This window comes from Glycine soja, chromosome 6 (genome assembly GCF_004193775.1).
Source record: "Glycine soja cultivar W05 chromosome 6, ASM419377v2, whole genome shotgun sequence".
Classification (NCBI taxonomy): domain Eukaryota; kingdom Viridiplantae; phylum Streptophyta; class Magnoliopsida; order Fabales; family Fabaceae; genus Glycine; species Glycine soja.
Window position 1 is genome coordinate 22,853,058 of NC_041007.1, and position 144,179 is coordinate 22,997,236.

At 37.3% G+C, this 144,179-nt stretch overlaps 2 protein-coding genes across 2 annotated transcripts; one reads left to right on the top strand and one right to left on the bottom strand.

Annotated features, from left to right (window-relative positions):
- The first annotated feature begins 546 nt into the window (after nucleotides 1-546).
- On the top strand, nucleotides 547-13,353 carry LOC114416714 (putative GPI-anchor transamidase). The gene is made up of 10 exons (XM_028381691.1): nucleotides 547-956; nucleotides 1,409-1,450; nucleotides 1,537-1,681; nucleotides 3,311-3,540; nucleotides 3,873-3,930; nucleotides 11,128-11,205; nucleotides 11,340-11,428; nucleotides 11,810-11,891; nucleotides 12,526-12,699; nucleotides 12,793-13,353. Exons 1-10 carry the CDS (start codon nucleotides 811-813, stop codon nucleotides 12,955-12,957), a joined length of 1,209 nt encoding a protein of 402 aa, XP_028237492.1. The 5' UTR covers nucleotides 547-810; the 3' UTR covers nucleotides 12,958-13,353.
- Nucleotides 13,354-35,697: 22,344 nt separating this feature from the next.
- LOC114416715 (DNA-directed RNA polymerase 3B, chloroplastic-like) lies at nucleotides 35,698-65,365 on the bottom strand. The gene is made up of 19 exons (XM_028381692.1): nucleotides 64,433-65,365; nucleotides 63,337-63,540; nucleotides 63,110-63,243; nucleotides 59,744-59,813; nucleotides 59,159-59,217; nucleotides 58,735-58,852; nucleotides 57,950-58,063; nucleotides 45,675-45,806; nucleotides 44,852-45,268; nucleotides 44,453-44,503; nucleotides 42,263-42,333; nucleotides 41,896-41,980; nucleotides 41,621-41,773; nucleotides 41,244-41,318; nucleotides 40,991-41,080; nucleotides 38,446-38,493; nucleotides 38,252-38,366; nucleotides 37,389-37,492; nucleotides 35,698-36,501 (listed from the first exon to the last, which is right to left on the bottom strand). Exons 1-19 carry the CDS (start codon nucleotides 65,201-65,203, stop codon nucleotides 36,391-36,393), a joined length of 2,922 nt encoding a protein of 973 aa, XP_028237493.1. The 5' UTR covers nucleotides 65,204-65,365; the 3' UTR covers nucleotides 35,698-36,390.
- Nucleotides 65,366-144,179: the final 78,814 nt, after the last annotated feature.

A 144,179-nucleotide genomic window follows, 5' to 3' on the forward strand; every position in this document is an offset into this window, starting at 1 on the left:
TTTTAAAATAACATGAATCGATCACAGATTCAGTCGTTAAATGAATATATGTTGTGCTTTTTAATTTTTTTTCATTTATTACAATTTGTCCTGCTTAATAATTATAAATAAAAGTGGACATTCATAAATGTAAATATATCTAATAAAAAAAATTCTAATTGAAAGATTTATAAAGTGCAAATTCAAAGTTTTATATAAAATACAATGTCAAATACCCAAATTAAAATAAATAATAACCTCAATGGTCCTTTGCATTGTTTTTGCTGTCCTTTTTTTTTCTTTTATATTACAGGTTTAAAAAAATCTCTCCCTTCCCCATTCCCTTCAACCAAACACCAGGTAAAAGTAAAAAAATAAAAAAGAAAGTATTTCAACGGGGTTTAAAAAAATAAGAGGAGTGCAACAGTGTCTTTTTGCCTATCTGAGAAAAAGTAAGGGTGGAAAGAGAATTAATAATGGTGGGGATAGTAGTCCCTTTGGATCTGGATCTGTGGGCCACCCAAGGAAACTAGCCCGGAGAAAAATATACTTGAAGAAGAGTTTTTGGTTGTGTTGGAAAAATTACAATTACTGCCACCAGAAAACCGATCTCGTTCGCCTGAAGAACTACCTAATTTATTTACACTCCCGCCGACACCGGCACCGGCACCGGCACCAAATTCATTTAGGCCCGTGCTTGGTTTGACCTACATGATCGCCGAATCAGTTGTCTTGAGATTGCGGGATTGATTTGTGTGGTTGCAGTGATGGAACTCTTGTTTGGTACCGGAAGAAAAGAAGGACAACTTTGATCATAGAGAGAATAAAAGCATGGGATTAGGTGTGATTAAGAAAGTAGCGGTAATGATACTACTGATAATGTTTCTCAGCTACCCTGTAGCATACTCCTCATCTTCGTCTGAGACTACGATGCACACTAATAATTGGGCTGTTTTGGTCTGCACATCTCGCTTCTGGTACATCAACTTTTCTTATTCTTACTCGATTAGTATTTTTTTTTAATCCGTAGGAATTGAACCCCATATGAAGGTGGTTTACAACACTCAGCATCGTGGACAAATGCAGTAAATGCGGTCAAAATTGCAGTTACGGATAGTTAAAGAACCTTGATATTGCTGCCCAAATCATGGTTGCCACCCATTTTTAAAAACCTTGATATGGCTTATGACAATGACCATAAGGGACTGGGTTCTTTACTTTTTGTTTATGGTTTTGTTGTAGAAGTAGAACTGAGACTCCTTTGGAAATGTATTGCATCCTAGTGATCCTACAATAGAAAAATTGTAAGTCTGGTACACACAAAAACATTCAACTCGGCTTACAGAGGAAATATGAAATATAGTTTACCTTGAGGTTTCTTGTCTTATGACATTGATTGTATACTAAGTATTCTGTTTCTCTTATTCAGGTTTAATTACCGGCATATGGCCAATACCCTGTCATTGTATAGGTACGTATACAACTTTGGACTTATTTTTAACTGTTTGAATGATGCTTGACAATGATCTATTGGCCTTTAACTTCGTTCTCATTCAGGACAGTTAAGCGGCTAGGAATACCGGATGAGAGGATTATACTCATGCTTGCAGATGACATGGCATGTAATGCTAGAAACAAGTACCCTGCCCAAGTTTTTAATAATGAAAACCATAGACTTAATCTGTATGGGGATAATGTGGAGGTGAGTTTTTGGTATGGATTTTTATGTCTGAAATCTGAATCTTTTATAGACTATTATGGAGAAGATCTTTATTGTTAAGCTATCTCTGCCTTGTGGTTCTGTGTGCAAACCTAGGACTGTTTGTTTTACAATCACAAACACTAAGCTAACTCCTTTGTATATTTGGTACTTTTTCATTGAATCATTACATTTCCAAAATGTGGTTTATCATTGTAAGAACTTTGGGTTCCAAAGCTAGATTAGCTGGATGAAACTTATCCTGAACTCATCTCTTGCATGTGTTCTTTACTTTTTTGTTTATAGCTTTGTTGTAGAACTAAGATTCCTTTGGAAATGTATTGCATCCTAGTGATCCTACAATAGACAAATTTGTAAGCATGTGTGTAGTTATGAGGTCCAAGGCAGGTTGAGGCCGCAACCCAAAAATTTGCCTCACTTTGAGGGAATGTTGTGGCCAAATTAAAAACAAAATAAAAACTACATCTTGGCAATAAGATTTAATTACAAAATCAATCATTTGTGTGCTTGATGGATGTCTCTTTCATATTAGAAGTTCCTCAGGTCGTCTAAAATGACGCAATCAAATTCTGCCATCCTAAGAGAAGGGTTTGTGTGTCACTAGAGGATATAATCATAGATTAATATTAGAGTTTAACATCAGGGTATGGCCTGGCTGTGGTTCCTAACCAGACTCCATTTAGTCTGTACTGGAACCAAAGTAAGGGCAATTATATAGCTGTACTTTAGTACCTCTGGTACTCAATTTATTTATTAATATATATATTATGTTTGCTGATCAAAAAAAAAAATCTGCCATCCTTGCTGAGGGAAACTGGCTTGGCTGTCTTTGATAGAACTCTGTTGTCAATATATTGGACTCTATCTTTAGGTTTTTATTGTATATGGAAATCCTATTATGTCTCTGAATCTATCTCAAGAACTTTATCTGGGATATGGGGAGTTCTCTATTAGTTTGGCAGAGGCTTCTCTAGGTTTGCTTCATTGACTGTATCCATATGCTTGTGGTATAAATATCTAAAATAAGCTTTGAGATTCCTTTACAAACATATACATTATATTTAATTATTCATACATTTTGCTATGAAGGTGCATGTAGTACTATGATTTAATTAATGAAATTGTTACGAAATGCAAGTATTTTTATGAAAACTTTGCTTCATAATGAGCCTAACAGAGCTAAGCTGCACCTGGTAGAGAACTTTCTGTGTAAGGTTGAATCTAACTTCAAGTAGTTTAGTTCATCTATTGGGCAGTTGTGCATTATTAATTAATAGATTGTATAAAGCCCATAACTTCTTTGACAGTTACCTGAGTTTGTCTCTCTTGTTAAAAGTCTGCTTACATCCAGAAAATATCTTTTACTTTCATGTAATGTTTTTATGTTCATTTTCATTCCAAATGTTATGTTCTCTAGTGGAGAAGAAGGTACTACTGATATATTGCTCAATGGCTAAACTTGAAAAAGTCCCATGTTCATTTTCTTCTCTCATTTAATTGTTTCTTGATCTCTTGTAGTATTAAGAGAGAACATTTGTCTCTTTCTACTTTTTTAGGGCTCTTGATATGCTGTATCTTTTAGAGGATGATCATTTGCCCGTAATTGTTCAGGTAGACTATCGTGGCTATGAAGTGACAGTGGAAAATTTTTTACGGGTACTTACCGGACGTCATGAGACATCTGTTCCAAGGTCCAAGCGACTTCTTAGTGATGAAGGAAGTCATATTCTTCTGTATATGACAGGGCATGGAGGTGATGAGTTTTTGAAGTTTCAGGATTCGGAAGAGCTTCAAAGTCATGATTTAGCTGATGCTGTGAAGCAAATGAAAGAAAAGCGCAGGTAGTATTTCTTATTCAACTCTTTACTTGTGACCTATGAATTGTAAATTGATTACATGAAATGAAAAAGAATTTTTTATTAATGAAGTATTATTTGTTGGGGTGGTGATTTTTGCTTACAAAGAGGAGGATAGTGAGCTGATAAAAAAAAAAGAGGAGGATAGTGAGTCCTCCTTACAAAACAGAAAACAATAAAGATGAAGAGGAAATCACTGGAACAATGCTAACCGTGTCCTTGACAAATAAACTCACGAATAAGGACTCTGATTTATTATTCTTATGTATTGGACTAAGAACTCATTTTTGGCTCATACTCATAATGGGATTTGTTAGGTTTAAGGAGCTTCTGATAATGGTGGACACCTGCCAAGCCTCTACTCTGTTCTCCCAGGTCTCATTGATTTTGTATTTTACTATTCTTGAAAACTCCCATGCTTTATGAAATAACAGTATGTGATCTTGATTCTTGAGTGTTCCTTGTCCAGAATTAATTAACACTTATTGTTGAAGTGCATATTGGAGTACGGTTCTACTCTATACATTTTTTTTACCTGTACAGCAGTAGTTCAGTACACTCTCTGAAATTCAATTGTGCAAAATGTTAGTTTTAGAGTTGATATCTGTCCAAGTTTAATGCATACCTTAGGTATTCACCTCATTAGATTTATTTTCTTAAATGGTGTTTTTTCCCTTGATGGAATGGTCATATTTTCTATCATTGGTAAAAACAGTGCCTGGGTAATCAAGGGCTGAGCTACTTTTCTTAGGTGGCCAAAATTTTTAGATTTCATTATTTTATATGTATATTTTTCATACAAAAAATAAAATTATGAAAGAGTTTTGTTAAAATTCAGTCAATTTTCCTTCTGTATAAATGATGGTTACTTTTTTTTTTTGGAAGGCAGAAAATATATAATATTATTAATACGAAAAACAGTACCAGGGGTACTGATGATAGAACATACAAAGCAGCTATGCTGCCAGCCTCCCAAAAACAAAACAGAAACCCATCACAAAACCCAACCAAAACAGAAACAACCCAGATTAAGCAAAGGCCTCCATAAGGTTGGAAGACCAATGGTTAAAAGGGATATTAAAGTCTTTATCTCTAGCTTTAGACCAGGACCAAGCTAGGAATAAGGCATCATCCATCACTTTGGAAGATACAAAAGAAATGCCCTGAAAAATCAGTAAGTTCCTATGCTTCCAAATAGCAAAAGTTAAGGCAATCCACCACCCACACCATCTAGAATGGTTTCTCCCTACAACAAAATCATCACAAAATAGACTGAAATGACTTGCTGGAGAAGAAGGGAGGGCTCCAATAGCCTGGATCCACCTCAAGGATTCCCACCACAAGCCAATAGTCTGATTGCAGTGGAAGAAAAGATGGCCTGCCTCCTCCTGCTCAATATGACAAAGAGGGCAGACATACTCCTGCAGGTCCACATTTCTTCTATGGAGGTTAGCTCTAGTGGGGAGCCTATCCTTAATAAGCCTCTAGGTGAAAATGGCAGCCTTTGGGGGGATTTTTAATTTCCAAATTAGCTGAAAGTTCCTCCCATCTGAAGCAGGTCTATTCTGATTTGACAGAAGCCCATAAGCTGACCTGGTAGAATACAGCCCACTAGGATCAGCTTTCCACAGCAAGTTGTCTTTCAGATGTCTCTGAATAGGATAGGCACTAATCTCTTCCATGAAAGTCACAGCTACTCCCTCCTCATACTCGAATAGGTGTCTCCTCCATTTCAAATCCCAGCTCCAATTATTTTGGGAGAAGTTTCCCATGGTGGAAATAAGATCATTCTACTGCTTACTAATCATAAAAAGCTGAGAATATTTCTGTTGCAAGTTGCCATCCTCCCCCAGCCAATTATCTTTCCAAAATCTAATTTTATCCCCACAGCCAGCCTTCCATGCCATATTTTGATGGATAATCTTGAAGTCATTGTGCTGATATAGCTTCCTAAGATCCCTCCACCATTGAGAATCCCAGCAATGAACTCTGCCATTCTGCAAGGCTGACCACCCTCCATATTTGGAATTTAAAACCCTGATCCAGAATTGATTCTGATTAGAATATAAATCCCGAATCCATCTACCCATCAGGGCTGCATTAAACTTGAGCAGATTCTTGATTCCCAGTCCCCCTTCTTTCTTGTGGAGGCAGATGTCATCCCATTTGACCCAAGGAATCTTCTTTTGATCATGCTCCCCCTCCCCCCCACATGAAGTTCCTTTGCAGAGACACCAATCTATCAGCTATTCTTTGAGGTAGTTTAAAGAAAGATAGGAGATAAATTGGTAAAGCATTCAAGACAGAATTTATCAAGGTGACCCTGCCAGCCATAGATAAGCTTTTCTGATTCCATTTAGAGAGTTTAGCTTCAAATTTACTGATCAACGGCTCCCATACCACCTGACTTGAAGATTTGACACCAATAGGAATACCCAAGTAATGAAAGGGAATGCCTACAATTCAAAAACTGAGCAGCTTCATGAGCCCAAATAACAGAATTTCCAAAGATCCCAAACTGGCTTTTAGCATAATTAATCTTCAGACCGGAGGCCATCTCAAAACCTCTAAGCATTGCCTTCAAGACAAGAACATTCTCCCAAGAAGCCTCACCAATAAAGACAGTATCATCAGCATATTGGAGGATATTAATAGGCTCCTTTTGCTTCCCAACCAAGTAACTTCGATAAAGATTTTTCAGAATGGCCTCTCTCATCAAACCAGTGAGACCGTCACCCACTATGTTAAAAAGCAAAGGGGCTAGAGGGTCCCCTTGTCTCAGACCTCTAGTGGGGGCAAATTCTTTAGTAGGGCTTCCATTGACTAAGATAGAAATGGTTGCTGATTGGAGACAGGCAGCAATCCATTGTCTCCATTTAGTGCAGAAGCCTACTCTTGACAGCATATAATCCAAGAAAGACCAAGATACAGAATCATAGGCCTTTTTAAAATCCACTTTGAAAACCATGACTGGCTGCTTTCTCTTCAAAGCTTCCTCAACCACCTCATTAAGGATCAGAATTCCATGAAGGATATGTCTATCCTTTATGAAAGCTGATTGTCTTTCATCAACAATACCAGAAATGACACTCCTCAGCCTGTTTGCCAAAAGCTTGGCTATGACTTTATACATACACCCAATGAGAGAAATAGGCCTGTAATCATTTAAAGATTGAGGATGACTTGTTTTAGGAATAAGGGCCATGAAGGAAGCATTGCTGCCTCTAGGGAACCTTCCATGATAGTGGAATTCATCCACAAATATCTTGAATTCAGGTTTCAACACCCTCCAAAAAGCTTTAATAAAATTGAAATTAAATCCATCGGGCCCCGGGCATTTGTCTCCACCACAACTCCAAACAACATCTTTAATTTCTTGGTCTGAAAAAGGGGCAGTAGTCCCCTCTCTTTGATTCTGATCAATGGAATGGAAGAAGACCCCATCTAGAGTAGGTCTGAACAGATTATCTTCAGTAAATCTATGGAGAAAGAAGTTGAGAACTTCATCCTTGACTAGGTTAGGCTATTGAACCCAAACACCATCAATGAAGAGACCCTGAAAAGCATTGTAGTTTCTTCTGAAGTTTAAAACTTTGTGGAAGTAAGCTGAATTACTATCACCTTCCTTAATCCACTTCTCTCTAGATTTCTGTCTCAACAGGGATTCATAAGCATTTGAAGCCTCCCACAACTCTTGTTGAATGGTCTTCTTGGCTTTGACTACATCTTCAGATAAGGGTCTATCACCAGCTATAATTTCCAAGTCATGGATTTTACTAGCATTAATATCAGCATTGACTATACTCCACTGTTTGATGGTGTTTTTGAGGTTTCTCAGCTTGTTTTTAAGAACAATACCCCCCCCCCCCCATCCACCCTACTGATCCTTAGACCAAGCCTCCCTCACCATCCTTTGGTACCCTTTTTGATTGAGCCACCAATCCACCACCCTAAAGGGCTTGGGACCCCAAGCTACCATCTTAGTTTTCAGAAGAACAGGGCAGTGGTCTGAATAATCTCTATGGAGAACATGCTGAGAGGTATCAGGCCATAGGGCTAACCATTGATCTGAGACCAGGAATCTGTCAAGTCTGCTCTTGACAGATCCATTGGACCTAAACCAAGTGAAATTACCACCAAAGCCTCTAATTTCCTGAAGATCCATATCTGAAATCCAAGCATTAAATTCTGAAATGTCAGAATTGTCTGTCACCCTTTGGGATGATCCAATACGTTCCTCCTGGCTCCTTATGCTATTAAAATCCCCAAGGAAGCACCAAACACCATTAGGATTAGACAACTTCAGCTGTCTTAACTCCTCCCACAATATTCTTTTCCCAGCTAGATCACAAGGGGCATAAACATTGACTATGAAAAGCCTCTGATCTTCACTAACCCATCTCCCATCTAACAATAGAAAGCTATGACCTTTAATTCTTCTATCCACATGAAAAACTGAATTGTTCCATAAACAGAGTAAGCCACCAGCTGCCTAAACAGAGGGGACACACTCCCAAGAGACAGTGGAATCCCCCCACATTGACTGGCAAATGATTTTATCAAATTTCTCCCTTTTTGTTTCTTGAATGCACACAAGATCAATCTTATGAATTAAATTGAGCCTCCTTATAGCAGCCCATTTAATCCCCCTTCCCAGCCCTCTAGAGTTATAAGATAGGATAATCATGATTGATGATTCTTGATACCCCTCTCAACTGCCATGGAGTTGTCTCTCTGCTCCATCTGAATCATCATGTCCCTGACCTTCTGAGTTTCCTCTCCATAGGTGAGGCCCATATCATTGACTAAAGCCAATTGATTTTCCAAGGTAGCCTGGTTACAAATGTTGGCTCTCGGGTCCTTCTTACAAGCTTTCTGACAGGCCTCATAAGGCTGAGGGTTTATTTCCTTGGGAGGTTCCAGAGCAGATTGGGCCTCTTCACTATATTCCTTAAATTCCTTTCTTTTAACATAAAATTTCATAACAGAGTTAAATGGGCCTAGTGTTTGCTGGCCCAACTCCCCCCCTTCCTTTTGAATATTAGAAGGACATGCAGATAAAGGAGTTTGACTCTCCAAAAAATTAGACTGACCCCTTCTACAGGCTAAGCTTTCCTTAAAAGCTCCTTTTTTTGCTTTTCACCCTCCAGATTACCAGCTTTAGCACCAGACAAAGCCACCAAGCCTTTTTGCTTCTGATCCACTTCTGCCACCTCGATAACTTCTTCTTTCTGCTCCTCCACTACAACCTTTGGGTTGTGGTTTACTTTTTCCATTTGCATGTCTACACAACTCCCACTATGAGGCAAAGCATTTAATGGTTTCCCCTCCTGGAACAGATGACCGTTGCTGGGTACCTGAGGACTTTTGTCCTCCACGAATTTGTTGTCGCGGTTCGATTGGGCCACGTCGTCCTTGTCAGCGACAGCCCAGTCCAGATGATAGCTGTCGATAGGTTGGGTCCGATGGTCACGTCCCACGTGGACCGGTTGGATATGTCTCCAGTGCCTGGAGTACCCACCGTCGGAGCCGTCTGACCCGCCGTCCATGGAGGCTCCATCGATGTCGGCCCCTGGGGTTTGGCCTGCGTGTGTTACCGGGGTGTTTGGCTCCGTTGAAAGGGGGGATGGAGGAAAACACGTGATGGGTTGTTTGAAATTCGTCTTCATTCCAAACCCATGCATGTCTTCAACGACATGAAGAACGACGTCCACTCCGTCGATGACAGCTGGCACCGCCGTCTCGATTCCCGGCCTCCGCTTCGTTCTAATCAAAATTCTCGCCGCATCCATCCTCCATCGCTCCTCCACCATTTCATCTACTTCCACCAACTCACCAAGCTCCGCCAACACCCTCTCCATATGAACTACCTCCCATGCGAATGGCGGTAAGCCCCATAGCAGGACCTAGGCCAACCTGTGTGTTGGAAAAATATTTTGGGACCACTTCTGAAGGTCTAGGATAGGTGTGGAGCCGTTCATCCTTTCCTCGTTCACTAAACGGAGCGCCTTATCATCTTCAAGGTTAGGTAAGATAACCCAGTCATCAACCCAGTAGCGAGGGTTGATATCGGGGTCTAAAACCCATCTCAGTTCCTCCTCCACTCTTTCAAACATGCCCCTATTCTTCAATCTACCCACCCAGGCCTTCTGTAACCACTCCTTGTGTTCCGTGGTTGGGTTCAAAATCACAGGGCTCTGGACAAGTCTGTTATCACCCTGAAAGGCCACCTTCTGGTTAGACCAGGTATCCTCTCCTGGTGTCACCCCCCCTAGCCACCTCGACATAAGACCGAAGTCTTCCACCTATGTCATATACTTTCTGATCACCTTTGTCATGTTGCAGCACCTCCTGTATTCTCTCCTTTCCGTGTATAAAAGTACCATACTGATATCTTCTATTCACCTTGTCCCTTTCAAACTTTGGTCAATTAACAAACATTTTGATCCCACCAAGGAAAATACTATTATCCAACTGCCTTTCCAACCTCTGTACGTCATGAACCTCCTTGAACCTGACAAAACCAAATCTATGGCCTGCCTTGTTTTTAGCTTTATGGATGAAAACCTCCCACACCTTACCCCACCTTTGGAAAGTCTGTCATAAATCCTTCTCATTTAGCCCATCAGGGAATCTTGAGAAGTAGAAGGATGTGACATCATCCTTATCTCTCCATGTACCACTCCTATCTTGCTGTTTACAATTATTGAGCACAGAACGACCTCTCTTTATTACTGTTTTCTTCTTCCTCCTATGAGATACTTCCACCCACCCTTCATCAGTTCTAGTAGGGCTGTTATCCTCCTCGTAATTTGCCCTCCTACTCTCTGCAAGACCCCTGTGTTCACCATATCTGGTGTTTCTTCTCCTTTCTCTAACAGCATACTTCGCCCCATGTTGGCTAGTTGGGGATGGATGATGGCCTTGGCCCCCCTTTTCCCATTCTCTCACTCGAACGCGCCCTCTTACACTGTCACGAACTCTCCTTCGTATTCCCCCTCTCTGACTCGCTCGTTCTCTCGTTCTACCCTCTCTCATGTGTGTGTGTGTGTTTCTTTGTAGATAATCAGCAGCATGTTATGATGGAATAATACACTGCTTATCTAAATGATGATGGTTACTTTGCTTTCTGTCATGAGCATTTTTGTGGCAATTACATAATTTTGATGAACGGAGATTTACAACTTTCCTATATTGAGGGTTGTGGTTTTAGCTTCATCCTCATGCTAACGTATACCTGCATAACTAATTGTACAACATATTTTCCTTCCCTTCCAATTAAACATCATATCTTGAACTACAAAGAATATGAATTTGAATAGTCTGCTTTTTGTTTTTTTGTTACTTTTCTCCTCCTTCCATAGGTTTTATCTTCCTGGATTAAATCAATACTCTTAGCACTTAGTGTCGATTAATTATTAAAATGTATAGCTCATGCCAAGCCAGTCTGTTTCAATTTCCACCTGGAATTTATAATTGCTTATATGTGATAATAAGAAATTATGTTTTCTGTCTAGCTGATTATTCTTCCTTAAGGTTTGTTGCTGACTGTTCTTTTTCTAACCATGGCAGCTTCATTCACCAGGTGTTTTGGCAATTGGAAGTAGTAAGAAAGGAGAAAATTCATATTCACATCATTTGGACTCAGATGTATGTATAAATTTAACAGTCCTTCATACAATTATTTGACATAATCGCTACAGTTTATCCATTGGGTTTCTTGTTTGAGTCCATGTTCTGGACGACTAAATTTCTTTTGTAATTGTTCTTTATAAAATATTCAGGTTGGCGTTTCAGTTGTTGATCGTTTTACATTTTACACTCTTGCTTTCTTTGAGAGGCTGAATATGTATGACAATGCTTCATTGAGCAGGTACATTAAAATTTTTATAAGCCTTTTCACGTTAAGGATTTTATCCTTGCTATCAAGTGTCTATACAGTAGGCTTGTTCTTTTCTTTTATGGTTTTTTAATTGAATTTTACTTTCCAAACATTTGATGCAGTTCTATTTCTTAATCTTTGTTTAAAACAGTCCTCTTTAAAACCCAATTGGTGATTAAAACTTAATTGACCCATTTTTGGTAAAAACAACTTTCATGTTTCTATCATTTTTAAATGCTCAAAATCATTGTCCTCTGTTATTTGGTTAGCAAGTTCATAAATCCAGGCTTAAGAGCAGCTGGAATGAGTTCTGCAGCATGTCAATGAAGGCTAAATTTGTTTACTCAGTTTTTTTGGGTGTTTGTTTTGCAGCCTTTTCAATTCATATAATCCAAATTTGTTGATGTCAACCGCATATTACAGAATGGATCTATACCAACGCCATTTAGAGGAGGTAATAAAATTATGGACTTATTTTTAATCTTTTGCTCTTTTTTTGTAAATTTATTGTTTGTGTTAATGAATCTAGTTTCCTAAGGTTAAAATTAGTCTGTTAGTTCTTGAACTATTTGAAAATTTTTAAATTGGTCTCTATACCTTCAGAAGTTTGTAATAGGGTCCCTGAACTTTTAAATTATTTTTAATTGGATCCCTAGGTTAGGGTTCCATTAATTAAATTGAACAGAGTATGTTTGATCCCGGCCAGACACTACCTTATAATAACATATAATTGGTTTTGTTTCAAAATAGAAATTCAATCCAATCCAATCCAAATTTTGACTATCCAAATTCATGAAATAAGTCATAACTAATTATCAATTTTACAGCATATATACAAATTCAATCAAGGAAATTAAATTTGGCGTACAGCAATAGGAAAATTCTTAAATATGTACAAAATATAGAACTTCGCACACTTTTAGTTTAGTTTGGATAGAATTGATTTTTAAATTTGGTTTTGATTTTTATCTCTTAGCTCAATTTTTAGTTTTTAATTGGATAGGGTTAATGATTTAGTTTGATATCTGCTACTGTTGATGATTTGTTTGATTCAAGTGATGAGTTCTTGTTTTGTCCCTTCTTTCTAGGTACCTGTGACAAACTTCTTTGGTTCTGTAATGAAGACGATACATACTGATTCAGCCTACAGATCCCGGTCAAATAAAAAAATCGGGGCAGCAAAAACCAAAATGTCTCTGGATGAATCAATATCTGACAGTGACTCAGATGAGGAGGATCAGTTTAATAATTTAACTGCTGAGGTGAATTTAATTTATGCCTCATTCAGATTGCTTTTACAATTTAAACTGTTTCACGTAAAGCTGAAAATCATGGACACTGGATTCGCTTTGCAGAAATATCTCCAGTATAGTGTTGGACAACTATGGAGTGTTATTCTCAGCAATGCGAATACTTTTGAAAGCATCGATAGTTTGGTGTGCTATGGACTGCTTTTAATGCTTCCTTTGTTGATATTTTCCACATGGCTATCAAAGTATGATTGGGGAAACATTCCATAATTTTTTAGCAGTGCCGAGACATTTCTTGATTTCTTTGATGCTGCTATGTGCCACTTTTGCTTGAAATGCAATTTCACCCAAAAAAGAAGATTATTGGCTGCATAATATGGGGGGCAAACTACTGAGAGAGCAGCTTCATAGTTGTTGCCTATCAGCTGTATTATTCTGTTAGCCATTGTTTTTTGCCATGGTGCAGTTCATTCTGGTAGCCATTGGTATTTGCCTGCTGCTGCTGTCATGTTTCGCTTTGTATTTTGATGATTATGATTATGGTTGTAAACTGTATGATTTTTGTAAAACCGTTCTCTCTTTTGTTTAGATATTACGTTGATGTCCAACATTGGAACATTGCTCTTTTAAGAACTCGGAAATGAATATGTTTGATCATTTTATCTATTTGTACAATAAATGCTATATTTTTCACCCTTGTAAAACATATTTATTTAAGATGAATTAAAAATGGAGTGTAGCAATTTTTTATGGTTAAAAATTGTCACAAATAATTTAATACTTGATAAATAGTTACACAAGCAATTTCTACCATCAGAAAATGAACACTAAATAAAATAATAATAAAATTTACATCATATCATCATATTTAATGGCATAAATAGAAGCTAAAGACTAAAATCTTAATGAAAAAATTGTTTAGAGACTTTAGTCAGTTAAATTTTAAGGATTAAAACTTAAAATTTGATTTTTAAGATTAAAAAAGTTAGTTAACTCTTTAAAGTAATTGTTTTATTTTAAATATAAGAAAAATTATTTATATTAATATCAGTTCTTTGCACAAGATGTACCTAACTGATTTAAAAAGCAAATTACAAGAAACAAAAGAACTCAATACCATATACGGCATCTACAAGACAGAACACGTGCTTCCTTGTGCCCTCCACTTAAAAGTAGTAGCTTTTAAGTTAAGAAATATGTGTGAGAGGATGTATTTTATTTTAATTAAATACAAATTTCCTCCGCACTCAAATATTAGAAAAACAAAATATTTTTATTTCAAATATAAGAAAATTTTATCCTACTTAATACTATTCTCTTTAAATACTTTTTAATTGAAGTTTTAGTTCTAAGATTTTTTTTATTTCTAATATTCAGTTTCAGTAAAGAATAAATTGAAAAAATAATATTTCATTAAGATTGATATAATTAAACATGTGATTAAGTAACTTTCTTAATTAACATAAATTTAATTAGCAACTAGGTGTACGTAAATTAATTACAAATCCGATGTTTAAATTTCATACGACAACCCAACGATTTAAATTGCAAATCCCAACGGAAGAGGTGTACGTAAATTAATTGGAAATTCTGGTGTGTTAAATTTTATGATAATTCAACAGTTAACGAGTCATAGTTTTATTGGAATAAATTTGAGTGTATGTTGAAAAAAGAAGTTATATGAGAAGAATATTTCTCTTACCACAAACATTAATTTGGAAATCCGAACGGTGGGGATGTGCAAAAATGAGTTTTTAATCTGGTGTTCAAATTTCACAATGATCCAACAGTTAACAAGTATGAAATTATATTTTTATTAGGACAAATTTAGATTTGAATGTATGCGGTGAAAAGAGTGTTTTGGGAGAGGTATCATAAAAGTAAAAACTGACATAAAATGACATAATATGTCTATTTATAGATAGGATACTCTATTTACTTTATTTTTTTCTTTTTTTTATTATTTTATAAACAAAAATTCTATTTTACTCTATATATATCAAATGAATAAATAAAACATCCTTTTATTTTCTTTCAGATCATTAGTTTAATTAATAAAATTATTTCTCTTTATTTATTTAATTATAAAAAAATTCATTAATTTTTTAAAATTCTATTTATTTTTAAATAAAATATTTTTTAATTTATTTTATAAAAAAATAGGGTGTTACATATGTCCCGTTTACTCATTTTGTTTCGGAAATTGTGAAAGACTCTTAGTGTAAAAAATAAAAAGGCAGTGGATCACCCTATTAAGGCCATAGGGTTTATAGGTTCCACAACATCTCCTTTCATAGAAACTGAGAATTGAACTATATATGTAGGCCTAGTTTCATCCAATAAACCTATTTATAATGAAATCCCATTTTCCTTAACAAAAGAATGAGGAAATTCCAATTCACTCTGTCAAAAACTTTGCTTATGTCAATCTTGAAAGCCATTTCACTCACTTTTCCTTTCTTTTGGCATTTCATGTGATGAATAATTTCTAATGCAGCATAACATTTTCAATGATGGAACGATTTTCCAAAAAAGCTGCGTGTTCTTGGGATACACAATTTGGTAGAAGAGGTTTAAGGCGGTTGGCAAGAACTTTTAATGATATTGTAAAGGACATTGCAGAGATAAATAGGCCTAAAATCCTTTATGGAGACAGGATTAACAGGAGTTGAGTGTTTGGAATTCACAAGAGTCTCGCAAAGGAAAATAACGTTGATACGGTATGCACAGACCAAGTCGTGAACAGCAGGAAATGCTCTCAGATTACTCAGATCCCGACAGTTCCAACTTAAAAGACTCATTGACCTTGACGGGTCCGATTGCCAGGGCCCACCATTAAAAAAGGAATGTATGGGAAAGAGGAATTTGAAACTGGGGCAATAGTGTTCTTTGAAGGTTGCACTAAATTAGTTTCGTTCACGTCCATGTTGCTGCTGCCATCAGTCAAGTGTCGCTTCTTATCTCCAATAATTAATTCATTCGTATGATTGCCTTCAACGTTCATAGCATCAATCGTTGGTTGAGTCATTGTGCTTTGATTTAGCGTTGATGGCTGATCGGTCCGTTGAGCATTTATGTTTGTGGTATTGATTGGCATTGAGAGTGGGTTGGCACGTTTAGGACATGAGTCAGTAGCAATGATTGCCTCATGATCATTTTTGCTAACCGAATCTACAATAATGTTAGCACTTGAATGCTCCATGAATTTCGATGCAATCAGGTTGGGATTTCGATGATATTATTGTTAGCATTTATTGTTTTTGGATCCCGCGCATTAACTTGTTAGAAAAATAAAATAAATAAATGGAAAAAAAATGCAAAGTTTTATCATAAATAACAAAACAACAATAGCAACACAGTTTGAGAACATGAATCAACGATGTACTATATCATACAATAAGCATAAAGGAAAATAATTTAAGGGAAAATTTTTGTTAACCTGAGTTGAAGCGCACAAATACTATCCTTAGAGAGAAAACGCCCCCACTACATTAGTAGGAAAATCTGATTGCGCTCTTCTCTTAAGATACGACAACAACAGGTTGGTTTCGATCGTGTGCAACGAAAGGATATCGAACCTTCTGACGCCAATGCTCTTGCTTTCAAAAATAAGTTTTTTTATAAGAAAAGGAAGAGAAAAATTTAGAGAGAAAGAACTCAAGTAATTTTTCTCCCTGTGTGTTTTCTAAAGAGGAGGAAAAAGATATATATATATATATATATATATATATATATATATATATATATATATATATATATATATATATACACGCACACACACACATAGACCCCTTATGCAACAACAACAATCTGACAGTTGGAAATCAACTTACAGATATCAAAACAAATACGTAATAAATTGCATTGACCCATTAAAGTAAAATCTTAGAAAAGATAAGAAATCTAATTTTACGATTCTAAAACAAATAATTTATTTTATAAAAACAGAATTAATATGAGTAACATATTTTTATAAATTTTAAATTATATAACAAATATTTACTAACATTAACTCCTTGGACCTTGATGGCTTCCTGAAACTGTCGAAAAGACCCAAGGGTTAGATCTGCCACCTTGCTTAAGCTACCTTGCACTGCCTATTCTAGTTGATCCAATCTCTGCTCGAATTTCATGGCCCCATCCTCGAACTCCATATATAGTCAATGCTCATAATTAGGATTTTTCGGCATGAATCATCTACATGGCCAAGTAAGCCACATAGATAGCAGGATGAACCAAGCTTTTCATACTTGATCAATACGTCCTTTGCTTCACCTCCTAGCTTCTTTAATTTTAATGATTTTACTAGTGACTTTCGAACGTCAAGAAGAACTCGTAACCTCATGTATGAACAAAGATAATTTGATTCTTTTCATAATAGTCTAGGTACTTGCTTATTTGATTCCCCACGACTTAGTTGACTGACTTTGACATGAAACCAATTGGTAATCCATGGATTTGGATCTAGAAAGACACTGAATAAAGGAACCATTGCTGGATTTTTCCTTGCTTTGATAACTCCAAGGATTAAGAGATGCTTATCAAAACTAAGATTAGTTAAGTACATGATTTTATTACTTAATGATTATGAACCACTCCTAGAAAGTGATTACACGGGCTTTCTATTCCCATAACTATTTTTCTATGTTGAAGATAACTCCCTATGAAACACAAACTTAGATCTTACTTTAGAAGAAAAAACTCTCTAAAACTTGTAATGTGTTTTAGGGTTAAATACGATTTTGGTCCGTAAAAGATTTATTAAATCTAGTTTTTAGTCTTTAAATTTTTTTCGTTGGTTTTGATCTTTGAATTTTTTAAAATAGGTAAAACTAGTTGCTCACAAGTTAGTCACCTGGATATCACATGACATCCACATCTATGATTTGTTAAGTACTTGATTGTATTACTTATGATTATGAACTACTCCTAGAAAGTGATTACACTTCTTTAATCAGGCTTTTTGTTTCTCATTACTATTGTTCTATTAGCTTAGTATAACCCATATGAAACAAAGACTATGTTCGGCAAAATTAGCTTAAAAGTTAGTTGGTAATTGAAACGGAAAAGCTAGTTTATTAAATTAGAAGTATTCGATGAAACTAACTATTAAAGTAGCTAAAAAGTATAAAATAACAAAAATAAACATATTTATATTCTACTATTTTATGTTTTATTTTTTTCATGTTAAGTATTCTACTATTAATCTTATACTATTTCTTAAAATATTTTTAATCAAGTTTAAAATAATTTTAAAAAATACAATTAAGTAGACATTATACTTTAGTAAGTTAATTAGTGTAGTAGTTAAAATAAATCATACAATATAAAATTATTCGAAAAATAATAGACAAAATATAGTGTTGAAATAATAAATTAAATAATATAAGTGATACAATGGTTAAAATAAATATTGCAACATAAAAAATGTAAAATATAATTAAAAAAACCCTATCATCTATCATTATCAATGTCTTAATTTATAATACTAAATTAATAAAATAAATAATATAATCATTAAATTAAGAATACAATATAAAAATATCCAAAGCATAATATAAAAAATAAAATAATCTATGTTTCTTTTTTATTGTTTTTTTTAATCATTCATACAGAGGAATTCAAAATATTGTAAAGAGAACATATCAAAGCATTATATGTGGACTGAAAAAACATTAAAAATACATTACATGGAGAAAAAAGGTTACTATGCACATTGTGAAATAAAATGAGCAGATATGCATGTTGGAGGAAAAAAAGGAGACAACAAACATATAAATGAGTAAAAAAAGAAAAACAATAAAATCCTAATTTATTTAAAAAGGGTAAGTAGGAAATTTGATAAATACATTAAAGATAAAAAGGAAGAAAATATAAAAATTTAGAAGCTAGCATGTTTAAAAAAATGCTAGAAACTATTGAGAAACTACTAAAAAATTATTTACTGAACAATCAAATGAGCTTTTCAGTTAGTAAAAGAATCTAGAAGTTAGCCGAAATGCCTTGTCGAGCATAACCAAACTCTCTAAAACTTGTCATTTTTTAAGGTTAAATATCATTATGGTCCGTAGAAAATTCATCAAATTTAGTAGTTTTTAAACTTTTCCTGATGTGGCTAACGATTGACATGGATGTCAAATGTTAGCCATGAGAATGCCACATAAAATCACGATTTTGAAAATGTAGAAAATAAGGTCCATTTTGACCAAATTTTCTGGAATCAAAAATTGATTTTACTATGAAAATGTAGGGAATAAGGTCATTTTTTTTTTAATATTGAGCAAATGTTCGAGAACCAAAAATAATTTTTAAATATGATTTTCATTAGGAATTTTTTTAATTCTTATAGCAAAAGCAAAAATACTTGCAAATGAATGCAGCATCTAAAGTGTTTGAATGGTGTCCCACATGTTTTGGAAGGAAACAAAATGTTTTTTTTATTGGAAACCCAATGACGTAGCTCCATGTGGAGCTTGTAGGCCTTGGATTTTCTTCATCAATAGAGTCATTTGCTTCTTAAAGATCATGGCAGTGGAATGGAGAAGGAAGAAAGATGATTGGAGACGCCACTTCAAGGATAAGATGAGTAAAAAAGGAGCTCACCACCATAGGAAGCCATGGATAAGAGCTTGAAGGTAGGGGAAGATGAGTGGAGGGAGAGGGAGAGAAGGAGCACGAAATTTTGTGCCTCAAATGAGGTCTGAACTTTGAAGTGTAATTCTCAAATGATCAACGTTGAAAAAATACACACACATGACCTCTATTTATAGCCTAAGTGTCACACAAAATTAGAGGGAAATTTGAATTTCTATTCAAATTTCACTTGAATTTGAAATTGAATTTGTGGAGCCAAATTGTAAAACCAAAATTTTAATAATTATGATTAGTGAATTTTAGCTATGGTTCATCCCACTAGTCCAAGATTCTCCACTAAGTGTGCTTAGGTGTCATGAGGCATGTAAAGCATGAAGGACATGCACAAAGTGTGACTATATGATGTGGCAATGGGGTGTAGCAAGCAAATGCTCACCTCCCCCTCTAAAATTTAATTGGATTGGGCTTCTCCCAATTCAATTAAATTTATTTCTCAACACACACATCAAATATTCACTTAATGCATGTGAAATTACAAAACTACCCCTAATACAAAAACTAGTCTAGGTGCCCTAAAATACAAGGGGTGAAAAATCCTACATTTCTAGGGTACCCTACCTATATTATGGAGTCCTAAATACAAGACCCAAATATAATGAAATCCTAATCTAATTTGTACAAAGATAAGTGGGCTCATACTTAGCCCATGAGCCCTAAATATACCCTAAGGCTCATGAGAACCCTAGGGCCTTTTCTTACGTCTTTGGGCCAATCTTCTTGGAGTCTTCTATCCAATTCCCTTGGGGGGTAGGATTGCACCATTCCCTCCCCCTTGAAAAGGATTTGACCTCAAATATAGAGGTTCTTGAAACTCAAGGATTCTTTCATCAACACCTGTAAAAAGAATAAATACATATGTATTAGTGGTGTTGGGTATGTTAGAGTAGGATAAGGACTGAAAACTCCTTTCTTGGCCATCTTTCCATGAGAGAACACGGTTCCTTACCAACTCAATGAGTGGTGATACAAGTATAAAAAAATATGGGACAAACATTTTACAAAAGTTTGGTAAGTCATTGAAGTCCCAAATTTCCTTTATACTTGGTGGAGTGGGTCACTCAGGAATGACCTTTATTCTCTTAGGGTCCGTGGGAACCCCTTGATCACTATTTAAAAATTTAAGTAAAGTAATGGAATAAAAGATACTTTTTTCTTTATTTTCATGTTGATTATTCCTACAAAAAATTACGACAAACCTAAGGTGTTCCATATGAGCACCTAGGTTTGTATTGAAACCAAAAATAAGAACAAACCTACCTAATAAGTCCTTATCTACACGAATCTTGAATATGTTGGGCGCATGAGTGATTTTACAAAAGAGGGTTGCACCACTCAACACATTCATCATATCACCTATTTTATGGATTTGATGTCTAATAATACCTATTTTGGGCACCAACAAAGCACAAGGATTTAAGCTCTTACGAACCAAACCCCCATCCAACAACTCCTTTACTTGAGGAATAATATCAAGCCCAAGAGGTGTGGCAGTGCTAACAAGTTACAAAGGAGAAGATGTGGAGGTTGTCTAAGAGAGAAAATTTCTTCAATATTTGTCTTTATTGCTAAATGAATTTCCTTCTTAGCTAACCTCTTGGAGGAGACACTTACCTCCTTATACTCCTTAACCATTAAAGGTTGTTCTTCTTCTTGGGGGTAGATTTCTTTGCTGGATCCTTCTCCTTTTGCTTCTTCACTTTCACTAGAGGAAGGCGAAGTAATAGCCTCATCTTGGCTACTATAAATGTCTTGGCCCCTCATAATCATAGTTTTCTTGGTGGGGCATTGAGAAGTAATGTGTCCTCTTCCAAGACATTTAAAGCACTTTATGAAGCTAGTCTTTTCTTGCATACTAGCCTTAGGGGGTTGCTTTTCTATTGTCTTCCGCTTATCATCTTTGGGCTTACAAGGTGCCGCCCCTAAGATGCCTAGACTTTGGTCTTTCTTTGGATAAGAGTGAGAGCCATAAGATTTTGAAGTAGACTTTCTTTTAAGTTGTTGCTCTATCCTTATTTCTCAATCTAAGTAAGCCTCTACATTGTCCTTCCCATGGAAGTATGGGAGGTTAATGTTAGCCTCTTGAGGATTTCTTTCCTTTTCTCTCCTATGGGAGTGAGGTATAAGATGTGACCTATGCCTTCCTTCATAATAGTCACGAAGTTCTTCACTTAGGCTCTTACAAGAGTCATGACTACTATAGGTGGCATGTTTTTCTTTTCTTAACTCTTTTAGTATTTTCCTTCTTTCGTCTTCCCCTATTATCTCTCTTTTATCTTGACTTATTTCTTCCACTCATTTTTTCATTTTTCTTTTCTCTCTTGTTTTTCTTTCCACAACTTAAGGGATCTCAGCTCATCTAATATCTTATACAAGGGGTCCTTAGGAGTAGAACCCTCACCATTAACACTATATGAAGAATGAAGACTCATGTTGGTTCCTAAGTTGTGGTTCTTTCTTGTTGGGGGTTTGAAAACAAAAGGTAAAAGAAAATATGGTTGAAACTAGCCAAAATAAACACTAAAAGAGGTGTGAAAGATAAGATAAAAACTAATTGGTAAAAGGAAAGCTATCTAGGCGGTTTGACAATGGAAGGTAAAGGAAATAAGCTATGAAATTAAGCAAGAAATTAAAGTGCAAGAAATGTAAACTAGGCGAATCCTAAGAGTGTTTGGATGACCACATTTAAGGTTCCCAACAAAACACTCGCTATCCTATGAAAAAATTGCCTAAAATTATTACACACAAATGGAAGTTTGGTAACCTATTGGAGGCTCCCAACACACTTCCAATGAAAAGCTTTTTTGTTACAAAAACTTGAAAGCAATGAAGGTAAGTAAATAGCCAATTATAAAATTACAAAACGGTCCTCAATTTTGGTGGTTGTTCTCCCTTTGGTGATTCACTCAATTTGGAGTACTTCTTAGTCCAATTGCTCTTAAGGTGATTGGCCCCTTGCTTCTTGACTCAAATTCTTCAAGGGATGACACTAATCCTCCTTTCCAATTCCCTATATGGCAACTCACAAACAAGAAAACAAAGAGACAAACAATAACCAAAGAACAAAAAATGAAATGAAAGCTAAACCAATAGAGTTTTAACAAGACAAAATTTCAAGGATTATTCAACAATTAAAGCAATGAAAATCACATAAAAGAAAGCTAGGACTCAAAGAGAAACTTAGAATGACTCTATAGTAGAGTAAAAAAAACTATAAAAAAAACTCAAGAAACCTCTAGTTTTGGCACTTTTTTTCACACTAATTTTCAATTGAAGTTTCAGAACTAAGATTGGTATAAAATAGGCACTAATTATAGATAAAATTTTGAGCCAAAACAACAAGCACACTTCCATTTTACTTTTTTTCCTGGACACTGATTTTGCTGCCAACTTGTCTGATTTTCCATATTTTTTCCTTTTATCCAAATCACTTGGTTCTTTTTTTATAATTTTTTTCCGTATGTCTGGAAAATTCAGTAAACATTTCAACTCAAAATTCGCATTGACCAATTCCCAATAATTTTTACAAGTACGTATGTTTAAGCTGCCAGCACCAACGATTTCAACCTAGAAACCAAGAGTAGTGTTTATGTTGCTTAAGGCTTGGATAATTACAATTTGTGTTTGCTTATGCTCAAATGTCTTGAATAACACAATTCAAGATAGCTTAAGACTTATTTTGATTCACAAATCCAGCCACAACTCAACACCACAACTCAAGTTCTTGGTAGGCATCATATAGGAAACTTAGAAAACAAAACAAAATTTACAACAAGACTACTTCTAGGAATTGATTTAGAACATGTTATGAACTAAATAACATGCATGAATTAGACTCAAAATTCAAAAGATAGGCTAAAAATGACAAGAATACAAGAACAAATGTATCTAGAATTCAATTAACAAAATCAAAATTCAACACAAACTTAAAACATAATGTGACAATTATTATGACTAAACATGACTCTAAGACAACATGGAATAAGTGATTTACACTTAGATCTTTGTGTTTTTTTTCTAATCAATATTTTGGAAGAAAATTTAGATCTAAAGGTTCAGCACAAGAAGATTATGACTAAAAAAATGATAGAACCTAAAATCAACACAAAAACATGATTCAAGAGTGGATCTATAAAATTTGAACCATAGAAATACAAGATCAAGTGTAGATCTAAGATTTAATCAGTTTATTTTTTTGAATCTACTCTAAACATAACCAAATCACAGGACAATGGAGGATATACATGGAGAATAAGATGAAGAACAAGGAATTAAATTGAACTGACCGAACAAAAAGATAGAGGAAGCAAAAGAACATCACTTAGATGGAGATGCTCTGATACCACATGACGTAGCTCCATGTGGAGCTTGTAGGCCTTGGGTCTTCTTCATCAATGGAGTCCTTTTCTTCTTGAAGATCATGGCAGTGGAATAGAGAAGGAAAAAAGATGCTTGGAGATGCCACTTCAAGGAGAAGATGAGTCAAAAAGAAGCTCACCACCGTAGGAAGCCATGGATAAGAGCTTGAAGGTAGGGGAAGATGAGTGGAGGGAGAGGGAGAGAAGGAGCACGAAATTTTGTGCCTCAAATGAGGTCTGAACTTTGAAGTGTAATTCTCAAATGATCAACGTTGAAAAAATACACACACATGGCCTCTATTTATAGCCTAAGTGTCACACAAAATTGGAAGGAAATTTGAATTTTTATTCAAATTTCACTTGAATTTGAAATTGAATTTGTAGAGCCAAAGTTTATAGCAAAAATTTCAATAATTATGATTAGTAAATTTTAGCTATGGTTCAGCCCACTAGTCCAAGATTCTCCACTAAGTGTGCTTAGGTGTCATGAGGCATCTAAAGCATGAAGGACATGCACAAAGTGCGACTATATGATGTGGCAATGAGGTGTAGCAAGCAAATGCTCACCTCCCCCTCTAAAATTTAATTGGATTGGGCTTCTCCTAATTCAATTAAATTTATTTCGCAATACACACATCAAATATTCACTTAATGCATATAAAATTACAACACTACCCTTAATACACAAACTAGTCTAGGTGTCCTAAAATACAAGGGCTGAAAAATCCTGCATTTCTAGGGTACCCTATGATGCAATCCTATCCCGCAAGGACATTGGATAGAAAACTTCAAGTAGATTGGGCAAGAGATCCAAGGGAAGGCCCTAGGGTTCTCATGAATGTCTTTTCTTGGGCCATTCTACCTCACATAAGGGTTACAAGTGTTTTTCTCCAAGTGGAAGATTATTTGTGTCTAAATATGTTCTAATTAATGAGTCTAAATATCAATATTCAGCTTTGTTTGAGTCTGTTTCTTCTACACCTGAACCTTCTTCATACTCCACTCCCTTTAATTTCCCTTCTATACCTATCATACATAATCCTTTGTCTAACTCCGTAGGTTCATGAGATGTGCATACGCGTTGAATGTTACTATAACATGAACTTATTGAAACTCTAGCATTTCTATTCATATTGAGTCAATGTAAGTAGTTATGTAGTCTGAAACATGCTATTTTTGTTGTGGTGCTTATAGGAAACTTGTAAACAAATAATTTTGACACTGGTTTCGTCGTCCCTTTTGCACATTAGGTGCTGCAACTAATTAGAAGTGCCCTCCTCCACGTCAAGTACTATATCAACCATTGTAAGCCTCTGCTCAGTTTGAACATATTGTTCTTCCATTTCATTGATCATTAGCTGGGAGTGAATTTCAGAGTTGTTGGTACCACTGATCATGTTTCGGTGCTGGGGTTAGACGAAAGATCGTTTCATACTAATGCAACATTTTTCATCCATGTAAAATTAATATATGTCTTTTGTCTATTGTTGTTAATGTCAATGGGTTCCCTTTATTTTTCTTCCACTTCATTATTTCTGTTAATATTTTCTGCTTAACATGCAACAAGATATAAAATAGTCAGTATGAATCGGTCTGTATTTGGAAGGAAAACAAATCCCAGTGAGCCAATTTCCATGGTATTTCTTATTTTAAGAAATTTGAATATTGGATATAATTCTAGCATTCAATGCTTCAAAAGAATTTAAAAGCAATCTATGACAACTTGCTTATCATGATTCGGTCTGGGATCTCCCAATTTAGTTTAAAAATTGAAGTTAACCTTAGAGTTATATACTATTCAGATCTTCCAAAATGTTATATAACAAGATAGTAATAGTAATATGATATGGGTATGAGCCATTGAGTAAAGGCCAAAAGGGAATAAAATGAGACTGTGAAGAGCTTACAGTATGCAGTGGCTTATCTCTTTGATTAACATCATTGTCTGACCACTTCTTTGATAAATTTGATGATATGTGATTGTGGCAATCTTGAAATAAGAAATTAAAAGCTAAATGTTTGAAAATCATATTATAAAGTAACAAATATTGAAAGATTAGATTACGGATACCTTTCAAGTTGGAGCTGAATTTCAATGCATCTTCACAATATTGATTTTTGTTCTTCAGTTCCACTTTTAATGCAAAAACTTTGTGATTAGCCTCTTTTAAATTAGTTTTTGTTAGCCGAGTGTCAAGATCTACATTTATGAATGCATGATTTTGTACTTGCTCCTCAAGTATTCGATTCAATTCTTTCAAGGTTTGTAACTCCAATTTGAAGTTGTTAATAGTTTTCTCTGATTCCTGAAGTTGATTTATAGCTGATTGGAGCCTCCCTTCCAAGGCTTTTTTCTCAGATTTAGAACTGATTACTTTATCTTCAAAATTTTTAATTTCTTCCTTATCAACATATTGCATGTCTTCAGTTGGAAAATCATCATAATCTAAATTAGTTAGCACAGGCAAACATGATAACTATTCTTTGGGAAGATGCAACTTATCTGTGTCTGCAAACATCCCTGTTTCAGCTTCATTTTCACTTAGTGTCTCATCCCAATCAAATTGTTTTTTAATGGCATCCCTCATACTAGAAACATCTTGAAGTGAAAAGCAGTGATTCATAATCCAATCCAAAGTTATCGTTAGTTTTGTGGCAAATTTTTCATATCAACCTTGTCATTGAGTAAATCGTAACACACATGGAGAAATTGCTGCAAGGCATTCCCGAGTTAAGATATTTTCCACTGGAAAACATGGACCATGTAGCCTATTAGCATTCCTTGATTCTTATGTGTACGGATATTTCCATCTTTTTTGTACAAGGAATATGAATTATCATAATCCTCAGCAGGCATGCTAATCCCTTCAATAAAATCAATTATCTTACCTATTGATTGGCTCAGATCTCTTTGAGGTTGCTGTTTAGTTCCCTTTATTGATAAAATATCGGCAACATTTACTTCACCACATGGATCTACCATAGAATTATTCAACGGTTTCCATAAGGTGTGCTAACTAAAATGGAGAGTCTTAGATCCATCAAATGGATGGCCTTTTCTTCAATCAAACCCACATTGATCTGCATTATTTAGATAGCTCAAAGCCAATCTAATACCCTCACATATGTCATCAAGGTTCTTATGAGTGAAACACTTTTGTTCCAAGATCACTTTTACTACATCCCGAAGCCAACCAGGAATATCACCATTTAATATGTCAATGGAACATGATTCCTAATTTGACGTAGAGAACTTTGAAAATGATCTGAAACTTCAATAATCGCCTTACTTATTACTTTAGAGCTAATCCTATTCGGTCTAGCCTCTGGCAGGCCATTTATTTCATTATTTTCTTCTAAAGAAGGACAAGAAATTTCAGGGGCTTTTTCAACAGAGACCACTGCTAATTTTTCCATTCCAAGGAAGTCATCCATTAGGCTTATATCTGAAGGTCCAACACTTTTGCATGACATTGATTCCTTCTATTTTACACTTCTAAATTGCCCCAATTCGGAAATCAATGTAGAAGCCCAGGAGTTAGCACAACTAACCTTGTCCTCACTGCCAATGTCAGTCGTTGATGGAAAAGATATGTTTTGTAATGCAGGATTACTTTTAGGCTGCTCCAAGGTTACATGACCTCTAGATTCAATGTATGACTCAAGTCGCATCAGTTTAGAAGTTGTGTGAGCAAGAATTAATCTTAAGAATTGGATTTCATTTGTTTTCCTATTTAGCGATTATCTCAAAGTTTTGTTTTCTTCTTCCACACCACATAGTTGATCTGTCAAACTAGTGATTCTTCTAATGGTAGTCTTAGGAGAACTGTCAAGTGAAGATTTAACCACTACACTGGTTGAGTTGAAGTTTTTCCTTCTCATTTCAAGTGAATCGTGTGCCAACATTTTGACTTCATTTTCATTTATGCCAAGCAAGTTTCACCTGGTAATAGTTTTTGAACCATAATACGCAGCCTCTGACATTCTGATTCTAAGTTGGCAATTTTTTTACACTCTGTAAGTGCAGCTTATGAGAAGCATCAGTGCATTATGATCAACCTCTCCATGAACCAATTGTCTTTTCAAATCTTCAATCAAATTTTCTTTATCAATATTAGACTTATTAAGACAAGAATTTTCAACCCAGATTTAGCAAGCGATTTACTGGTCTTTGATAGTTGCTCCTCGAAAACTATGTGTGCTTCTTCAAATTCTTTAGAAGCCTTCATCACAACATCATGAATCCTTTGTTTTTGTTCTTCTCTAACAAAATGTAACTGTTGCATACATTCCTTGACAACACCATCAAATTGGGCGGGCCACTCTTTCTTTATAAACTAAATGTTGTTGTATAGATTCATTCAGATGTTGCTTCATATATAGTATTTCAGCTTTTTCTTTCTCCCATTCTTCAAAGGAAACTTTAATAAAAAAAAACTGGTTAAATTACTCTAAGAATAATAAATAATTGATGACTATTATTGTCCAAATTCATGAACTGAAGGGAAATGAGAAACATCTTTAGCATTGCATGAATAATTGAATATTACCTGCTACTGCTTCTTGTACAATTTTTGTTTGTTTCTTGATTTGCTCATCTTTAGCATTGCATTCAAAAAGTGTGAAAGCAAGCTTATCATTTAATCTTTTTAAGTCTTTCTCCAATTTTTCTTTATCAATTACATGAGTCTGTACCTAAATAAAACAAGACAAAAAACTAATTATTTTTATCAAGTAATAAAAAAGCATTATATTCCACAAAGTTATGGGCCAGAATTCTGGGTTTCTAACAAATAGGTACATACAAAATTAATATGTCCATTTTATAATTATAAAATATTTCAAGATAACAGGCCCAGGAAAAAAGCCCTTTTGGATTAACATTTTTACTAATTAGTTCTCTTAAAGATTCTAGACATTAAAGATGTAGGGAGACTATAATAGTCATCTTAATCAATATATGAACCTAAAAGTTCCATGGCATTTATGAATAGAGCAAAATATATATGAGAATAAAAATAGTTGATGCAAGACATAATTACATGACCTCTCCATTTTCTTTTGAAGTCGGATTTGTTTTGTTAGTTGCTAAATTTGTCTTATGTGTGGCTTTTTCCCCCAAAGCCAAGACCTGTGATCCATAATGATAAGAAGGCTTCAAATGTGAGAAGCTTGCATGGAGATTTTGGTTAAGCAAGTATGTTAGTATAATTTAACTGAAAGGATAAGCTGACTGAAACAAAATAACATCATAACTGCATCAATAATACCACAAGTTCATTGAGCTAAGTTGATCTAAGCCTAGATAAATGCATCAACAATTAACTGAGCTCTATAGCTCAATCAATTGGGTTCAAAAGTGTATCACAATAAAAACAACTTTTTACATAAAAAATATTATACTGAATCTTTGGAATGGCATCCAAGATACACATAAATTAGGAAAAGTCCAAATGAGCAAACGACATAGAAGCAACATGGGGCTACTTCAATTGGTGAACATTAATTGTCGAGGGACATCAAACATCCCATTAGTGGGAACAAAAATAAAATTGCAAACAAATATATAGGTGTCAAAACATTGTTATCATCATTATTCTTATAAGGTATTATATTAGTATATAAAGAATTATCCCATGGACAAATAACAAGTCAATTGTAAAAGCTTAATCTTCGTTGGTTTCACAGATGAGTGAGAATTCTTAGCTAATTGAAGTGTTAATAAACTAGGTCACGAATTGGATGATGGGCTTTTCAACTCATTTGTGTAATCTAAGTAAGCATAATATATCCCTCAAATAAATAAACAAAAAATTTTAACCTTGTAAGTGTATTGTCATAACATGGCTGTAAAGGATGTAACAAAAAATACAAGGAAAAAATTTGTCCCAAAAACATAGAAATTAATTAAATACCTATATGGTATTATACCATAAACTTACCATCATACAAAAGAGGTAGATTACATCGCTAAATAAATAGACATTCCCACACATCCATATTCATAAAAAAAACAAAAAAAACTACTAACATTTTTCCAATGCAGAAAGCCTGAAAGTTGAAATTCATATTTTTTATTGTCAAACAACTAATTTTTTGTGCATTATTCATTGTTTACAATATATCCTTAATTCCAATAGTTAATTAAAATGTAATGTATATTTTAGAAAATAAATTAAATGAGTAATTAATATTATTCTGTTTTATATTTATTTTATTCAAAAACACAATTGAATACATGATGACTTTCAAAAGCATGTTTTAGAAAATAAACAATTCTAAGATGGTTCTTGGTATCATTCTAAGACGGTTCTTTGTTAAGAACCGTCTTAGAAGAATGTGTTCTTTAAGATGGTTTTTTAAAACCGTCGTCAAAAGTCAACACTTTCAATAACGTTGGCTTCAAAGACGGTTATAAACCGTCGTCGTATGTCATATTTCCAGTAATGGATGGTAGATCTGGAATTTAATCTGATATGTTTGGAATTGATTTTGGGCTTAGGGATTTAAATTATTGAGTTATTTTTTATATATTTTTTTTAAGTTTTAAGTGTGACAAATGATTTAATCTTTTTTAAAATACATTGTTTTGGCAGTTTTTAGTGGTAAAAAAATGTGATCAAGTTTAATAATCATAAAAGCAATGATACGTTGGCACTTAATGGCAAAAATGAATGAAAAAAGTTCAAAGACAATGACATGTTGCTGCAAAATTTAAGGACCAAAACCATAAACAAGAGTACTAAAAACTTAATTTACTTCTAAAATTTAAATGTAATACATTGAGTAATTCGATTCCTCAAAAGTCATAATGTGAAGCCATACCACCATTATTATAGTTTTATTACAAAATATATAAATTGGCTACCCTTGTTTTCGCCCGGGGAACATTATTAGTAGGGGTATACATAGTTTCTAACAACGACAATTTAGCATATGGAGACCCAAATTCATATTTTGTTGATTCCATAACTCACAGACATGTTGGTTGAACTAAAGCATTGTCAATTGTCACTAGAACGTAAGACAGTTATCAAAGGATTGAATAAAACTTGTGCTAGCTTAAAGTCGTCTTACAGGAAATTAAAATCAAATTGTTGGCACTGCAATGAGGAATCCAAACTCAGACAAAGCTTCGAAAACCAATTGCATAGCTTTTTCATGTCACTTCCTTGGAATGCACATGCTTGTTAAATTGAATTAACCCTTTTAAACCCATGATGAAGTTCTCACAGCAATGATACAAAAATAAGTTTTTGATTGTTTCAATATTTTTCGCATATTATAATAACTTAATGGTTTTGCTTTAACATTATGTAACACACTAGATCTTATATCAAAACATTAGTCAGACAATTCTCGTTAATTCTTTTTATTCTTGAAATACATGTCAATAAATTAATAGTTTTTTTCAAAACTCGATTAATATTTTATTTTAAAACATATATTGATAAATTTTATTGTAAAACTTGGATAAATAAATTTCATTAAAACTTATAAAAACATATTAATATCATTCATTGAAAGTCAACACAATTAAAAGTCTTCACACATTGTGGCATCCAACACAAGTCTGCTCACTATCTCTTAATACTTAAGATACCTCACAAAATTCTAAACTACAACACACGATCTCAACTTCTGAAAAACATACAGAGTAACACTTACTAACACTATAAGGTAATGTTTGTGCTCTCAATACTCTACTACACCTCATGGATTAGGATACTCCAAATCTTTTGTTCCCTTTTTTTCCTACCCAATCCCTGTTTTTTGTTCTTCAATTCTATATCTTACCCAACATTAGGCAGTTTCAATTCTTCTTATCTCTCACCTCTTTACTCAACCCGAGACTACCACTCAACTTTTTGAACCGTATTCTTTGAAACTTCCTTAAGGATACAAACACATACCCTAGATTTGAAAACAAGAAGGGTCAACACATTTTAGACATTGCTTCACAAAATTTAACATTAGGAGGGAAAATCATCTAGATGGAGTCCTGAGTGTGCATCTCACAACTCTATCCAAATTTTCTTTCTTCGTTCACAACTTTTTCCTTGCGCGAATGCAAGTAAAATAAATGAAACAACCCTTCTTCCCCTTGGATCAATGATTCACATAAGAATTGGAAATAACATATCCACAGGGATCAAACAACTCACAATAATTGAAGACAACTTACTCATCATCACATCAACTACTTAACCAGGTTCAAAAAATTTACTTTCCTTAGGTTTATCCGGATAAGAAGAAGTCTATATCAAACGAATCACATTAGAATTTAACATGAAGCGATAAGAGACATCATATGTAAGTTACTCATTTATGCCAATTTAATGATGCTCATGAGGACTAAGACACTTCATTCACAAGAATAGTATGCTATTCAAAAGTAGGTTATCGAAATGTGTTTGAATGACTCATGTTCGCAAGGAAAATATCAGTACAAAAGACCTCAATTTACCATACAATTTGATAAGGGGAACAACTTACAGAAAACATTATCGGACAAGAAAATTTGGATTAGTAAAGAATAACCCTATCACCTGTCATATACCCCTTTATAGATAGCAAGATCATGAGAAATACTCAGGATAAAGTATAGTCTAAGGAAACAACTTTATCTCTTAGCTTGGCAATATCTAACTATTTAACTATGCTATTTGTAACTAAATTGTGCCCTAACGGATCTCAAGGTCTTGACATTTCTCTCAACAATGTTGTCTCGAACTAATCCATACATAGCCTTAAACTACTCACCATTTGAGGTGTCTAAACAATCATTACACACAACATAAACAATCAATTCGGGAAAATCCTTACTTGGAATACTAAGTAAGTTACACAAACAATCATTCATCTTGTATACTTGTTTTCACAAGAATAAGAGCACACAACACAAACAACAAACAAGTCCATACCCCAGTCTTGATAAGGTCCATACCCCAATAAGAGCACATAACTATCACACTTGACATAAATGACTATAGTACTTAACACCACTGACTGTCATTCTTGACATAGTTAAATACTACACTTGACATCATTGATAATCACACTGGACACAACTGACTATCACACTCAACACATAATAGGAGCCAACAATGCCACCAAGCCTCCAAGGTATTTGTGGTCTTACACAACCACATTGATGACAATTAGGAGTGATCGCCACATAGGGTACAACATATACTAATCTCCAAGCTCATAACTCCAAAAAGTATAGTCTCGAAGCCGATCAGGAGTAGCAAAGTGAGGCTTGTGAGTTTCCCACGCCAAATGAGTGCACCAAATGTCAGGTATTCACCACTCGCTAATTCTCCAAGGTACTTTGAACCTCTTCACCCAATATATCTTAGTGTACCCTATAAATCATCTATTTCTCAACATAAACTTCATTTCTCACATATGGAACATAATCATACACCTTACTATCTTATAGATAGAACATAACAACATACCTCACCATCTCACAGATGGACCATAATCATATACCTCACCATCTTATAAATGGAATCTAACCATAACCAGACCATCTCACAGATGAATCCTAATAACAAAACATGTCATCTCATAAATGGGATAAAACTAATGATTCCATACTCTTCCTTCAATCTTCTTGCTTCTTTTTGCCATATTGCGTGTTTAGCCTTCATGTCGTGTACAACACACAAAACAAACATTCATACACACATAAAGAGAGACAAGGATCAAGCCTATATACTACTCTCAGGGAATCATTCTAGGACCCTCAAGTGATAGAAATCACTTTCCACCCAAATCTACCAAAAATTCGACGACATAATGACTATATTTACAACATCTCAAAATTTATAACCAACAATTTTTCGAGGGTCGGACACCCCCGAACTTAGACCAAAATGCATACATGTGAATATCAATATATTGTAGAACTATAAATCACACACCATAGATACAAGTGTCAGAGTTCACACTTTTTTAATCTTAGGCATGCATAACAAATAATAAAATTTCATCATTCATTCATATCTTAGCAATCACACTAGCAAACAATATATTCAAGTTCACAGTGGATCGTAGAGAGCAGTTCTCAGGACTTCTTGACACTTTCCCTAGGGTTTTCTTCATTCTAAATCCATTTCTAGTCTTAGAATTACCTAATTAAGTAATCTAATGTCTAGTATCAAGTTGTTGCCCTGTTTTACAAAGTTCCACTCTTAAACTTGTCTTCAAATTTTGAAGTGTTTTTAGAAATTAGTTTTTCATAAATCTTATATGCTACCCTATATTTTCACACCTAAAAAACTCATTTTTTAGGTCAAAACTTTAAGAATAACAGTTCATACAACTATGACAATCAGTTCAATTTTGTGACAAATTTAATCCTACAAAATATCCTTAAATTGATTTTGTTCATAACTTTTGCTAGAAAACTCTTATTTAAGTGAAATTTAAGGATAACCCTATGTTTTAAGACTCAAAGAACTCATTTTTAAGCTTAAAACTTCCAAAAAAGAAATATATCATCCAGTTCCAGTCATGGTAATAGATAAAAAATTTAAACATCAACACAACATGCAATGAAGCCTAGCTTCCAAAGACAACAAGGTTAGGGTTCAACAAGTGGAAAGACCCCCCCCCCCCCTTTACCTCTTGTAGTCTCCACGTGAAAGAGAAGGGTACCAAGAATAAAGTTCTCTTGAGTCAAAATAACCTTCAACAAAACTCGAGAACATGAGAGAAGTTTCAAGTGATGAAGATGAATGAACAAGGCTAAAGTGAAGGGTGAACTTGATTACGAACACTTCTAGGATTCAAGGTTTCTAGACCAACCCTCGAGAGCAAGAAGTTTTGCTGCTCTAAACTCCCTTAGAAGCTGATATGAAAATGAGAGGAAATGGCAAGGCTTTAGGTTTTTAATGAAGCTTGTAAGTGTGCTTAAGGCTTTGGTCCAATGGATTAAGGTGTTGGCTTATCTTAGTCACTCAATTTTGACTCATGAATGACTTGGAAATTATCTACATCAAGCCCACAATGGTTTCCTTTTGAATTTTCTACTAAAAATGGTTAAAGTAGAAGAGTTTTGCCAAAAATTGGTATTCTTGTTTTTCACCAAAACCATTAAATTCTATCCTAAACGTCTTGATCACTGTGTTAATCTCCCTAGTATTACGAGTAACTAGAGTGAACCTCTCACAAAGATCATTCTCACACAGAGCTAAATTACACTGTCACTCAGTGTACAACGTAATTTTGTTACAGATGAAATTTTTGTTAAGTAGTTTCCATATCCTTGTCAAGGTAGACTAAACAAATTATTTACACTAAGTATAGACATATATAGCACGCAAATTCTATAATTAAAAACATACAAGTATTGAAATTAAATTCATACATACACAAATGACACAACACAATTTCTCTGTCAGTCTGAGTTGTAATTTTTCACTGTGTTACAACTCTAACTTATTTTAATTATTCTACATCATATAACCAAACACTTTAATTAGTCACCAACTAATTAAACTAAAATTCTATTTTTAAACTAGTTGTATAGTTATTTACAAAAATGTTCTCCACTTTAAACTCTTATAACTTAATTAACCCTTTTCTAACTTTATGAAATCTAGATAACCATTAATCAACCTTCATTATCGCCACTTAATTTTTAATTTATTTACATTAATTACTAATATTCTTCTTTCAAGCTTCTAATTCTATTTCTAAACCAAAATCTAATTATTAACATCTAGACCATTAATGAGTTGACCATTATTTGACCAAGGATTTTCTCTGAATTATTCTTATTCTTTCTAGACTTTAGGTTAAAAACTTAAGATCTTAACCATGTTTAGGTATCATATGATCACATCTCATTTTCTACCTAAAAACACTACTCAATCACACAACAAAACAATAACATTATCTACCACACACATGGAAAATAGAAATGTTACACATTACATGAGTGCAGACAGCGGTATGCAAACCATAAAACAGATACTTGTGGCCTAAATACATAATAATTGACGGCATTTTCATTCATAGTATTAAAGGAAATACAATAAAATTTTGCTTTTAAAAATAATTAAAATTCATAGCATTAAAGTAACAGGATACTGTCCAATTTAAAGCTGAGATAACAAGGACGAACTACACTATACTTCTGTATTTCTTCTCAATATACGACTTTATAATTGCATTTCCGCTGATAACTTTATATGCTATATATAATACATTTATCATATATTTTACAAGTAAAAAATGCATAGTCAAAGTTAGCCCTAGGTTCCGCACTGTACAGAAGATTCTGCTGCAAGCAGTTGGCAGTACACACGTCTATTGCGCAGCAGCAACTCAATTCAGGTGTTGGATATCACCAACATTAAAATTTCATGATGAATTTCCTTCCCTGAATGTTGATTATAAATTTGGGGGGTCATTAAAGCTTCTCCCTGATGCTGCCTTATGTTGAATAGATCTTCACATCAGTAAAGTCCTGACTTCTTAGGATTCAAGAACAAGATACCTTTTCAAATATTATCAGAACCTACTTTCTTTCCTTCTTGGCCTTCTCCATAAGCAATGTTGGATCACCAATCCCATCTCCAAACAGGATGAATTGCACCCCATAAGTTCATCCATATTTTGCATTGAAAGTAAAGAATACTTTCAGTGCAACTTATAGTTGTTGAATGTGGAGAATTGCTCAGTTGAAGAAGTATGGAGAATCAAGAACCTTCTGTAAGTCAAAATCACCTCTCTTTGGCAATGGAGGGAAAGCCAACCCTGGATATGTAGTCTGGAAGCCCTCAAGCAACTGTCAACAAATCACAACAAATCAAAGTTTCATCATGAGAAGGTTAAAGAAAACACAGCCTATGGCTTTTGTTTTATCCACTCTGGAGCTCTAAAATGGTACATTTTGGATTACACGGACGATATCATTAAGCATAAGTTTAATTTCAACTTAGATGTTATGTCAGTTTAATATTGGTCAATGGATAAATATTTTTTTAAGAAACATAGGATTATCTCAACTAACATCTGCAATAGTACGTAGTAGGATCAGCTGAGCTTTAAGATTTCCTAGTTCACAGGGAAAGTAATTTATAAAACTACGTGAATAAATAAATATTAAATCAATTCAACAATAATATAAAAAGTGCACAAGACTCCCACCAAGTGGGGTTTGGGGAGGGTAGATGCTGGTAGGCTTGCCCCCACAAAAGCAAAGACCTTTTCTAAGATTTAAAATTCATGACCTTCAGGTCAAGTCCCTTGGCAGCAGCAACCTTACCATTGCATGAAGACTTTACCTCAATTCCACAATAAAATAAATTTAATTTAAATTTTGAGGCAATAGAAACCCAATAATACTTAAGCTTCCAGATTCCAGAGTTCTAGTTCTGGTGTCCTCATATTAATGAACGTGTGCAAGTCTTCCGATGTCTATTTGCAAGTTCCAGAAAAATTAATAACCTCAATATGAATTGCAAAATGGATAAATTTCAAAGAAAATTGTTTTCTTTTGCATTTTTGCACTCATTTTACAAAATATTTTTAGATTAAGAAATTCTGTAACTTCACCCACAATAAAGGTCAATATGAACTTGCATATATTTGACAGTGAGACGGAAAATATTAATTTTTCTCCATGTTCCTAGAATATAAGTATACATTTCTCAGGCCACAGCAAGAACTTACATTTTCAAGTATAGGCATGTTATAAAGCTCCACAAATTTTTCTCTTAGAATCTGATTCATTTTCTCAACATCGCATGGGTGTGTCCAAAACGAATCATGAACCCCTGCAAACAATCATTTCTCAAAAATTAAGCAGGAAGAAACATATAAGAAAAGAAAAAGAAGGCATATTTCTCCCATAGACATTTCCCCACACCAAATTTCTCGAAGTTAAGCATAAAAAGTGAAAATAAATCTAAATATATTTACAGAACATGAAAGCTAAAACTGAATTTATGTTCATAAAAATGGATTAACCTAAATTTTCTCATCCGTCAAAGCACGATTTTGAGATCTTCAGTATTGAACACGTATTTAATAAGACAAACTGAGAGGTTTGAGATGAAGAAAACAGAAAAAGGATCAAGACACAATAATGAAAGAATGACATTTCAACTATAGAAACTATGATATACGACCAATCCTACTCATACTAAGTGAACTAAAGATTGAATTTTCTGTCTCACAAAAGAGAGAGCAAGCAAGTTTCTGCATGCAATTTTCAGAAATTAATCACTAATTTCACATATAGCAATTCTATTAGTTTCCCTGTTGATGAACTTAACTAGAAGAATGGATTTTATAAAGAAACTCCTCTAAATGCAAGCCTACAGCAAACTGCATTTTATTTACAATTACAATTGTAAAAGTAACTAATTCCAACTCCATCCCTACTTCCAAATGCAATTAAACAAACACCAAAGGCAAATAGACAATTTCTATACATTTAAAAAGTATAACAAACTAATATTTATGAATTTATTATTCTATAGGGAAACTTCACATATGTTTATTATTTCATTGGTAAAATGTTGTCTTCAAACCTGCAAAACATAATCCAGCATCATTGCAGGCTAGAGCAGTCATCATCATGTGTGAACTATCCAATGAATGTACAAAGTTAGGAGGAAATGCACTTCTCTGCTTCTTGACAGATACCTGGAATACACAGTCTTAATAACGAAAATAGTTCAGAAAGAAAAGAAAAGTGGAATATGAAAAGATTATGTATACTTACTGCACTTCCCTCCCTCTGCAAAGCCAAAAGCTGAAGAGATGTTCTTATCTGCAGTCCATGGTTAGATTCATTATTAAAATGTATGGAGATCAGCCAAAAAGTTTAAATCCATATAATTTTATTAAAATGTATAGTTATCGGCACCTGGCCATGGATTTCTATTTTCTATAATTTATATTATCAATGTCATACACAGTCAACTCTAGTTTACTGAAAACTGGATTAGAGATGCATTTCTCAACCAAAAACTACAGCTTACTGGTCAAGACATTTATGAGGAAATATCAGGTTGTCAATATGCTACTAAATATTAATTCCAAATGCAACAGAACGCAATGTCCACTATCACTAATATATTATTACATACTGTGTAGGCAGACTGTTGATCTAGGCCTGGCCCACTGTATTAGAGTGTAAATGTAAACAAGCATTTTTGCTTAGTAGGCTTTTCTTTTCTGTTTTCTGGACTGGGCCCAGCACTGATTGCTAGCCCACTGATTAGTCAGTTACTGACTCATGTGCTCTATATATAGATGCACTCTAACTGTTGTAACTAACTTTTCTCATTCAATAATACATTCTAGTTTCTCTAAGATAGTCAGAGCCTATCCTAGATCCATTAATGGGTCACTCACTATATTATCCGCGCACCAAGTCCAAAAGTGGTGGGCGTGAGGGGGTGTATTGGAAAAAATCCAAATCTCACATCGGCTAGAGATAAGGTCAAGATAGAGTATAGAGTTAGCTTTTAGAATTGAGTTAGGCTCAAAAAGTCCACATTCTGATACACTGTACTGTCTAGTCTGTAGGACTTTTTATTTGCCATCCCATTGTTGAGTTACTATTGTAATTGTTGAAATTATCGCCTTAGGGAAAGATGGAGAAGAGAGAAATATACATAAATAAGATGTAATACAAAACACTACCCTACACTCCTATTTATACTAATATTCTGGACCAACTAGCACAAGCTAAACTCAGTAATACTGTAATACCACTTAAATAATAAGGCTACTAACACAACAGAAATTCTAATATTCTAAGACATCCTCTCAAACCAAAACTTACAAAAATAAACACACTAAAAAGTACATATTACGCTCAATAATCCAGTTTATAGATATTCCAACTCTTTAGTTTTATTTAAAGCTACTTATCTCGTCCAATGAAAAAATAATATTTATAAAATAAAATATTTTGTAAAATTAATTTAATTTAAATATAACTATTCTAATAATGATGAAAAAAATATTAAAGTACAAATATTTAAAACTTTTTAATTTTTAAAAATGTCAAAAATTTATTTAATTAATAAATTTGTTTTAATGGTGATTTAGAAATAATTATATATATAATATTAATTAAAGTATTTTAAATATTGATTACAAATGATAAAATATATAAATCATTATATATTATTGTTCAATAATATTTTTAAGGAGATAAAAAACAAGTTGATTTTAAACATAAATCGTTCGTATTACTTTTTAGATAGTTATTGTACAACTAATACATAAAATGAAATACCACACATTAATTAACAAAATATTATTTAACAAATATGAATAAAAAATCCAATGAATCAAAAAAAATATTAATTAACAAACTATATATATAATACATCATCACCTACAGGCTATAAAAGCCAAAAATACTTGGGCAATTGTACAAACGCACATGTAGGAGTATGCCAATAAAAGATCAGCTTTTAGTCGTGTAAACTTGGACAAATGTACATGGCGGTAATCAAATAAGAATTTGCTAGAAAAAATGCTCTGCATAAGCAGAGGAGAAGCAACTCCAAAGGAGCTTTTGTAGAAGCTCCTTTTATTTAAGATTTATACTATAAAATAAGCTCCTTATAACTTTAAGAACTTTAATATAAATACTGTTTGGCCCAGCTTCTCCTTTTAAGGAGAAAAAAAAGCTAAAATTAAGCAGAGCCAAACACTACCTTAGAATGGCACCAGCTCAAGATGGCCAAACTCTTACTTTCAACATGTTATCCAGAGCTTGACAAGAGACAACTATTTGTGCCTTCCGGTGGACCCTATTGGAGCTAAAAAAAAATTCTGCCAGTAACTGTCTCCTTTCCGGTTTTCAGCTCATGCCACTACTCAGCAATTTCCCCTTTTTCCAGTCACTTCCAGCTCTGCTTTGCCACTGTCGGTTGATGTCCTCTCCCGCTGGCGACCACACACCGCCACTTCTGGTCATGTCACCTTTATTTTTTGGCTGTCACTAACTGCCTTGTATATTTATATGTAACAAGCTCAGTGCATATGATTCATATGCTCCAACTTGAGAGGGAGTGCATATGATATACTATATCATGGTCTTTTTGTCATGGGACTATTTGAGGTTCTATGTAATTACAGTAATAAGGCAATTAGGAGATCTGCAATTTTTCCTTTATTTATTATTCATAGAATATAATAATATGCTCTGCTGTGTAATACACTCCTGGATTCAGTTGTCTCATATTTTCTCTTCCTTTCAACAAAAACCAAAAAGAAAAGAAAATATCAATATATAGAAGGCTCACCTGATAACGTTCAGTTTTACAGTATGGTTGTACAACAGGAAGACCAAGAGGAGTGGTCCAGCAAACAGCCTGGTTTTCACAAGCAATCACCTGTAGAAATGTTTCAGAACCACCCTTTTCAGGAAGAGAGACAAAGCAAAGAAATATGAAACCACACATATATGCATAAACCCATAAGCAAAGTACCAAAAGTAACTAATAGGACCCATGGCATCATTTGGAATCCAACATACTGTGTGATAAGAGAGCTAACCTTTGCACAATCTCCAAGCCAACCCATAATGCCACGTGCAGCTTCAAAAACTTCTCCAAGGGCAGCCAATGTCACCTATAGAAATTAAGTTTGAAAATGTTGATCAAACTACCTGATATGAACCAGAATGATAAGAGAATTTGAATGCATTAAGAAACCTGATAGAATGTATAAGCATGTCAATAAAGATTTTTCTTTCTTTGTTTTTGCATCAATGCAGAGATCTTAGTAGAAAGAAAACTTTGCTGTTCTATCTAAGTATTAACCATTCAAGGAGGAAGTGATCTCACAATGCAATGATAATAATTGCACATTAAGGCAGCTCATTGCAATCTCTAACAGCTAAAATCCTAGAATATAATGTAGCTGATACTCACCTTAGCTGCATAGCAAGATGCAGCATATAAAAGTCTATCATCAGTGACGAAACCTTTCTCCCCTAATCTTCTCTTAATTTGCTCCCGTGCCCCAATATAAGTAACACCATAAACAGAAGTCATTACTGTCTGTTTGACCAGTTTCCTATCAATCTGAATACTTTCAAAAGTTTAGAGTAGAACAGATAGAAAAAAGAGACCATAGCCAATTGCTGGAGTATAAATTTTATCATTTAGCAATTAGCACAACTTTGAAACTTGAAATCAAGACCGACCTGATCAATCAACACCTTTGCTAACAAAGCATTTGGAAAGGTATCCGGGTCTTTGTTGCTGTCTTGTCTCATTATATCATAAACCCTGCCCATATTACAATTTCAGTGTCTATAATATTAATAGTCCAAAGTAATTATGACAAGAATATGATGAATCACAAAAGATCTTCTGAGTTTGGATAGTTTACACAAGAACAGTATAGGTCATGAAGTAAGATTTAACAAAAATGCAACTACCCCAATGAAAAACACCAAACATGTAAACATTTCTATCCAGTGAGGGAGCACAGTAATAACAAGAAAGGCTTGGATGTCAATATAGTAACAGCATCAAAAGCGAAACACAGCTGAAATGAATTTAATATACCTAACAGCAATCTCTGTGTAAACATCAGCAGGTTTCTCTTTAGCAACCAAGTTAACTGCAGCAGCCTCCAGCTGAGAAAGTACATTTATTCCAGTAAAGTGAGAATAGTAAATGTCACTAATCAGAAAAGGCAAATAATACAGAATAATTTATCACTTTAACCACCCTAGTAATGGAAGGCAGTGGATCAAAAGTAAAGAAGGGACCATATATGTGTGCGGGACAGATTAATGAACTCTGCGCTGACAAAGATCACTTTATCCATTTTAGAGTGTGATTAAATAACAAACACCTTATTTGCCATACAAATGTAATTATCAATCATTGCAATCATGAGTTGTTTCAGGCGATACTGATCAATGACTCAGGTGGTTAGGAAAATAGAACATCACTAAAAAGAATGACCAATTTTAAATAGATCTAATCTGATAGAGGACTATCCAAGGAGGAAGAGTTTGGCTTGGGTGGACTCAACATGGACGGAGTCACTTGAGTAAGGAGTAAGAGATTTTAATAACAACTTGTCGAGAGATTAAATTCTCTCATGGAGGAAAGAGAAGAAGGAATCTCATAAATTTTAGCCAACTTTTAAAATAAGATTTATTTTTGTTTTTAATTGTATTTTGGGTCTATTTTTGGACTTGTAATGGGCTACTATCTTTTTATTATTTTTAAGTCTTTTACTTATTAGATTAGTTATTGGGCCTTAGGCCTAATTTAGGGTTATTAATAGGAGTTATAAATAGACTCCTTAAACACTTTGTTGATAGTTTTTGATGAAATTTCAGATTAGGCACAGATAAGCGGTGTCTCTCTGGGTTCTTATGTGAAACCTTAGGTTCTTAACAAAGAATTCTATTTCTTCGTGGCGAATCATTCTCGTTGTTCTTTCCATCTCCTTTTCTAATTCCGCTTTTTTTCCTTTTTATTTTCACCATTTAAGAGTTTCAAATAGGTCCCCATACTAAAAATTGGTTCCCCAAATTAGGATTACATCAAGATCCAACATAGAAGAAAGGAAACTAATCACTACATTTAACTAGAAGCATGTTGATGCAAATAAATTTAAAACCAATGACTGAAAGAAAGGGAAAGCAATTAGCAAATTATAAATCATAAGATTGCTATCACTTAATTGTAAAATTACAGGCCATGAATATACCATCATATGAAGGTAATGAAGCATCAAAAAGCTGCCAAAATAATATAAAACAAAAAGGAAGACTATTTTTCTATGAATTGAATAAGCCTGTATTGATATTATTATTATTTTTTTTATCGGCAAAAATATGCATGTATTATATATATATATATATATATATATGTAATCAGTACAAGAAGTACTAAAATCTGAACATCCCAGTGTACATGTTGTCAATGTAAGATTATGGTATCAAAATATGCTTGAGATATTAGAATATCATAACCCCCATCTCTGAGCACACTGGAATACTCATTACAAAAAGTATCTATGGTCTAATCCCTCACCTATACAAGAATCCAGATTTAATATTACTGAACCAAAAATGGAACGACAGCTCAAAATCCTTATCTAAATATCTAAACCACATCCAGCATAAGAAAATTGCATCCTCCATCAATTTGTCCATTAAAATCCTCATTTGAGAATACAATTCTATTTCTATGATTCCACATGCTGTATTGATACTATGACTCACAGGAGTACTAGAAAGTGGTTATTTTATTTCAATACACTAACAAAACTTGTCAAGGACCCACTTTCATAAAAGCATAATTTGTTAGGTAAAGGCCCATTAATGATTTTACATTTATAACACACCATGCATGAACTGTTAGGTTTAAAGTGTGAACAATTTATAGACTGATAGACACACTGTACATTAATATGAAATTCAATTTATGAGGCTTAAAGGAATTATGGATAGAAATCTTGACCACTTGATCATAGAGAGTAAAGACTATTATTTCAAGGAACTTGCCTAGAATCTTCCAGTACTAGGTTAAGGTCTATTTTCATAAATGATTTTTATTGGTAACAATACTAGCACATTTCATATCAAAGTTACTCAAGGATAAATAATGAAGAAAGCTATACAAAAAACATTATATAACAATAAAATCATCACAAGTCCACAAGTATACGAAGTTAAAAAGAAAATTATATTAAGAGTGATTGCAAAATGAAAGAAATGAGATATGTAAACCTACATCATCTCTTCCCAGAGCTGCATAGTGTTGTAAGCCATTGCAGGAACCATCCTAAAATTCCATCAGAGTAGCATTACTAACAAATACTTTTGAAAACATACAGAAAAAAGTTTAAATTGAAAAGTGATCCCATATTAGAGTTTTGCAACATGAAAAAAGCCAACAATGAATTCACTTTTAAGGTTTTGGTACCACATTTCATCTTTCATTTTTTTCCTTTTTGCTTTCTCTTTAATTGCATTTTACCTTTTAGATAGTAAAACTTTATTGAAGATCTAATTTGGTTTTGAGGGCTACTCTTGGAATCAATTTTTGATTAATATCAAAAGAACTCCCAATAGGAAAAGGCTATAACAGCTTTTGTTTCATTGCTTTTAAGGCTTCCAATGATGAATTTACCTGATGAATTGGAAGATGTGAGATAAAAGAATTTGGTGATGAGCTTCTTAAGGCCTCTGATAGATTAATACAAGCAGCAAGGCACTGGAAAGGATCCTCCGCTGTTAACCACCAACGATTTCCGTTAATAGGGTGATCAGCAGAATCAAATATATCATGAATATGATCCTCTATAAATCCTAGGCGCCCATCATAAGACTGCTTCTCAATACCACCAGCATACAAATTTGCTAGATGTATCTTCAGCCACCTTAGTCCAGACTTTCCCAATGGCCGCCCTTCAGCAAATTCAAGTAGTCCTCGACACAGATCAGAACCTAAATGATTCAAATGAGGATGCATAGGATATGCTCTGCCACGGAAGTCAAGATTGTGTGGATAATAAAAGCCTTCCTCATCTTTCATTTTTCGTGCCACCTGTTTAAGAATGTATTTCCTTTAAATTATTGCTCAACTAGTGAAACATGGGATAGTATTGAATGTGATAATGGTAAACTTAGTTCAGATTATTCAATTAATGATCACATTGAACAAACATAAACTTTGGAAATCATGTCTAATTTTGTATTTGGATGCTTTTCCTTTCATTTGTATGTCATGTGAACAGAGAAACAGATGCACAACCCTACACAGGACTCTAAAATTATCCTGCGTGGAATCCTTGTGTTTGCCTCTCATGTCATAACCCTACCAACATCCTATTATGTAAGATACAAATAAAATCATAGGACATTGATGTAACTAAAATCAGAATTTGCAGTTGTTCCCAACAGTTCAAACATATGACAGAAAAAATATTTTACTGTGAGAGGGAAGATCTTACAGAAAGCTTAAGTTCAGTGTCACATCTTAGAGAATGCCTTTCCAGATTAATTTTTTTTGCCTTCCTTACATTGCATTTCCACTCCTGAATTAGTTTTAAATCCTCTACAAGCGGCTTATCTGGCTTAGGAACCTACAAGTCAAAGAAGAATATATGAAGGCAAGATTAATTGCATAGTAATAGGTAGCATTGAGAATTAATGACCCATCAAATGAACACGTGTATGGATTTAGCCATCAAATGAATTTGGAAATTTTAGACTGTGTCTGTGATTACTACTGACTCATTGCAGTCTCAGTTATAACTTTAAAAAGTTTTCTCATTCAAGTATGTTAAACGATTCAAATACTACCATCCAGAAGTGAATATATTTTTAGTTCATGTAAAGCCCTTTTTTACCTCACCTAGTGAGCTACGGCTTTGTCGTTATTTGTTTGTTTGTAAATCCCCTTTTTACTTTGCTTTGTAGTCTAACTAGCAAAAGCAATATGTAGAGGGAAAAAGCAGAAAGAATACAATCACTCTTTTATGAAGACCTAAGAACCTGCCCCTTCTCCCTTTTATATCTTGAAACATTTTGATAGAAATTGGATAATAATGACTGAATTTTATAGAAACACTCTGCAGGAATTATTCTTTCCAAAACAGAGACAGAATTACAACAATTAGAATCAGAATATTCACTCAAACAAGCCAAGATTTCGAGAGCTTGGTTCTCTCCCTCCCAAGGTCTAAACCACACATCTTCAGGATAACCAGAATATGATTCTGTTTTTCCTTCTTATTCTACACATACCCATAACTGCCTAATTAAAATAACTGTTCCTAATAAACTGCTCCTAATAATAGTAACTGCTGTCCTTTTTTTTTTTGCACAGCAAAAATCTGATAGTATTAATAGGGGTCAGTACTAGATGTACTGAAAAAACATATTATACAAGGCAGAAACTGCCATCCCCAATTACAAAAAATTAACCACAATAGGTGGTTACCCAAACAACAAAAACCCCTAAGACATTTCCTCCTTTAAGCAAGACGACCATTGATTAAAATGTATATGGAAACCTTTCTCCATGCAATTGATCCAGGACCAAGTGAGAAATAAAGCTTCATCCATGACTTTTTCAGAGCAGAAATCCTGGTTATTAAACACCAAAGCATTTCTATGCTTCCAAATAGTCATGGATAGAGCTATCCATAGAGCCTTCCAACGATTATCTACGTTTCTTTTCCCACTCCATTGAGAGAATTGCAGAAAATGGCAATTGGGTTGAAGAGAGAAAGGACCCATCCTATTCACCCATCTCAAAGTTTCCCACCAAAGATGACAAGTTTTCCTGCAAGAATACATAATATGACCAACAGTTTCGACTTCCTGATCACAAAGGGGACAATTGTAAGAGGGCAGCTCGACATTCCTCCTCCTTAGATTGTCCCTAGTAGGAAGTCTGTTCTTGAGAATTCTCCAAGTGAAAGCCGATGCTCTTGGGGGAATGTGCAGGCTCCAAATGGTCTTATAATTGCTGTCTACAGGGTTAGGACTGTCCTCAGCCTTGAGGAGATAATAAGCTGACTTTGTGGAGTAATATCCAGCAGGATCAGCCCTCCAACTGAGGAAATCCCTAGATAAAGGTTGGATTTGGATACCCTCAATGTCAGCCATGAAAGCTGCCATAGTGTCAATTTCATGGTCAAAGAAATGTCTCCTCCATTGAATCTGCCATTCCCAACTATTGCCAGATAAGATGCCCATTGAGCTGATAGTCTGATTCTGATGCATGCTCACTTGGTATAGAGTTGGGTACTTTTGTTGGAGACTTAGGTCATCCTCTTCCCTCCACCTGTCTTCCCAGAACCTTAATTGTGTTTCCATCACCTACCCTCCACTTCAAATAATTTGAGATACAGATTCTATGGTGCTGCTGGAAAACAATTCTCAAATCCTTCCACCAAGTAGAATAATAGTCAGCTTTGTTTCTACCACAGCAAAGAGAGTTCCACCCTCCATATTTGGACAGTAATATTCTGGCCCATAACTGATGCTGATTATTTGCCAGATCACAGCCCCATTTACCAAGTAAGGCTTCATTAAACTTGGATAAGTCCTTAATCCCAAGACCCCCTTTACTCTTGGGAAGGCATATAGTATCCCAGTTTACCCAAGCAATCTTGGCCACTTCAGAATCTCCTCCCCAAAGGAAATTTCTCTGAATTGAGACTAGCTTGTGCACCACTTTTTTAGGAACTCTAAAGAAGGACAGCATGTAGATGGGGAGTGCTGTTAATACAGAGTTAATAAGGGTTACCCTTCCACCCATGGATAGACTTTTCTGCTTCCATTTACTAAGTTAGGACTCAAACTTGTTAATGATAGGCTGCCACACATTCCAGCATTTAGAGGTTGTACCCACTGGTATTCCAAGGTAGGAAAAGGGGATGTCTAGCTGACCACAATTGAGAAAGAGAGCTGCCTCCCTACACCAATCCTCTGATTTTCCCATGCACCCAACTTGGCTCTTGGTATAATTAATCTTGAGACCGGAGACCATCTCAAAAATTCTGAGGACAGATTTCAGGACCCTAATGTTGTCCAAAGATGCAGTTCCAAAAAACAGCATATCGTCTGCATATTGCAGAATGTTTATCTCCTCCTTTTGTCTCCCCACTTGGTAGCTATGGAAAAGGTTTTTTGAGACTGCTGTCCTCATCAACCCTGTAAGTCCTTCAGCTGCTATGTTAAAGAGAAAGGGGGCAAGGGGATCACCCTGCCTTAAGCCTCTCTGTGGCACAAACTCCGAAGTGGGGCTGCCATTAACTAAAATTGATATGGTTGCACTAGACAAGCATCCATAAATCCATTGTCTCCATTTTTCAGAAAAGCCCATCCGCTGCATCATGTAATTTAAAAAGCCCCAAGAGACCGAATCATAAGCTTTTTCAAAGTCCACCTTGAAGATCATGCAAGGATTTTTTTTATACTTAGCTTCAGCAATGACTTCATTAGCGATCATCACCCCATGAAGAATGTGCCTCCCCTTGAGAAAAGTTGTCTGCCTTTCATCTATTAGATGAGGTAAAACACTGGCCAGCCTAGTAGCCAAGATTTTGGCCACTATTTTATAGACACATCCTATAAGAGAGATGGGTCTATAATCATGCAAGGTCTGAGGATTAGAAATCTTAGGTATGAGGGCTATGAAAGAGGCATTGCTTCCTTTAGGGAATCTGCCATTTAAATAAAATTCGTCCAAGAACCTAGTAAAATCAGGTTTTAAAACTTCCCAAAACTGCTTTATAAAATTGAAATTCAAGCCGTCAGGACCAGGGCTTTTATCTCCTCCACAAGCCCACACTGCTGCTTTAATTTCCCCCTCACAGAATCTAGCAGTAAGGCATTCATTATCTTGTTGACTAAGGGAAGAAAAGAACACTCCATCCAGAGTTGGCCTATGAGGGTTCTGTTCTGAGAATCTGAGTTTAAAGTGGTTTAGGACTGCATTCTTGACTCTGATAGGCTCCTGGACCCATTCACCTGCAATGAGCAGACCTTGAATTGCATTAATTCTCCTTCTGTGGTTGATCACCCTATGGAAATAAGCTGTGTTTCTATCCCCTTCTCTTATCCACTTAATTCTTGATTTTTGCCTCAACATGGATTCATATGCAAGTGCTGCACTCCAAAGCTGCTCCTGTAATGATTTCTTTAATTCCACCTCAGCCTGAGATAGGATTGCAGTATTGCTACCAGCCTCTAAGTCATTCAGCTCCTTCTTTAGATCCTGAATTTTAGAAACATTAATAGCACCATTTTGCAAGCTCCACTGTCTGATGCATCCCTTAATGAACTTCAGTTTCAGCTTTAAGGCATAGCCACCCCACCCACTTGGGTGATAATTGCCCCATCTATGAGACACCATTTTCTGGAATTCTTTGTCCTGCAGCCACCAATCCATTACCTTGAAAGGTCTAGGCCCCCAATCCACTGTTGTAGACCTCAAGAGGATGGGACAGTGGTCAGAGAAATCTCTATCAAGCACAAATTGGGTAGAATCTGGCCATTGGATTAGCCAATCATCAGAGAGAAGAAACCTATCCAGTTTGCTCATTGCAGTTCCATTAGGTCTAACCCAGGTGAAGTTCCTCCCAACAGACCTGACCTCCTCCAAAGCCATATCCGAGATCCAGGAATTAAATTCAGAGATACAGGATGAGTTCCCCACTGACTGAGAAGAGCTGATTCTCTCATTGTGGTGTCTTATAGAATTAAAGTCACCAGCAATGCACCACGGACCATCATGGAAAGAAGGTTTAAGGAGTTTAATCTCTTCCCACTGCTGTCTCTTTCCCTGTAAGTCGCAGGGAGCATACAGATTGGTAATGCAAATCCTCTTGTTTTCTTTAGTCCACACTCCTTCCAGCCATATATAGCCCCTACCAACTACCCTTCTATCCACCACAAAGGAATCATTATTCCATAAGCACAAAAGACCACCAGCTGCACTATTAGAAGGAGCAGCCTCCCAAGAAACATTAGCATCTCCCCATAAGTATTGACAGAAAGCTTTATCTATGGATTCCTTTTTAGTTTCCTGAATGCAAAGAAGATTGTTATAATTATGAGTATTATTAGATGTATCTTTAGAGTAGATTTCCCTATTTTATCTTGTTGAAGAAGACAGCAGTGTGTACTGTCTTGTCAAAGCTTGTCAAGCTGTCTCTCTCCTATTTGTATATATATATGTTATTTGAATGAAATAAAACTAAGCAACTGAGGGAAAAGTTTCTCTCCTCACATATTCAAAACTTTAAGTTGGTATTAGAGCGGGTCGTATCCACCGCCGTCCGCCGCCGTCCGCGCCGCCGTCCGCCACCGTCCGCCGCCGTCCGCCGGCCGTTTCAACCGGCGACTACAGGGTTTTGTGCGCCTCGAGGAGCGCAACTCAGCGCAACTAACCGCTGGGCCAGGAGCTTCCCCACGCGCCGTCACGCACCATCTTCGTGCGCGCCAAACGCCGGCGCGTGACCACCACGCGCCGCCCTCCCCTTGCCGGAAACGCGCGCGTTTGCTTCCGGCCGTCTCGTCGGGCTCTCCTGAGTCCATATCAGCCATTAGTTTTTGGTTTCGGCACTTCGTTGAGTGACCTTGTGCCTTCCTTGTCTCTCTACTTTAGTTTCCTTTGATCTGTGAGTGAAAATGGCTTCGTCTGGCCCAATACTTTCGTTTTCTGGAACTCCCACTATCACAACAGCAAAGCTCAATTGGAAAAATTACTTATCCTGGTCTGCTTCAGTAGAACTGTGGTTCCTTGGGCAAGGGCATCATGACCATCTTGAAAAAGATGCTGAGGCAGTTCCGGATGATAGAAGACCTGAGTGGGAAAAGTTAGATTATCAGCTCTGTGCTGTCTTATGGCAGTCAGTTGAGGCAGATGTTTTGGAGATTCTCAGATCGTTCAAAACATGCTGCTCCTTTTGGAAAAAGGCCCGGGAAATCTTTGCCAATGATATTCAGAGTTTGTTTGATGCAACCATGAAGGTCACAGCTCTCAAACAAACCAGCCACGATATGATTGCACACATAGGTAAAGCTCGGGCAGCAGTGGAAGAATTGAAGAGGTTCCTTGTGGCTGAATCGTTGGAGGAAGTGAATAGAAAGCTAGATAAGTTCTATATGGTTCTCATCTTGAGAAGTTTACATTCAGACTTTGATCACGTTCGTGATCAAGTCTTAGCTGGAGATCAGGTTCCGTCGATGGATTCTCTCATCACTAGGCTGCTTCGTGTTCCCCATGCATTGAAAGAAGAAAATCCGGCTGATGTAGTGGAGACGTCAGCCATGGCTGCACCTCGTGGGAGAGGGGGAGGACGTAACAGTAGAGGAGGCCGTGGTGGGAGAGGTGGACGTCCTCAATGCACATATTGCAAGAGGATGGGCCACACACAAGAGACTTGCTACTCCTTGCATGGCTTCCCTGACAAAGTAGCTCAGGTAACTCAGACCGAAACCGAAAAATCAGAGTCTAAGTTCTCTGATAAAGAATATCAAGAATATTTGAAGCTGAAATCTGAGAAATCCAGCAGCCAGACTTCATCTTCCTCTGTACCATGTTATTCAACAGCATGTATTTCTCAATCTATTGATGGTCCCAGTCCTTGGATACTTGATTCAGGTGCCTCTGATCATATTTCTGGTAACAAGTCTTCTTTTACATCCATTTCTTTTCCAAAAATTCCTCATCTTGTTACTGTGGCTAATGGTTCCAAAGTTGCAGCTCAAGGGAGTGGTCATGTGTCTTTATCTTCCTCATTGAAGTTGGATTATGTTTTGTTTATTCCTCAATGTCCCTACAATTTAATTTCATTGAGTCAGTTAACCCGTTCATTAAATTGCTCAGTAACCTTTACTGCTAATTCTTTTGTTATCCAGGAACATGGCACGGGTCGATTGATTGGAGAAGGACGTGAATCACGAGGACTTTACTACTTGAAGCCCAACTTTTCTGTTTCTTGTTCAGCAACTTCAAACCCCAACTTTTGCATGATCGTCTAGGTCACCCAAGTCTACCAAAACTGAAAATGATGATCCCTAGTCTGAAGAATCTTCGAGTCTTAGAATGTGAACCTTGTCAACTAGGAAAACATGTTAGGTCCTCATTTCCAAAAACTGTTCAAAGATGTAATTCAGCCTTCTCTATCATTCATTCTGATATTTGGGGACCAAGTCGTGTTTCCTCTTTTGGTTTTCGATATTTTGTAACTTTTATTGATGAATTTTCTAGATGTACTTGGGTTTATTTAATGAAAGACAGATCTGAACTTTTGCCTATTTTCATGTCCTTCCTCAATGAGATTGAAAACCAATTTAAAACAACAATTCAGGTTTTTAGAAGTGATAATGCCAAAGAGTATTTCTCTCATGATTTCTCCTCTTTGTTATCTTCAAAAGGCATTCTACATCAATCTACATGTCCCCATACACCACAACAAAATGGTATCGCCGAAAGGAAAAATCGTCATCTCCTTGACATCGCACGATCACTAATGTTAGCCTCTCATGTTCCCACACACCATTGGGGGGATGCGGTGCTTACTGCTTGTTTCCTAATTAACAGAATGCCTTCCTCCTCTCTTGAGAATCAAATTCCTCACTCAATCATTTTCCCTCATGATCATTTATTCCATGTTCCACCTAAAGTGTTTGGCTGTACTTGTTTTGTTCATAATCTCTCCCCTGGTTTAGACAAACTTTCTGCCCGTGCAATTAAATGTGTCTTTTTAGGTTATTCTCGTCTTCAAAAGGGTTACAAATGCTTCTCACCATCCACCAGGCGATACTACATGTCTGCAGATGTAACCTTCTTTGAAGACACACCATTCTACCCATCATCTACTGACCATTCTTCTTCCATCCAGAATGTCCTTCCAATTCCCTCTCCATGTCCTCTAGATACCTCAAATCCAGATGTCAGTGAGGTTCCTTCTTCTCCACCTCATCCAACTGAAGTTGCTTCTCCACCTCTTCTCACAAACCAATGCAGGATACAACAAGTTGGTCCTTCAATACCTGAAGCTTCTTTTCATGATTCTCCTCCTTCTTCAATCAATCCTCAAGCCATGGATCCTGCCACTTCTCATCCCTCTGATTCAGATTGGCCCATTGCCATCCGAAAAGGTACTAGATCCTCTCGTAATCCTCATCCTATCTATAACTTTTTGAGTTATCATCGTTTGTCTCCTTTATATTCTTCGTTTGTTTTCTCTCTATCTTCACATTTTGTCCCTTCTAATATTCATGAGGCACTTAGTCATCCTGGATGGAGACAAGCTATGATTGATGAAATGCAAGCTCTTGAACATAGTGGTACTTGGGAACTTGTTTCTCTTCCTCCTGGTAAGAAGGCTGTGGGTTGTAGATGGGTCTACGCAGTTAAAGTTGGGCCTAATGGTGAAATTGATCGACTTAAGGCTCGATTAGTAGCTAAAGGCTATACTCAGATATATGGCCTTGATTATTGTGACACCTTCTCTCCGGTAGCTAAGATCACTACTGTCCGTCTCTTTCTTGCTATGGCTGCCATGCGTCATTGGCCTCTTCATCAGCTTGATATTAAAAATGCCTTTCTTCATGGTGATCTTGAGGAAGAAATTTATATGGAGCAACCTCCTGGGTTTGTTGCTCAGGGGGAGTATGGTCTTGTTTGTAAGCTGCGTCGATCTCTCTATGGGTTGAAGCAATCCCCTCGGGCTTGGTTTGGTAAATTCAGTCATATTGTTCAACTTTTTGGGTTGAAACGTAGTGAGGCTGATCATTCTGTTTTTTATTGTCATTCATCCCCTGGAAATTGTGTTTACTTGATAGTATATGTTGATGATATAGTGATTACAGGGAATGATGCTTCTAAGATTATTCAGCTAAAGGAGCACTTATTTAGTCATTTCCAGACCAAAGACTTGGGATATTTGAAGTACTTCCTTGGTATTGAGGTGGCTCAGTCAGGAGATGGTATTGTGATCTCTCAAAGGAAGTACGCCCTTGACATTTTGGAGGAGACAGGCATGCAGAATTGTAGACCTGTTGATAGTCCTATGGATCCGAATCTGAAGCTTCTTGCAGATCAGAGTGAAATGTATTCTGATCCCGAGAGATATAGAAGACTTGTGGGAAAACTCATCTATCTCACCATTACAAGACCTGATGTTTCCTTTGCTGTTGGAGTGGTGAGCCAATTTATGCAAAACCCTCGTGTTGATCATTGGAATGCTGTTATGCGTATTCTTAGATACATTAAAAGAGCTCCAGGTCAAGGATTACTTTATGAAGACAAAGGTAATACACAAGTATCTGGATATTGTGATGCAGATTGGGCTGGCTGTCCTATGGATAGGAGATCCACATCCGGATATTGTGTCTCTATTGGAGGGAATGTTATTTCTTGGAAAAGTAAGAAGCAAACTGTTGTTGCTAGATCTAGTGCAGAGGCTGAATATAGATCTATGACTGTAGTTACATGTGAACTTATGTGGGTCAAACAAATTCTTGAAGAGTTGAAATTCTGCAAAGTGATGCAAATGAAGTTGTATTGTGATAATCAGGCTGCTCTGCATATTGCTTCAAATCCAGTCTTCCATGAGAGAACCAAGCACATAGAGATTGATTGTCACTTTATTCGGGAGAAGCTACTGTCTAAAGAGATTGTCACTGAATTCATTAATTCCAATGATCAGCCAGCAGATATTTTGACTAAATCCTTAAGGGGGCCTAGAATTCAGTTTATATGTTCCAAGCTTGGTGCATATAATTTATATGCTCCAGCTTGAGGGGGAGTGTTATAATTATGGGTATTATTAGATGTATCTTTAGAGTAGATTTCCCTATTTTATCTTGTTGAAGAAGACAGCAGTGTGTACTGTCTTGTCAAAGCTTGTCAAGCTGTCTCTCTCCTATTTGTATATATATATGTTATTTGAATGAAATAAAACTAAGCAACTGAGGGAAAAGTTTCTCTCCTCACATATTCAAAACTTTAAGTAAGATCAACATTGTTGGCCAAGGTGAGCTTCCTAATAGCTGACCTTTTGACTCCACTGCCCAACCCTCTAGAATTTAAGGACAAAATATTCATGATTCAGACTGCTTCATTCCCATCACGTCTGCTGGTGCATTAAATCCGCTACTGCCATTAACCTCTGTCTTCGTAAAAACATTACTGTTATCTTTTTCCACATAGGATACCCCCAATTGTCTAACCATCTCCATGTGGAAAGCTTCCTCATCACCTACGTACTCCTTGCTAACGCTATCATCGGGAACAGAACTGTGGGGTGGATGGTGCAGGTTAGGGATCATCCCCTCTGGGTCTGAGCTATGAATGTCCCTCCCTTCATAAACTTGAGTCTTACTGATTTCATTAAAGGGCTTCCGCAAGACAAGGTTTTTTCCATTGAGGCAAGAAAGTGGGCTATGTTGGACATAGGCCTCATGATTTACTGCTCCCCACTCCTTTCTTCTAACATACACCCTGAGATTTGGAGAAAGCTTATTCCCCTCTTTATTTGGGCTTTTAGACAGGCCCACAGAGTGATTTAAACCTACCCCCTCCTCAGCTGCAGCTTCCTTTTGATAAGGGGGCATTAAATTTGAATCAGAGTTGACCAGAGGTGTAGAATCATGGATATTGACCAATGGTTCATCCTGCTTTACCCTGTGGATATAAGAGTTTTTGAAAGCAGGCAGAGGTATATCTTCAACGTCTCCTTCCTGAATTGGGGTCTGTTGTTGGCTAGGGCAGAAAGACATAGGTTCTGCCATGTCAACAGGATGCATGTCCAAACAATTTGGATCAATGCATTCCCATTGGCCCGCGACAGAAGGTGTCAGGGCGGCATCAGCTGGCAGTTGCTCGTGACAGAGGAGGGAAGACATGTAAGCACCTATCGCGGTATCGTTGCCCCTGCGAGTTGGGTAAGGCCCCTCAGTCCGGCGTCTTCAACGATGGTCCTCCATAGAAAGCGACGAACAGGCAGAGGAGCCGCCGACCAGACTACCGGAAACACGCTCAGCTGAAAAACCGTGCATGAAGGGGGTGTTTGGCTCCTCGTCGGAATTCGCTATAGCCGTGGAGAACGGCGATGGAGGGAGTTGCGTCACCGCCGCTTCTCTCAGAGTTCTACCCCACCCAACTCCCATTTCCTCACGCAAGTCCAGAGAGTATTGGACTCCGTCGACGAGGATCAGCATCGTCCTCTCTATGAATGGTTTCTCCGACGTTCGAATCAAGACCCGCGCCAAATCTACTCTGGATTTCTCCTCCGTCACCTCATCCATTTCTACTAGTTCACCACATACCGACACAATGCATGCAAATGTATCTGCGTCCCAAACCGTAAGGGGTACCCCCAAGATACACAGCCAAGTTAGACGATAGGATGGCGTCAACATCGGCGTCCATCTCTGTAACAGAGATAGAGGAGTCCCGCCATGTGTGTGCTCCTTGCGGTTAAAATCAGTAGCTTCTACCTCCGTTAAACCATGAAGGATGATCAAATCATCTCCCCAGTACGACACTTTGACCTCCTGTCCAAACATCCCCCTAACCTCCTCATCCACCCTATCAAACATGGCTTTGTTTTTCAAATGACCCACCCAAGCATTATCAAGCCATTTGGTCTTCTCCTGCGACGTTTGGATCTTAATCCGCGGCTCCTGTGCTTCTATCCTGTCGTTGGTTCGATTGGTCACCACCTCAGCATAAGATTTGAGTTTATTGAACGTAGGGGCTTGACGTAACTCCTGTTTGTACGCGCCATGCTCCGTGTTCTTCTTGGACATTCTATGGTTCGAAGCTGTGAGTGGCTCTGTTACCTTGTTCCCGTCCCTCTGGAATTTGGGCTTGTTGACAAACAGCTTCATTCCTTGTATGTAAATGCGGTTGTCGAGCCTTCTTTCCATACCATCTTCATCTTCTACTCCTTTGAAACGCACAAAGCCATAACGGTGACCTTGTTTGTTCCTCTTCTTCGATACAAATACCTCCTAGACCTTTCCCCAGACTTGGAATATCTTCCAGAGCTCTCTTTCACTGACCCCATCAGGAAAATGGGAGAAATAGAAAGAGGTAATATCCGCCCTTTCTCTCCATGTCGATGATGACTTTTTCCCCCGGAAGGTGACCTGAAGTGACTTTTCCTTAACAGCTATGCCCTTTCCGTGAGCTGGTTCGCGCTTGGAAAGGGACCTTCTCCTCCTACTCTTCACTTGAATCCACTCTCCCTCCTGGAGGTTGTCACAGTGACCTCGTTGTTCATCCCGATGATCGTTGAAGTGGCGTCTGTGGTCATCCGCGACAAGCGAATAATCATTGTCGTCGTCCCTGCTTCGTCTTTCTCCGAGAACACGCCAGCTGCTATCTCTGTTAGTTGTTCCTCCGCGATGATCACGTACCTGAGAGCGTCCTCTTTCTCTCACTTTCCTTTCTCGCCTCTCTCTCTCAATCTGTTTCTCTAATAAACTGCTGTCCTATTAAAACTAACTGCTAACTATTCCTAATAAACTGCTCCTAATAATAGTAACTGCTGTCCTATTAAAACTAACTGCTATTGACAGCACATAACAATTATTCCCCCCCCCCCCCCCGCCCCCCTTCTCTTATAAACATTTTTTATAAGAGGTCTAACACATTTGTTTTTCCTTTTCTGCAAAGATAAAAAGATATTCATTTGGATGGACAGAAGAATATTACAAGTAATCAATTATGCTTTTTTTTATTTATGCTTACATCTTTACAATCAACCAGTCCTGCAATGTTACCTCCTCCAGCCCAAATTGACTCTACAACTCCAAGCACTCTTCTATTTACTCGCCATTTGGTGTTGCCAAGAATATCCAAGGCCTGCACAAAACAATGATGCCTTTTTATTATGAAAAAAAAGTATATATATAATATAGATACAGTTTAGTGAACCAGAAAATGTAGAATACAAAATATTGAAACTGTTTAGAAATACTGACAAATGACAAATACATTTTTAATAATAAGAAACTTGTAACCATTGAATGAAAGCAAGTTACTGATCCCTGATTTGGTAATGCAAGCAATTCATCAAATTTCTTAACAGATCATATTTTTTATATAATACTGACACATTTTCATCGTCAATCAAAAAGGAAAGGCTAAATGTCACTTTTGGTGCTTTATGTTTTAGTGTTTCTTCATTTTGGTACATTGATTGAAAGCTTGTTATGTTTCTTGGGGGTGTGGTTGCAGAGGCTCAAGGCTGAGAAGAATGAAGGAGTGTTTGAAAGAGAAGAGGCAGTGGTGGGATGCAGTTATGAAAGATAGTGGCAGTTTTTAGCTGCCACTATGTTAAAATAATTATTTCAAAATTTAAATGTAACAGAACTCTAACGTTTTAAACGGTAAATTAAAAAAGGACCAAAAAGATATCTTTCGAAAACATAAAGGACCAACATGAAAATTTTAAAACTTAATGTATCAAAATAGAAAAATACTAAAACATAAAGGACCAAAAGTGACATTTAGCCAAAAGGAACATACACTACCTCAAAAACTTTTTGCATTTGTGCTCCGTCGACATTCTTCATTACATCTTGCTGCTTCTTAGATCCATGAGTACGCATGATATAAGATGGTAAGAATAAGTGTCCACCCTTGTCATATCTGGAAAGAGCATTATGAAATGTTAGACACACAAACACGCAGGCAAGCAACTAAGTGACGAAGGATTAAATATTTAAAAAAAATGTGAAAAGTTACATCCATCCTTCACATAGATTTTTTGCAAATTCATGTTCGTTTTCGAGATTAAAAGAAGTAGCTAAAAGTTCATTCAATAGTTGCATTCCTTCTCTTTGGTCTTGAAAGAGGTTGAAACTGAGCACAATAAATTATAACAATATAAAATCAAAGCAAATTCAGGCATTTCAAAATACAATACAAGAGAGACACCCATTTCATTGGCCATACCCTTTCCATTTTTTGGGAGGTATTAACATTGGCATGTAAGGTATTAACATATGTTTAGCCTGCACAAAAAGATACATATCAGTAAGTAAAAACCTTATGCTATACACTTTTGTAGTGCATGCTAACTATCCTGAATGAGTTAGAAGTATCTGATGTTTAATAAGCCACCATGCTTAATAGCAAATAAGTTTGAGAATAACAAAACAAATCAACAGCATTTATGGGGAAGTTCAGATTTCACTATTTCAACAAAACTTTTGATTTTAGCTAGCCATAACACAAGGAAGTCATAGATATATGTACCAGATTCCATGCAAATAGAACACATAGAGCAAGAAGCTTATGCAGATTCATAAACAGCATTCTCTTCCACCTACATCTAAATGCTAGTTCTTTATCTTTTGAGAAGAGAGTAATGAGGTTATAAAATAGTTCTAATTTACAGGAACATCATACACATGTGAGATAATAATGGATTTACTTAGCATTCATGAAGCTATCATTAAAGCTGTTATCATATGAACAGAATAACTTTATGTATGACATAATATTGTTTAAGAAATGGAAGACAAAGTCTTAACTTACACATTTTTCAAGCCCAACTAGGACCAAGGGATCACATTGTATAATGCCATACTTCTTCGAAAACTTTTGCCTACAAGCACAAAACAGTTTTTTGGAATTACAATTGAAAAACAAGTGTGATAAAGGAACTTCCATGAATCCCTTGCATACCTACTCTATCAAAATATATCATCGGTCACATTTTTAAACATCTACCTTGTTAGAAATAAGAACATTTTAGGAGATAAGAAGTTCAATATTTACTTTTTCAAGTTCCCTAGATACTTGTTATAGCTAGGTTCAATGCATCATATGAGAAGTAGTGATATCTTAATTGTTCTCTTGTAAAATGTTTCGGCATTAATTATCTTTGTAATGCTCTTGAATATAAATAAGTTCATTCTTCTGGGTGGGATAATTACTCAAGCAATTTCAGAAAAAATATTTGTTTCTCTCTTCTCACATGGTATCAAAGCTCCTGGTCTAAGGGGGCTCTACTTCCACAAAAAACATCTCCGCAAAAATTATTTGTTTTACAGCTGGAATTTCCCAGCAACATTTTCCAGTGACCATCATATTTCTCAGCCACTTTCCGGCAACTTCCATATGTCTTGGTTCCTTTCCACCGACAGACTTTCTTAAAACTGTCAGAAATTTCAGGAAAATTTTCCAGTCACTTTCAGAACTTTTCTGACACCTTTCTAATATCTTTTCCAGCAGCCGCTAGTCTCAGATTCATTTTGCTCCAATTCTCCTGCGCTGATTATTGTTCTGCATGATCAGTACCAAAATTTTCATTCAAACATCTATTTGTCTCTCCTTACTTGGTCTTTGATTTGATCACTATGGAAGCGACGGTTGTGCATCCATCCCATTTCTAGAAAAGCCATCAGGTGCTTGTACTTCAGCATATTAAGGTATGCTTCCTCTCTCATTTGAATTTAATGTCTAAAAAATTTCCATCCCATTGGGTTCTCTGGACTCTAGAGCTATAGACCATATGACCCCATCTAAATATTTTTCTACTATTCCTTATGTCCCCAGCAATAAGAAAATAGCAACTGCAGATGGCACTCTTGTAACTTGTACTGGTATAGGAAACATCCACATAAATCCCTTCATAATCCTTAAAATATTCACATGTCCCAATGCTGTCCACAACTATTGTCTCTGTACAAAAAGTTACAAAAGACATATCTTGCAATAGGGGTGGGCATGGATTGGATTCTTAAGAATCCAATCCTTATCCAATCCGCATCTACTTAAATGGATTGGATCTTAAATCTATATCCATATTTTTTTTTTTAAACACTTTGGATTCAAGATCCAATCCATTTAAGTGGATATAGATTTGGTCATATCCAATCCATATTCACTTACATGTTATAAGCGAATTGGAAAAAAGAACACAGATCTACATTTCTTTTTTAATTATTTAATTTTTTATATAAGCAAAAGAATCCATTAATGATAAAACAGATCAACCAATTAAAATAAAATATATTGTCAATTACAACTTCCAAAGCAACAGGCAGAAGTAAATTTGAAGAAAAGAACAGAGAGAGAAAGGAGAGAACATTGTAATGGGAGTTCCAGAGATCAACTCCTAGAGTCATCTGGTATTGATCGAAGAACTACTTTGTTCTTGAAAAAAGAAAAAGACATAATAGAGAAGATAGGTAGGTAGGTACTTGCTAGGTAGGGTTTTGTTTGACGAGATAGAGAATATAAAAAAACTTACTAGGAGGAGGGGCTGATGTTCTCGTGGAGTTTTCCAGTGCTGGAGAACATAATAATAGAAACCTTGGCATCGCAGAGAATGGTGAGCTTGTTGGCCTTCTTTAAAAGGTCATTCAGTTGTTTAGAGTAAGTGACATGGCACCGCTTAAGATAATGGATTCAAATGTTCACTTAAGATCCATGTATCAGATAATGGATTTTGGATCTTTAAACTAAAATAAGATGTGGATGGGTTTTAAAAGTCTAATCCATTAAAGTGATTTAAAACAGATTGAACTAGACTGGAAATTGGATCAGATTAGGATATTGGACTTTTTTGCCCAGGCCTATCTTGCACTGTTATTTTCATAATAATTGTTGTGTATTCCAGGACAAAGAATCAAGAGGACATATCTTGCACTGTTATTTTTCAGCATAGCTCATAATCCTGTTTAGCATTTGAACAAAACATGTAGAAGTTTACAAACATTTTATCAAGGAAAAGCTCGATTGCGGCTTGATTTGTTCTCCAAATGCACCTTCACAAAGTCAACTTGTGGATATTCTCACCAAAGGGTTATGCCATTCACATTTATTCTAAGCATGAGGGGGAGTGTTGGAAACAGGAATTTTAATGGTTATTTTTCCTAGATATTTGTTATAACTAGGTTCAGTCCATCATAGGAAGTAGAGGTACCTTAATTGTTCTCTTGTCAGAAAGTGAGTTATGAGCCTAACTCAACCCTACAAAACCGGCTCGTAAGGTGAAGATTGTTTCTCACTTATATAATTTATCTCCACACTATCTTTAGTCGATGTAGGACTTCAACATGTCCCATTTTGCCCACGGCTACCTGCCATGACTTTCAACACACACCCCTCTATCTAGGGGTGACCACAATTTAGGTGGCTTTTTCCAACATCCCCCCTCACACTCAAGGCTACCTGCCTAGAGCATGATAGACACAAGGACCCATCTAGGATAGGCTCTGATACCATGTAAAATGAGAGAAAATCTAGAGGGATAATAGACTAAAACCATGTGCCAGATTACACGGCAGTTGCTTGTTTATATAGACTAGTAGTATTGATTACACATAATTAGAGGATATTCAATTTCCTCTAAATTAGATATCATATCCTATCACATCATTATATATTAAATTCCTGATTCTAAACATAAACTGTTTTAGCAAATACTTATTTTTGTAATACTCTCAAATATAATCAAGTCCATTCTACTAGGTGGGATAATTAGGCAAATTCAGAAAAAAAGTTGTTTCTCCTCACATACCTCATATCATAAGACATAGGAACTTTTGAGAACCTCTTTTATAATGTGAACTATTATTCTTCAATTTATCATGAGCAAAGATTATCTCTCATACTTCATCACAATACATTCTATGCTTATGAGCATCAACATCTTTTTTGTATGTGCATGTGTGTGTGCATCTGCATTACATGTGTGTGTAACTATGTATGTGCACGCGGGTATGCACATGACAGAGAGATAAAGAAATCACAACAAGACACATTCAGACACATTACATATGATACTCAAATTATCTCCTGTCACTTAGTTGTTAGGGGGCTCAAGGCCTTAAATCTTAATTAAAAAGTTAACATCCCCTTTCTTTTTCCACAGAGAAAAAACTGAAACCTCACCCTGGATGCCATGGTACAGCCTTAAAACCATGCCTGAAAGCTGGTCGAATATCAGGTGGAGTATCGGCAGACTGGTTAACCGGAGAGTGTACATATGCTGTATCAATTAATAATTCTACTAATCGACTTCCCAGCTGCATAATTTCAGAGCTAACTCATTAAATTCCCATTTTAAATCCAAAAGATAGAGAAAGAGAGAGAAGATAATTGATTACTCAAAGAAGAACCTTAGCCTGCGTGTCCCGGCTCCAAGGACTACATTCTTCTTTTCTCAAAATCATCTGCACTTCCCTCAGTCTATTTTTTTTAAGCAAACTGTTTAAATAATTTCTTTGTTTTTCTTTATCACTATCCAAACTGTCTTCAGCATCACCCTCTGTCTTCTTACTCTGGCTACTTTTATTTCCTTCAACGAACTTATGAATCCTAACCTGAAATAAAATAAGATATTTATTACAACATCTATAAAATAACTGCACCAATTATGTTTCAGTCAAGTCAGACATACAAAGGGGTAAGTTTTCTAAAGACTTTGATTAAAGTCCACTTTGGATCAATTGTAAAACATTACTGTTAAGAACTTCCTAAAGAATGGGTGTTTACAGAGAAGTTACATGAGAAAGTTTTTTGAAAATGTTGAAGTGCACAAGTTAATTTTAACTTGTGCAAATTTTTTATTCATTTTACCTTCTTGATTCATCTTATTTCCTTTTCTTATATGTTTGCTAAGAAGTTCATCCAAACTGACCATAAAATCCAATCCGGTTTTAAACAACTTAAGCATTAGAGGCTTATCTAGTTCTACTATTCTGCATCGGCATCCATGATGTAGCCAGTCAATTAACCCTGTATTACACAAGAGTGACCAGTCACATAGAAATAAACTAAACTTTACCTAAACTAGCGTACCTCTGTGCCCGGAGGCTCCTCGCTAAGCGAGATATGGGGGAGGGTAATTGTACGCAGCCTTACCCTTGCATATGCAAAGAGGCTGTTTCCGGATTTGAACCCATGACCAATAAGTCACCAAGACACAACTTTACTGCTGTGCCAGGGCTCGCCTCTGGACATTACCTACAATGTCAATAATGTTTCGAAAGCTGCCCATAGAGAGGATTTTACCCAACCCCTACATTTGAGCTGAGGACCACTACGGGCAACAAAGCTAGGGCTCGAACGGAGACAACAGGTTAAGCTTGAACAACCCATGCCAATTGATCTACATGTTTGATGGTTCAAAGCTATGTATCGTATGCCTGACCTAAAAGGCTAGAACTAACCCATTCTTGTAATAACAATTTGAGACCAAAATAGGGCCATTACCTCCTGTTCTAGAGCCATGCCAATATGAACAGCAGCATGAACAAGCTGAACACAGCCTTCCTCATTCTCCATCACCATGGCCATCATCTTATGCATCACAATGACGGCCACCTTATCGGCAGGCAAGTCGTCGACGTGGGGGGCAATGGAGTCCTGCTGCTTCTTGGGGCGGGCGCGGTGGGCCGTCTGCTCGGCCTCCACGGCGGCCCTGAACGGCTCGAACCAGCCCAAGAGGAGCGACTTGACATGCGGCAAATTGGGCGCCAACATCTTCTCCCGCATTTCCCTCTCCAATTCCCTGTACTCCTCCACCATCTTCTCCCAGGCCTCTGTCTCCGCCTCAATCTGCCTCCTTCGCAGCAAATTGTACTTCTCCCTCTCCTTGTCCTTCTGTCTCATCTCCTCCTCCTGCATTAACAAACCCTTCAGGAACAGCCACGGCGGCTCCTGGACAAAGATCCTTGCCGTCGTAGCCGGAGACACGTCCTCCTCGACCGCAGCGCTTAGGTCTTCAACGATGAAGTTGCCGTCGGTGGAGAGGAGGTGGTGGTGGCGGAACTGGAGGATTGGGTCGGAGTGGGTGAGGGGGAAGGAGGAGCAAGAGAAGAGGAGCGAAGAGGAGGGAGAGGGAGAGGTTGGGATTAAGAGAAAGTGGAGGGTTCGGTGGGGCTTGTTGCGGTTAATAATGTGAAAGTGGCTTCTTCTTCTTCGTCTGGCGGGATTGTCGAAGGCGTGAACCTGTGGAGTGGGGAATGAAGATGCCAATGTCATTGTGCGTTTATAAAACGAATGAAAGAGGCGTGTGTTGGTGTTGTGTTGTTGATTGTTGCGAGAGACCGGAATCACGCTCGTGTGGAGGAAGGAGAATGAAGGAAAGAAACGGAGGATGATTGTGTTTCTTCGCTCGCCTTCCAGGATGAGGTTCAAACCTCTCTTAAATCTTGTAATCCTATGGACTATGGACCCGGCAGAAGATTTTTTTAAAATAAAAATCATATATATATATATATATATATATATATATATATATATTCTCATTTTGGTTAAATTATAATTTTGATGTTTATAATTTTTCAAATTCACAATTTTGGTCTCTTAATTTTATAAATTGATGATTTTGGTTTATTTATTAAATTATTAATTAATAATTATTATTGAGTTAATTATAAATTAATTAATAATCATTAATTATAAAAAATTAGTGGGAAATCTCTGGGTTGCACAATCATCTATGGAGTCACTTTTGTAGAAGCAAAGACTTTGTCTTTGATGTTTTGATGATGTCATATGTTTTGCCTTTTGATGATGTCATATGTTCGTGATATTTTGATGCCTTATGAAAATGCGTTTCTCAAGTTTAATTCAAGACAAAAATCCAAGAATACAAGATACAACATCAAGAAGATCTCTAGTGGTTTAGGAATGGAATTCAAAATTGAAACTGCAAAAGGTTTGGCCAAGAAATTTAAGCAAAAATGTCTTTTTTCAAGAGATTTACTCTCTGGTAATCGATTACCAGAGGAGGTGATCGATTACCAGTGGTCAAAATGACTTATAACAGCTATTAGAAATTTGAATTCAAATTTTACACTGTGTAATCGATTACACATGGATGATAATCCATTATCATTAGTTACTGAACATTTTGATTCAAATTTTAAAGCATATAATCGATTACACAAGTCTTGTAATCGATTATCAGAGGAGATTTTCAGAAAATTATTTCCAAGGGTCACAACTTTTCAAATGGTTTTTACATGGTCATCAAATGTCTATTTATATGTGACTTGGAACACGAATTTGCTTAGAGTTTTTCAAAACAAAAAGTCTTATCCTCTCAAAAAGCAAAATCATTTTTATCCTCTTAAGAATTCCTTGGCCAATACACTTGCAATTCAATAAGGAATTAATTGAGTGCTTAATTGTACAATCTATCTCTTTCAAGAGAGATTTCTTCTTCTCTTCTTTCTATTTCTCAAAAGGGATTAAGAGATCGAGGATCTCTTGTTGTAAAGAAATCTGAACACAAAGGAAGGGTTGTTCTTGCGTGGTTCAGAACTTGTAAAGGAATTTTGCAAGATAGTGGAACTCTCAAGCGGGTTGCTTGGGGACTGGACGTAGGCACAAGGGTGTGGCCGAACCAGTATAAATCTGAGTTTGCATTTTCTTTTCCCTTAAACTCCTTTATTGTTTATTGCTTATTATTTCTATTTAGTAAGATTAATTTGCATTATTATCTAGGAGTTCTTGTTTAAAAGGAATCTTGGGTTGTTGGGTTAAATTAAAAGTAGAATTTTTAATTGGGGAATAGTCTGTGATATCTTAATTCAACCCCCCCCCCCCTTTCTTAAGATATTTGAGGCCACTTGTCCAACAAGTGGTATCAGAGCTTCATTCTTGTATAAAGTTTAGAAGCTTCAAGAATAATGGCCTCAACAAACTTCTTATTCCCATAAGGAAATTCAATAAATAGGCCTCCTATTTTTAATGGAGAGGGTTACCACTACTAGAAAACCCAAATGCAAATTTTCATTGAGGCAATAGACTTAAACATTTGGGAAGCCATAGAAGTTGGACCTTATGTACCCACCATGGTGGCTGGAAATACAACAATAGAGAAACCTAGAGAAGAGTGGTCTAAAGAAGAAAGAAGAATAGTGCAGTACAATTTAAAGGCTAAAAACATCATTACTTCTGCCTAGGAATGGATGAATATTTTAGGGTGTCAAATTGTAAGAGTGCTAAGGATATGTGGGACACTCTACAAGCTACACATGAGGGAACAATTGAGGTCAAAAGATCTAGGATAAATACTCTAACTCATGAGTGAATTATTTAGGATGAACACAAATGAAAGTATACAAGATATGCAGAAAAGATTCACACATATAGTTAATCATCTTGCATCATTAGGAAGAACTTTTCAAAACGAGGATCTCATATATAAAGTGTTAAGATGTTTAAGTAGAGAATGCCAACCAAAGGTAACAGCCATCATAGAATCTAGAGATTTTTCTATTATGTCTCTTGCTACTCTATTTGGAAAATTACAGGAACATGAAATGGAGTTGCAAAGACTAAATCAACATGAAGAAAATGATAAGAAGAAGAAGGGAATTGCTCTTAAAGCCTCATCTTCAATCCAAGAGGAAAGTGACATAGAAGATTCAATTGACTTAGATGAAGATGAAGATGAAGATCTTAGCCTCTTTGTCAAAAAATTCAACAAATTTATTAGAATGAGAGGAAATCAAAGAAGACAAAACTTCAAACCTAAAAGAAGAACTGAAGAATCATCTCAAATTCCAAAATGCTTTGAGTGCAATCAACCCGGACATCTGAGGGTTGATTGTCCAATCTTTAAGAAAAAGATAGAGAAGTCTGAAAAGAAGACTATTGGTGATAAGAAGGCAAAGAAGGCCTATATCACATGGGATGACAACGACTTAGAATAGTTTTATGATTCTGAAAAAGAAATGGTTAATCTATGTCTAATGGGCAAAAATTATGAAAGCGAAGAAGAGGTAACATCTTCTAACAAATCTATTTCTTTTGATGAGTTACAAGATGCATTTGCTGAATTACATAGTGAATCAATTAAACTAGCAAAACTTGTCTCTTCATCTAAGAAAACAATTTCAGATTTAGAAAAAAGAAATTTCAAAATTAAACAAAGAAATAGATATTCTTAAAACTGAAGTTTCAATCTCTAAATCTAGTGATAAAGTTCATGTTTCTACTATGACTAATGAAAAAGTAAATTCATGTAAATGTTGTAGCAAATATGTAGAAGAAATTAAAAATTTGAAAAACTCACTTGCAAAATTTTCTATTGGCAAGAATAACTTGAATGTTATATTAGGAAATCAAAGATGTATTTTTGATAAAGCAGGAATTGGATACAAACCAAAAAAACAACAAAATTTTTACAAAAGTTTCTTTTCTTTCTCACAAAAATACAATTCTCCTTTCATTACATGTTTTTACTGTGAAAAAAAAAGGGCATGACACATCTACATGTTATTTTAAGAAAAATTGCAACAATATCAAAATGATATGGGTCCCAAAAGGATCTTTAGTCAATACTAACACACAAGGACCCAATAAAGTTTGGGTACCTAAGTCACAAACTTGATTATGTAGGTATCTTTGAAGAAGAAATGGTACATAGATAGCGGTTGTTCAAAGCATATGACGGGAGATTCATCAAAATTCACACATATCTCTCCGAAGAAAAGTGGGCATGTTACTTATGGTGATAACAACAAAGGTAGAATTCTTGGAGTTGGAAAGATAGGTACAAATTCTTCAAACTCCATTGAAAATGTTCTACTTGTTGAAGGCCTTAAGCACAACTTGCTTAGTGTTAGTCAATTATGTGACAAGGGCTATCTAGTATCATTTGATTCTCCAAAATGTCTAATTGGACATAAACATGATTCAAATATAACGCATATAGGGTATAGAATTAACAATGTCTATATGATAGATTTAAGCCAAAAACTAGATAATAATAAATGTTTTCTTAGCAAAGATGATGATCCATGACTATGGCATAAACGTATTGCTCACATAAACATGAAACATTTAAATAAATTGATTTCAAAAGATTTAGTTATTGGTTTGCCAAAACTAAAATTTGAAAAAGATAGACTATGTGATTCATGTCAAAAAGGAAAACAAACTGGAGTTTCATTCAAATCCAAAAACATTGTTTCAACTACTCAACCTTTACATACTACACATGGATTTGTTTGGCCCTTCTAGAATTATGAGTCTTGGAGGAAGTTTCTATGCCCTTGTTATAGTTGATGACTATTCTAGATACACTCGAACATTATTTATCACTCATAAGAATGATGCATTTCAAGCATTTAGGAAACTTGCAAAAGTTATTCAAAATAAGAAAAATCTCAAGATTATATCTATTAGGAGTGATCATGGGGGTAAATTTGAAAATAAAGAATTTGATTTATTTTGTGAAAAGCATGGTATTGAACATAATTTTTCTGCACCTAGAACCCCTCAACAAAATGGAGTTGTTGAAAGGAAAAATAGGTCTTTGGAAGAAATTGCTAGAACCTTATTGAATGATACTTGTTAGACAAATGGTCTCAGTTATCTTAAGAAGGGGGGGTTGAATTAAGATAACAAGAACTATTCCCCAATTAAAATTTTACTCTCTCTTTTTAGAAGTAAGAAGAAGAGAAGAAGAAATCTCTCTTGAAAGAGATAGATTGTACAATGAAGATCAATCACAATTCCTTATTGAATATGCAAGTGTTTGACCAAGGAATCTTTGAGAGGATAAGACATTTCAATTAAGAAAAACTCTCTTAATCTTTTGAGAAGATAAAACTTTTTAGGCAATGAAAACTCTCTCTTAATTCGTGTTTCCAAGTCACATATAAATAGACCTTTGATGGTCATTCATAAACCATTTGAATAGATGTGACTCTTGAAAGTTATTTTCTGAAAATCTTGTCTGGTAATCGATTACACGATTTGTGTAATCGATTACAACTTTTAAAATTTGAATTAAAATGTCTATTAACTGCTGGTAATCGATTACCAATATTGTGTAATCGATTACACAGTCTAAAATTTGAATTCAAATACTTAGTAGCTATTGCAAATCATACTTAGTAGCTATTGCAAATCATTTTTGGCCACTGGTAATCGATTACATCCTCTGGTAATCGATTGCCATAGAGTAAATCTCTTAAAAAAACACTTTTAGCATGCATTACTTGGCCAAACCTTTTGCTATATCAAATAGGAATTCCATTCCTAACATACCAGTGATCATCTTGATGTTGTGGCTTGTATTCTTGAATCATTGTCTTGAATTTAAACTTGAAAAGCCCATTTGCATCATTTGCATCAAATCATCATGATCATCATCAAAACACCAAAGACATTTGCTTCTACAATCTCCCCCTTTTTGATGATGACAATATAAGTCCTGAAATCAAGATTCAAGCAAGCAATGTATATGTATAAAATTTGCGTTCACTCCCCCTATGTTTTGGAATTGATGATGTGATACTCCTCTTCCAAAATATTTTTGGGTTGAAGCCGTTAATACTGTATGTTATATCATGAATAGGGCTTTAATCAGACCTATCTTAAAGAAAACTCCATATGAATTGTTCAATGGTAGAAAACCAAACATCTCACATCTACATGTTTTTGATTGCAAATGCTTTGTATTAAACAATGGAAAGGAAAACTTAGGAAAATTTGATGCTAAGTCAGATGAAGGAATTTTCCTTGGTTATTCCTTGCATAGTAAAGCTTATAGAATATATAATAAAAGAACTATGACTATTGAAGAATCTTTTCATGTTTCCTTTGATGAGTCTAATGCTATTTCTCCAAGAAAGGATATTTTAGATGATGTTGCAGAATCTTTAGAACAAATGCATATTCATGGACAAGACTTTAAAGGAAAGGGGAAAGGAAGCAATGAAGATCCTCCAGAAGAAGCCAAATCAAATGATGAACTTCCAAAAGAATGAAACCCTTGACAACATTATTGGTGATATCTCAAAAGGGGTAACAACTAGACATTCTCTTAAAGATTTATGCAATAATATGGTTTTTGTGTCTATGATTGAACCTAAAAATATAAATGAAGCCATAATAGATGATCATTGGATTGTTGCTATGCAAGAAGAACTAAATTAGTTTGAAAAAAACAATGTGTGGGAACTAGTAGAGAAACCTGAAAACTACCCCATCATAGGAACAAAATGGGTATTTAGGAATAAGTTAGATGAACATGGCATAATCATTAGAAATAAGGCTAGATTAGTTGCAAAAGGATACAATCAAGAAGAAGGTATAGATTATGAAGAAACATATGCTCTAGTTGCAAGATTAGAAGCCATTAGAATGTTCTTAGCTTATGCATCCATAATGAATTTTAAGCTTTATCAAATGGATGTTAAAAGTGCTTTTCTAAATGGCTTAATTCAAGAAGAAGTATATGTTGAACAACCTCCAGGTTTTGAAATATCAGATAAGCCAAATCATGTTTATAGATTGAAAAAGGCTTTATATGGTTTGAAACAAGCCATTAGGGCATGGTATGAACATCTAAGCAAATTTCTTTTAGAAAAAAGATTTTTTTAGAGGAAAAGTGGATACCACACTATTTATAAAGAGAAAGTATGATGATATTCTATTGGTTCAAATATATGTTGATGATATAATCTTTGGATCCATTAATGATTCATTGTGCAAGGAGTTCTCTCTTGATATGCAAAGCGAATTTGAGATGTCAATGATGGGAGAACTAAATTACTTCCTGGGGTTACAAATCAAGCAAACTAAAGAAGGTATATTTGTCAACCAAGCAAAATACTGCAAAGAATTGATCAAAAGATTTGATATTGAAAGTGCAAGGCACATTGCTACACCTATGAGTACTGGTTGTTATTTAGATAAAGATGAATCTGGTCAGTCTATAGACATGAAACAATATCGAGGTATGATTGGATCTCTTCTCTATTTATCTGCTAGTAGACCAGATATCATGTTTAGTGTATGCATGTGTGCTAGGTTCTAATCCAACCCCAAACAATCACATTTGAGTGCAATAAAAAGGATCATAAGATACCTAGTAGGAACAATCAATTTAGGATTATGGTATCCTAAGAACTCAACATGTAACTTAATAGGATACTCTGATTCTGACTTTGTCGGATCCAAAACTGATAGAAAGAGCACAAGTGGGACATGTCAATTTATTGGATCTACTCTTGTATCTTGGCATAGTAAGAAACAAAATAGTGTTGCTTTATCTACTGCTGAAGCGGAATATATTTCTGCTGGCAGTTGCTGTGCCCAAATTTTATGGATGAAGCAACAACTATCTGACTATGGAATCCTTCTTGATCATATACCAATTAGGTGTGACAATACCAGTGCAATAAATCTATCCAAAAATCCAGTTCAACATTCTAGAACCAAACATATAGAAATTAGGCACCATTTTCTAAGAGATCATGTTCTGAAGGGAGATTGTGTGCTAGAGTTTGTTGATACAAAGAATCAGCTTGCTGATATCTTCACAAAACCTCTCCCCAAAGAAACATTCTTTTCCATTAGAAGGGAATTAGGCCTCTTAGATATTAGTGATTTGGATAAATAAGGATTGATTGATTGAATCATCTATGCTTAATGATTGATTGTTTGTGTTAAGTGTGTTACTTTGCTTGATTTTGCTTAAATTCTTGTTATTATGTTTGATTGATGCATTATTATGTGTTTGATGCTTGAATGTTTGAATTAAATACATATAAGTGGTGATGATTGATATAGTTAGATGTTTAGCATAGGCATAGATAATTTTTAGAGAAACAAGCCTAGTTTGTGTTCTGGTGATCGATTACCATTAAGTGTAATCGATTACACAAGAACAGATAGCTTGTAATCGATTACAGCAGCCTGTAATCGATTACCAAAAGGCTAAATGCTCCTGTAATCGATTACCAAACCTTGTAATCGATTACATCACGTCCTCTTCTATAAATACTCACGAAATCCAGTGGCGCTACGCAGCCACACTCCTCCTACGTGCCTCCTTTTCCCTAAATCTTCAAATCTTCATAACTCCCTCAATTCTTAACCAAATCACGTCCCACAAAGCCCAATCTTCATCATTTTCACTCCTTTTTCAATTCCACCAATTTAAATTCACTAAAACTTCATCAAATTTCAGAATCGTCAAAGAAGCAAAAGGGATCATCCTTCACCACCGCTGCTGCTGGCCATCGCCGCCACGAACCATCTGAAGCACTCACAACACCAATTCATCCTTCCTTATCATCTCCAAGATCATCTAATCTATTTTCTTCAGATGATCAACATCTATGGTACAACTCTCAATTTTCTTCTAGGATCATCTTAGACCCTAAGTACCTAGACATAGATTTATTTAATGATGAGACATTTGACTGTTATCAAGTGTTTCAAAACTCTGGATTGGTTGATTTTATGTCTTTAAAATTGCCTTACTATCCTGAACTTGTTAAAGTCTTTTACAACAATTTAAAAATTCAGGATGATATTATTTCTTCTGAGGTGCATGGTATTTCTATGATCATTGATCAATCTCTGTTCTTTTCATTGACTAAATTATCCAGTCAAGGTGCACCTTTTGAGGGCACCATTGTTGATGACTGGAAGTTTGATTATTCTAGTCATGATGCTCGTCGTATAGTTTGTAATGACCAGGCAGAAATGACCGGTAGATTGCTGGCCGGATCATTAACCTTTGATTGTCGCATCATGCACTATATTATCGTTAGAATTTTGCTTCCCCATTCTTCTAATTTGGCTCAAGCCTCTGAGGAGGACTTGATTTTGATGTGGGCTTTCCTTACCGGTCATCAGATCGACTGGGCTCACTTGGTTAGGTACCGAATGCATAAGGCATTACTGGCCAATGCACCTCTTCCATATCCTCAATTGGTCACCCTCTTTCTCCGTCATTTTCAAATTCCTCTTGATGATGAACCTTTTGTTCAAGTCAAGCGTTCCTTTGCTATAGGTGTTGGTGCAGTCACTTCATTTGGTTACCATAAGGATCGTGATGGTCAATGGCTGAAGAAGGACGCACTCCATCCACAAGACGAGCGTACTCCTTCTCCTCCTCCTCAGCGAGATGATTCAGCCCTTATGATTGAAGTTCTTTCAGAGTTACGGGGTCTCCGCACTTATGTTGGTGAATGATTTGATTCCTTGGATGGTCGCTTTGAAGGCATGGATACCCGCATCACCCAGCTTGAAGCGGATGTCACTTATCTTCGTCGGTGCTTTGACCTTCCACCACCGTCTTAGTTTTTAGGATGTTATTATCTTTTATTATAAGCCGTGTATTTGGCTATGCTTTTTACATTATCATTTTCTGAACTTTCGTTATCTTTTGATAATTAGCACTTAGTCTTTTATGCTTGGATTATATTTGGTTTTAACTTATGGATGATTGGCTTATATTTGGTTGTGACTTATGATTGATTATGTACACTTTAGTTATATTATCTTGTGTTGGTTGCCACACACTTTGGCTTTTTGATGTTGCCAAAGGGGGAGAGAAATGGGGTGGTATAGTGGTATAGAAGCTTAGAAATCAAGTGATTAAGTGGTGATTAAGTGATCATCAATTCCAAAACATAGGGGGAGTATGAAATGAGTGAACGCGATATTATATCTTGCATATACATTGCTTGTATCTTGATTTCAGGAATTAAATTGTCATCATCAAAAAGGGGGAGATTGTAGAAGCAAAGACTTTGCCTTTGATGTTTTGATGATGCCATATGTTCGTGATGTTTTGATGCCTGTCATACCCTAATTTCGTCCGGGGATTATTATTTGATGATATACAATCCTTTGATTGGCCGCTTCAAGATACTTGGCACCCTTTGTTGCACAATATGTGAAGTCCCGAGACGTGCCGAAAATCAAAAGGATGCAGGCTTACGCGATCCGTGAAAATTCCGTAATGTGACGGAAATCGAAAGGAGGTGTTTTTCGCAATCCGTGAGTTTTCGTAACTTCTTCGAAAGCTAAAAAAGAGTAAATACATAATCCGTAAGGATTCGTAACCTTGCGGAAGGAAAATAAGTATTGTTAAGAAATTCGTAAAGTTTCGTAACGTTACAGAAAAAGAATTACCAAAAAAAGGTAAAGGGGGTGTATTTAGTAAAATGGGGGGTGCAAATAGTAATTTTCAAATCTGGGCCCTTCTAGAGGTTTCTGGGCAATTTCTTGCTTAAGGTTGAAGCAACCTAGCTTGCCTGGGCGAGCTAGGTGGCCACCACACCCCCCGTTTGTTGAAAAATGGGATTTCGGGGCTTCTGGGACACCCGTAATGCTTCCGTAAAAATCCCATAACCCTAAATAAGCATATTTAACTTAATACGGGTGAGAGGGAAGAGAAAAAAGAAGAAAATCAAGTCCTATATGCTTCCGTAACTTTTCCGTAAATTACGAAATGAGGGGGGTGAACTTATCAAAATTGGGGGGGTGCAAATAACAATTTTGAAATTTTGAATTGGGCCTTCCAAAATGTTTTTTTTGAAGCTGGATTGCTTTTGGAGGAAGCAACCCAGCTCGCCTGTGAAAAGAGATAATTTCCAACTTTTCTTTGAAAGATTTTATTGAAAAGTTTTTCTTTGAAGGGTAAATGCTGTGAAAAGTTTTTCGAACACCCAAGATAGACTCGGATGAATGCACAAATTGATAGAAGAATATATTTTGGAAACACTGGGTTGACTTAAAATAGGGAAAATGAATCCTGAGCCCTAGTGTCACATGACCATAAAAACTTGGTGCTTGAGTGTCCACATGGGTGCATGCGTGACCAGTTTTGCATAAAATTTCCTGATCATCATTGTTGCATGTGTATCATGGAAATAATGTAGGACATCCCCTTTATCCCCGAACTGCTGGCCAAACCCTGACATATATCATGACCAGCCGTTCTACAAGCCTTGAGCCAAAATCCCAACTTACCATAAACCTTGACCCAGGGTGAGAATGTCAATCCTTGCCCTCGGAAGAAAACGCAAAGAGAAGGAAAATTCCCAATCCAAGAAAGGGAGAAGACACAAAAAGAAAAGAAAATTCCCAAATCAAGAAAGGGAGGAGACACAAAAAAGAAAGAAAATTCCCAATAAAAGAGTGGGAGAAAGCAAAAAAAGAAAGAAAAATTCTTGATCAAGGATCGGAAGAAAAAGAAATATGCAGAAAGGTCTTTGGACTAGACAATATCTGAACAATACAAAATTGTCACCAAGTAAACAAAAAAGGAAACCATGACCCAAAGTGGCCCTCTCCCTTTGATTGCCAACGAAAATCATGTGTGCTGGCGACTTTCTCGCCCCGCACTAAACAAAAACAGAAAAGGAAAAGGTAGAAACACTCAAAGCCAAATTTCCCACCAAAAAAAACAAACCATTCCCAAGAAAAAGTCCTATTGACCCATGATCACGCATGTAATCTTTGATTTGATGGGAAATGATTTGCAAAATCAAGTCATGACATATCTATGGATAAAACACTTACCTGTGTGAGATTGATACACTTTGAGTGATTTTCTTCTATTTTTGTTGAACCCAGTGCTTCCTCTAAATGGTCATTTAGAAATGAAATGATAACATCCAAAAGCTCATTTACGGTCATGAGAAAATTTCATCGACATGCTCTCCTTCCTCGATAGACACATTGTTTTTCATCCAAAAAACATATGTTGCTCTGATTAGTTGGAAGTTTTGTCTCTTTACTAGAGCATGTTCGCATTTTAGTGAAGAAAACGCCGAGACTATTTTAGTCTCACAGTTATCAAGAACTACGTAGGTCTGAGTTCCTCATCACAAATTGAGGATACGTAGGAGCAAAAGCCCTGCTTTTGTCGACCACCCCACTTTTTGTTACCGTGACCCAAGAGTCCGGGGGCATTCGGAGCCACATGACCGTGGGATCCCCAAATTCGTATGTTCCATCATTTGTCATTTGTATGCTATCTTTTATTTAACTGAGGGACTAACGTTTGTTTCGTTTTGATTGACTTTTGTTTTGTGCATACATGTCGTTTGAACTGTTGCGTTAGTATTTACTTCGTTGTTGTCAATAATGTTTTTTGAAATTCCGGAGTCGTGTGGAGTTTTCCATTTAGGAACGTCATCCTAAAAATAAAATGAACCAAAATCATGATAAAAAAGGAAAGAAGTGTTGTGAATAAAATGTCTACATATATAAAGGAAAAGAAAAAATGTTTTTATATATATACATGTATGTAAAAGGAAAATGTGTATAGAAGGTTTTTGTGTGTGTAAGTGATGCGTGGAGAGAAATTCTTGTGTGTGTGAGCAACGAATGTATATAAAGAAACTTTTGTATGAACCATAGGTGTGTGTTGGGAAAAATGAAAAAATCTTTGAACATAAATAGGGTTTTGTATATAGACCGGGTGATGTAAAGAGAGAGAGTTCCAATGCGTATACAGAAAAAGTTTGTCATGTATAAGAGTGTAGATATACAAAGAAAAATTTCTTCATAGAGGACCATAGGTGTATAATTTTGTGAATATATAAAAATGAAACAAAAAGGAAAAAGAAAGAGAAACTGCGAAGGTCGACATGTTATAGTTAAGAAGTATAAATCATTCGTAAAGAGCAAACGTATCTTCTGGAAACAAGGGACTGATGCTAAGAGTTTATTTTCCGGAATAAACCGAGGTAAGAATGGATGAATTCATTGAACTGATGAAAGAACATAACTTGGAAACGTTGGGTCTGTTTGTGTAAATTCCCAACCGTAGTATCACAATGCCATAAACGGGATGCTCGAGTGCCCACCTGGCTGTAGCCATGACTAATTTTGCACGTTGTTTTCAAATCATCATTATCACGCGTGCCTTATGGAATAATACAGAAGTTTGACCCGAAATCGACACCTTGACACCCAAATTTGTTTCGCCCCAGATATCAAGATTGAGTTCCCACGATAAAAGACCCCATTGAAACACAACCTTAGACTTTTTGAACCTTGGCCTGTAAAAAAGAATCCTCATTCCTTCCCCGAAGCAAAGGACAGCGAAATCTCCTCAAGGGAAAGCGAATAGAATGCTAAAACCCGATTTCCAAAGAAAGGGATGGGGGAGGAGAAGTGAAAAGAAAGAAAAGGAAGAAATAGAAAGAAAGAAAAAGAAAAAAATGAAAATAAAGAAAAGAACAAAAGAAAGAAAAGGAAGGATTCCTGATCAAGGATTGAAAGGAAGTAAAAAGGGAAAAGAAGCAATTCTCAATCAATGGAAGAAAGAGAACGGAAGATCTTCAGACCAGATTAATTTTCGGCAAGGTAAGTGACTGCCAGCAAAGGAAAACCCATTTTTGGTGTCTCTTCCTTTCAGACTGTCATTCTCGACTGGCGATATCCCACCCTACATGAACAAAGAGGAAAAGACCGAAACACCCAGCTTCCTCTCCAAAAACACTACCCTCGAGAAAATCCTATTGGTCCGTGATCGTACGTTTGATCTTTGATTCGATAGGAAGTCGTGTGCAAAATAGAGTCATGGTGCAATTATGGTTTGGGAATAGGATAAAACACTTGCCTGTGTGAGTTTTATACACTATGAGTGATTTATTTTCAGCTTAGCCCGATGTTTCCCCTGCATGTTCATTTAAAAGCAAAAAGTTGACATCCTGCCTTTCATTCTCGGTTACAAGGAAGATTACCCTTGGCACAAGTATATTGTTTCTCTAAGATATGGTGCTCTCGCGAATGATTTATTTTCCTTTGCAAAAAGCATGTTTGCCTTTCAGGTGGAAAAACCCGGTGGACCGTTCGGTCCTGCCAACCTTTTTTTTTTCTCGGAGCCCCATGAATGTCATTGCCTAGTGCTGTTCATGCATCCTCCACCCAAAGAGTTTGGAGCTATGCTTCATGATTTCCTAGTGTGGACCCTTTAGTGCAATCCTCCATTATCCCTTTTTTTTTCGGAGCCCCATGAATGTCATTGCCTAGCGCTGTTCATGCATCCTCCACCCAAAGAGTTTGGAGCTATGCTTCATGATTGCCTAGTGTGGACCCTCTAGTGCAATCCTCCATTCTCCCTTTTTTTTCGAAGCCCCATGAATGTCATTGCCTAGCGCTGTTCATGCATCCTCGACCCAAAGAGTTTGGAGCTATGCTTCATGATTGCCTAAGTGTGGACCCTCTAGTGCAATCCTCCATTCTCCCTTTTTTTATCGGAGCCCCATGAATGTCATTGCCTAGCGCTGTTCATGCATCCTCCACCCAAAGAGTTTGGAGCTATGCTTCATGATTGCCTAAGTGTGGACCCTCTAGTGCAATCCTCCATTCTCCTTTTTTTTCGGAGCCCCATGAATGTGATTGCCTAGCGCTGTTCATGCATCCTCCACCCAAAGAGTTTGGAGCTATGCTTCATGATTGCCTAAGTGTGGACCCTCTAGTGCAATCCTCCATTCTCCCTTTTTTTTTCGGAGCCCCATGAATGTCATTGCCTAGCGCTGTTCATGCATCCTCCACCCAAAGAGTTTGGAGCTATGCTTCATGATTGCCTAAGTGTGGACCCTCTAGTGCAATCCTCCATTCTCCACTTTTTTCGGAGCCCCATGAATGTCATTGCCTAGCGCTGTTCATGCATCCTCCACCCAAAGAGTTTGGAGCTATGCTTCATGATTGCCTAGTGTGGACCCTTTAGTGCAATCCTCCATTCTCCACTTTTTTTGGAGCCCCATGAATGTCATTGCCTAGCGCTGTTCATGTGTCCTCCACCTTCGAGTCTGGAGCCCCGCGAATGTCATTGCCTAGCGCTGTTCGCCAATTCTCCATTCTCCACTTTTATTCGAAGACCCATGAATGTCATTGCCTAGCGCTGTTCATGTGTTCTCCACCTTCGAGTCTGGAGCCCCGCGAATGTCATTGCCTAGCGCTGTTCGCCAATTCTCCATTCTCCATTTTTATTCGGAGACCCATGAATGTCATTGCCTAGCACTGTTCATGTGTCCTCCACCGAGTCTGGAGCCCCGCGAATGTCATTGCCTAGCGCTGTTCGCCAATTCTCCATTCTCCACCTTTTTTTTCGGAGCCCCATGAATGTCATTGCCTAGCGCTGTTCATGTGTCCTCCACCTTTGAGTCTGGAGCCCCGCGAATGTCATTGCCTAGCGTTGTTCGCCAATTCTCCATTCTCCACTTTTTTCGGAGCCCCATGAATGTCATTGCCTAGCGCTGTTCATGTGTCCTCCACCTTCGAGTCTGGAGCCCCGCGAATGTCATTGCCTAGCGCTGTTTGCCAATTTTCCATTCTCCACTTTTTTTGGAGCCCCATGAATGTCATTGCCTAGCGCTGTTCATGTGTCCTCTACCTTCGAGTCTGGAGCCCCACGAATGTCATTGCCTAGCGCTGTTCGCCAATTCTCCATTCTCCACTTTTTTTCGGAGCCCCATGAATGTCATCGCCTAGCGCTTTTCATGTGTCCTCCGTCATCAAGCGCGGAGCCTCTGGTGACTGAGAAATATGTTTTTCTGTTATTTTTTGGATCGGTTCCTTCGCCAAACATGTGTATATGTATATTATATTCGTTGTTCTTATTGTTGTTTGTATTTTGTTTTGTGTTGTACAACAAAAAAAGGAGTAGAGACGAGAGTCGTCATCACGAAAAGGGCAGGACGGACAAAATCAGTGTCTTATCTTTGCTTTCCTCTTATCTCCGATGAGAGGTAAGTAAAGAGGGGCAACTGTCATACCCTAATTTCGTCCGGGGATTATTATTTGATGATATACAACCCTTTGATTGGTCGCTTCAAGATACTTGGCACCCTTTGTTGCACAATATGTGAAGTCCCAAGACGTGCCGAAAATCAAAAGGAAGCAGGCTTACGCGATCCGTGAAAATTCTGTAATGTGACGGAAATCGAAAGGAGGTGTTTTTCGCAATCCGTGAGTTTTCGTAACTTCTTCGAAAGCTAAAAAAGAGTAAATACATAATCCGTGAAGATTCGTAACCTTGCGGAAGGAAAATAAGTATCGTTACGAAATTCGTAAAGTTTCGTAACATTACGGAAAAAGAATTACCAAAAAAAGGTAAAGGGGGTGTATTTAGTAAAATGGGGGGTGCAAATAGTAATTTTCGAATATAGGCCCTTCTAGAGGTTTCTGGGCAATTTCTTGCTTAAGGTTGAAGCAACCTAGCTTGCCTGGGCGAGCTAGGTGGCCACCACACCCCCCATTTTGTTGAAAAATGGGATTCCGGGGCTTCCGGGACAGCCGTAATGCTTCCGTAAAATTCCCATAACCCTAAATAAGCATATTTAACTTAATACGGGTGAGAGGGAAGAGATAAAAAGAAGAAAATTAAGTCCTATATGCTTCCGTAAGGCTTCCGTAACTTTTCCGTAAATTACGAAAGGATGGGGTGAACTTATCAAAATTGGGGGGGGGTGTAAATAGCAATTTTGAAATTTTGAATTGGGCCTTCCAAAATGTTTTTTTGGAGCTGGGTTGCTTCCACAACCCAGCTTGCCTGGGCGAGCTGGGCGGCAACCTCCTCCCCCTTTTTCCTATAAATAGGCTGAAGGGGGCTGTTCTATGGATCCCGGATGCCCCTGGTGAGGTATTTCAACTGTTTTGGGTGAAATAAATTGTTTCTGTGAAGAAAATCCAAGTCGAGGTGCTTCTGTAACGCTTCCGAGAGGTTTCCGTAAGCAAATTCGTGAAGGTTTTCCTCCGTTATTCACCGTTCTTCATCCGTTCTTCGTTCTTCAACGGGTAAGTTTCGAAATCGATATTTTCAATTCATTCTATGTACCCGTGGTGGTCCCCATTTGTTTTGTGTACTTTTATTCTCGTTTCATTTACTTTCCGTACCCTCTTTTGACGTGCTTCAGTCATTTATTTAAGTCATTTCGCGCCTAATCTAAAAATAAAATAAATTTCCACCGATCATTTGAATTGTAGTATTCGTTAATTTCTGTTAAACTGAATTCCGACCGTTCGGTCGTGCCGTAACCACGTTGGAAATAAAAAAAGAGGTAAAATAATAATATAATAATAAAAAATATCTTTTAGTAAAATAAAGCACAAAAATCAATCGGACGTTTTCTCTTTGGGATTTCTCATTCTTAATTGAATTGACTAATAACTAAAGCGAAACTAAGGCTAAAATCAATTCGCCAAGTCAAGCTCGTCCACCAAAAAATCACTAAAAAAGGATTTGAAAGTTTTATCTCAACTTTTTCTTACCAAGTTAAATGGATCATTTTTAAAGGCCCAACACCTTTAAGTGATCACCTTTCAAGTAAAAGAATCGCTTGATTCACCTTTAAAGAAAGAACTACGTAGGTCTGATTTCCTCTTTGATGGAGGGTACGTAGGAGCAAGAGCCCCGCTTTTGTCGATCTCAAAAAATAAAAAGAACTAAAAGTTAAGATAACACAATTTCCACAATTCTGAAAAATAGGCTGTTGTCCTTCGAGACAAACGTAAGAGGTGCTAATACCTTCCTCAAGCGTAAATATAACTCCCGAACTTAGAATTTTTATTTTTGACCAGTTTCCTTCGGTTTTCCCGATGTTTTCCACAAATAAACGTTGGTGGCGACTTCGCGCATCTTTCCTCCTTTGGAAAGCGCACCCGCAAAAGGGCACGTTGCGACAATGCCTTATGAAAATGCGCTTCTCAAGTTTAATTCAAGACAAAAATCCAAGAATACAAGATACAACATCAAGAAGATCTCTAGTGTTTTAGGAAGGGAATTCAAAATTGAAACTGCAAAAGGTTTGGCCAAGAAATTTAAGCAAAAATGTCTTTTTTCAAGAGATTTACTCTCTGGTAATCGATTACCAGTGGCCAAAATGACTTATAACAGCTATTAAAAATTTGAATTCAAATTTTACACTGTGTAATCGATTACACATGGATGGTAATCGATTACTAGCAGTTACTGAACATTTTGATTCAAATTTTAAAGCCTGTAATCGATTACACAAGTCTTGTAATCGATTACCAGAGGAGATTTTAAAAAAATTATTTCCAGGGGTCACAACTTTTCAAATGGTTTTCACATGACCATCAAAGGTCTATTTATATGTGACTTGGAACACGAATTTGCTTAGAGTTTTTCAGAACAAAAAGTCTTATCCTCTCAAAAAGAAAAATCATTTTATCCTCTTAAAAATTCCTTGGCCAATACACTTGCAATTCAATAAGGAATTAATTGACTGCTCAATTCTTCTCGTCTTTCTATTTCTCAAAAGGGATTAAGACATCGAGGGTCTCTTGTTGTAAAGAAATCGGAACACAAAGGAAGGGTTGTCCTTGTGTGGTTCAGAACTTGTAAAGAGATTTTGCAAGATAGTGGAACTCTCAAGTGAGTTGCTTGGGGACTGGACGTAGGCACAAGGGTGTGGCCGAACCAGTATAAATCTGAGTTTGCATTTTCTCTTCCCTTAAACTCCTTTATTGTTTATTGCTTATTATTTCTATTTAGTAAGATTAATTTGCATTATTATCTAGGAGTTCTTGTTTAAAAGGAATCTTGGGTTGTTGGGTTAAATTAAAAGTAGAATTTTTAATTGGGGAATAGTCTGTGATATCTTAATTCAACCCCATTCTTAAGATATCTGAGGCCACTTGTCCAACAACTTCTTCCATCATTGACACTGAGCCACCCATCATTGCATTCCAAAATGAATTGCAACACTATTACAAGTCCGTACTAGTCATCTATAACAATACAAGTCATTGATCAAGAGAATTTTTCCTATTCAATCTGCAATTTCAGTTTGGTTCTACCCTTTTATTTTTATTGACTTATTTTTTTTCATAATCAATCAATTGTAATATAGACTTATTTATTTTGGACTTACTACTCCAATTTAATATATTTAAATTTGTATTTCTTACGGTGATGCTTTCTCCATTTCTTACGAAGAAGGTTTCTCCTTTTTTGATTTTTCATGGCAAGTTTTTGACAATTACCATGTTAAAAGTTAATAAACCATTTTAAAAGTTTTGTTTTAGAATCTTATGGACACCCTTTTTGATGCAATCCTATCCCCCAAGGGTATTAGATAGAAGACTCCAAGAGGATTGGGCTAGAGCTGCTAAAGAAGGCCCTAGGGATCTTATGAACCTCAGGGTAGATTTCTGAGCCCATGGGCAAAGGTTGGATCCTCTCTTCTTTGTAAATATTAGAATAGGTTTTTTCCTTCTTTTCAGCCTTGTATTTTGGCCATTCTAGTAGTATAGAGTTTTAGCCTTGTATTTCAAGGCATTTTGAGTAGTCTTTGTAGTAAGGACTTTTTTGTATTTTCATGTATTTTGGCATGGGTGAGCTTAACTATTATAGGGGATGTGTATAGCTAAGCTCTAGGTTCTCATCTCAAGGAGGTGAGCTTAGCTATTAGAGGATGTGTGTAGCCAAGCTCTAGCTTCTCTAGGAATCTTCTCAAGGAAGCTTCTCAAGGAAGCTTCTCAAGGAGGTGAGCTTAGTTATTAGAAGGGTGTGTGTAGTTAAGCTCTAGCTTCTCAAGGAAGCTTCTGAAGGAAGTTTCTCAAGGAAGCTACCTAGGCTATAAATAGAAGCATGTGTAACACTTGTTGTAACTTTGATGAATGAGAGTCTTGTGAGACACACTTCAAAGTTCAACTTCTCTCCCTCTTTTCCTCCTTCAATTTTATGTTGCCCCCCTCTCTCTTTCTCTCTCTCTTTCTTTTCCTCCATTGAAGCTTCCTTTTTAAGCTTCTTATTCAAGGCACTCTCTTGGTGGTGAAGCTTTTTCTTCCATGGCTTATTCCCTAGTGGATGATGCCTCCTCTCACCTCTTCTCCTTTATCTTCCGCTGCATCTCCATGGTGGAAAATCACCATTGAAGGACCTCATTGAAGCTCAAAGATCCAGCCTTCATAAAAGCTTCACAAGCAAGCTTCCATCACTTTTTGTACTAAAAGTTGAGAATTTTTCACTTTTGGGTATGTTTCAGTGTTAGTTTGTGCCTTGAGGTATATGAAATTTATTTGTTACAACACAAGCCATGAACCCTACGATGAGACAAATGAGAAAATGTAGGACCTTTGCATTAATATATTTTTCTTTTCTCACTCAATAGTATTCTATTAGAACTTTCTTCCTCTTTATTTTCTCATTCTACCTCCACATCCCCTTCTTGGACCCGTAGCCCTCCTAGCACCACATCTATACCCCCTTCCTGGAGCACTCTAGTCACTGGTGATCGTGCCATTTCTCACCACCTTTGCACCCCCTTCTCAACTCCATAGTGCCTCTACGCCGTGCCATTGTGTTAATGACGCTCACTCTCACAAGTGCTTCGCTCATTTGTCACTTCGCTAGACCCTCCCTTTATCATCGAGTGCTTGTAGGTTGCAAGATCTACAATATTATAAGGGTTTTCTCTAACTTATGCTCCAATTGGGTTTTTTGAGTTTGGGGTTATGGATTTTTATGTTACCAAGAAATTTAAACAATTAGAATAGAAGATAGGTGTGCTTGGTTTTGCATTTCTTGATTCATTTTGAGTTATTGATCATTATATATTAAATTAACGAATTTGTTTTTGGTTCCCTGAAGTGATGCATGACTCTCGGAAGCCAACTATTGAAAATAGCTATCTATTTTAATCTTTGAGACTAACCTTTTTCATTTGATCTGTTAGGATGACCAGAGTAATTGCTTATACAGGTGTTTCAATTGCTTTGTTCAACCAAGTTTCATGGATTACCATATTACTCTGGTCAACATTACCACTTCCTTTGTGGTTGAGAAAGATAACATTCTTTTGTGATTAACCTTTTCTTTTATCATATGTTGTCAACATGTATGGAGAAATTTAATGCTATTAAATTTTTATTATATTTTTAATTACATTTTTTTAATTCAATTAAAAGTTGTTTACCTAAATTCTCTTGAGATGTCAATCCAAACATGCGGGTTACCTTTGATTAAGGTGAGGAAATTGGCTCTTTTGAGTCTTTTTCTAATGAGTTTCCCTTACTTGCCTTTGTCCAAATTCATTTGCTTTGGCCATTTGCTAACAATTTTGGTTTCTTTGGGTTGGTTTCTTAATGCACTCAACCTTTATTGAAGATTTTATTGCTTTTGTAAGTGGTGATGGTCTTGAAAGATTCTTCAGTTCTTTTAGTAAGGGTGGAAGAGAGAAAGTGATTTTGAAACAACAAGAAACACACTAAAAGTGGGAGGTTAAATAGTGTGTATATCAAAGATATAAACTTTTTGTGATATAAAAGATAATGTAGATAGTAATGTATTAAACACAAGTCGTCCATTGAGGATGAAATAAATATATAATGAAATTCAGTATGGCCATCCAATGAAAAATAAAATAGAGTTCTTGAAATAGTTTTTCAAATAAACACTTGGTGTTAAAAGGCGATGAAAAGTGTTATAAGAATGCTTAATAAACCGTTATGGAGACAAGTAGAAACACTAGGTTTATACTGGTTCACTCAACTTGAGCTACGTCCAATCCTAGGATTTCACTAATCAAAACTTGATTGCAAAACAAGTATTCTAACCTGTCATTGTTGGCTTTACAAGTGTCACAACCTACACTTCAACGGGGGTGCGAGGCAAAAAGCAAAGGTGCGTCTTTCCAAAAAGAAAAACGTGCGGGAGTCGCCACCAGTGTTTATTCGAGGAAAACGTTAGAAAAAAATCAAAAAAGAGGTTTGCAAATTTTGAAAATAAGGGTTCAGGAGTTGTTTACGCATGGGGAAGGTATTAGCACCCCACGTGTCGGTCAGGAAGGACAGTAGCCTTTAATCAAGTGTGCAACGTGACTTCAAAAGTTATTTATTTTTACCTTTTTTATATCTTTTTATTTTTGGGGTCGACAAGGGTGTTGCCTTTGCTCCTACTTATCCTCAAGTGTGATGAGGAATTTAGACCTACGTAATTCTTTAAAGTGAGAAAGTTTGTGTGTCAAATTGTTTTTTATGCTTTTCAAAGGTTCACTTTTAATTAATAAGAACAAAAGAGGGTCCTTAAGGTGTTGGACCTTGAACGATCTCAAGTGACTTTGATGGAGAGAAAATTAGTTATGCGTTGGTTTTATTAACTTTCAATGTCTTTAAAAGACAACTTTACGGCGCTAATGATCGATTAAGATTAAACTTTACAAAAAATAATGAGATTATCGATGGCAGAAGGAGAAGATGAATATGCACAAAACAACAAGGGGGACCTTTAAGGGTGTACAAATCACATTCAAATCTTAAAAACAAAACTAACCGACGGTTACACGAAGAACACTGAACAAAGAATGATGTAGAGATTGATCACAGTCACGATGGAACCCCTTCTCAGCCCCTTCACTCCTCTATGCTGGAACCCCTTCTCAGCCTCCCCTTCATGCCTATTTATAGAAAAAGGGGCACTTGGGACAATGGCAGCTCGCCCAGGCGAGCTAAGACTTAGTCATGAAGTAATTGGCTTGCCCAGGCGAGCTGGTTCCTTCACCCTGAAGTCATTTGGGGGCCCAAGCGAGCCAGAGGCTAGCCTGGGCGAGCTAGGGTCCGGGAAACTTAATGAAAAGACCCTTTTGCCCCTCATTTTTGGCATTTTTCGCATTCTTGATCAAAACATTGAACGATCTTTTGTCTTGTGCGGCAACTAATGTCGAACAACACAGTTCGGCTAGCGAGAATCAAAACATTAGTGAATGATAGTCCCAGACGAAATTAGGGTCTAACAGTTGCCCCTCTTTACTTATCTTTTATTGAAAATGAAAAGGTAAGTAAAGATAAGGACACTAATTTCATTCGAGCGATCTTGCTATCCAACCGGTAATTGGCGAAAGCCAAGGAAGCGAAACCTATAAAAAGAACAAATAGTTATCGACATGGAAGTATCAAAAGTATTAAGCAAAAGACATTGTATTCTTGCACAACAAAATAGGAGACATTGAAGTCTTGTAAAATGTAAAGAATGAAGACATTGAAGTCTTGTAAATGTAAAAGACAAAAGACATTGAAGTCTTTGAGAATGTGAAAGACTGAAGACATTGAAGTCTTGAAATGTAAAAGACTGAAGACATTGAAGTCTTGTAAAATGTAAAGACTGAAGACATTGAAGTCTTGTAAATGTAAAAGACAAAAAACATTGAAGTCTTTGAAATGTAAAAGACAAAAGACATTGATGTCTTTGAAATGTAAAAGACAAAAGACATTGGAGTCTTTGAAATGTAAAAGACAAAAGACATTGAAGTCTTTGAAATGTAAAGACGAAAGACATTGGAATCTTTGAAATGTAAAAGACAAAAGACATTGAAGTCTTTGAAATGTAAAGACAAAAGACATTGGACTCTTGAAATGTAAAGACCAAAGACATTGAATTCTTTGAAATGTAAATACAAAAGATATTGAAGTCTTGAATTGTAAAGACAAAAGACATCGAAGTCTTTGAAATGTAAAGACAAAAGACATTGAAGTCTTGAAATGTAAAGACAAAAGACATTGAAATCTTGAAATGTAAAGACAAAAGACATTGAAGTCTTTGAAATGTAAAGACAAAAGACATTGAAGTCTTAAACTGTAAAGACGAAAGATATTGAAGTCTTTAAAATGTAACGACAAAAGACATTGAAGTCTTGAAATGTAAAGATGAAAGACATTGAAGTCTTCGAAATGTTAGAGACAAAAGACATTTAAGTCTTTAAAATGCAAAGACAAAAGACATTGAAGTCTTTGAAGCCTTCGCTAAAAAAAACGAATACGCTTGGTGAGGAAACAAACCTCCAAACCAATCAGAACAACACGCATTTTTTTTTCAAAAATAATGCGACAAATGAGGAATGAAAGCGCAAAGATAGAGTTTCTCATAACCAATAATGATATTAAGACATTTTGCATTTCGTTTCTAAAGGAGCATTAGAAGAAATACTGGGTTTAACTGAATAGAGGAAAACTGCTCAAGTGTGTATAAAATCTCACACAGACCAGTGTTTCATCTCAATTCCAAATCACAAATATTTCATAAATTGATTTTGCAAGTCATTTCCCATCAAATCAAAGATAATGTGCATAATCAACATGGATCAGTAGGACTTTTTAAGGTCAGACTTGTAGGAAATTTTGGCTTTAGTTGCTCTGGTCTTTCTTCGTTTTGGTGTGAGTAGGAGAGCAGACATAAAGATTTGGTTAGTAACTTAAACAGGCGATCACTTCCTATCCCCTCATGTCTTGAACAAGTTACTATTGTTTCCCTTCCTTTTTACTCTTTACAACAACTTTGTACATGGTTTTGACATTTTTTGTTCCAAAGAACTTGTTTTTCTTTTCTATTTCCTTTGCTCTTCTCCATTTTTGATTGATTTTTTTTCTTTTTCTTTTTCCTTTCTTTCTTTTTTGTTTTCATTTCTCCTTTTTTTGATGAACATTTAATTTCCTTCAAAAATCCATGACTAACCAAAAGATGATAGAAATCTCCTTTGGAAGATACCCTTGCTCTCTTATCTTAAGGTAAGGTAGGACACTTTCATCCTAGGTTAGGGTTCTCATAAAAATCAAATGTCTGGCTCAAAAGGCTTGCAAATGGAAGAAAATAATGTATATTGGGATAACTGTTTGGCCAATGGCTTAGAAAGAAGGAAAGCCCATATCACTTCCATGAATCATATGTTATGACAATTAGAAATTCATGCAAAATCAATCATAGAACATATCCATGCAGACACTCAACATAAAATTTGTGGTCACACAGTCACTAAGGCTTAGGGTCTATTTCCACATTTAGATCAAATTAGTGTTTCAACAATTGTCCTTTTATCAGTTCTATGCAAAACATCCGAGTCCATTCGGTATTCAGGAAAGTCCTTCATTATTTTCACCCTAAGATACATATTTTCTTTTTTCAAAAACCCCTTTATGTTGTGTTTTGATCTGCAAAATTCTCAAAGAATACTGGTGATTGTTTCTTTTAAAAAGCATGTTAGTTTTAGAAAAAGTTTGAAACCTAGACAAAGTTGTAATCCGAGACTACTCTATCAAAAATCAAAGGGCGCACAAAAATAGAAATGAAACCACGCGTAAGTTCCTTCAGTTGTTTTTTTGTTTTTTTTGTTTCAAACAATCATCACAAAGAAATAACATAACAAAGTATTGAAAGCGATAATTAAGATAAAGACAAGTTCACAAATTTAGAAGGTCCTGGTCGGGAGGCTCAGTCTCCTCAAAGGAAGAAATCCATCACATTTACCATATCTTCGTCTTCCTCAGCTTTGTCTTCATCTCCTTGGGCCTCTGTGGGACTTGCACCTCCCTGAAAATTAGGCCTATCCTCAGGCCATGCAACAATGGCTCTGAACTACTCAGGAGTAGGCCACGGATAAGGGTTAGGGTCCTGGCGCTGCTGGTGCAGTGTATACTGATAGAAGCTATCGTTCAACTGCACCTGACCTCTATGGTTTGCAGCCTGCTAGTCAGCCAAATGCTGCATGTATGCGTGCATCTGGAGCTCCATCCTTTGCATGTGAGCCGAGATGGAATCTAAGGACAGTGGCTGATGTGGAGGCGGTGGTGGTGCATCTGCTGTCGGGTACTGCTGCTGGTCTTGCCTCAGCTGTTGTGCCTACCTTGGCATGCAATACTTCTTAATGAAGGACCTGTTAATGGGGGGCCAGATGAGCTTTATGGGCGAGATCGGTACCCCGTAGAATTGGCAGAGGCCTGTGATCAATGCTGGAAATCCCAATGCCCTATTGGACTTCTCTAGGTCCATTGGGTGTCTCGGAGGTACAATACCCACGAACTAGTAAATGGCCTCCGAGATAAGCTGTGCTACATGAACACTGATTTGGGTCAGGATAGCATAGACCAACTGACATTTAGGAAGTGGGAGATCAGAATTATGGTCACTGGGAAGGATGTTGCTGAGCAGAAGTGTCATCCAGATCTGAGTCAAAGTGGTCATGCTAATGCACATGATCCACACCGCCTCCCTGTCACGCTCCATGCAAAATAATGTCTTGGGGAGCACAGTAGCTGGCCTGTGGCCTCTTCATCAAAACCTGAGACTTGGCTTCTTCTTTCAGCGTATTCAAACCTTTGTCCCTCTTCTAAGATCAATGGATGCCCCAGGAATTGGTTGATAGCATCTTCATCATATGGGATCCATTGGCCCCGCACCCAGGAACGCTTATCCATGACTCCTTCTTCAATGGGCCAGGCGTTTGCGTAGAACTCCATGACTATCTTAGGGTCATACTTAGCCATGGGCTCTGTCAGCTGGGTCCACTGCCTCTTGGCAACCTCCACCTGGAATTCTGTGTACTCTCCTTCTTCTAGCTGGACCCATCTTTCTTTGAGGAAAAACCAATCCTTAATCACTTCGAAATGACGCTGATGCTCCTCACTTTGGAAATGGTGTCCGTCAAACTCAATCTCCACTTGAGGGGCTACACTAGATCCCCCCCTGCGGTGGCCTTCCTAGCCCTTTTAACAGAAAGCTTCTTCGGGGCCATCACCTACAAAGACACATCCAACTAAAATTTGGCCTAAAAATTATTTTGCATGAAATACATAATCATATTGTTTTAGTTATCCCAAGTATAGAAACCAAGAAGTCAATCAATTTTGTGTGGTTTTTACTAATTGTATGTTTTATCATACAACTAATAAAAATCACAACTCAGTGTGTATTGTTTTGAAAGAAAGAATTTGATATTCTATAGCAATTCATGTGCAATGAACCCACCCTAGTGCAGCAAGTTTAACCAAACAATTAGGCCAATTCAATCCAAACAACTTTAAGCATTCATATGACTTATGTATTTGCATCTAAAGCAATGTCCGAAACATCAAGCTTAGTTCATACCCTTGGCATTTAATTTAAAAACCTAAGTTGATCATGCACCTAAAATAATGGCTGAACATGTGTAAAGATCATTACCTATTTAAACTTCAAAATAACACATAGAATAGTCATTGTGACATTTCATCAAACAATTGGTGTGCGCATGTTAAAACATGTATAAATGAGGGATAAGGAGCAACACGACATGCAAATTCATAAAAGAACCAAGGATAGGCCTAGAGCCATCCATTACAGCCACCAATCAAAGCATTTGGTCATGGGTTTACACATAACTCATGTCACAAACATTGCAAGGAAGCAACAATCAAAGAACCACATATCACAAGGAAAAGGTAAAATTAGATGGAGATGGTACTTACTTGAGTGGCTCATGGCAGCCAATCTCTTACCCTCGAAAAGTGCTTTCATGAAGAGTGCTACTTATCATGAAAAGTGCTTTCATGAGCCATGGGCCAAGGCCCATATATCAATGGCGAATAAAATGAAGTGATGTCTGTTTGAAGGCTTTGGTTCGATGGCCCCGATCACATCTATGCCCCACATTGAGAATGGCCACGGTGCTGCCAACACATTCAATGGTACAGGTGGAGCATTAACATTATCAACAAAGGTCTGGCATATATGGCATTTCCTCACATGAATGCAACAATCTTTCTACATAGTGAGCCAGTAATACCCTGCCCTCAAAATCTTTCGGGTCATGGCATGTCCATTGGCATGTGTACCAAAGGATCCCTCATGCACCTCTACTAGCATTTGTTCAGCCTCTTTTGCATCCACACATTGAAGCTACACCATGTCATGGTTTATTTTGTACAAGACATTCCCACTCAGGAGGAAACTGGTTGCCAATCTCCGTAATGTCCTCTTGTCATTGTCAGAGGCCTTAGGTGGGTATTCCTTATCCTTAATGTATCACTTGATATCGAAGTACCAAGGTTTACCACCCTCTCCCTCTTCTACCAAATAACAATATGCAAGCTCAACACGACATCTGAATTCAATGTATGGAAAATCTCCGTGTGGGCTCACTTTGAACATGGACGACGGAGTGGCAAGAGCGCCGACCATCTGGTTTTCCTCTCTAGGAATGTGATGAAATGATATGTCATCAAAGAGTTCCATCAATTTCCTGATGTAAGCCTGGTAAGGCCCCAACTTGTGGTCTCTGATCTCCCATTCACCTTTCAACTGATGAATGACCAATGTTGAGTCCCCGTATACTTTGAGCAACTTGACCCTAAAGTCGATCGCCGCTTGGATCCCTAGGGCACATGTCTTGTATTTCGCTATACTTTTTGTGCAGTCGAAACACAACCTAGCTGTGAAAGGTATATATTACTTGTCCGGGGAAACCAACACCGCCCCAATCCCTTGGCTTAATGCATTAGACGCACCGTCAAACCACAGAACCCACTTATCCTTGTCCTCTTATTGAACCTCCTTTTCAAACAATGCCATAATATCCTCATCAGGGAATTCTGGATGCATAGGCTGATAATCGCTTATGGGCTGTTGAGCTAGATAATTTGCCAAGGCGCTCCCCTTTATCGCCTTCTGAGTGACGTAGACAATATCGAATTCTGACAACAGAACCTGCCACCGAGCTATCCTCCCAGTAAGAACGGGTTTTTCGAAGATGTACTTGACGGGATCCATTTTGGACACCAATCAAGTAGTGTAACTCAGCATATACTGCCTCAAACGGTGAGCTGCCCATGCTAAGGCACAACACGTCCTCTCTAGCAACGAGTAGTTCATGTCGCATGCTGTGAACTTCTTGCTTAAGTAGTAGATGGCCTGCTCCCTTTTTTCGGATTCATCGTGCTGTCCCAACACACACCCCATCGACTCATCTAATACTGTCATGTATAGGATAAGAGGTCTTCTGGGCACCGGTGGCACGAGCACATGAGGATTCATCAAACACCATTTAATCCTTTCAAATGCCACTTGACAATCATTGTCCCATTGGACAGACTGATTTTTACACAACAATTTGAAAAGAAGCTCGAAAGTGGCGGTTAACTATGATATGAATCTCGTTATGTAGTTCAACCTTCCCAAGAAACCTCAAACCTGCTTCTCGGTACGTGGCTCGGGCATCTCAAGGATTGCTTTTACCTTGTCTGGATCCACCTTTTTTCCCTTCTGGCTAATGACAAAGCTGAGAAATTTTCCGAATGTACACTTTGCGGGATTTAGCCTTAACCTGTATTTACGCAATCACTTAAACAACTTCCGCAAATTGACTAGGTGTTCCTCCTTCGTCCTTGATTTGGAGATTATGTCATCCACGTAGACCTCGATCTCTTTATGCATCATGTCATGGGAATAACGTCACCATCTGCTGGTACATTGCCCCAACGTTCTTCAGCCCAAATGACATCACCTTGTAGCAGAAGGTTCCCCATAGAGTAATGAAGGTTGTCTTTTCCATATCCTTCGGTGCCATCTTTATTTGATTGTAACCCAAAAACCCATCCATGAAAGAGAATAGGGCAAAACTGGTCATGTTATCTACGATAACATCGATGTGCGGCAAAGGAAAGTTATCCTTTGGACTGACTCGATTTAGATCCTGATAATCCATGCACATTCTCACCTTCCCATCCTTTTTTGGGACCGGCACGATATTGGTGACCCATTCTGGGTACCCAGCAATGGCCAAAAAATTGGCATCGAATTGCTTCTTCACTTCCTCATTTATCTTTAGGGACATCTCAGGTTTCATTCTCCTCAATTTTTGTTTTACTGGGGAGCACTCGGGATTCAGACTAACTTATCTTAGGCGTTCATGGACATACAAGTGCCGACTTTGACCTTTTTTTCTTCACCAACGCCTAAATTCACTATCTTTGTCTCTTCTCAGTGCGGCTTCACCTCCCTTTCTTCTTGCTCCACCATTCTCCTCAAATCTGGCGGATGTCCCTAATCCTTATTTTCTTCCTCCTCGGCTTGATTTACCAGTTGCTCAAAGTCAACATCCGGGTCCTCGGTATCACTACCTTCATAGGACTCATTGTTGGATCCGCATCAAATCATTTAATTGCAACGAAAATAAATATGCAGAAGAATGAAATGGACGAAAGTGCGAGAGAGAGCATATCAATAAAAAGGGTCGTATATTTAATATTGCGGGAACATTAAAGCAAGAGGTATGCCCAACAAAAGAAGTAGACCCTAAAGCCTAGGCCCAGCAATAGGGTTCAAACTACTGGATTACACTGGATTTAACACTGAAATCTCGGGTCACTCCATGATCCACCAATTCTTTAATTCAAAACCCGGGGAGCACGGCTGCACCCAACTTGGCTGCTCTTAGTTGGTTTCTTCGTCTAGCACAACAACCTGATTCTCATGCATCCACCTCGCGTTGATAAAGCTCTTGCTAATGTGGCAGATAAGGACCCTCTCCATCTACAGTCCCCGCCCTTGTAAATGGGCTAGGCTTCTTTCTCTCCTTTCTAAGGCGACCCTTCTCTTGTCGGCATGTGTAGGCTCGTAACCCAGACCAAACCTCCCATAGTTTTCAACGAACTTCACCAAGCTTGTCGTGCCATCACCATACCGGCCTAAACCCATTCCTAGCTCATACCTATCCCTTAACATGACTTGGGCCACCATCAAAGAGGCACCAGATAAACGTGGTTGCATCGGAGGAGCCTCCATATAAGCATTGTTCACAATTTCTAGTGCTTGAAAAGATGTTTCCAATGACTCTTCCACAGCTTCCACATAGGGTGTAGAGGATGGACAACTCACTAGTATATCTTTTTCACCCGACACTATAACCAGCTGTCCTTCCACCACAAACTTTAATTTCTAGTGCAACATTGACGGGACCACCCCAACAGAATGGATCCAAGGCCGACCTAGCAGGCAATTGTAGGCGGGGTTTATGTCCATTACTTGGATAGTTATCTAGCATGTGTGTGGCCCAATTTGAATCAGGAGATCGATCTTTCCTCTCACGTCACGCCGGCTACCATCAAAAGCCCTTACCACCATGAAACTTAGCCTCATATGCGATGCGTCAAATGGCAGCTTATCCAATGTAGTTTTGGGCATGACATTGAGGGAAGAGCCATTGTTAATGAGTACCTTGGCCACTATGTGATCTATGCATTTGACGGACACATGCAAAGCTTTGTTGTGTCCCCTGCCCTCAACTGGCATCTCCTTATTGGCAAAAGTCAGGTAATTGTTTACAGTGATGTTGTTGACTATGCCCTCAAAGCCGGCTGATACGTTTTGCGCTACATAGGCCTCATTCAAAATTTTGACCAACAACGCCCGATGAGGCTCGGAGTTCATGAGCAGCCCTAATAGAGAGATCGTGGCTGGATTTTTGTTCAATTTCTTAATCACTTTGAATTCACTCTATTGAATGATTCTCAGAAATTCAGTCGCCTCCTCAGCTGATATATCTCTCTGGCTAAAGTTGTCTCTTTCCTCTATAAGCTTCCCAACAAGGGCCTCGTCATTCGTGGTTGGGCCCGTCTTCTCCCTCTCGCCTATATCCGCCTTCGCCTTCCTCTTGTCTTTAGACCTTGCCGGTAGTTTGGGGGGGGGGGGGGGGGCAAAAACCGCCCGCTACGAGTCATGCCACTTGTACCAAAAATATTTGTGATCTTAGTAGCCGGCATGCCATTCCCGACACGTATGACAGATGCGTCCTGCCTTTCATCAGGCCCTTGTACACCATATTTCCATGGTACTGCCTTATCACTCTTGTAAGGGAAGGGTGCTGGCATTTTTGCTATAGGGGGCTGGAAACCTTGGGGTATCTGAGTGGTAATGTCCTTGGTGAAATGGATCACCAAGGGTTTAGGCTTGCTTGGGTTTCTGTCACCCGATTGCATACATACCTCCCCTTCCTCCTTCTTTGCACTGCAAATTTCAATTTACCCCCTGCTTATCATTCCCTGTAGCAACTCCTCAGCTATTGGGCATGTTTCCACATTGTGCGACGTCCCTAGATGCATCAAGCACGAATTTCCTTTGTCATCGTTAAGGTTAATTATACCGGCCTCGCACAATGCTTCCAATATAAACCGCCTGGAAGTCGACACATCCCCTATCTGCTTCAGCTCTCGAGACTTCCATTCTTCCAATGCGTTTACCGTCGAGCCTCCATGATTGGCAAGTGGATTAATCCTTACATTTGGACTATCCTTTTGGAAAGTCAGCCACCTAGCATTAATCAAGCTTTGTACCTTGTGCTAAAGGCCACACATTGCTCGACAGAGTGCCCCGAGACGCCACCATGATGGGCGCATGTGGCGTTAGGATTGTACCATCAAGGAAATGGAGGTTGATAGACTTTTCTGGGGCTCGCCACAACCATTTAGTTGCTGAGCAAGGATGGTAGCAGGTTGGCATACAACATTGGTATTGGGGTGAACTCCGCGAGTTTTCTTTCTGGGAAGTTCCTCATTGGGTTGGTGTTTGTATTGGGGTTGGGATTTACACTTGGTCTGGGCTGTGTAGGGAATGGATTTTGTTGGTGGTGTTGGGGAGGTCTTTGTGGTTGATTGGGCATGCTTGATCAGATGGGCGTTGGGTAGAGGGGAGATCCGATACTGGCCGAGTAATTGTATTGGTGCGGGGGATATTGGTACATGGGGTTGTGAGGGTTTTTTGGGAATTTGGCCATGTGGGTGTTGTGGTTACGGCATGGGCATCTCCCTCCTTTTTCTTTGCCCCACCTATTCCAGTCCTCTTATTGCCAGCACTTGTTGAAGCGGCATAATCGAACTTGCCCCTTCTTAGGCCTACTTCGATCCTTTCGCCCGCAAATACTAGATCTGCAAAACTTGAGGGCATGTAACCTACCATTTTCTCGTAGTAGAACATAGGAAAAGTGTCTACTATCATTGTGATCATTTCCCTCTCCATCATTGGGGGTGCTACCTGAGCCGCAAGATCCCTCCACCTCTAGACATATTCTTTGAAGGATTCATGCTCCCTTTTGCACATGTTTTACAACTGTATTCTATCCATAACCATGTTGGAGTTGTACTAGTATTGCCTGATGAAGGCAACCATTAGATCTTTCCAAGAATGGATCCGGGAAGATTCTAGATTGGTGTACCAAGTGATAGCTGCCCCGACCAAACTCTCTTGAAAGAAATGCATCAAGAGTTTCTCATCCTTTGTGTACGCCTCCATCTTCCAGCAGTACATCTTCAGGTGGTTCTTGGGGCAAGTAGTCCCCTTGTATTTGTCAAAGTCTGACACCTTGAATTTCGGAGGAATGATGACATTAGGTACTAGGCATAGTTCCGCCATGTTAGCAAAAGGGTAGTCTCCACCTCCTTCAATGGCCCTCAACCTTTCTTCTATGTGATTGAATTTTTCCCTTTCCACCATGGCAGGAGGTAGTCTTCCCATCAAAAAATGTAGGGGTTGTAGTTGCGGTTGTGGACGATACTAAGGGTCTTCCAAGGTGTTCGGCTGGGGTATGCCACCAAATGCTTGTCCTTCAGTTGCATATCTGAGGTAAGGCTAGAAGTAGGCCAGAGTGTTGTCTCGGGGTACTTCATGTGTCTCCCCCATGGGTTGAGTGACATATGCATGCGCAGACTGAGGTTGTTGTCTCTCAAGGGGTATAGGAGTAGAGTGGTCAACGTCCTCATCGACACATGTACAACATTGGGTGGTGCATAGTTGGGAGGCAGGCCATACAGTGTGAAAGGATGCTTGCTCTGGACTTGCGCAAAATGGGGGCCACCTGTACTTCCTAATGCCTCGCCTCCCTGACTTACCATATCTAGGACTGGATGACTTACTTGATTCACACCAGATGGGTGAGTTGGGTCTACCTCTGTGGCGACACTTGTAGTGGCGACTGCAGCCACGTTGACCTCCATCATTTTCCTCATGCTTATCATGGCCTCCATCATGGTGGTCATTTGGTCTTTCGTGGCCTCCATGTCGGCCTTCATCTGTTCCTGAACTTCCTCTATCTCGCTCATGACTCTAGCCTTGGCACGTGTTCGGTAAGGGTGTCGTAAAGTGCATTCATTCTTTTTGGTTACTATGATTACTTTTTGATGATGACAATGACTGCTAAAAATAGAATGCAATGAGTAATGCAACAACTGAATAAACGTGAATGCATGACAATGATAAGTCACTGAAGTATTGAATTCACACAGGACATTCCATAGAACATAGGGTCAAATCAAATCCTATTTTCATTAAAACGACATGGTTCATCATATCTTGTCAGAGTCAGAGCATAAATACAACACAGACACCTCAGCGGTTTCTAATTATGTGGGTCATTAGTTCGACCATGTGTTGGGAGTAATCGAAAAGATCGTGAACTTCATCAGGAACAGAGTACGTGTCAGCCATCGCCTTGGCTCTGGCTAACAACCTTGGAAGCTCTTGACTTTCATTCAGAGTGAGAGAAAATCTATTCATCCATTTCATGGCTTCCTTGTGCAATAACTTTATCACCCCTTCTCTTGCTTCCCTTTCAGTCTACAAAGCTGATACCTTTGCCTGTTCATCTTCCAGCATCTGCCCGTGACTAGTAGCCAGGTTCACCTTTTCTTTATATTGATCAACGATTACCAACATATTCTTTTCCATTTGGTTCAACTGCTCTGTCAAACTTCTCTTTGACCTCTGAGAACTCTTCAATTTATCCCTCTCATCCTTTCTAAGTTTGAGCTCGTTACTGCTGCCCCACAAAGCCCCTCGAAACTTGTTCCTACTCCATTCTTCCTTGTAGCCCTTTTTTGTTTCCTGCTCTAACGCTTCAACCATGGTCATGTTGATATCTTTCAGCTCATCACATTCTTTCCTGACCCTAGTGACTGCCGCCTTCAGCGTCTCCTTCACCACTCTTGTCTTTTCGAGCTCCGCTTTCAAAGCTTGCACTTCTTCACTCTCCTCAGGAATTTCAACCTCTTTCCCACTCAGACCTTTTAGCTTTGGGAGCCAAGTTATCCCTTGCATTCTAGACTCCAACCATTTGTGATAGCCGCCGATGACGCCATTGCTACTTCCCCTAAGCTCCTTATCTTTTCTTTCCACTCTATTCCACGCTTTATGAATTCTTTGAAGTATCTTCGCATTAGCTTCATTGAAACCTCACATGATGAAAGGCACGATGGTTTCCTCCGATGTCACACCTTTCATAGGGAAGCCTAACTATCTTATGGCCAGCGCGAGATTATAATTAATACAACCCTTCGTCCTTATCAAGGGGACATTTGGGAATCCTTCACATGAGCATAACACTCATGGCCCTCCTTTTTTCCACCGTGGGAATCAACTAATGGACGCCTCCATCATGCCTGCCAAGAGTTCTTCTCAATTTGCTTTACCCTTTTCGGAGCACATGCGATGACCTTGTAGGGGACAAACAGATCTACCTTCATGATAAAAAACATGGGATACCAACCATACATAAAGAGCAGGCGTACAACAGACAATTCTTGCATTGCTCTTCTCGCATCTCAAGTCGAATGTATCATATGCATCCGCCAAAACAGCAATGACTGGGCTTTCCTTGCTGTGGTGATAAGCAAGAAAGGCGTCGATTGCTGCTAGATCCACCAACCCGTCTACATTTGGGAATAGTACCGTCCTAAACACTAGCAGAGCTAATATGTCGATGAATGTTGCCCATTCTCCTTGGCTAGTCAGAGCTTCCGCCTTCTCCTCCAAGTGCTTCCTTGGCATCCCTGCCACCCCATTCCTATTTTGCTTCACTCGGTCTAGCTCTTGTTCAGAGATCCTGACCACTTTTGCTATTCTTGCCATAGAAGGATAGAATCCGGAAAAAAGGTATGGCTTCCTTCCCCCTAACGGGCATCCTAAGATCCCTTCGAACTCCTCTATGGTTGGTGCTAACTGAAAGTCCCCAAAAGTGAAACATCTGAGTGATTGGTTGTAGTATTGAGTGAGAGATGCGATGGCTTCAACGAATACTTCTATCATTGCCAGATCTCAGATCTTCCCATATACCTTGTTGAAGGCTTGACGTTGAACTTGATCCATCTGCTGCCCTAGTTTTCGCAAGTCGGCTAACTCTAGATTCTTGACTTTGACATGATAGAACCTCTTTTTAAAAGATGGCGCTTGGTCCGACCCCATATTTGCGAGAATGAAAATTCTGATGACCAATACTTCAACACCCTATCATAGAGGAGATATGAAGAATGCATCAAGGCATGGTTATGTTATGCATGATAAACGTATTTATCAACCGACACAAGATGCCAGAAAGACCATCTTTTCTTATCCATAATGCATTGGGCATCATGGTTTGTTTGCAGTTATTACCATGGTACCCAATGCACGCAACTAAGAAAGTGGTGCAGACTTTCACGCTTCTTTTATGACTTTGACGATGAAAAAGAATGCAAGGCATGAGTAACGACACGACAGAAGTATGCATGAGTGAACATAATGACTAATGACAACAGAAGGTATGTGGTTGGTAGCACAAAGAAACATGCTAGACGAATGAGCATGATAAAATAATGACTTAATGAAAAATGCCACGTGCGAAGATAATAAAATGGTAAACATAGGAATGATGTATACTATTACGATGTTATAAATATATGCATGACTAGATTAAAGAAATATGACATAATGAGTTTGTTCTGTGTTCGTAGTTTAGGATCCTAATGGAGGGGATCGAAAGTTTGCTATCCGGTGATAACTCCCAAGGGTGCTTGTATGTAACTTTGAAAGGCTTCTAGAGATATCATCCTCTTTGGTAACAACATTGTGGCGGTAGGGACTACCAGCGACAATGCATTATCAAGAGAGGAAAACTCTAGATGAGGCTTCACTGTTATCAAGCGAGTTGGAGACCCAGCATGACCACAGATCGACCTCCACTTCCTATGTCTCACACAGACCCAAGTATAGGGCCTAATACTTCAATGTGTGTGCAAAGGTGTAGGTGCCATGTGTGCACAAAACAAACAAATATTTCTAACTACGAACGTAATAGATAGACATGCACACACCAAACACAATATCATAGCAAGAGGTTATATAAAAATATGGACAAAACAAAAATACAAAAGAGAAAAGGCAACCTAAACAAAGAAAAAGTCACGATAAAAATTGCACACTGACCGAATGGCTTAACTCTCTAACAAAGTCCCCAATGGAGTCGCCATCTGTCGCAACTTACCTTTTTCATCTTGTACGGTAAAAACATTAGTGAATGATAGTCGCCGAACGAAATTGGGGTTTGACAACAAGTATTCTTGATGCAATCCTACCCCGCAAGGGCATTGGCTAGAAGACTCCAAGTAGATTGGGCTAGAGATCCAAGGGAAGGCCCTAGGGTTCTCATGAGCCTTAGGGTAGATTTCGAGCCCATGGGCTAAGTATGAGCCCGCTTATCTTTGTAAATATTAGAATAGGTTTTTCCTTCGTCTGGGCCTTGTATTTTGGCCATTCTAGTAGTATAGGGTTTTAACCTTGTATTTCGGGGCATTTTGAGTAGTCTTTGTAATAAGGACTTTTTTTGTTATTTTCATGTTTTTTGTCATGGGGGTGAGCTTAGCTATTATAGGGGGTGTGTAGCTAAGCTCTAGCTTCTCATCTCAAGGAGGTGAGCTTAGCTATTAGAGAGGTATGTGTAGCTAAGCTCTAGCTTCTTTAGGAATCTTCTTAAGGAAGCTTCTCAAGGAGGTGAGCTTAGTTATGAGAGGGGTGTGTGTAGCTAAGCTCTAGCTTCTCAAGGAAGTTTTCTCAAAGAAGCTTCTCAAGGAAGTTTTCTCAAGAAAGCTTTTCAAGGAAGCTACCTAGTCTATAAATAGAAGCATGTGTAACACTTGTTGTAACTTTGATGAATGAGAGTCTTGTGAGACACAACTCAAAGTTCAACTTCTCTCCCTTTTTTTCCTTCAATTTCGTGCTCCCACCTCTCTCTTTCTCTCCCTCTTTCTTTTCCTCCATTGAAGCATCCTTCCAAGCTTCTTAACCAAGGCTCATCTTGGTGGTGAAGCTCCTTCTTCCATGGCTTATTCCCTAGTGGATGACGCCTCCTCTCACCTCTTCTCCTTTGTCTGCCGCTGCATCTCCATGGTGGAAAATCACCATTAAAGGACCTCATTAAAGCTCAAAGATCCAGCCTCCATAGAAGCCCCACAAGCAAGCTTCCATCAATTCTTAACACCCCTTTTGGTACCTTTTTAGACTCCCTCTGAATCTAAGAACCCAAGTATTGTTTAGCACTAAGTTACTCTTGGCTTTCATAAACAAATGTTTGAATGAATATGTTGCAACCTACCTTACGACGGGACGACGAAAGAAAATAGATAAAAGCCCGTTCGTCTCCTAAGGACAAAACTAGTGGGAGTCGCCACCAATGTTTATTCAAGGAAAACGTTAGAAAAACCAAAAGAGGTCTACGAATTTTGAAAAAAAGAGTTTGGTAGTTATTTACGCATAGGGAAGGTATTAGCACCCCACGCGCCTTTCACAAGGGACGACATCCTTTCATCGAGTGTGCAAAACGTGACTTCAAAATTATTTATTTTCCCTTTATTATTATTATTATTATTATTATTATTATTATTATTATTATTATTTTGAATCGACAAGGGTGCTGCCCTTGCTCCTATGTATCCCCAGGTGCAATGAGAGAATCTGACATACATAGTTCTTTAATAAGAATTTTTATGTCTTTTTGAAAGATTCATTTTAAATGCAAACAAAAAGTCGTTAAGGCGTTGGATGTAACACCCTGAAATATTACTAATTATAAGTCAATGTTTAATTGTATTTATTGTGTTATTTGACTATATGGTTGACTTGAATGAGTTGAGGCATGGCTTGAATTAGTCATGTGTGAATTTCTTGATGTGGATGTTGAGTTATGTGGAGTTTTGTTGAGCTAAGTTGAAATTATGAGATTTCAAATTTTACCTAAACCTATTTCAGTAAAATCGTCATCCCGGATTCATTAACCGTTGGATCGTCTACAAATTTTGTTTGTGGGATTTGCAATATAACATCTTGAGTATGAGATATGAGTTTTTTACCGAAGAAGAAAAATTTGAGTTGGATCAACTGGCCTAGGCGAGCCAAACTCACCTTGGCGAGTGTTGCAGGCTACAAATACGTCCAGCAGCATAAATGAGCCATTTTCTTCCTCCTTCTCTTCCCTTAAACCCTCCCCTAACACCCCCAAGCTCCTCCTCCACCACCACTGACCACCGGTGACCGCCATGAGCCGCCTTTGCTTGCCGTCGGATCACCGCACGGAGAAGAACAGTTTAATCGGAGCGGAATCTTCAAAACTCAACTCGAGGATTTGGTAGAGAATGAAGCCTCCAATCCTTCCTTCATGGTTTCTTCAAGGTAACCATGATTCTAAGCCTTCTCCTTGTTAGTTTGAGCCTATCTTTGCATCTTTTCTGACTTGGGAACCATTATTGGATGTTTTTACACTTCCTTTGAAAAACCCTTGAAAATGAGACATTGTAAAAGTTATCTTTTTATAACATTGATGTTATTTTTGTGACCTTCACTGAACCCCAATCACATTGGCATGATCGGAATTTTAAAATGATGTCTCCTTTTAGTAGAATCTCAAAACACCCCTTTAGCCCCTTCTTAAATTGAATGGGTATTTGACCCAAAAAGTGAATATTAACCTTGTCATTGAAATCTATATTGAATTATCTTTGATTTGGTATATAGAGCTCTATGTTTGGACAAACAGACGTGAACCTAAGAGATCTTAGAACAATGCCGCAAGGAACTAAGAGAGAGATATAGATAGGTGAGGGGAGTTTATTATCATTTACAGTTTTTAATACCATAGTTGGGGGTCAAGGAACCTAACTATGAGGACGTATGTTTGTCCCTGTTGCATGCTAGTTTTCAAGAAAATAATTGATGTAAGCTCCATTGGAGCTTGTAGGCCTAGGATATTCTTCATCAATGGATTCCTTTGCTTCTTGGAAGATAAATGGCAGCGGAATGGAGAAGGAAGAGAGAGAGGAGACGCCACTTCAAGGAGAAGATGAGTCTAAAAGAAGCTCACCACCATAGGAGGCCATGGATAAGAGCTTGGAGGAAGAAGGAGATGAATGAAGGGAGAGGGAGAGAAGAGCACGAAATTTTGTGCTCTAAAAGAGCTTTGAAATATGAAGTTTAATTTTCAAATCATCAAAGTTGAAAAAATGCACACACATGACCTTTATTTATAGCCTAAGTGTCACACAAAATTGGAGGGAAATTTGAATTTCAATTCAAACTTCACTTGAATTTGAAATTGAATTTGTGGAACCAAACTTTGGAGCCAAAATTTCACTAATTATGATTAGTGAATTTTAGTTATGTTTCAGCCCACTAATCCAAGATCAATTCCAAGATTCTCCACTAAGTGTGCTTAGGTGTCATGAGGCATGTAAAGCATGAAGGACATGCACAAAGTGTGACTATATGATGTGGCAATGGGGTGTAGTAAGCAAACGCTCACCTCCCCTTCTAAAATTTAATTGGATTGGACTTCTACCAATTGAATTAAATTTTATTTCCCAACACACACATCAAATATTCACTTAGTGCATGTGAAATTACAAAACTACCCCTAATACAAAAACTAGTCTAGGTGCCCTAAAATACAAGGGCTGAAAAATCCTATATTTCTAGGGTACCCTACCTACATTATGGAGCCCTAAATACAAGGCCCAAAATTAATGAAACCTTAATATAATATGTACAAAGATAAGTGGGCTCATACTTAGCCCATGGGCCTGAAATCTACCCTAAGGCTCATGAGAACCCCTGGGCCTTCTCTTGCATCTTTGGCCCAATCTTCTTGGAGTCTTCTATCCAATGCCCTTGGGGGGTAGGATTGCATCATTCCCTCCCCCTTGAAAAGGATTTGACCTCAAATCCAGAGGTTCTTGAAACTCATGGATTCTTTCCTTAACATCTGTAAAAAGAATAAAAACATATGTATTAGTGATGTTGGGTATGTTAGAGTATGGTAAGGACTGAAAACCCCTTTCCTGGCCATCTTCCCATGAGAGAATATAGTTCCTCACCCACTCAATGAGTGGTGCTACATGTATATAAAAATATGGGACAAACCTTTTGTAAAAGTTTGCTAAGATATTGAAGTCCCAAATTTCCTTTATACTTGGTGGAGTAGGCCACTCAAGACTGACCTTTATTCTCTTAGGGTCCATGGGAAGCCCTTGATCACTATTTAAAAAGTTAAGGAAAGTAATGGAATAAAATATACCTTTTTCTTTATTTTCATGTTGATTATTCCTACAAAAAATTATGACAAACCTAAGGTGTCCCACATGAGCACCTAGGTTTGCATTGAAACAAAAAATAAGAACAAACCTACCTAATGAGTCGCTATGTACACAAACCATGAAGATGTTGGATGCAGGAGTGATTTTACAAAAGAGTATTGCACCACTCAACATATTCATCATACCACCTATCATAGGGATTTGGTGCCTAATAATACCTATTTTAGGCACCAACAAAGCACAAGGATTTAAGCTCTTGCGAACCAAACCCTCATCCAACAACTTCTTTACTTGAGTAATAACCTCAAGCTCAAGAGGTATGGCGGTGCTAAGGGATGTTTCCCTTGATAGGAGAAGGTAGAAAGATTGTTTAAGAAGGAGTTCTATTTTAATATCACATTTTGTTGCAAAATGATTTTCCTTGTTAACAATCTTCTTGGAGGAATCCTTTTCCTCCTTTTCCTTCCCCTTGGCCTTTGAAGACAAGGCCTTATTATCCTTCTTTTTCTTTTGTTTTTCTAGTTTTTCTTCCTCATCCCTCTTATCTTTCATAGTTAGTTGATCTTTGGCTACCTGTGAAGGTGTTTGAGGATGCAACACAAATTTAGTGCCAAGATGGGTGAGGGTAATTTCATTAGTTAGGCCATTGTAAATGATATTCCTATCAAATTACCATGGCCTTCCTAAAAGAATATGTCTTGCCTCCATGGGAGCTATATCACAATTAACTTCATCCTTATATGTCCCAATGGAGAAAGGTACCTTCACTTGTTGGTTAACTATCATTTCCCCTTGCTCATTGAGCCATTGAAGTTTATAAGGTTTTGGGTGGGGAATGATAGTGAGGTTCAACATGGAAACTAGTCTTGTGCTACAACAATTGTAACAAGATCCACTATCCACAATGAGAGAACAAGTTTTATCTAAAATTTTGCATCTTGTATGATAGATGTTCTCTCTTTGGGATTGAGATAGATCACAAGATTGACCTCCAAGGAGCCTTCTAACCATTAAAAGGTCACCTTCTTCATGGGGGTAGACTTCCTCACTAGACTCTTTACCCCTTACTTCATCTTCACTTCCACTAGAGGAAGGGAAAGAAGTAGTCTCCTCTTGACTACTATAAATGTCTTGACCCCTCATAATCATGGTTTTCTTTATGGGGCATTGAGAGACAATGTGACCTCTCCTAAGACATTTGAAGCATTTAATGTTGCTAGTCCTTTCTTGGGAACTAGTCTTAGGGGTGGATTTCTCTATGGTCTTACCCTTATCTTCCTTGGGTTTTGAAGGTGCAGCCCCCAAAATTCCTCGGGCTTGGTCCTTCCTTCGATAAGAGTGAAAGTGTGGCGTCCCTAAATTAATGACTGGTTCGATAGTAATGATTTAAATAACAAAAACCATGGTTAATTTTTTTTTCTTCTTTTTCTTTTTCATTTCTTTCTCTTTTCACCATAACTAGGTTTAGAAGGAAAATCCCCACTATAGAGTCCTGAATGGCCAGTTCACAACTCTATTCGGAGTCATTTCTTTCTTACCGCTCATAATCTCTAAACTATTTTGCTGTTTCAAAAGGGAGAATGTACCAGCCATTACTTTAGGTCGTCACGTGAAAATAAAAGAATAAAATACGGTCGATAAACTCTTTTACAAATAAAGTTGCTAATGCTTTCTTTTCAAATAACAAGATTGATCATAAATGCATTCATCATTTAAAGCTGTCCAAAATATGGGAGTTTTACAAAATATATAGTGTCATCCAGAGCAAAGGTGTCCACAGTGGTGGCTTCAGCCACATGTATACAATCATCAAATTCCTATACAACAGGTCTACCCATACAAAAACAAAAGAGTAAACCTAACAGTCAGTCCTAGATACACCCACCCTCAAAAAGTATATAAAACTAGTCCATGGAACTGTCCACTATGATGAAGAGCCTCCACTGGTCGCCATCTCTCTCGGGCCACTATCCTCCGTAGAGTCTGCCTCAGATGCCGACATGACTTCCTCGGGAGAATCCACCTCAGGAAGTGGGTCCTCATCGCCCTCTAGAAAGTCAAGAGCATCCACAGCAGGCTCAGGAGGTAGCTCCTCGGGATCCTCCTCAAGGTCTTCCTCGGACGACGTTACCTCAATCAATTGGAATGGCTCCACTAGACGATATGGTGTAGGCGTGGGTAGTATCCACTCCACAGTGCGCTGAAGCGTACGCGCCGGTTCATCTGGATGCACCAATGAAGTAGCCGTAAATCGAATAGTGCCCCGAAATCGGCACCTCGTGTTGCCTTCGAGGGTCTCCCAGGCTCCCTCTAGGCACTCCATCTCTACTCGATCATGGATTAGCTGCGCCGCCATCACGATCTACAAGGAAGAAAAGAAAGGGGTAGACTCTTTCACGAGAATCTAACTATGCCGCAACACAATGCTTCTCATAACCATTACATGCAAGTAAAAGGGGTATCTTAAGGCTTTTCATCTCTGGTAATCGATTACACAGCCTTGGTAATCGATTACCAGAGGCCAAACTCGAATCACACAGCTTCAGGACATGAAAACCTAAAAAAGGCACTGTGTAATCGATTACACATACCTGGTAATCGATTACCAGTGACCCATTCCTCTGTGTAATCGATTACACAGACTGGTAATCGATTACCAGAGGCCTCTACAACCTGCTGCCTTCAATTCTAAGCCTGGTAATCGATTACACCCCCTTGGTAATCGATTACCAGAAGCCCTCATGGCTTCCTGACCTCGTTTTCAAGCCTGGTAATCGATTACACCCCTTAGTAATCGATTACCAGAGACCATCTTAGCCTCCTGTCTTCATTTTTAAGCCTTGTAATCGATTACCCACCCTTGGTAATCGATTACCCACCCTTGGTAATCGATTACCAGAGGCCATAACCCATATATCACACAAGATTCACAGCTGGCCAGCCACCACAAGCCTCCTTGCTTTGTGGTCTTTGTTCCTTTTATCTGTTGACTGCCAGGAGCTCGCCTGCTTAGGTACATCACAGGTTCTCACTGACCGACTATGCCCGGGTTGGGTCGGGATTGGTCAAGCTTGGTTTTGGGAACTAGCACCCCACCTGACGTCCCCAAGGTCTCCTGACCCCCGCGACATATCTCCAAGTACCACTCTGTGGTCAACGAATAAAAGCAGGAAGTTTCACCCTTCTATACTTCCTCATCTCAAGCTTGTAGGATTATGGGGTACCCATCACATGTGGTACTAGGTGGTGGTCGGGCGATGGTGCACAACAAGTTTTCCACATCCACAAATCGCACATAAACCCACCATCCCCTGTTGCCCACCTCCAACTGAGCTCACGTACTCCCATGTAGCCCATATCCTCGTTTCTCTCAACACCGGGTCCCCAACAATCCTCCCAAGCTTCCCCAACATCCAAGTAACTCAACATTCAAACAACACAAACCATCACAGCCAAGAAAATAGGGCAAAGGCAGAAAACTCTGCCCAAAACACCAACCAAAATCACAGCTTTTCTCACTTAATGACCCCAGTAACAATTCCTTCTTTCCAATTCGTTAACCGTTGGATCGACTCCAAAATTTTACTGGAAGTCTCTAGTACATAAGCCTACATTTTGACTGTTGGGATCTACTAGCAAACATCCATAACTCATTCTACATTACTCTTTCCACAACCAGCAAATACATAGCATTTTTCTGCACTTGTGCAAAATCCTGCTGCACAATTTCACAGCAAAAATCTGCACAAAGTGCAGATTTCGAAAACCACACTTCCCCTCATCCAATCTTGCCCAAATCAAATCCTACAAGTCCCAAATCATGTATCAATCATGTCTAAACCAAAGTCAAGCTTCAAACCACAGCAACACAAAATCTAGGTGTCCAAAACCCCTCAATTTAATGGATTTTCTAGGCTTGAGAAGTCAAATTGAGAATGGGACAAATTTGAAGCAAACTCTCACCTCACACAAGTCTATAACATCAATTTAAACTTGTTTAAACTGGATTTACGCTTAAAATCTCACCGAATCAAAATTTGACTCTTCAACACCCAAATTTACCCTAGAAATGGCTCTTTATTCACTTTGATCATTTGTTTTTCTCTCTAGCTCAGCCTAACCTTTCTCACATGTCCTAAATGGCATTTCAAGATAGGATTACCTCATTTTAACCTCCATTTACCACATAATCCAGATTTAACCTTCCCACTCTCAAAGCCTCACTCTTTTTCCACTCATAACACCACATTCTCACTTCCTAACCCTAGGTTAACTCTACCCTTCATCTCTAACAGTTTTCCATAAGCAATTTCAGTACATAAACATCACAAGCATCATCATAAAAACCCTAAAACAGAATGGGTATGTTTAACTCTTCCAAACACGGCAATTTCAACATGCTTTCAACAAGTTTCTTCACAAATAACTATCATGAAGCAGAAAACTAGCAAAACTACCCATCATATCTCCCAAAACCCCATACCCACGAAAATCAAAGGAGAAAGAAGTCCACCCAAACCTGAAATTTTGAAGTCCCACACGTAGAGACGCGCTTCACGACTCCGAAAGTGCCTTCATTTCGTGATTTGGAGCAGAAATGATGGCCAAAGGTTGGAGCTTTGTTTGGAGCTTCAATGGAGAATGGAGGAGGAAAGAATGGCAACGTGAGGGAGAGAGGAAAAAGGCTTCTGAAAAATGTGGGGCTGAGTGAGGAGAGAGAGAGTTGCTTTTTAATTTTAAAAAGGCTTTTTCCTCATTTCTTATTATTTTATTATAAACTATGCCACATGTCTCCATTTGAGTGGAGCAAAAAGGGCCCACTTTCCCTTTTGATTGTGACTCATACTCAGTCACAAACAGTGAGGAAAATCTTACCTTTGAAACGATAAAATCCTACCTCGGTTTGCGTGCCATTTCTCTGGTTCCAGTTCCTCGCGTTTCTCTGTGTCCGTCGGGGCCAGTTTTTGAAAGTAGGCAATATATATATCATAACGCTCAGAATAAAACCCCGAGCGTGGTTCAGAGGTTGGTTTCGTTAAATTTTAAGTCACACGCAAAACGATGATTTTTAAACTAATTAATTAAGAATTAACCCATAACCTCCCAGTTATGGATTTCTCTTCCTTAATTAGCCTAACCCGCATATCTTGCCCCCACTATTCCTACTTCTACCAATAACATATAGGCATAGACACTGAATAATACTTATATATATATATATATATATATATATATATATATATATATATATATATATATATATATATATATATAATCATTCAAAATACATCGTTTCCAAAAATTCCGGGTAGAAATTTCCAGGATGTCACAGAAAGCCATAAGATTTTGAAGAAGGCTTTCTTTTAAGTTGTTGCTCCACTCTTATACAAAGTTGGACTAGCTCATCTAGGTCCCTATATGGAAAGAGTTCAACCTTACCCCTCACTTCCATATTAAGCCCACTAAGGAACCTAGCTATGCTTGTTCTTTCCTTCTCCCTAAGTCCAACTCTTAAAAGGAGTAGTTCCATTTGTTGTCTATATTCTTCAACACTCATACTCCCTTGTCTAAGCCTTTGGAGCTTGTTTATAAGCTCCCTTTCATAGTAGGAGGGAATGTGCCTCTTCCTAAAGGCACTCTTAAGATCATTCCAATACTCTACTGGAGGATCCCCATGAATCCTTCGTTCCCTAACAAGTGAAGTCCACCAATAAAGGGCATACCCTTGAAAGCTAAGGGTAGCCAATGGAAATTTTCTCTCTTCGCTAATATGATGGCAAGCAAAGAGTTGTTCAACCTTCATTTCCCAATCTAAGTACGCCTCAACATTATCTTTTCCATGGAAATATGGGAGGCTAATGTTAACCTCTTGAGGCCTTCTATCCTTTTCTTTTCTTTGGGAGTGATGTTTAGTATGTGAACTATGGTGCCCTCTATAATAGTCGCTAAGTTCTTCACTTAAACTCTTGCAAGAGTCATGACTACTATAGGAGGCATGTTTTTCTATTTTCATTTCTTTCATTATTTTTCTTCTTTCTTCCTCTCTTATTTTCTATCTTTCATCTTGACTTATTTCTTCCACTATTTTTTTACCTTTTTCTTTTCTCTCTTGTTTTTCTTTCCACAACTTAAGGGATCTCAACTCATCTAATATCTTATACAAGGGGTCCTTAGGAGTAGAACCCTCACCATTAACACTAGATGAAGAATGAAGACTCATGTTGGTTCCTAAGTTATGGTTCTTTCTTGTTGGGGGTTTGAAAATAAAAGGTAAAAGAAACTATGGTTGAAACTAGCCAAAATAAACACTAAAAGAGGTGTGAAAGATAAGGTAAAAACTAATTGGTAAAAGGCAAGCTATCTAGGCGGTTTGACAATGGAGGGTAAAGGAAATAAGCTATGAAAGTAAGCAAGAAATTAAAGTGCAAGAAATGCAAACTAGGCGGATCCTAAGAGTGTTTGGATGACCTCATTTAAGGTTCCCAACAAAACACTCACTATCCTAAGGGAAAATTGCCTAAAATTATTACACACAAATGGAAGTAGGGTGACCTAGCGGAGGCTCCCAACTTACTTCCAATGAAAGGCCTTTTTGTTACAAAATTTTAAAGCAAAGCAAATTGCCAATTACAAAATTACAAAGAAAAAAGTCCTCAATTGTGTTGGCTATTCTCTCTTTAGTGTTTCACTCAATTTGAAGTGCTTCTTAGTCCAATAGCTCTTAAGGTGGTTGGCCCCTTGTTTCTTGACTCAAATTCTTCAAGATATGACATCAATCCTCCTTCCAATTCCCTATATGGCAACCCACAAACAAGGAAACAAAGAGACAAGCAATAACCAAAGACCAAAAAAAATGAAATGAAAGCTAAACCAATGGAGTTTTAACAAGACATATTTTCAAGGATTACTCAACAATTAAAGCAATGAAAAGGACATAGAAGCAAGCTAGGACTCAAAGAGAAACTTAGAATGGCTCTAGAGTAGAGTAAAAAAAACTACAAAAAAAAGACTCAACAAACCTCTAGCTTTGACACTTGTTTTCACAGTAATTTTCAATTGAAATTTCGGAACTAATATTGGTATAACATAGGCACCAATTATAGAATAAATTTTGAGCCAAAACAACAAACACACTTCCCTTTCACTTTTTTTTTTCTGGATACTGATTTTTCTGCCAACTTGTGTGATTTTTAGTATTTTTTCCTTTTATCCAAATCACTTGGTTCTTATTTTATAACTTTTTTCCCAGATGTGTAGAAAGTTCATTAAAAATTTCAACTCAAAATTCGAAGTAACCAATTCTCAGTAATTTTTACAAGTTTGTATGTCCAAGCTGCCAGCACCTGCGATTTTTTTTAAGCATGGTATATTGATTGCCTTGGGCTTACTTTCAACCTTCCTATGTATTTTGAAATCACTAGGATTGTTTACCACAGTTTTAGGAGTTCAATATTCACTTAGGATCAACATTTCAGCCTGAAATTCAATCACCAAAACTCAAATTCACAATAGACACAATCATAAGGAAACCTAAAAGTTCAAGAAAAGGTTCACAATCAAAGACTCTCTAAGAATTTTGCATGAACAAGTTAAGGACTAATTAACATGAAAGATTTGACTCAAATCAAATAATAGGCTAAAAGAATTTCATACACTCATGAACAAATGAGTTAGACAAAGAAACAAGAAAATAAAATTCAGCACAACATAAGAAATCTTATGTGACAAGTTTCATGACTAGACATGACTTCTATGACAAAACTACAATAGGTGAACAAGTCACTCTAGATTTTTGAGGTTTTATTCTACTTTAATGTTTTTGTAAGAATTTTAGGGTTTAGGTTTTAGCCACAAAAAATAACAAGACAAAACTCAAAGGAACCTAAACTCAACACAATTCATGGTTCAAGAACAATAACAAGAAATTTGAACCATAGAAAATCAAATCTAGCTTCTATAGCAAGTTTAATCGGTGGAAACTCTAAAGAATCATGTTAACAAAATTTATCACAAGACATGTGAGGAGATACATGGAGAAAAATGAAGAAACAACAATGGAAGACAAGGTAAAGCAAAAAATTAATGGAGGTTTAAGGAGCACCTACTTGAAGCTCTTGTGCTCTGATTACCACTTGATGTAAGCTCCATTGGAGCTTGTAGGCCTAGGATCTTCTTCATCAATGGATTCCTTTGCTTCTTGGAAGATAAATGGTAGCGGAATGCAGAAGGAAGAGAAAGAGGAGACACCACTTCAAGGAGAAGATGAGTCTAGAAGAAACTCACCACCATAGGAGGCCATGGATAAGAGCTTGGAGGAAGAAGGAGATGAATGAAGGGAGAGGGAGAGAAGAGCACGAAATTTTGTGCTCTAAAAGAGCTCTGAAATCTTAAGTTTAATTTTCAAATCATCAAAGTTGAAAAAATGCATACACATGACCTCTATTTATAGCCTAAGTGTCACACAAAATTGGAGGGAAATTTGAATTTCAATTCAAATTTCTCTTGAATTTGAAATTGAATTTGTGGAGCCAAACTTTGGAGCCAAAATTTCACTGATTATGATTAGTGAATTTTAGTTATGGTTCAGCCCACTAATCCAAGATCAATTCCAAGATTCTCCACTAAGTGTGCTTAGGTGTCATGAGGCATGTAAAGCATGAAAGACATGCACAAAGTGTGACTATATGATGTGGCAATGGAGTGTAGTAAGAAAACGCTCACCTCCCCCTCTAAAATTTAATTGGATTGGGCTTCTACCAATTCAATTAAATTTTATTTCCCAACACACACATCATATATTCACTTAGTGCATGTGAAATTACAAAACTACCCCTAATACAAAAACTAGTCTAGGTGCCCTAAAATACAAGGGCTGAAAAATCCTATATTTCTAGGGTACCCTACCTACATTATGGAGCCCTAAATACAAGGCCCAAAATTAGTGAAACCTTAATCTAATATGTATAAAGATAAGTGGGCTCATACTTAGCCCATGGGCCTGAAATCTACCCTAAGGCTCATGAGAACCCTAGGGCCTTCTCTTGCATCTTTGGCCCAATCTTCTTGGAGTCTTCTATCCAATGCCCTTGGGGAGTCTTCTACCTAATTATCTTACACCAATGTTAATATGAGATGATGTTGTTGTTGTTGATAATGTCATTGAGATGAGATGATGTTGATGTTGAGAATGATATTGAGATGAAATGTTGATGATGTTGAAAATGCATTGTGATGATGTTATGTTGTGTATGTACATGGGGGTGCAGTGACCTTGTTGGATATCCCTGGTGGGGGAAATAGAGTGGTTAAAGAGTTTTAAGCATCTCAGGAGGGGGATGACTTAGAATCTTTAATTATCCTCGGTCAGTGCATTGATGGTGCCCATGTTTCATACGTTGTGTGTTGTGTATGTACATGGGGGGTGCAGTGACCTTGTTGGATATCCCTGGTGGGGGAAATAGAGTGGTTAAAGAGGTTTAAGCATATCTGGAGGGATATGGCTTAGAATCTTTAATTATCCACGGTCAGTGCATTGATGGTGCCCATGTTTCGTATGTTGTATGTTGTGTATGTACATGGGGGGTGCAGTGACCTTGTTGGATATCCCTGGTGGGGGAAATAGAGCGGTTAAAGAGTTTTAAGCATCTCTGGAGGGGGATGGCTTAGAATCTTTAATTATCCACGGTCAGTGTGTGAATGTATGTATACATGATTTTGATGATGTCAAAGAAGAATCTAACAAGGCTGCTTCAAATGATAAGCATTTGCTTCAAGAATAATTCAAGATTGCTTCAACAAACAAAGCCTTGTTTCAAGATTCACTAAAGACCAAGCCTTGCCTTAAAACAATGTGCTTTCAAGACATGCAAGGCTCTGGTAATCGATTACCAGGAAGTGTAATCGATTACCAGAAGACAGGGTTGAGAAATAGCTGTTGAAAAAGGTTTTGAATTTGAATTTTCAACATGTAATCGATTACCATATGTCTGTAATCGATTACCAGCAACGAAACTTTGGAAATTCAAATTCAAAAGTCATAACCCTTCAAATTATAACTGTGTAATCGATTACACAAACATTGTAATCGATTACCAGTGGAAAGTTTTCAAAAAATCTGCCAACAGTCACATCTTTTCATTAGATTTGTGAATGGTCATCAAAGGCCTATAAATAGGTGACTTGGGCACGAATTTTAGAGAGAGAGTATTTTTGGTCCAAAATGTCTTATCCTCTCAAAAGACAATGAGAGAGATTCCAAAAGAACTTCATTGTCAAATGCTCTCTCAAAAGAAATCCTTGACCAAACACTTGCAAAATCTATAAGGATTCTTACATGATCTTCATTGTAATATTCTTCTCTTGAAGAGATAATTCTTCTTCTATTCTTCTTATTCAATGAGATTGGTTAAGAGACTGTGAGTCTCTTGTTGTAAAGCATCTGAACACAAGGGATGGGTTGTTCCTGTGTGGTTCAGACTTTGTAAAGGATTTTACAAAGATAGTGGAAATCTCAAGTGGGTTGCTTGAGTACTGGACGTAGGCACGGGTTGTGGCCGAACCAGTATAAAACTGTGTTTGCATTCTCTCTTCCCTTATCTCATTTATGTTATTGCAATCAATTTTGCCTTGCATGTTTATAGAACATTATTAAATTGATTATTGTTGCTTCTTCTGCATTCTAAGCCTATCCCTCTTAAGATTATTGAGGCCACAAGGTCCAACAAGTGGTATCAGAGCGGGATTCTTGTATAAAGTTTAAAAGCTTCAAGAATAGATATGGCCTCAACCAAATTTCCATTTTCTGAGGAAAATTCTATCTATAGGCTCTTATGTTCAATGGTGAGGGTTATCATTATTGGAAAACCTGAATGCAGATCTTTATAGAAGCCATAGATCTAAAGATATGGGAAGCCATTGAATTTGATTCATTCATTCCTACAATGGTTGAGAGAAATGCAACTACATAAAAAAAAACTAGAGAAGAAAGAAAATGATGATGAAAGAAGAAAGAAGAAGGTTCCTCTTTAGCCCCAAAATGTTGAGTGCGATCAACTTGGGCACATGAGATTCAATTGTCCTGTGTTTAAAAGAAGAATGGAAAAATCCGACAAGATGAATTTCAAAGAGAAGAAAGAAAAGAAAGGATATATCACTTGGGAAGATAATGTCTTAAATTATTCAAGTGATTCAGAGAAGAAAATCATAAGTTTGGGTATCATGATGAAAGACTATGAAAATGGAGAAGAGCAAAGTCGATACATTGATAGCAATTTCTCCAAACACATGGCATGCATCAAAGTTTATTCATATTTCTCCCCAAGAAAAGTGAATATGCAATTTATGGAGACAACAAACAAAGGCCACTTGATCAACAACCCCAACAAGTAATATCAAATGATACCAACAGGTCACTTGTCTTTGATTGATTACTTTTGATGCTTGTTTTCTACTTGAGTTTAGACTGTTCTTGATGATTGTGATTGAATTTGATTGACTGTGTTTGATGATTGATTGATTGTATTTTTTATTGTGTGTTTGATTGTATTGTCTTTGATGTTTGTTCCTGATTAAGTTTTTGATTGTTTTTAAAGAATCTATTAAACTTTTCAAATTATTTTCATGTTTTAAGAAAACTATTTCAAATTTAGAAAAAGAAATTTGAAATTTGAAATTGAAAATTGAAATTTGAAAAGTTAAATTTGAAAATTGAAAATTTAAATTTGAAAATTGAAAATTAAAATTTGGAAGTTGGAAGTGGAAGTTACTGGAAGTTGGAAGTTGGAGATGAAAGTTATTGGAAGTTGGAAGTTGGAAGTTGAGAATGGAGGTTGGAAGTTGGAAGGGGAAGTTACTAAAAATTGAAATTGGAAGTTGGAATTTAAAATTTAAAATTTAAAATTTAAATTTTAAAAATTTGAAATTTGAAATTTGAATTTTGAATTTTGAATTTTGAATTTTTTTTTAATAATAGAAATTATTGTGTATAGTTAGTTGATTGTTAATTTAATTAATTTGATTTGAAATATTTGATGATTGATTGTGTTTGATTGTGTTTGATTGATGTGTTATTGTACTTGTTTTTGCTTGATTAATATTGAATGATTGTTTTAATGCCTTTTGGTATCACTTATTCTCATACATTGCAACAAGTGGTAACATCTTTCTCCTTTCTATTCATGATTTGTTTTTGATGTTGACAAAGGGGGAGAGAAAGATAAAAGATAAAATAGTAAGAAAAATTATCTATTGTTTTATGAGACAACTTTTTATATATGAAAAATATGAAATCTTCAATTGTCTCATATAAGCAATCATTGTAAAACCAAGGGGGAGTAAACTATATGCAAATAGATATTTTCTTTGTTGTTGCTCCTAACCTACAGGTGGTTGTCATCATCAAAAAGGGGGAGAATGTAAATCATGAAGATTTTGATGATATCAAGAAGAATTTGCTTGAGAAAGAGGGAGATGTAAATCATGCAAGCTTTAATGGTGTCGAGAAGAAATCACATGTTTGTCATCATCAAAAAGGGGGAGAATGTGAATGTATGTATACATGATTTTGATGATGTCAAAGAAGAATCTAACAAGGCTGCTTCAAATGATAAGCATTTGCTTCAAGAATAATTCAAGATTGCTTCAACAAACAAAGCCTTGTTTCAAGATTCACTAAAGACCAAGCCTTGCCTTAAAACAATGTGCTTTCAAGACATGCAAGGCTCTGGTAATCGATTACCAGGAAGTGTAATCGATTACCAGAAGACAGGGTTGAGAAATAGCTGTTGAAAAAGGTTTTGAATTTGAATTTTCAACATGTAATCGATTACCATATGTCTGTAATCGATTACCAGCAACGAAACTTTGGAAATTCAAATTCAAAAGTCATAACCCTTCAAATTATAACTGTGTAATCGATTACACAAACATTGTAATCGATTACCAGTGGAAAGTTTTCAAAAAATCTGCCAACAGTCACATCTTTTCATTAGATTTGTGAATGGTCATCAAAGGCCTATAAATAGGTGACTTGGGCACGAATTTTAGAGAGAGAGTATTTTTGGTCCAAAATGTCTTATCCTCTCAAAAGACAATGAGAGAGATTCCAAAAGAACTTCATTGTCAAATGCTCTCTCAAAAGAAATCCTTGACCAAACACTTGCAAAATCTATAAGGATTCTTACATGATCTTCATTGTAATATTCTTCTCTTGAAGAGATAATTCTTCTTCTATTCTTCTTATTCAATGAGATTGGTTAAGAGACTGTGAGTCTCTTGTTGTAAAGCATCTGAACACAAGGGATGGGTTGTTCCTGTGTGGTTCAGACTTTGTAAAGGATTTTACAAAGATAGTGGAAATCTCAAGTGGGTTGCTTGAGTACTGGACGTAGGCACGGGTTGTGGCCGAACCAGTATAAAACTGTGTTTGCATTCTCTCTTCCCTTATCTCATTTATGTTATTGCAATCAATTTTGCCTTGCATGTTTATAGAACATTATTAAATTGATTATTGTTGCTTCTTCTGCATTCTAAGCCTATCCCTCTTAAGATTATTGAGGCCACAAGGTCCAACACAGTGCATTGATGGTGCCCATGTTTCATACTTCATATGACATGGAAACAGTATAAACTTTGTCAGTAAGTACTTGTAGTTCCTCATGTGGAGGAATACTTGTACTTGGGGGCATGTCACTCGGTTTGGAACTCCCTTGAGACTCAGGCGGATCACCATAGGGGGGGGGGGGAGGGGAGTTGCTTGTGCACGACAGGGTGACCTCGACACTTACTGCCTAGTTTTCCTAAGTGAGAGTGTCGTGTGGACATGCTTAGGCTATTTCCTTGGGGAGGGTACCACATTGCATTTGACAGTTGAGGTCAGGTGCATGCATCATACTAAGTGTGATTGATTGGAACTATGGACGGATGATGACTACTTGTTGAGTGTATGTTGGACTAATGGATGTTTGTGTATGTTTATGGTATTTGATAATGTTTTCTTACTAATTATGATTATTTGATTTTTTGTATTAACTTCTTTTATAATAAACTCGCCTCTCGTAATTTTTGTACCATGTGGTTGGTACCTATGATGATCGCGAACCTTTGTTCATGGGAGCAGAATGACAAGAGTAGAGTACGAGAAGTGAGATTCTTTTGTGGAGCTGTTGAGCCGACGTGATAATGTTGGGATTATTTTGGAAGAGTTGTGTTTTGTAAATCAACTCCTCCATAGCTGATTCCATAGTTCTTTTTGTTGAATTGAGGATGTAAATCACAGATTTAATTATATGTATGAACAAATTTACTTTCCATTATGTGAATGATGTGTACTGAGTTACTATACCTATATATATATATATATATATATATATATATATATATATATATATATATATATATATATATATATGTATGTATGTATGTATGTATTCACTTAAGTAATGGTGCATAGTGTGGTGAATGTATATAAAAAAAATATGTTCGTTGTTTTTCATAAGCAAATTAACGAAGTTTTTGTTTAAAAATTGAAATTCTCGCGGTTTAGAGTAGGGATATCGTAGCGACGAGACGGGTCGTTACATTGGACCTTGAAACAACGTTTTAATTTTTTGAAAACAAACGAAGAGAACCATTAAGGCATTGGACCTTGAAAGGATCTCAAGTGATATTTGACGAAAAGAAGTTTGGTTATGAATTAATTTTTTCATTTGATTTTGTTTATTACTTTCCAGTCTCACTAAAAAAACCCAATTTCATGACACTAGTGACCAATTAGAACTAAGCCTTATGAATAAAATGAAATTACCAACGACAAGTGGAGAAGATAAATGCACACATAATATCACAAAGGACCCATAAGGGTACATAGATTACATCAAAATCCTAAGAAAACTAACTGACTGTTGCAAAGGGTACAAGGCTAGCAAGAGAAATGACGTAGGAAATGATCCACGGTTTGATCCAGCAACGCCTTGACTTTTCTTTTTTCTTCTTCTCTTTCTTCTTTCTATGTTTTTCCTTTCTTTCTCCAATTTTTCTGAACCCTTAAAACCTTCCCCTGCATGGCTATTTATAGGAAAAAGCCATTTGGCGCAGGGGAAGCTCACCCAGGCGAGCTGGTTGCTTAAAGCTGAAGGCATCAGCTAACCCAGACGAGTGCTTGCTTAGGGCTGAAGAAATTTCATGGCCCAGGCGAGCCAGATGCTAGTCTGAGCGAGTTTAGGTCTAGAAAATTCTTGGAAATAACCATTTTGCCCCTTTCCTTGTGGACTTTTGTTTCTGGATCTGACAATTGACCATCAAACCCTGAGCAACCCCTTGGTCTTGTGCTACAATCGGTGCCAAACACCGAAATTCGATTAGCAATGATTAAAACATCATATTTGAATGATAAAAGTATTATACCCGAATGAAATTAGGGTTTGACAATTGTTCCTCTTTACTTATCTTTTATTAAAAATAAAAGATAAGTAAAGATAATGACACTAATTTCATTCGAGCGCTCGGGCTATTCAAGACTAAACACCAGAGAAAACAAAAATAGTGAAACTAATAAAATAGAAGACATTTGAAGTCTTTGAAAACATAAAAATAGAAGACATTTGAAGTCTTTGAAAGCATAAAAAACATAAGACATTTAAGTCCTAGGAAACACAAAGACAGAGGACGTTGAGTCCATGAAAACATAAAGACGAGGACATTGAGTCCTTTGAAAGATAAAGACAGAGGATGTTGAGTCTTATGGAAACATAAAGACGGGGACATTGAGTCCTATGAAAAATAAAGACAAAGGACATTGAGTCCTATGGAAACATAAAGATAGAGGACGTTGAGTCTTATGAAAAATAAAGACAAAGGACGTTGATATTGGAGTCTTTGAAAAGCATAAAAGCAGAAGACATTGAAGTTTTGAAAGCATTTACTTGTTACACCTCATTGCCACATTGTAACACCCTGAAATATTATTAATTATAATTGATGTTTGATTTTATTTGTTGTGTTATTTTATCCATGTTTTATTTTCAAAGAGGTTAGTTTATTTATTAGAGGGGTGTGGGTAGTTAAGACTTTAGCTTCTCAAAGAAGCCTCTCAAGGAAGCTTCACAAAGAAGCCTCACGAGAAAGCTTCTCAAGGAAGATGCCTGAAGCCATCTCGGTAAAAGCGCCCTCCTGCATTCGTTAACTGTTGGATCTTTTCTAAATTTGGTCTGTAGGTTCATAGGACAAATGTCCATGAATTGACCATTGTGATCTGTGATATGTCTTCTGGTGTGTGAGAAACTCTTCTTTTCCCGAGAGCAGAAACACTTGAGTGTTTCAAGTCTTATTTTTCGTGTAACCTTGGAAAATAGCCATTCCTTTCTCCTTCTCTCTTCCAAAACCCTTCCCCAACATCCCAAGCTTCTTCTCCAACACCCACAACCACCGGTGGCCACCACGGACCGCTGTTGTTCTCCATTGAAACCCCACACCGAGAGGAACCCTTCAATCGGAGCAGAATCTTCTAAACTTGTCTCGCGGTTTCGATAGAGAACGAAGCCCAATCTGACCTTCATGGTCTTCTTTGAGGTAACCATGATTCTACGCTTGTTTCTTGTTAGATTCAGCTTATCTTTGCATCTTTTCTTACTTTGGAACCACCATTGTATGTTTTTATGCTTCCTTTGAAAAACCCTAGAGAGTAGAGAAAGACACTTTGTAAAAGTTATCTTTTTATGAAATGGGTGTTATTTTCGTGACCTTCACTGAACCCCGATCACATTGGTGTGATTGGAATTTTAAAATGATGTTCCTTTTGTAGAATCCAAAATGCCCTTAGCCTTTTCATGTAGTGACATGAGTATTTGACTTAGAATATTGTTGTTAACCTTATTTCTGAAATCCATAGTAATTTCCTTCGTTTTGGCGTAATAGAGACTTGCGTTGGACCGACAAGCGTGAACAAAAGAGAGGCCTCTAAGTGATGCAAAGAGGAACCGACAGGGAGCTCACGATAGGTGAGGGGAGTTTATTATAAAATTTACCGTTTTGATACCATAGTTAGGGTCAGGGAACCTAGCTATGAGAATATATGCCTGTCCCTATTGCATGCTGATTTTCCTTTATACAAAACAACATTTTTAACTAATGGGATGCGATATATTTATTGTTGATGAATGGAATTATTGTCTTTATTTGACTTGTGTTGTTTGAAGACATGGGGAGTGTGAATCTCAGGCATGAAAGAAATATGTATATGCAGAATGCGACTTTAATTGATATTTCTATTGATGAATTTAATTGATATGTGGTGATGTTGATATTTATGATGATATTGATTTGAGAGACATTGCTAATGAAGATCATGTCAACATGAATTGATGTTATTATAAATGATTATGTGAATATGAAATGAGATTGTTGTTGTTGTTGACAACGTCATTGAGATGAGATGATGTTTATGTCGAGAATGATATTGAAATGGAATATTGATGATGTTGGAAATGCATGTTATGTATGTTCATGGGGGGGTGCAGTGACCTTGTCGGATGTCCCTTGTGTGGGAAACTAGAGTGGTTAAAGAATTTAAGCATTTCTGAGGAGATGCTTAGGTGCTTTAATTCATCCATGGTCATGTACTTGACGACGCCCATGTTTCATACGTTGGATGTTGTGTATGTTCATGGGGGGGGGGTGCAGTGACCTTGTCGGATGTCCTTTGTGTGGGAAAATAGAGTGGTTAAAGAATTTAAGCATTTCTAAGGGGATGCTTAGGCGCTTTAATTCATCCATGGTCATGTACTTGACGACGCCCACGTTCATATGTCGTATGTTGTGTATGTTCATGGGGGGTGCGCTGACCTTGTCGGATGTCCCTTGTGGGGGAAAATAGAGTGGTTAAAGGATTTAAGCATTTTTGAGGGGATGCTTAGGCGCTTTAATTCATCCGTGGTTAGGTACTTGACGACGCCTATGGTTCATGCCTTATATGACATGGGAAATAGTATAAACTGTGGCAGTATGTACTTTGTACTAGGGGGTGTGTCACTTGGTAGGGAACTCCCTTGAGGCCCAAGTTGATCACCGAAGGGGGGGGGGGGGGGGAGTTATGGTGCACGATTGGGTGGCCTCGACAAAAACTGCATGGTTTCCTAAGTGAGGTGTCGTGTGGACATGCTTAGGCTATTTCCTTGGTATTGGATACGGTACATGCCACATTGCATCTGAGAGTTGAGGTCAGGTGTATGCATCATTTTGAGCAGTCTTGATTGGATCCATGGATGGATGATGAATAATTGTTGAATGTGTGTGTTGAATAATGAATGTTGTGTAAGATCATGATGTTTGCCTATGTTTTCTTGCTAATTGTGATTATTTGGATTTAGCATTGGTTCTTTTTATAATGAACTCACCCTTGCAATTTTGTATCGTGTGGTTGATACCTATGATGATCGTGAAACTTGTTTGTGGGAGCAGAGTGACAACATTAAGGTCAGGAATGAGATTCTGTTGAGGAGCCGCCAAGCCGACGTGATGACGTTGGGATTATTTTGGGAGAGAGTTGTGTTTTGTTAATCAAATACTCCATAGTTGGTTCATGATTCCTTTTGTTGAACTAAAGATGTAAAGCTCAAATTTTTAATTATATGTATGAACAGATTTTAATTTCCATTATGTGTATGATGTGTACGGAGTTTCTATTCCTATATATATATATATATATATATATATATATATATATATATATATATATATATTCACTTAAGTAATGGCGTGTTGTTTGGTGAATGTATGTCGAGACAAAAAAAATTACTTTTTGATAAGCAAATTAAGGGAAGTTTTCATTTAAAAATTGAAATTATCACATATTAGAGTGGTGATATCGTAGCGACGAGGCGAGTCGTTACACACATCATATAGTCATACTTTGTGCATGTCCTTCATGCTTTACATGCCTCATGACACCTAAGCACACTTAGTGGAGAATCTTGGACTTGATCTTGGATTAGTGGACTGAACCAAAGCTAAAATTCACTAATCATAATCAGTGAAATTTTGGCTCCACAAATTCAATTTCAAATTCAAGTCAAATTTGAATAGAAATTCAAATTTCCCTCCAATTTTGTGTGACACTTAGGCTATATATAGAGGCCATGTGTATGCATTTTTTCAACTTTGATCATTTGAGAATTACACTTCAAAGTTCAGACCTCATTTGAGGCACAAAATTTCGTGCTCCTTCTCGCTCCCTTTATCTTCTCCTCCTTCAAGCTCTTATCCATGGCTTCCTATGGTGGTGAGCTTGTGCTTGACTCATCTTCTCCTTGAAGTGGCATCTCCAATCCTCTTTCTTCCTTCTCCATTCCACTGCCATTGAACTTCAAGAAGCAAAGGACTCCATTGATGAAGAAGATCCAAGGCCTACAAGCTCCACATGGAGCTACGTCACTTCTTATCTGCTCTTAGGTTCGCCTAAAGCTCATGCATGGTGCCTGTCATTGCCCTAATATAGGGCTCTGAGGTATCTATTGGTGTCATTTGTCATGACCTTGTTGCAAGAAAAAACGAAAGAAACTATGCAGGTTCTCAAAAAAGAATTTTCTAGGACAAGAAAAATTTAAAGGATTTTCAATTGACAGATTGAGTCAAATGACTCTTGTTCTTGACAACTTATTTTTTTTCTCAAGAAAGACAACTATTAAGAATGATAAGATGAGGTCACATGAATGTTTGTACTTCTTATTTTTGATTTGGAAACACAGTCAATCAAATATTTATTCAACTTTACTCGTCGCTTACGGCACCCCTACCAAACGTGTAGAATGTGCAATTTTTGATTGGGTGGACTTGGAGATCAACTGAGGAGCGCAAGTCCCTTAAGAAAACAAACCAACGACAGACATTCACATTCCAATGAAAGTTAAATAAATAGGCAAAAATGTAATTGTGAGAGAGTGAAAGACAACAACATTAAATTAATTCATATTATTAACATTATGACTGTTGTTTAAAGTAATAGCATAAACCTGAAAATCCTAATAAGTCATTGGAAACATCTAACAACAACCTTCAAATTGACCCAACCATCATGCATAGTATTGTTTGATGACATCAGAATTCATAAGCAATTCTCCTCCTTAAATCTCAGCTAGCCTGCATCGATCATACTTTGCACCTTATGTTTCAAGGTCATACAATGCTCAATGGAATGCCCCAGAACTCCTCCATGATAAGCACATGTCACATTAGAGTTGTATCCTCTGGGAAATGGAGGTTGAGGAATCGTTGATGGGCTTACGACTACTATTAGTCGGTGAAAACGACTAACTTTTGTGTATAAAACTTGTATAAATGGTATCAAACTCTCCCAATTTATGGTTATTTTGTAATGCTATAAGTATTTTTTGTTAAGTATAGGTAATAAATACTTAGTATTTTCATTTTGTGTGTTTAATAATCATTTTCTCTCAATTTCAGGTTAATTAGGCAAGCTTTGGAAAAGGTTGTTTTCACCTTCTCGCTAAGCCAATCTGCTGGCTTAGCGAGCATCCACTAAGCGTAACACTCTTGGGCTAAGCGCGAGGAAGAATCTAGAAGAAGATGAGCTGTAATGGTTCGCTAAGCGCACCGCTTCATCTCTTTAAGCACACCGCTTTAGTTCATCCGCTAAGCGAGAAAGGTGCGCTAAGCCAAAAATCACTAATGTGCGCTAAGCAGTTCATACGTGCGCTAAGCGCACGAGCACGAACAAGGCCACCTATTTAAGCCTGAAATCAGATTTTTTGAAGAGAGTTTGGACTGGGATTCAGAGCTTTGTATGTCTAGGGTTTCTAGAGAGAGAAAGGTCCAAGTTCTAGAGAGTTTTGAGAGATTTTGTTGTGTGAAGATCTGCAGAGACAAGAGCTTGAAGCAGGAGCCTGTTTGAGAGCTGGAGATGAGTTTGTGAGTGATTGTGAGATCCTAGAGATGAAGGAGACATCCTCACCACTTGTATTTTTGCAATCTTTCATCTTGTTCTTCTCTTTGTTGTTAAGAAGGCTTCCTGGTATGGAAAGCTAAATCCTCTATTGGATCTTCCCTGTAGGTACCTGATGTAAATATATTTCTATCTATTTAATGATGTTTTGTGTGTTCTTTGTGCTATCTGCTTTTCATTCTAGTATGCCTTTACCTTGATCATGTAGATGCATGCTTTGTTAGGGTCATTCAACAGTGGAAACTGGTTTGACTCTAAAGTCCTTGATAGTGTAGGGTTGAGTTGTCGTGCTTTCACGAGGAATCGGGGTGCGATAAGTTAGTTGAGTATGTGTGTCTTAATGCGGTCCTGGTTGAGTTTAGTCTTACAAGAGGAATCTGTGGAGGATGCTTGATCAGGATTAGGCTAAACTATCATAAGGAATCGGGGTTTAGTATCTCAGGAGACACCATAAGAACACATGAGCATTGTTAGATAGAGTATATCTTTTTAGCATCAAACATCTATTAGGAAGACCAACGTGTTCTCTACTTGTTTTTACACATCATTTCTCTCACGTGATTTTCTTTCTTTTTACACAGATAGTTTATACACTTGTTCATATTCACACTTACTTTTACACACTAGACGCCTATTTGCTAAAATAGCTTACCAAATAACACAAGTTCCCCGAGTGTTCGATACTCGGTTCTTACCATTTTATACTACTTGTGCGATCCGGTGCACTTGCCAGAAGCCGAACAAGTTCTTGGCGCCGTTGCCGGGGAACTTCTTTTTATTTGGGAAGTTAGCCCGTTTTTAGGTGTCTATTCTTTATTTGTTATTCTTTGATTGTTTTTGTGAATATTCATTCATAAATTCTATTTGTCTTTTCTTGTTTAACTGGATAACCGTTGTTCTGTTAGTATTGTATATGCATAGATCTCCCACAGGCAATTTAGTTCCTCTGGACTTAGAAATTGAAGCTACATTGTGAAGGAACAGGGATGAGAGGAGAAGGAAACTTCTGCAAGACAGAACAGTTGCATCCATTCTTGAGGAGGAGACTCATTTCTCTGACTTATTATCACCTGATTCACCATCATCAAGGGAATCTACCACTCAATTACCTGAAGCCATTACCATGGCAGAAGAGCATGACTAGAGGATTACCCTTGACGATTATTCAAGTAGTTGAGTACCATATTTTTTTACCAGTATTGCACATCCTGAAGTGCAAGCTAACAACATCAACTATCCGCATTCCTTAATTCATTTAATACAGGGGAACTTATTTCAAGGATTACCTAATGAAGACCCATATACACACTTGGCAACGTTCATTGAAATATGTAACACTGTTAAGATTGCCAGTGTACTAGACAAAGCTATTAGGCTCAGCCTTTTCTCATTCTCATTGGCAGGAGAAGCCAAGAGGTGGCTCCACTCATTCAAGGGCAACAGTCTGAAAACCTGGGAAGAAGTTGTTGAAAAATTCCTAAAGAAATACTTCCCAGAGTCCAAGACTACAGAAGGGAAAGATGCAATCTCTTCATTTCATCAGTTTCCTGATGAATCTCTGAGTGAAGCATTGGAGAGATTTAGAGGCTTGTTAAGAAAAAGTCCCACTCATGGGTTTTCCGAGCCAATTCAATTGAATATGTTTATAGATGGGCTGAGACCACAAACCAAGCAATTGTTAGATGCTTCTACAGGGGGAAAGATAAAACTGAAGACCCTGGAAGAAGCAACAGAGCTAATTGAGAACATGTCAGCTAATGATCATGCCATTCTACGAGACAGAACCCACCAACCCACGAAGAAAAGCTTGATAGATCTATCATCACATGACGCGTTATTGGCACAGAACAAGTTGCTTTCTAAAAAATTGGAGATTTTAATAGAAACACTTGGTAAGCTGCCAACTAAGTTGTCTATGGGTTAACCTACACACTCTTCTATTTTGCAGGTTACAGGTTGTACCATTTGTGGTGAGGCTCATGAAACAGGCCAATGTACTTTATTGAAGAAAACACTCAAGAAATTCATTATATGGGAAATCAACATCGACAAAGGTATATTCAAGGAGGATTTTCAATCTTCCAACAGGGTCCATATAATCAACAAGGACAGTGGAGGACACACCCTAGAAATTAGTTCAACAAAGACCAGAGTGGGCCTTCAAATAGGCCAATCCAACAAAGACCTAACATATTCCAGAGAACTACTAAGCTGGAGGAGTCCTTGACTTGGTTTATGCAGGTAACAATGTCAAATCATAAAAGCACTGAGTCAGCACTGAAGAACCTTGAGGTCCAGGTGGGACAACTGGCCAAGCAGATAGCTGACAAGTCATCCAACAGTTTTGTGGCAAATATAGAACAAAATCCCAAGGAGTAATGCAAAACTGTGATGACAAAGAGTAAAAGGTTTATGGAGGTTGAGGATGAGGATAATGTTGTGCATGAGAAGAAAACTGTTGACAAGAAAAGTACTAATGGCAAGAAAAATGAAGTGAGAGGTGAAAGTAATCAAGAAAAAGAGGAACAAATAATGGTCAAGAATAAAGAATTGAAGGACCAAGAAAAAGAAAAAGAAATAGAAAATGAAGATAATATTGAGAAGGCCCATTCATGTTGACCGCAAGCTGCATAGTTGATATGGGGAAGAGGAAGCTGGAGCTAGGTTTTGAAGATCAGAAAATTGATTTTGATTTATTTGTTGAAGACAAGCTTGCTCCAGAACACAATGTTTGCTTACAGGTAATGGAAGGAGGTCAAGAGGTTCTGAAAGTAGGAACCAAAACATAAGATCACCCAGTGAGGTAAAAGCGTCAAGCTAATGACGTTAAAGAAGCGTTTCCTAGGAGGCAACCCAATTTTAAATTCTGTTATCTTTGTTTTTTTCATGCATTTAAATCATTTTGAACTTGCTATATAGTCTGTACATAGGAGTATATAAGCCAATCTTTGGATGTTTAACATAAGGGTTTCAATTTCTTGGAAAAAGGACTGAAAAATAACTTAGAAAAATATTTTCTGAAAAATAGTCTTTTTGCTAAGCGCAAGCCTCGCGCTAAGCGCATCTTTATTCATGCGCTAAGCTGTGAGTCTCAAGCGCTTAGCGCCCAACCCATGAATCTGAGGTTGATTGGGTCCGCTAAGCTAGCCAAGGTTGAGCTAAGCTAACTTAAATTCGATCTGAATTCAGCTAAGCTTCAGCCTGATCGCTAAGCGACAACTTATCCGTGGCTAAGCGTGACCTATTGTCGCCAAGCACAATTCCTTATGGCCATAATTGAGGTCCATGACGCTAAGTGCCAGTCATGGCAGCTAAGCGAGATTCATTGCGGCAATATGAGCGCTAAGCAAGTACCTTTCAGCTAAGCACATACTCCTCTGTACTTAAGATGCATTATTTTAGCTAAGCTGGCCAGAGCCTGGCTTAGCGAGAGTTGTAGCTTTTCTAATCTGCAGACCTCGCTAAGCGGACGTACCCTCGTGCTATGCCGAGTTTCTATTAAAAAAAACTGATTTTGAATTTGAAACGTCGGCTAAGCGCACGGGTCCGCTAAGCGAGCCTTGTTGAGAAACCAAATGTCTCTCTTGCTCGCTTAGCATAGCGGTCCTCTAAGCGAAAGTATCGAAAAACTGCTTAAGTGAGTGTAACAACAATTACACTCACATTTTCCAGATTACGGAAACCTCGTCTCTGCATTCTCTCTCTCCAAAAATTTGCACATTTTGCATCTGTGCTTTCATTGTGCATTTTCAACTTTGAAGCATCAACCATACACCATCCAAGTAAGTTCCATGATTCTTTTTCTCTTTTTCTTGTCTTAACTTTAGGGTAAAAGACTTCAACTGTAGCTTTAGATTTTTAGGGTTTTTATGTTTTGTTAGATTTAGTTTAAGATTAGGGCTGTATACGCTTGTATACTGAATTGAGTATGAGGCACATGTTGCATGTTTGATATGCCTTTTAGAGGCTTGAAAAGTGCAAGAAAATGAGCTGCATTTTCTAGAAAACACGATGAACTCGCTAAGCGAGCATGCTGCACTAAGCGAGTTCATTAATACTCATTCTATGTAAGCATTATCTGAAGAACTCGCTAAGCGCGCTTACCGCGCTAAGAGAGTTCATCTTTTGAGGATGAACACTCATCCTCTTGCTAAACTACCTGTGGCTAAGCGAGGCTGAATCACTAAGCCCAGGTAATTTAAATCAATTTTTTTTGTTAATGGTCGCGCGCTAAGCCGAGCTTTCCTGGGCCAAGTGCGATTGGTTGCGACATCCTTTGAGCTAAGCGAGCTTCGCTCGCTAAGCTCTCAACACTTAGTAGAATTTTTGAAGAGTTGGTGCTGCTAAGCGCAACCTTTAAGGAGCTTAGAGCAAATCCTTGCGACACATGTTCAGCTTTGAGGGCGCTTTCCCGCTAAGCTAATTCTGCAGAATCTAAAAATTCTGCAACTTCCACTAAGCAGCTCCACATGTTGCTAAGCAATAGTGTTTTTTCTACAAAGGCCAGCTAAGCGAACCATGTCTTGCTAAGTGACCAGTGTTTTTTTCAGTTTTTAAAATTTGAATAACTGTGTCCTGATCAAATGTTTGATTCCTTTGTCTGCAGATGTCTTCCAAAAAAAGAAAGAGCATTGGTGCAAGGCCCACAACTCAATATGACACAAGAAGATTCCACTCCTTCGAGGCCTGGACCAGATACACAGATAATGTGCTAGGAAGACATATACTAGCTAAGAGGAAGGTAGAAATATACCATACGGAGTTGGATGAGTTCAAGGCTGAATTGGAGAGGCGTAACTTCCATAAGTGCCTTACCAATTTAGCTGACAGCAGCATCGACCTAGCCTTGGTGAAGGAGTTCTATGCCAACCTCTACAGTCCCGAGGGGCCTTCACCAAAACAAGTCAGAATTCGAGGCCACTTGATAAAAATTTATGTAGACAGCCTCAACACCTTCCTGAAGACACCTGTGGTACTGGCTGAGGGAGAATCCTTACTCACTTACTCCAGATACTACAGGATGCCCATTGATATCAGAGAGATTGAGGTTGCTTTGTGTATACCCGGTCGAGTGTTTGTTTTAAATGCTGAAGGCCATCTTGGGAAGATCCTCAGGAAAGATCTGACAATTCTTGCTCAGGTTTGGAGGGTTCTCTCATACTCCAACCTGGCTTCGACTTCCCACACCTCAGATTTGACTTTAGATAGAGCTAGGTTAATCTTTGGCCTAGTCTCTCAGCTGGACACGAATGTAGGAGCTCTCATCTCTAGCCAGATCACATCATGGCCCAGTCTAACTCCTCTAGACTTGGGTTCCCTGCTCTTTTCACAGCTCTATGTAGGTCCAGAGGGGTTGCTTTTGACAGCCTAGTCTTCGAACGCTTGAGCCCGATCATTAACTTGGCCTATATCAGGAAGAACTATTGGAACCCTGCTGATCTGACAGTTACTATTAGAGGGGTTAGGAGAGCGAGGGCAAGGCCAGCTGAGGCTCCTTCCACATCTGCAGCTCCTTCTCCAGCACATACCTCAGCAGCTCCTTCTACCCCATCTTATGCAGACTTTCAACGTCTTGAAGCCATGCTTCAAAGCATACATCAGGGGAAGATTGTTTTATTACAAAGTTTACAGCTGGTAGCACCTCCAAACTCTATCCCTTCTATTGAACAGTTTAATGAATGGGTAGCCTGGCCCGGGACTCAGCCTCCCCTTCACAGGGAAGATGAAGGTCTCACCGCTCAGGTACCATAGTAGAAGGAGGATGAGTCATCCGAGACTTCCACTCCAGAGCCCCTGATCAGAAGGAAGAGGGTAGTTGAAACACAAGAAGTTGCAGCCACTTCTGAGAAATCTCTTGAGGCCACTTCTGAGCCTTCAGAACCAGTGGCAGATATGACTTCAATTCAGTAGGCAGCAGACCCATCCACTCCTAAGGATCGGACTACACCAGTCCTGTCTCCGAACACCTCTCCTCCAGCTACCCTTGTGCTTCGCTTAACAGATGAGGAGGATGTTTAGACATCGGATACTCAAGACAGATAACAGGATTTTTAAATTCCTGATGATATTTTTGTGCCATTTAGTTTATTATTATTTTAATTATAGTCTTATTACGATAATTCCTTTTTGTTAGTTTTATTTATAAATGGTTGGTATGCTTATTCTAAAGCATTTTGAACAGTTTGACTTATTTTTTATGACATGGCAGTGAAACACTTTTATCTTTTTGTGAAAAATGGATGTATGTTTTCATTTTGAATTGAGTGCATGATTGTGATGGAGTTTATGTTTCCTTTCATGAGTTTGAGCAAATTTGTATGTTAGACAAAGAAAGAACAAGAATGTGAACTTGCAATTAGAATTGTTAGTCAATAGACAGATTGATTGAGAAAGAAAAGCTTGAACCCAAACCGGTGAGAGTGTGACCTTACTCTGTGAGTGAACGACTAGCTATGAGTGATAATCTTTGCATAAATCTCTGATTTTTAGAATGAAATGTATAAATGAGGACATGATGAAGGCCATGATTGTACATACACAAGCTCTTTTGACCAAACAACTTACCATGAATGATAATTGCATCCTTTGCTCCCTTTTTGAGCTGAATGATATTGTCAAAAATTTGAACCCTGAACTTAAATAATTATCTCCTGATTCCTTGTTTAGATTTTAGAAGAGCATATGGTTCAAGGCAAATTTACTCTAAATTTTGGGGAGGGAAGTCAATTAGAATGAAAAGAAAAAGGTTAAGCATCAACACACACAACAAATAAGTTGTATGTTAAAAAAAAAAAAAAGAGAGAAAGAAAAGAATAAATTGTGCTGTTACAATAAGGTCAAAAGCAACTTAAGAGGAAAAGATAGTGAGAAAGCTACTTGTATAATACAAGACCATTGGGATAAGTCAAGGATTTGTGCTCTCTTAGAATCTAAGCCTTTAAGCCTCACTACAAACCTGAGAAAGTCCTTCTGATTCTGTTTATACATTTCTGACTTTATGGCATGAGATGAAATTCAAAGAGTGGACCTCTTGCTAGTTGTTATTAATGAAAAGCTTAAACACTTGTGCTTGAGTGAAACAGTAGCCGTGAGACTGTGGTTTAAGCTACTTTCCTTGATATCTGTCTTATGCCTAACTTCATCTATCTATTCAGGTTACATTATATTCTTCTCTTTGAATAATTGCATACCTTGTGAAAAACAAGTGATGAGGGCATTTTACTCCATTCTCTTATCATGCAATCAGTAGCTTTGTAGCATACACCTTTGTACATAGTCACTGCATGTCATTGTCACTTGAGGACAAGTGAGTTGTTCTCTTTTTGTTTGAGGACAAGCAAAACTGTAAATTTAGGGGAGTTGTTAGTCGGTGAAAACGACTAACTTATGTGTATAAAACTTGTATAAATTGTATCAAACTCTCCCAATTTATGGTTATTTTGTAATGCTATAAGTATTTTCTGTTAAGTATAGGTTATAAATACTTAGTATTTTCATTTTGTGTGTTTAATAATCATTTTCTCTCAATTTCAGGTTAATTAGGCAAGCTTTGGAAAAGGCTGTTTTCACCTTCTCGCTAAGCTAATCTGTTGGCTTAGTGAGCATCCGCTAAGCGCAACACTCCTGGGCTAAGCATAAGGAAGAATCCAGAAGAAGATGAGTTGTAATGGTTCGCTAAACGCACCGCTTCATCTCTCTAAGCGAACTGCTTCAGTTCATCTGCTAAGCGAGAAAGGCGCGCTAAGCCAAAAATCACTAACGTGCACTAAGCGGTCCATACGTGCGCTAAGCGCACGAGCACGAACAAGGCCACCTATTTAAGCCTGAAATCAGATTTTGTGAAGATAGTTTGGACTGGGATTCAGAGCTTTGCATGTCTAGGGTTTCTAGAGAGAGAAAGGTCCAAGTTCAAGAAAGTTTTGAGAGATTTTGCTGTGTGAAGATCTGCAGAGACCAAAGCTTGAAGCAGGAGCCTGTTTGAGAGCTGAAGATGAGTTTGTGAGTGATTGTGAGATCCTAGTGGTGAAGGAGACATCCTCACCACTTGCATTTTTGCAATCTTTCATCTTGTTCTGCTCTTTGTTGTTAAGAAGGCTTCTTGGTATGGAGCTAAATCCTCTATTGGATCGTCCCTGTAGGTACCTGATGTAAATATATTTCTATCTATTTAATGATGTTTTGTGTGTTCTCTGTGCTATCTGCTTTTCATTCTAGTATGCCTTTACCTTGATCACATAGATGCATGCTTTGTTAAGGTCACTCAACAGTGGAAACTGGTCTGACTCTAAAGTCCTTGATAGTGCAGGGGCTGAGTTGTCATGCTTTCACGAGGAATCGGGGTTTGATAAGTTAGTTGAGAATGTGTGTCTTAATGCGGTCCTGGTTGAGTTTAGTTTTACAAGAGGAATCTGCGAACAATGCTTGATCAGGATTAGGCTAAACTATCATGAGGAATCGGGGTTTAGTATCTCAGGAGACACCATAAGAACACATGAGCATTGTTAGATAGAGTATATCTTTTTAGCATCAGGCATCTATTAGGAAGACCAACGTGTTCTCTACTTGTTTTTACACATCATTTCTCTCGCGTGATTTTCTTTCTTTTTGCACAAATAGTTTATACACTTGTTCATATTCACACTTACTTTTACACACTAGACGCCTATTTGCTGAAATAGCTTACCAAATAACACAAGTTCCCCGAGTGTTCGATACTCGGTTCTTACCATTTTATACTACTTGTGCGATCCGGTGCACTTGCCGGAAGCCGAACAACTACCATTGCATTATCGAGCATACCCTAAAATATTACTAATTATAAATCGATGTTTAATTGTATTTATTGTGTTATTTGACTATATGGTTGACTTGAATGAGTTGAGGTATGGCTTGAATTAGTCATGTATGAATTCCATGATGTGGATGTTGAGTTATGTGGAGTTTTGTTGAGCTAAGTTGAAATTATGAGATTTCAAATTTTACCTTAACCTATTTCAGTAAAATTGTCATCCCGAATTCGTTAACCGTTGGATCATTTGCAAATTTTGTCTGGAGGTTCCTAAGACAATTGTCCACATTCTGACTATTGGGATTTGCAATTTAACATCTTGAGACTAAGTTCAACCTACCACCCTGAGACTGATGGCCAAACTAAACGGACCATTCAGTCACTAGAGGACCTTTTGAGGGCGTGTGTCTTAGAGCAAAAGGGGAGTTAGGAGAGTTTTCTGCCATTGATAGAGTTCACTTATAACAATAGTTTTCACTCTACCATTGGCATGGCTCCCAATGAAGCTTTGTATGGTAGAAGGTGTAGGACACCCTTATGTTGGTTAGAGCTCGGAGAAGACCTCACCTTAGGACCTGAAGCGGTACAACAAACCACCGAGAAGGTAAAGTTGATCCAAGAAAGGATGAGGACTGCTTAGAGTAGGTAGAAAAGTTATCAAGATAAGAGGAGGAAACACCTGGAATTCGAGGTTGGTGATCATGTATTCTTGAGAGTCACTCCGTGGACTCGGGTTGGTCGAGCATTGAAATCTTGAAAACTCACACCTCATTTTATAGGTCTTTTCCTGGAATTCAAAATGACATCTCCTTTTAGTAGAATCTGAAACACCCCTCAGCCCTTTATGTTTTGACAAGGGTATTTGACTCCGAATGTTGTCATTAACCTTATTTCTGAAAATCTATACTAAATTTCCTTTAATTTGGTATATAGAACCTTGCTTTTGGACTGATGAACGTCAACGAGAGAGGTCTCTAATCAATGCAAAGGGAAACTGACGTAGAGCTCACGATAGGTGAGGGGAGTTTATTATTGCCTACAGTCCACATGACACTCTCACTTAAGAAAACTAGGCAGCAAGTGATGCAATCCTATCCCCCAAGGGCATTGGATAGAAGACTCCAAGAAGATTGGGCCAGAGATGCAAGAGAATTCCCTAGGGTTCTCATGAGCCTTAGGGTAGATATCGGGCCCATGGGCTAAGTATGAGCCCACTTATCCTTGTACATATTAGATTAAAGTTTCATTATTTTTGGGCCTAGTATTTAGGACTCCATAATGTAGGTAGGGTACCCTAGAAATGTAGGATTTTTCAGCCCTTGTATTTTAAGGCACCTAGACTAGTTTTTGTATTAAAAGTAGTTTTGTAATTTCACATGCATTGAGTGAATATTTGATGTCAATTCCAATTAAATTTTAGAAGGGGAGGTGAGCATTTGGTTGCTACACCCCAGTGCCACATCATATAATCACACTTTGTGCATGTCCTTCATGCCTTACATGCCTCATGACACCTAAGCACACTCAGTGGAGAATCTTGGACTTGATCTTTGATTATTGGGCTGAACCATAGCTGAAATTTTAGGCTAAAAAATTTGGCTCCACAAATTCAATTTCAAATTCAAGTGAAATTTGAATAGAAATTCAAATTTCCCTCCAATTTTGTGTGACATTTAGGCTATAAATAGAGGCCATGTGTGTGCATTTTTTGAACTTTGATCATTTGAAAATTATAATTCAAAGTTCATACCTCGTTGGAGGCACAAAATTTCGTGCTCTTGATTTCTAGGTTGAAATCGCTGGTGCTGGTAGCTTGAACATACATACTTGTAAAACTTACTGGGAATTGTTCACTGAGAATTTTGAGCTGAAACTTTTACTGAATTTTTTAGGCATCTAGAAAAAAAATTATGAAAAAAGAACCAAGTGATTTGGATAAAAGAAAAAAATAATAAAAATCATACATGTTGGCAGGAAAATCAGTGTCCAGAAAAAAAGTGAAAGGGAAGTGTGCTTGTTGTTTGGCTCAAAATTTGTTCTATAATTGGTGCCTATTTTTATACCAATCTTAGTTATGAAATTTCAATTGAAAATTTTTGTGAAAAAATGTGCCAAAACTAGAGGTTTCTTGAGTCTTGTTGTTTTAGTTTTTTTTACTCTACTCTAGAGCCATTCTAGGTTTCTCTTTGACTCCTAGCTTGCTTTTGTGTGCTTTTCATTTCTTTAATTTTTGAATAATCCTTGAAAAATTTTCTTGTTAAAAATCTATTGGTTTAGCTTTCATTTCATTTTTTTGGTCTTTGGTTATTGCTTGTCTCTTTGTTTCCTTGTTTATGAGTTGCCATATAGGGAATTGGAAAGGAGGATTGGTGCCATCCCTTGAAGAATTTGAGTCAAGAAGCAAGTGGCCAACCACCTTAAGATCTTTTGGAATAAGAAGCACTCCAAATTGAGTGAATCACCAAAGAGAGAACAACCACCAAAATTGAGGACCATTTTGTAATTTTGTAATTGGCAATTTACTTACCTTCATTGCTTTCAAGTTTTGTAACAAAAAGGCCTTTCATTGGAAGTGTGTTGGGAGCCTCCAATAGGTTAGCAAACTTCCATTTGTTTGTAATAATTTTAGGAAATTTTCCCTTATAATAGTGAGTGTTTTGTTGGGAACCTAAAATGTGGTCATCCATACACTCCTAGGATCTGCCTAGTTTACATTTCTTGCACTTTAATTTCTTGCTTACTTTCATAGCTTATTTTCTTTACTAGTCACGCCTAGTTTATCTTGTTGTTACATAATACTTTCTTCTTGCTTATCATGCTTATCTTGAGTTTTTTTGAACCATAGCTTTTACCTTTTGCAAACCCCCAACAAGAAAGAACCACAACTTAGGAACCAACATGAGTCATCATTCATCTAGTGTTAATGGTGAGGGTACTAGTCATAAGGATCCTCTATCTAGAATCTTAGATGAGTTGAGTTCCCTCAAGTTATGGAAAGAAAAAAAAGAAAGAAAAGAAAACTCCTCCCCTCATCTTCTCCTCCTTCAAGATCTTATCCATGGCTTCCTATGGTGGTGAGCTTGTGCTTGACTCATCTTCTCCTTGAAGTGGCGTCTCCAATCATCTTTCTTCCTTCTCCATTCCGTTGCCATTCATCTTCAAGAAGCAAAGGACTCCATTGATGAAGAAGATCCAATGCCTACAAGCTCCACATGGAGCTACATCACCTATTGCTAGAGATAGGTTCTTTTTCATTAGAAATGAACTAGGCATATTGGGTACATCCAGCATAGAATAAACTTTATGTTTTCATAGTGCGTGATTCATATAGAGATGCATATCATTTTTTGTTTAGTTTTTGTCACAAGTTATTGATTTTGTGCATACTCACTAGTTTTTCAGAAAATCACAGGTTTTTCTTAGTTATTTTATGGTTTCTTTCTGGTTTAATTGATTACTCTTTGTTTTAATCGACTACTATATAATATTTGTATGGTAAGTTTTACAAAATTTTTGTTTTAATCGATTATGCATTTTCTATTTTGAAAACATACTATTTTAATCGATTACCCAACATTTTAATCGATTATTGTTTTTCGTGTTTGTGGCGTTTCTATTTAAAAGTTTATGTTTTAATCGATTACCTATCTGTTTAATCGATTACATGCCTGTATGTTTGAACTTAGTATGGATTTCATTCTGTTTTAATCGATTACACAATATTTTAATCGATTACAATGGCCTCACGGGGAGTTTTTCTAGCACATTTAATCGATTACGCTCACACTTTAATCAATTACTTATAGCAACTTTTGGTTTTAAGTGAAAATGAGGGTCAGTTCAATCGATTAAGATGTAATTTTAATGGATTACTTGGGTGTCTGTTGCATCTAATCTGTTACATTTCTTCATCTTCACCTCATCAAAACCTTCATTACTCCAACATTTACTCCTTCACCTACCATAGCCAACTAGAACGTCACTTTCCCTCTATAAAAGGCAACCCAAACATCTATTTCAGTCACACCTTCACTATCTCAAAGTTACCATTTCCAAACCCTAACCTCTCTTCTACCTTTGAAACTCCTTCACTTTCTAAAAAATGGCCAACAATCTCGCCAGAGCTCAGAAGGATGCCAAATCCTTGAAAAGGAAGCAAGGACAGTGCTCTTAAGCAGCTCTCAATAGGTTGGATACATGGTTCACTAATGAAAACAAGAAGACTGACTTCAAGATGATTTATGCCATGGAGAATGTAAGAATAACCAAAGTTTCTGAACTTGGAATGGTTCTCTCAACAGGGATTTAAATTTCTCTACCTTCTTGAAGCATATGGTTTGTTAAGATTGGTGTAGAAGATAAAAATCTTCTACCTTGAGTTGGTAAAGGTTTTCTACACATGTGCCCGTGTTGATATGGAAGGCAATTTATACTCTACTGTTAATGATGTAGAGATGATCATTGATGTTGCAGTTTGGAAAGCAGTTGCAGGACTAAATATGGGGGAGTCTGCAAGTTTGAGGAATCAATGGAAGGCTACATCAAGATGGAGACATACAGAGGTATGCTTATTAACGTAGCAAGGAATTTGAGAAACCGTCAATGACGTAGCTCCATGTGAAGCTTGTAGGCCTTGGATCTTGTTCATCAATGGAGTCCATTGCTTCTTGAAGTTCACTGGCAACGGAATGGAGAAGGAAGAAATATGATTGGAGATGCCACTTCAAGGAGAAGATGAGTCAAGCACAAGCTCACTACCATAGGAAGCCATGGATAAGAGCTTGAAGGAGGAGAAAATGAGTGGAGGGAGAAGGAGCATGAAAATTCTGTGCCTCAAATGAGGTCTGAACTTTGAATTATAATTCTCAAATGATCCAAGGCCTACAAGCTCTACATGGAGCTACATCATGTGGTATCAAAGCATCTTCCTCTACGTGATGTTCTATTGCTTCCTCTATCTTTTTGTTTGGTCAATTCACTTTAATTCCTTGTTCTTCTCCATGTATCTCCTCCATTGTCTCGTGGTTTGGTGATGTTTAGAGTAGATTAAAAAAGATAACCCAATTAAATCTTAGATCTACACTTGTTCTTGCATTTCTATGGTTCAAATTTTATAGATCTACTATTGAATCATGTTTTTGTGTTGAACCTTTAGATCTCAATTTTCTTGCAAAATATTGATTAGAAAAGACAACACAAAAATCTAAGTGTAAATACCTTCATTCATGTTGTCTTAGAGTCATGTTTAGTCATAATAATTGTCACATTATGTTCTAAGTTTGTGTTGAATTTTGGTTTTGTTGATTGTATTCTAGATACATATGTTCATGTATTCTTGCAATTCTTAGCCTGTCGTTTGAATTTTGAGTATAATTCATGCATACTATTTAGTTTATAACATGTTCTAAATCAATTCCTAGATGTAGTCCTGTTGTTGAACTTTTTTTGGTTTTCTAAGTTTCCTATATGATGCCTATAAAGAAATTGAGTTGTAGGCTGAGTTGTGGCTGGATTTGTGAATCAAAATAAGTCGTAAGCTCTCATGAATTGTGTTATCAAAGACAATTGAGCATAAGCAAACAAAAATTGAATTACCCAAGCCTTAAGCAACATAAACACTACTCTTGATTTCTAGGTTGAAACTCTGGTTGCTATCAGTTCCAGCACACTATCTTCTTAACTCTGCTATGGCTTGAATACTTTGATTTTTGAGCTGAAATTTTAACTGGATGAAATAGACATTTGGATGAAAACAATGGAAAAAGAATGAACAAAAAAGAAAAAGAAATGAGCAAGAAAAGGTGATAAATATTAACATCAAAATACACGTCTAGAGCAACAAAAAAATGTGTATGCTTGATTTGCTTGAAAGTTGTTCATTATTTTGAGTTGTACTACAAGCCTATGTGACTTCTTGGAGTTGCTCATCTTTTAGATATGTTGTTAAATTGACATAACTATAATTTTGATTTGAGTCTTGTTTGAATTTGTCAATCTAATCTAGTGCCATTCTAGGACTTCCTTTGTGTTCAACCTTGGCTTGTGGTGTTGTTCTTTTGCTATATTTTTCCTTAAATCTCATTGAATTAATGTTATGTTAAATTTCCTTTTGGTTTGGATTTCATTTCATCTTTTGGTTTCATGCTTGTCTCTTTTTTTTTGTGTTTTTAAGTGTTGACTACAATAAGGATTGGAAGAGGAAATTGGTGCATTGCTTGAAGGAAGATTTTTGAGTCTTGGAGGTTAACCATCCTAGGAGCACCATTGGATTTGAAGCAACCATAGCCTCACCAAATTTTGAGTGAAACACTTGAGAAAACAAACAAGCATTGAAGACGAATTTGAAGACCTTAATTACTTTGTTAAATTTGTTGGAATAGAACAATTGAGTGCTGATTTTTTCTCTATTGCAATTCCTTGTATTTGGACATTCTTCAGGGGTGTATTGGGAGTCTCCAAGAGACCACCCAAACCTCTATTTGTGTTTAATAGCTTAGTGTAAATCGTGTAGACTAAGTGAATAGCCAGTTGGGACCTCCAAAGGGTCATCCAAGCCTTCACATAGGAAACCATCTAGCTTGCTTTAAATTTCCTTTACCTTCCATTGTCAAACCGCCTAGATAGATTGCTTTTTACCAATTAGTTTTTACCTTATCTTTCACACCTCTTTTAGCGTTTATTCTGGCTAACTTCAACCATAGTTTCTTTTACCTTTTGTTTTCAAACCCCAAATAAGAAAGAACCACAACTTAGGAACCAACATGAGTCTTCATTCTTCATCTAGTGTTAATGGTGAGGGTTCTACTACTAAGGACCCCTTGTATAGGATATTAGATGAGTTGAGATCCCTTAAATTGTGGAAATAAAAACAAGAGAGAAAAGAGAAAGGAAAAAAAAGTGAAAGAAATAAGTCAAGATGAAAGAGACAAAATAAGAAAGGAAGAAAGAAGAAAAATAATGAAAGAAATGAAAAGAGAAAAACATGCCTCCTATAGTAGTAATGACTCTTGCAAGATTTTAAGTGAAGAACTTAGTGACTATTATAGAGGGCGGAATAGGTCACATACTAAACATCACTCCCAAAGAAGAGAAAAGGATAGAAGGCCTCAAGAGGTTAACATTAGCCTCCCATATTTCTATGGAAAAGATAATGTTGAGGCCTACCTAGATTTGGAAATGAAGGTTGAACAACTCTTTGCTTACCATCATATTAGTGAAGAGAGAAAATTTCCATTGGCTACCCTTAGCTTTCAAGGGTATGTCCTCTATTGGTGGACTTCCCTTGTTAGGGAAAGAAGGATTCATGGGGATCCTCCAGTAGAGTATTGGAATGATCTTAAGAGTGTCCTTAGGAAGAGGCACATTCCCTCCTACTATGAAAGGAAGCTTATAGACAATCTCCAAAGGCTTAGACAAAGGAGTATGAGTGTTGAAGAATATAGAAAACAAATGGAACTACTCCTTTTAAGAGCTGGACTTAGGGAGGAGGAAAGAACAAGCATAGCTAGGTTACTTAGTGGGCTTAATATGGAAGTGAGGGATAAGGTTGAACTCCTCCCATATAGGGACCTAGATGGGCTAGCCCAACTTCGTATAAGAGTGGAGCAACAAATTAAAAGAAATCCTTCTTCAAAATCTTATGGCTTTCACTATCCAACGAAGGACCAAGCCCAAGGAATTTTTAGGGCTGCACCTTCAAAACCCAAGGAAGATAAGGGTAAGACCATAGAGAAATTGTTAGTCGATGAATACGACTAACTTTTGTGTAAGAAACCTGGGTAAATTGTATAAACTCCTCCAATTTATGGTTATTTTGTAGCGTTGTAATTACTTTTTGTTAAAGATAGGTAATAAATACTTAGTACTCCCATTTTGTGTATTTAATAATCATTTCCTCTCAATTTCAGGTTAATTAGGCAAGTTTGTGAAGTGTTAATTTTCATCCGCTCGCTAAGCCATTCTGCCAGCTCAGCGAGCCATCCGCTGAGCGCAACACTCCTTTGGCTGAGCATGAGGAAGAATCTAGAGAAAGGATGAGCTGTGCAAGTTCGCTGAGCGAGGGCTCATCCCACTAAGCGCACCGCTTGAGTCCATCCGCTGAGTGAGAAGACGCGCGCAAAGCCAAAATTCACTAATGCGCGCTAAGCGGGCCAGAGTTGCGCTAAGCACGCATGCACCAACAAGGCCATCTATTTAAGCCTGAAATCAGAAATGGAGGAGGAGTTTGGGTAATTCTCGAAGCTTTTGCATGTTTAGACATTTCTAGAGAGAGAAAGGTCAAAGTTCCAAAGAGTTTGAGAGCTTTTGCTGTGCAAAGACTGGTAGAGAACTGAGCATGAAGAGGA

Bases quoted from the DNA above. Each gene is read 5' to 3' on its own strand.
- LOC114416715 (XM_028381692.1), bottom strand. From the start codon at position 65,203: ATGACATTGGCATCTTCATTCCCCACTCCACAGGTTCACGCCTTCGAC. The intron at 38,494-40,990 runs GTGAGCCTTCTA...CATGGACTGCAG, and splicing joins GTAAAACTGAACGTTATCAG to ATAAGAACATCTCTTCAGCT. The intron at 37,493-38,251 runs GTTTGAAGACAA...GATTGTTTGCAG, and splicing joins TGCTGGATTATGTTTTGCAG to GGGTTCATGATTCGTTTTGG.
- LOC114416714 (XM_028381691.1), top strand. From the start codon at position 811: ATGGGATTAGGTGTGATTAAGAAAGTAGCGGTAATGATACTACTGATA. The intron at 11,429-11,809 runs GTACATTAAAAT...TTTGTTTTGCAG, and splicing joins GACAATGCTTCATTGAGCAG to CCTTTTCAATTCATATAATC. The intron at 12,700-12,792 runs GTGAATTTAATT...TTCGCTTTGCAG, and splicing joins TTAATAATTTAACTGCTGAG to AAATATCTCCAGTATAGTGT.